Below are 144,159 nucleotides of genomic sequence, written 5' to 3' on the forward strand. Positions count from 1 at the left end.
CTCGCAGAGACTGTCGGCACAAAAAATGAATACAGTTTTTTCTTTAATTAACGGAAGCTGCAGCGTGAGATTATCGACAGATTTTGTGGAGCACGTTTCTGCGTGAACTTCTTCGATGCACGACAGTTTTTCTAGTCGTTTCAGCGGAACAGCTATCGATTCGATTTGATAAAAAACCAAAATACAGATTCAGATTTTAGGTTCTCGAGGACAAAATCCGAATTCAACTAGGAAAGGATAGGTAATCGAGAAATGCAAATTTCAATTTTAAATAGGTAGATTTACCTATCGAGAACAATTTTATCACAAGATAAACTACCAGTGATAAAAGATCGATGAAGTAACGAGGTAAACAATTATTTCTCGATGCTTTTTCATTCAAATTGATGAGTCAACATTTACATATTCGCATGAACAAAATAAATGTGACGAAGTTTCGGGCAAATTCGCCTACGAGTCGCAGAAAAGTATAACTTATTTCTGGAAAACTCTGTGTGAAATTGACAGAAGGTTGAAAGGAATCGAACATCGAAAAACCAGTTTTTGTTTGAAAATAGATCGGCCGTGTTACACGGTCGCAGGATACGCATCGCGTCGTGACGCGAACGTCGGATCCTTCGAATCACGTCCGAGGATCGTTCGGTCCCGCCGCGGGTCTATTGATGCTTGTTAACGTAGCAGCACCTTGGCCGTGCTCTCGGTCCATAATCTCCGCGAACGGCACGGATCCTCTCTCGTCGGTGGATTAATAATCCGAGGAGAACTCGAGGGGAGCGAAAAAGCGAGACGACGCAGCGCCGGATCGGGCTAAGGAGAGACACAGGGGACAGAAAAGGACAAACAAAGATTTACAAAACAAAACGAACAAAAAAAGAACAGAAAGAAAGAGAGAAAAGAAGCGAGCGAGCCGAGGAGAGTGCGAGAGAACGATCGGCTGGGAGGAGGAACGAGAAAGAGAGAAATAGAGAGTGAAAGGGAGAAGGAAGAAAGACAGAAAGACAGCAGAAGAAAAAGAGAGAAAGACTGATAGAACGAGAGCGAGAGAGAGAGAGAGAGGGAGAAGGAGAGAGAGGTGGTTAGAAAGGAGGACCGCGTAGAAAGATGAAGAAAGAAAGGGAAGTGGAAGGGTACAGAGATCGTAGCTCGTAAGTTAGCACGTGGTCGAGGCAAGCCGTGCGAAGGAAACCGAGAAGCGGGAAAGGAGAGGTGAAACGGGTCGAGTGGGCTTACCACCTCATCTTCTTTCTGTTGGCCACTGACGTAGATAAAATTCTACGTGGCCCTTGTGAACGTGACACCCGTCGACTGTTTTCGTGACGAATAATAATATAATGGAGGTCGATGGCGCTCTTTGAAGTGGCCGGTCTCCTGCTCTCTCGCTCATTTTCGTGACTAATCAAAAACCTCACATGTTCTCGCGACGCACAAAAGGACGCGTCTCCGCCGAACAAGCCGAAATATCAACGTTCCGAATAGGTGAGCCTGGGCTACACACTTGTACAATAGCGAACCGTGTAATCTGGGAACGGTGTATAAATTAGCCGCGTTTCGGGCGACACGCACGCACACAGACAGACACGCGTACCCGGGTTAGGGGGGGGGGCTTCTCTACCGGGGCCCCGTTTCCCCTCCAGTAACGAGGAACCTCCCTAATTAGAATTCCTTTTCGCGGTCCTGTCGGCGGGAATATCGGTCGATCTACACGATCCTTCGTTACTTACGCCACTGTCAGCACCTCCACCTTTCTGCTGTTCGTCTTTGGGCCACCTCATCTTCGCGGGCCCGGACGGGGAGGCAGAAAAGAGGAGAACACGAGGAGAAGCGGAATAACACAGTGGCCGACAAAATCAGGAAGAAATTGGAATTCGACGGACGCCACCGGACAAAAAAAAAACACATAGGCGAAGAAGTAGACAAGACGCGCGGCGGCGGGTGGAGTCCGACGAATGCAACAAAACGGGGAGGGGGGAACAATATAACGTGGCGAAAAAGTAGCGTGGATCGGGGGAGAGGGGTGAGTCGAGTAAGAGGAAAAAAGAGGATGAAATAGTGAAGTGACGAGGAACGAAGAAGGACGGAGCGAGAGAAGAAAGGGAACGAAAGAGCATCGGAATCGGAGGTAGAATAGGAAGAGCGAAGAAGCGAGCGTAAGACCACACAGGACGCGGCACGCGCGCGCTCTACCGGGTGGGCCAGCGCACGACGGCTTCGGGCCCGCTCGTGCGAAATCGGCGGAGCTCGTGCATCCTCGGCTGGGCCCGGTGGTCGAGCCAAGCCGAGGCCACACAGATCGCGCACGCGCGAACGCTTCCTGGGTGGCATTCGCCTGCCGGCCGGCAGGCTAAGCGTAAGGTATTTCTTCTCTCGGTTCCACCGTGGGCCGTACAACCTGTTAGTGTCGTACCATCCACGCATTATGCCCCTCGTTCTCTCCTCGTCTTTCACGGCTACTCACGCTACCTGTCTCTCACCCGGGACCCCTCGTACTTCTCTACTCTCTCTCCCTCTCTTTCTCTTTCGTTCTCTCGCGCGAACGCGAGATGAGGCCCCTCGAGGCTCCTCCTGCCCTCCGGTACCTCCGGCATCACGAGCTTCTAATAAGATTCCAATTTGTCAATTAGGGGGAGGACGGGATCCGGGCGCATCTTCTCTCCTCTCCTTCACCGGCACCTTCTCCACCTCGTCTTCTCTTTCTCTCCGCGTTAGCACCTGCCTCACATTAACGACGTGCAACTGCGACACTTGAGCGGCTGCCGTACGCGACGTAATCTCCGTGCGATCTTCCTGCGCGATTTAAACACAACCCGACCCGACCGTCTCGCGCGCTCGGATCCTCCCCGTGCGATATGGCTCAATGAGGCCCCGTTTCCTCTCCGACTATCATCTCTTTTCTAGGGGACGTCTTCTGGCTCAATGGCGAAATTTCCGAGCAAAAACAATTCTCACGTAACAAGCTCTAGTTCGTTGTGACAGTTTTTATAGTAGACAACGCGGTGTCAAGCGAGTCGGAAGGAGCCATAGTAGCTGTACGCTCCACTGGTATGCTGCAAATCCGCAGCAGGATCTCTTCAGGATCGAAAGGAGCAAGCAAACTCGGGCGCATGGAAGAAATGTGTACCGTGGGACACATCCTACGAGAGTGGAAACGCCGGGGCCGAGATTACCGAGAAATCTGCCGATTATTTTCTCCGAAGTCGTTCTCGGTTTCCAGCATACTCCCGAGCGAAGACCCAGCGGGTGGCTCGCGTCACGAGAATGCAGCCCGTTGCGGCCGGGCTCATTATGTCGGTGTGTGCGTAAGAATTTCGTACACGCGATGTAATCGCGCTGGCGAAACTGACGCGGTAAACTGCACGCGACACGTATCGCGAGTCATCGGCTCGGCCAGGAATCTTTGTCATCGTCCCGCCGAAAATTCGCGGTGGGATGCGCCGTGGCGCATTCCCCGATCCGTTCGCCAATAAAACCGCACGGTCGCACCTTTGTCTCGTCGAGTCTCGTTGCACGACGGTTTCGTCTAGCCGTTTTGCAGTTTGTCCGAGCAACTGCGTATCCGTCGGTGATACAATTTAGCAGTGTCTGCATTGTAGTTGCCGATTCGTTGCGTTTACGAGGAAAATCGGTACGTCAGCAGATCTGCCTATGGGAATAGAAATGAACTGTTTTGCAAGAAATTCGATAGCGTAGATTTGCGAGCGACGCTGCCAAATCGAAATTCCGGAGATCATCCATCGAGAAGCTCGCCAGACAATCCTTAGAGGAGAACTGACGGATCCCGAGCGGCGAGGCTCGAAAACCGAAAGGATTTGAAAGTGATCCATCGAAGGCATTAGTCCTGGTCAGGGGCGTATCCCGGGGCCCGGGCGCCTGTTGTATCAGCTAGTACGTATGTTCGGTGACGCGGTCCCGGGTCCCGAGAGGCCCTCTCTCTGCCCCCGCAGGGGGACTATAAAGTTTCATTTCTGCCGGGCGAATGTCTTCGAATTAGCAATAAAGCAGCGATTCTCTTCCCCTCGCAACGAACAACGAGGCCGCGCCGCGCGGCGTTGGCTCCTTCTCGTTTTTTGTTTACTCACCAGCGAACTGGTTTTGCGGTATACATGCTCCATTCCCCTCCCCTGCTTCTCTCGCTGCTACCCCTCCTCCCTCCGTGGACCTCTTGGACCCTTCGTCTTCGTCTTCGGTCCCGTCCTCTCGTCCTCACTCGCCGAGAGCGAAGGAGGAGGGCTCCCCGAGGGACAGAGAAGACGAGTACAGCTATTTTCGGGTACGCAAATACGCGGAGTGCGTGTGCGAAGGGGTGCTGCTGCTGCTCCTTCTCGAGACAGAGAGAGAGAGAGAGCACCCGCGGTGAGAACCCGCCGGACTGTCATCGGCCAAAAATCATCGACCGTCCCAGGGTTCCCGCGTTGATCCTCGAGCATCGTTCCCAGAGCAGAACCGCTACGACTTTTGAAGGTGTCATGCGTCCTGCGCCGAGAGAATCGATCCGTCGCGACCATGGATCGTTGCAGAAGTCATCGTACGTTTGCGACAGATTGTTTATTCCTGCAACCGTGGGATTGTATTGAACGAATGGTATAAAACCATCAGAAATTGGATTTCGTCATGAAAATTCATTATACATCATTCGACCGCGGATCTTTATGCGACATGAAAACGTTTTTCATTGATCCTGGGAAGCAGAAATACCATAAAAATTGATTTCATCCCTTAACGACTATGTTGCATTAAAAGCAACATTACAAGATTCTCGAATTTTTTAAATCTTTTACCGTTTCATATTTCACCTAACCAATTCCTTCATAATTGCCTAAAGATCCGCAGTCTAATTATAATGAAAATACTAAGGTTACCTTGTATAGATGGATCCTTAGATGACAGACCTGCTGCCAGGCGACTTTACGGCCACTGTTGGACGGGGATGCGGAGATTGCGCCCTTCGCGTCGAGAAAGAGCATCGTATAAACGCAGCCGCGCCGGCGAGAGTGTCCCGTGACAGAGGAAACCTTCGTCTGCAATATTCTCTGGGAATACTGATATGAAACGATGTTGGCCGCGACTTCTACGACTTCCTGCTCCGCCGGTAAACCACAAAATCCGAGTGCCGGTGGTTGGTAGGGCTCTCGGTGATTTCTCGGGACCCGGCTTTAATGCTCGGAGGCACGCGTAATGCACCGACGCGACGGTTCCTATATAGTCGCGTATCCTTATGCACATTATACACATTATATGTATACTATGTGATCTAGGTCCGTGCGCGCAGAGACAAAGGAATGCTCCCTCCCCTCCCATCCTCTCTCTCTCTCTCGTCCTTCCACCTACCGATCCAGCTCGGTACCCCGTCCGAAGGGGGTACAGAAGTAGCCTAAGCGAAGGACGGCGTAGCCGAAGCCAAGGGGGAGACATGGTCGAAGAAGAAGAAGAGGAAGGGCAGCAGGGAGAAGGAGGAGGAGGAGGAGAAGAGGCACGCGGGAAGAAAGAAGAATAAGAAGAGCGAACCGGAGGAGGAATAGGCCATTCCACTTATACGCTGCTCGGATTCAATTAACTCTCCACCTTCTTCCCTCCTTCTTCTTCTCATCTCGCGAGCCGGCGTGCCTTCTGCCCCCCTCGCCTTATACAGGGTGTTCCACGTGTTATGGACAAGAGCATGCACTCCGATGCCACCGAAAAACTTTCGCTGACCACGAACTGCTGCTTCGAACACGGGGCACACCTTTGTCTCCGACGTTGTCCCGTTAACCGATCGGTGTTACATGCCCACCGGAGCCCGATGGCGACATATTTCGTCGGGATGAAAGCGGCACGGGTCCACGCCGATCGTTCTGCCCCAACAAACAGTCCTATTCGATCCAATGATAACGGATATTTTCGCTAATGCAGGATGGAACCTGGAACGTCGTAAAATATCCACGGAGTGGTGGAGTCTGCAGGGTGACCAGACAGTCTAAAGGGTGACTAGAACGATGGGACTAAACGTCGTCCGAATAATCCTCGATTTATGTACAGACGCGGACCGTTTCCGTTATCGACACCGTTCTCTAAAGGGTAGCTGGTTTGTTGAAAATCTTGACGTAGCGACCAAGTACGACCAGTAGGGATGGGAGCAAGTTCAATATGTACTCACGAATCCGAGTCAAGTTCAATAACCAAGTTTCATTTCATTGGCTTCGATTACTACTTAAAAGCAATAAAAGTTTCAATGATTATACTTGAGAAGTATTCATTGTATACAAGTACTTATCGAACCTCGGAATGAGTACTTATAAGTTTCGAAAAGATACTATAAGTACTTCGATGTTGAAAGTAATCGAAACTTTCACAAGTAGTACTCGAATCTTACAAATCAAAACTGCATAGTAGGTTTTAAGCACTTTCTTTATTAAATTCGTAACTATTTAAGAATAATATTTCATTTATAATACTTGGTTTTATCCTATTTCTTTTTTTATCCGTGATATTTCCTGCTTTTGAGAAAACTCTTTCTGAAGGTACAGAAGTGGCCATTATACAAAGATAGTCACGTGCAATTTTTGATAAAATGGGGTGCTTGATTGAATTTTCATGCCAAAATAATAACGGGTCTACTTTGCGTTCTAAATATTGAGATTTTAGATAATTTTCCACTTCTAACACAGCAGACGATCAGATAGGTATTCTATTATTTGTAATTGCTATTTCATTGTCAAAGGATGACCAAATTGATAATTCGCTATTGTGCCGATTTTCGGACATCTGCGTCTGTGAACTATCACATGTTGTAGATGAATTATCATTATTAATGTAATTAGTGGCTATATCAGTCAAGGCATCCCGTGCTCGAGGGATAGATTCATCTTTAAAAAAAGCTAATGTTTTGAATCGTGGATCCAATAATGCAGTTAACACATACGAATGATTGTTCTCGACATCACCTAGATAATGTTTGATAAAATATATGAGACCCCGTTTTCTCTCTCATCTCCACAGCGCGTTTATAAAAAAGAAGTAAACAGACGCCGCACTATGGGCCAAAACGACGAAATCTGTGTCGAAATCAAAGAACTTTCGATAGAAATGAGACAGAGCGATGAAATTTTTTAAAATTAAAGCTGAAACTTTGCAGAATATGAAATAATTATGGAGATTATGGTACGAACGTTTTTTAACCTTGAGAAAATTCGTTAAACTTGCACAATTTCAAGAAAATTGTGGTTTTTTCACGATCCCATCCCTAACGACCAGACCAAAAATCGTAGTTCACTTGGTTGTATATAAATGACGAAGGACTTTCATAGTTGAATAAACATCGTACTACATGATCTAAGTAAATGTAGTGTTGTTAGTTTCGTACGGTAAGAAGATTTTAGTTGGTTTCAGAAAATTGTCATAACCATCGTACAGAGCCTTGAAAATCGTAAAACATGTACAATTAAGAATAGAAAAGGCAACGATACGCGTTCAAACTTGTAATTTAATTGAAACAATGAATTGATTTGGGCGGTTTGCAACAAAGTGCGGTGACGCGAAGGTAACGTGTCGCCAGTGGCCAGAGAAATGGACATGCTCGTACGGCGAACCGGTGTTGGATTTCTTCAGTGTCGTTTAATTGGACGTTATCCTTCTGCGTAATGAAGTGCGCGCATGTCGTTGCCGATACCGATGCACGGTGAGCGATTATCGTGTCATTGCCGCACACGTTCGGTCCGTCGCTTTGACTTACGATGGCAATAATCATAATGAGACACTTTATTGCCATCGTATACCAACTGACAACGACGACGACAAGTCATTGTCGCTGGTACTCGCGAACGAGCGAGATAAGCTGAGACTGTTGCGAAACGTCCGGTAGGCAATTAATGCTAACCTGTTCCTCGCGTTTGTCGCCAAAAATTGTAAACTTGCGCTCTCCGTTTGCGGAATATTCTTTTTCTCGTTGATCCTGTAAAGAAAAAAGTATTCGTTCAAAAATCACAAACTTGTTTCCTTCGTTTGAAAAATATTCTTTTCACTGGTTCGACCCTGGCACTGTCAGAAAAGCGAAACAATGTTGTTGCTAAATTGGACAAAGATGAATTCTGTAATTCCAAAACAAAAACCGATTGTCGGTATTCTGTCAATTGGGAAGAACTAGAGAATTTCAAAAGTGAGGTCCACTCTGTAAATGCTGTCGTTCGAATTACTGAAACTGAGAAAGATCCGAACACCAGAGAAAGCGTGCACCGCGAAAGAGTGGTAGCAGAGCTAATTCCAGAGACCTGCTGGTGGGTGTTGTCCGAGCGAATTCGGTGTTGCAACGCGTCCGAGAGCTGATCTACAAAATCAGCTTCACGGTAATCTGGTTGCAGAGGCGCGGTGCATTGTGGTGGGTTTATCGTGGTCGAACAACGCAGTGGCCAGCCGATACCGTCGAGGCAGACGTGAAAGAAAAAGTGCAACGTGCGTGGAACGAAAGTGCAACAGCGTTATCGCGACTATTGATGCCGAACGGTTCGGTGTTCGGTCCGGTTCTAAACACCGGATAAAGATGTATCGAGTTTCCTCTACAGTCTACACGACGTTTGCACAGCGTAAATCGATATAATGGTCGCGCAACGGTCTCTGGGTTGATTTGAAAAGGTGGAAGCTAGGATCCTGGGTAGAAGTTGATCCTGCGGATGAGTGGGAGCTTTCGAAGTCCTGGGTCCCCGGGCGTTTATGAGTTACCGGCGAAGAGGATCCTATCCTCTCTCACGAATTCATAAATTCGAGGACTGTCGGCAGCACCTGAGCCAGAAGTCTGCGGTCTTGTCGCGCGTTGGGAGATGAGAACGGTGCCTTAAGGCCCGCAACCTCTCTCCTTGAGACGAGAGTATCTCTCTCTCTCTCTTCGGTTTCCCACGAGAACCACCGCCGCCGCCGCCTTCTGGAATGTCGCTCTCCCCTTCTCCTTCTGTTCTCTCTGCTCCTTCACCATCTCCTCCTCCTCCTCCTCCTCCTCCACCTTCTCCCGATACGACCTGCCACCTCCTCTCACGTTGCTCCGCCGTGTTCGAGGCTCCACGAGACCTCGATGTCCTCTCTCGTTCTATCGCGTCGCAAGCAACCCTGGACCATTCTCCTCCTTAGCTTCCCTCTTTTCACCGTATACCTCCGACACCGACTCCTCTCTCTCACTCTCGCTCTCCCTCGATTCCCTCCCGAGATTTAACGGGGTGCATCCTGCTACACGCTATATCCGACGATGCGACTCGTGATTAGGAGTGCATATGGGAAAAGGAGGACCTGGGAGACCGTCGCACAAGCTATTCAGCCAGCTTAGCGCGCCAAAAGTCGAAATTCTTAGTTTGTTCGGTCACAAGTAGACTGCGGATATTTATGCAATTTTTGTCAACAAATTTTAAGAAAGTGGCATGAAATAAAATCGTATTTTTAATGGTAACTGCCTTTGCAGAACCGAAACAAATCAAGTCATAAGTCACCGGACACTTCATTTCACCATTTTGTGAAATTAAAATGGTACTTACAAATTTTCTCGGACGTAGAAAACGTTTAAATCGAATCTGACCAAAATATCCTATATTTTATAATTTTTTTAATTTAAAAGGACCTATTTTGTGAAAGAAAAATGTGGTACTCACTAATTTTCTCGAACGTAGAAAACGTTTAAATCGAATCTGACGAAAATATCCTATATTTCCTAATTTTTTTAATTTAAAAAGACCTATTTTGTGAAATGAAAATGGTAATCACTAATTTTCTCGAATGTAGAAAACGTTTAAATCGAATCTGACCAAAATATCCTATATCTTCTAATTTCTTAAATTTAAAAGGACCTATTTTGTGAAATAAAAATGGTACACACTAATTTTCTCGAACGTAGAAAACGTTTAAATCGAATCTGACCAAAATATCCTATATCTTCTAATTTTTTTAATTTAAAAGGACCTATTTTGTGAAATAAAAATGGTGCTTACTAATTTTCTCGATTGTAGAAAACGTTTAAATCGAATCTGACCAAAAAATATCCTATATCTTCTAATTTCTTAAATTTAAAAGGACCTATTTTGTGAAATAAAAATGGTACTCACTAATTTTCTCGAACGTAGAAAACGTTTAAATCGAATCTGACCAAAATATCCTATATCTTCTAATTTTTTTAATTTAAAAGGACCTATTTTGTGAAATAAAAATGGTGCTTACTAATTTTCTCGATTGTAGAAAACGTTTAAATCGAATCTGACCAAAAAATATCCTATATCTTCTAATTTCTTAAATTTAAAAGGACCTATTTTGTGAAATAAAAATGGTACTCACTAATTTTCTCGAACGTAGAAAACGTTTAAATCGAATCTGACCAAAATATCCCATATTTTCTAATTCTTTTAATTTAAAAGGACCTATTTTGTGAAATAAAAAATAAATGCTTTTTATCAAATTCATTCGTGACCAGCATGAAACGTTCAATTTCTTCGAGTAAGCAGTCTTTTACAAAAAGGAGTATCAATGTCGTCCTCCTTCACTTTGTCGAATTTTTTCGTCGAATCGCCAGTTTTTTTCGGAGGCGATGCGGAACGGTCGATTTCTCAAGGCGTCAAGAGTGAGTCCGTGTTTAATTAACACCGCCGCAAATCGGCGGCCATGAACAATGTTGTGTTTTCTGCTCAGCGGAGCGGCCGGTTCGATCGGGATGTTTTGCTTGGCCGTTCTTGTTTCGCTTTGTGATTTCATTGAGATCGAAGCCGACGCGAAACAATCGTACTGCTCGTCGTTGTAGCTATAACATCGGTCACTGGATCTAATTGCTGTTTAGCCGATCGTGGAAAAATATCGTTCGACCCCATTGTGTTCGACGCCGATTTATTTCTCGAGCCGGAGAACGGCGTCCCATTACACGTCTTGTTAATAATGATGCTGGTTTACATTTTGCTACCCATGTTTGCGGCCCGCGAACGCAATAAGATGGCCGTGATCAAGCCTAAGTGTGCGTCCGATCATCTGCACAACGGGTGACGCGTTTAAAATTCGCGCCCCGAGTACATCGTCAATTATCAACCCTCTGCGAACCTCAGAATTTTAAAAGCACCAAGAATAGTTTCTTCGGGGAAGTAGCTTGTGTATCGAAGTCTTAAACAATAGGTAAATCACCGAGACAGACTATTATAAAATTGGAAACTCTCGCCGGGTACAATAAAATTATGTCTCGGTTGCCGATAGTATCAAAACTGTCCTCGTAAATTATTATAAAGCGGTTGTATTCAACTGTTTAGAAAAGTATCAAAATCACGCACACAAAAATGGTATCTACAACGTTTTTCGTTCGCATGAATGCAGTGGATACGTTGTCGATTATCAACCCTTTGTGAACGAGCATTTCGAAAATACCTGAGAATAGTTTCTTCGGGGAAATAAATTATCATAAAGCGCACTAAATATTATTATAAAAATCACGCACAGAAAAATGTTTCCCAAAAATGGTATCCGCAACGTTTTTCATTCGCGTTAATGCAACGGAGCATACAAAGTGGTTCCATTAATCGCTCTACAGTGACATTTTGCCAGAAAACTCGTGTTTCAGCCTCGGAAATCATAGTCTTAAATTTCTTAATCAGTATACCGGTCCATCGAACGGATAGTGTGTCGTTAATTTCTTAATGGTGTCGATAACGAACATGATTCCATAATGGATAAACTTTTTCGTGGAGAGGATATTTGAAATTGTAATATGAAAAAACTTGATGTACCGTTTGCCTTAAAGTGTGTCACCCGATGTGTAGTGTGTTGTTGTTCAACCCAGACGTAATACGATGCTGACCATGCGAGGTGGCTACTTATGGTTCCCGATATGCACCACGAGTGCTAACACTGATAAAAAAGCCTGCAACACCATCTTCGATATCGTCACTATTTCTGTTTGCAAAATTTGAGCATCGGGGTTTCGCGACTCTGTTTTTTCTAGCAGAGTCTTCTTGCTCCATATCGAGAAATTATTGCAATCTATTAATTCATTTATATATTTCAAACTGTTTAGTTTCTTGCCTGCGTCCAATTTGTTTAAATTTCCAGAGAAATAAATGTGTAGATATTTTTGGGTAGCCAGTTTTCAATAGAAAGATTGAGAACCACTGGATCTGCTTTACTGAAGCTTGGCACAGCAGAGATCTGTGGCTGCTAACTTAGCATGAACAGGTAAAGAAGAAGTTATGGTTGCTACCAGGAACTGGTAAGGAAGAATGGATGTGTGTCGACTGTCGGTCTGAAACAGATTGTTGAAGATCAGTAGTACGAATCGATTGATATCAATATTATTATTAGCAAATACAAATAATCGATCGTTTACGAAATATCTTATTAAAATCGTGACGAAAGCCACTTCCACTTTTGTTATATAGCAAATTTTTTTAAAAAAAACTTATTATTTTAACTTTAGAAAAAAAATCGTGGTACACGTAAAATTACGACGAAACTTTGTTAAAATTTCACGGATGTCTTTTACGATAAATTTCGTTCGATCTGTCGAAACTAGTATGGTAGTGTGAAATGGTACGCGTCACAGAAGTGATTAATAAGTAAGTTACAAAAGTTGCGAGCACGTTAAGAGATACGGAGGGAAGTTCTTGTTGCACAAATAGGTTCACTATTCTGGATTTTTCCTCTTCCTTCTGGATCTCGTCGTGGATTTCGTTTTAGCGGCGTTTGCGGGCGAGACTTTCTTCCTCGGCGATTTCGCCGCTTTTTTCGCGTATTTGTCGATTAGAGCGTCGAAGAATTTGTCGGACTGACTCGCTCGTGCTTCGTTGCGACTCTGAATCGCCAGCGCTAAATTGTTCGCAGCTGCATTCTCCTCGTTCTCCAACTTCAGCATCTTCTCGAGATGTTCCGCTTCTTTGGCTTCCTTTTCCCACTGCAACAGAAAAACCATTCGTCGTAACAGCAGCAGCGATTACTAAAAAAATTACGAACTTATTCTTTTACTATACAGCGGATCTTTATGCGAGATACAAATGGTGAAATAGAGATTTCTTTTCTTTTTTAACCCTCATACCGTCCCTGATTTCGAACGATTATGTTCTTTTATTCAAATTGATGAGTTAGTGATGAGTAGACTGCGGATCTTTATGCAAAATAAAAAATGTTCGCGTTGATTGCAAGACACGGAAGCGAAATAGAAATTCCTCTCTTCTTTTAATTGTCTTGTTATGCTTAAATTAATACACTGATGTCCTTAAATCTTCTTAATTCGTCCACTGCTTTAAATTGTACGTGTCCATTTCCGTCATAAATGCATAAAATCCGCAGTCTGTGCAAATTGACAAGTCTCGGGCAAATTTACCTACAAATAACAGAACAGTATTACTTATATCGAGAAAACTGGTCAATAGGGGTGTGCGAGATTCTCGAAAATGTTCGAGATTTCCGTAAAATATCCGGGATTCTCGAAAATATCCGAGATTCCCGAGAATTTTCGGGATTCCCGAGTATGTGCGGGATCCCGAGATGATTCGGGACTCCCGAAAATGTACGGGATATAGAATAATATCTGGGATTGCCGAAAGTATCGGTATTCGCAATTACTTTCTACAATACTGCTAACATAAACATTCCCGACTAATAAGATATGTAATCTTCGAGAACACAATGGCTTTCAGAAACTTCAAAATGTCGGGAATCACAGATATCTTCGGAAATCCGAGACTTTCCGGATTCCGTCCCGATCTCGCGAGAAATTCCCGTCCCGACCGGGATCTCGCACACCCCTACTGGTCAATATGTTTTTTAGTGGGTTAAAAATGATAGAACAGTATTCTTAAATTCCTCTGATGTGTATACTATTTTGAATCACTACTCATTTTCGTCATAAATACATCAAAAATCCGCTGTCTAGTCATGACACAAGGACTAATTTTATTAAACAATAACTGATAATTAGGGATAGCCTATAAAAAGGTCTGCCGTCCACTTTGCCCTGTACATCACACTTGACCTACATGAACAAGGAATCCGTTTAATGGTTTCCAGATAACATGAAGAGAGATCGGTAAATCAGACGGCTGCGACTCAAGAGACCGTGTGCTTATTAGCGTAATTAATTGCAGAGCACTTCATGACACGCGGTAGCTCTCTATTTCCGATGCAGGCGGCCATGCGGTCTATCCTCAACGCTCTGCAGATTATCGGTTCATCATTGATGACTCGTGCTCGCCAGCCCGTAAAAGACAAGTTAATTTTAACGAGAGGGGTCGTCGAATCCATGGTGGTTCGATAACACCGGATGCTGCTCGAGATTTTCGTATTGTTTCTGGCAACAATGGCAACGAGCCAGCAATATCATTTTGCACATCGAAACTGAAGCATGGCGGCCCCCGCTGATTCAACAAAATTATACGAAACCCGGCGGGGTGTTCTATTTCTATGCCCGTAAAAGCTCTTCCGACGGAACTCTGCTCACTGGGGAACAATGATTCACCTATCCCCTAGGCATGTTAAAAACTGGACGATCTCTCGAAGGGAAAATTTACAAGAAAATGTACGAGAAAATGTACTATTGCGTCGTTCAGTCATTTCGTTTTTCGTGTATAAATGACATTGCTTCCATTTGCAATGACTAAACTAAGGGTGGATTTATAGTGGAGCTGCGAGCATCGATGATAGCGGCGCGGTGAAAAGAAACCAACATTCGTGACAACATTTCGACACATACTAATGAAAAAGTACATATGTATTTTCTTGGTTTTTCTTTTTTTTTTCACCGCTTATTTTAAATCGCGGTATATCTTGACAGCTGACATTTCGGACGTAACGTCCTACCTTGCAGTGCTTTCTAATCTTACAAGTATGTTTTTATCATCGCATCAAGTATGCAAAATCAAAGTACGCATTTCCATCGCCTTTTGCTCTTTTATTACCGCAATGATAAAAATGCAGCGCACGAAAGAAAAATTTGTGCGCTGTTTCAGGAGAGGAAGTACCATCGATTACTATTTTAAATTTATATTATTATTTTTTATATAACTCAATATTTTGCTAATAATAATCTTTCTGCAAAATAAGAATTGTCTGCATTGTAACCGTGGGAAGCAGGAGTAAAATAAGAATTGATTTCATCCCTTAATAATTTAGTTGCACGAAGAACAAACTTGGTGTTGGACAGTGTTATTAAACGATACTTTAACTTACTTTTGCCACACCAAATTTTGTATAGTTAGTATAGAAAGATCAATATCTTGATAAATCTTCAGATCACTGTGATAATCGTGATAAATTTTTTCAACATTACCATTAAATATGTAATCAACCTGTTCATTTTTATAAGTGAATAAATATTACTGTTATCGTGATTTCATTATTGAGAATATGAGTATTAACTTAATTTTGTTATCCACTGTGTACATGGCTATCTGCGATCGAGAAAATTCGTAAAAGATTTGTCCGACCTTCGCTCGCGAACACGACAAAATCGAGTGCAAGAGAAACAGCGCGCGAAAAGCATAGCGTGAGCAATTTTGATTTTTCCTGTGCGGAAACGCGGACAGTTTGATTGCTTCGACGACAGCAAGTCATGGAACGTTGTTTTGCTGGAAATGTCCAATTCAGCGAATTGACTTCGAAGGCGAAGCCCTGACATTCGACTGACAGCTAAATGAACGATGATACATCCTAGAAAATCAAATTCTACGATTGTTGTTACCGGTTTCGTGGGGAGATTCGTTATTTCACCGGCGCACAGTGCGTCGGAATGCCCGTTTTTTGGACAAAATTCCATACTTAAAAACTATAAGTCATATAAAAAAATGTTTCAAATCAAAGTTATAGGGTATAATGAGGAGTACATGATGATTGTATTTGTTTGGTATTGTTGTAACCTTGAGAAATTCATACGGTAATGTACATTTTTGATTATGTATTCTAATAGGTGAGGTTAAGACATTTTCAAAACACTACAAAAACATTATTTTTGCATAAACCGTTGTCAAGATATAAGCAACCAAAGTTGGCGTACCGTCTATAGTGGTATTGATTATATGTATTACTACAAGTGAAACAAAAGTCAAAAGTCAAAATCGACTGTTTAGTAACGCGTGTTTATTTTCGTACGATTTTATAATAAATAATAATGATAATAATAACCATTTCTCGAAAATCTGTGCGTACGTGGTTTCTGGGTGTCTTCCTAAATAAATATTTTTTAAAATTAGGGGAGCAAGCTTGAGCAGAAAATTTTTATAGAATTCGATAAAGAATAGTCCTACGAATAAATCACAAGACATGTTTTAGCTTTTTTACGAAAAGCTTAGTCAAAGTTATACGAATTTTCGATTTCGCGTTTTAACAAACGGAACACTTGGAATCAATAAAATACGATAAATAATAATTGTAAAAACCGCTAGGGAGCCAAAATAATTAGTACACACCTTGAACTAAATGATCCATCGCAAATTATTCAATTTCTTCGCTTTACAACACGTTGTATAATGTTTTCCCTTTATGCGCGTACTTGAGGTTATAACACAACAAAAATTGACGTGTCGGATTATGGCGGAAGGAACGTGTTCTGTTTCAATCGATGTTCAGATTTTTTTTCTGGCGAATGTTCATGAATAAATGGTATTTTACCACGTTTTTATTAGCTCGCTTTCTCGTTTGTGTGTTCGGTGACAAATTTTGCAATTGATTTTAAACTAACTTCCCGATGAGCTAGAGGCTTGCAATTTTCAACATAGCTCAGAACTGGATGACAATGCATTATTCAAAAAAAAAAATTTTTTAAAAGTCTATCCGTTTCGGCGAAATAACAATTATTTAAAATAGATTCATGTAAACAGATATACATTTTAGAAATATTGATTTTTTGATTTTTTCCCTCTTGGCCGACGCACTGTGCGGCGCGGCGCTTCATATTTAGGAAAGTCGGAAATTGTAAACGGAGATATTTCGAGGAACGTCAGTCATCCCTAACGAGAGGCACGCATCATAGGTCATAGTTGTCGATGATGTTACATATACCTAGTGACCTACTCCATAATTCGGCGCTGAGCAAAATCCGTTATTTATAATTTTTGGCAAGTACATCGAAATGGCATCCTAATGTTAGGTCGTTGCACAACGGTCCGCGAAATTCTGAATGCAGCCGGTTATCGGGATGGCATTCGATTCATATCTGATCACCCTAAGTTAGTCAGCGATGTGAAGCCGAAGAGAACTGGTAGAACTTCGATCCGAAGGTTTATCCGGCAGAATTTAATCTTAATCTTGCGAGCCGAGCAGAACGCATTTCAAGGATGCTCCACTTGAGGAATATTTCAACACGTTCGCGTTGACATCAGTGTTATTTCCAAGAAAACTGCTCACTGCAAAATAATGCGCTTTCTTACGTTGCTGCGCTATATTTCATCCCGAACTACCCTTGTGGAAGTATATTTCATGTCAAGCGCGCGTTCTTTAGTGGCGACCGGTGTTTTAATCGCGATAGTACCCGCTACCTCGAACAATAACTTCTGGTGTGCTTAATAATAGCGAACGGTGACGGTTTTGTTTCGGTTCAGCTAACGAAATTACTACAAATTATTTCTGGAAGCCTTTGGTTCGTATTTGTTATTTAAACCAGTCGTTTTGGCAAGTTCCTCCGAGTATAATTTCGTCAAATGTCTGATATTTTCTAATTTATTAGCGCCGTCTGGCTTCTCCTCTATAATTTTGTGTAAAAACTCTTTTTATATTTTCTAGCTACAACCCATGGCAGAATGTTTCCGATCGGAGGCATTGATACGGATTTTAGAGAAAACATTCACAATTTAGAAGTATAAAATATTACTTTATGGAGTTAAAACTGATGGGAAATGAAAAGGGGCTTATTGAAGAATGAAAAACAACAAAATGTTACAGGGAAAACCAAAATTGTTCAACAATTACTGTTCGATGATTCTTATAGAGCCTTTTGCGCTGACTCCGAATCTGCCCTTAATTTTTCCCCTAGACGCACAGTTTTTGAGAAACTTGATTCTGAGAAAAAAGCATATTTTTCAACTTTAAACAAATATTGTGATGTTATTATGAAAGATATTGGATTGTTCGTTGCAGCAAAAGATTCTGTAGACTTTCCCGAATAGAGTGATACCCAATATTAATACATTATGAATGTTTAAACAATCGTTAAAGATGGAGAGACACCACTTTTGCACCAATCGTTGAGGATAGTTTTCAATTTATCTTAAAAAATGAGGGTCCAGCGGAAAATCGAACTATACCACTCGATAGAGCAGACTTTTATCTTGAGAAGCCATACTGTCAAGTTTGGATCGTCGACGTTTTTTTCGAACCAAAAAGCAAAATATCTTCGACGGCACGGCGAACGGCCGTTCTAGTGGTGAGCGCCACTGACGGCAACTCATGTCGGGCGAAGATATTTTGCTTTTTGGTTCCAAAAACATCGACGTTGCAAACTTTGTCGTCGCAAAGGGTGGTTTCTCAAGATAAAAGTCTGCTCTATCGAGTGGTATAGTTCGATTTTCCGCTGGACCCTTATTTTTGAGATAAATTGAAAAATATCCTCAACAATTGGTGCAAAAGTGGTGTCCCTCCATCTTTAACGATTGTTTAAACATTCATCATGTATTAATATTGGGTATCACTGTATTCGGGAAAGTCTACAGAATCTTTTGCTGCAACGAACAATCCAATATCTTTTATAATAACATCACAATATTTGTTTAAAGTTGAAAAATATGCTTTTTTCTCAGAATCAAGTTTCTCAAAAACTGTGCGTCTAGGGGAAAAATTAAGGGCAGATTCGGAATCAGCGCAAAAGACTCTATGTGAATCATCGAACAGTAATTGTTGGACAATTTTGGTGTTAGACAGTGTAAATCGAATCGGAAACTTTCTTCCAGCTGTTCTATTAATCGGAAACTTTTCTCCCTGTAACATTTTGTTTATTTTATCGTTTCTTTGTTATAATTAATGGAAGCTTATGTTATTTTGTTGTTTTTCATTCTTCAATAAGTTTTCTCTAAAATCCGTATCAATGTCTCCGATCGGAAACATTCTGCCACGGGGTGTATATCTCTAATGATCATTTATCAATGGTAAATATTTTAGCCGCAATTTTAACGGAAGAGCGAAGTGTACGTTGTGGTGCACTTATGGTTCTCTGTATAAGGCCAGAGAACGCTCACATGCATACGTTACCTCATGATTATGCAATTTCATGTGCAATACCGTTCGCAATACCATTTCAGAGCAAATCTTCCGCAGCGATGATGGACAATGTCAAGTGGAACGGCGTATAGCATGGAATACGATATGGCAGAATTTCAAACCGTGCGGAAATAAACATTCTAACATCCTTCGCCGTACATTGTTCTACGCGCATCAAATTATCTGTTAAATGTAGAATGAGTGTCCAACAATTTTGTATACATACGTGGACGTTTGTTGACGTTAGCCTGCAGTGCGGGCATTCGCACAATTTCATATTTCTCAGAACTAATTGATGCAAATTAGAATTATACAGAAGCGCGTTATTGCGATAAATGGTACTTTGTTCACTTCGAATCGGTGGCATTTTCTGCAAATCATAATCTGCAGTTGTCGCTTGTGTTTCTAATATCATTGGTATACGAAAATGAAGACAGAATTTCATTAAAAATCGAACTTCATGATCAAACATCGTGCGTGTTCGTTTTGAAAATTCCACTCGGGACTAGCTCGAAACACGTTCTAATTAAAACCCATTACACTGCTACCAACGACGAAGCAGCTGTTCGCGATGTTTCTGCCAGTTCAATGGCGAGACAGGATCTCCATTATCTTTCACAATGTCTGTTGTTGCAAGTTCTAATGAAAACCTCGCACTGTGCGTCTTCTATACAGGGCGAGACCACGAATCCTCATCAGCAGAAAATGTTTTTATCAGATATAGCATGTGGTTTGCACGAGAGATGACATAGAAGATCAGCTTTGTACTAATAATTAGTATGCTGACAAAAATTAAACGAGTCCAACACTATGAAATATGCTGGTACCTAATCAATTGCTAAACATTTAAGTCTCGCCGCGTGTCGTTATATTAATTTCGTGCCCGTGAAATTTCGAACATCATAGAGAATAGAGATATTCTAGGTCGAGCAAATGTTTAATTATCGAGTGAAGATATCTGCGAGTGCAAAGGGTTAAGTGTCGACAAAGCGGCCAGTGTTTAATGTCAAGTTCGAGTTAATAGGCTTCCCGTGTTCTTGTCGCAACAGGTGTAGAGAGGACGACGGTGTAGCGAGCTGAACGGTTCCCGTCAATGCCAACTCGAAATAACAGGCTTCTCGGGCGTCCTTGCTCGGAACAGCATCGATTCAAGGGGTCCATTGTAGCCGGTAGATGTATCTCCGGATCTCGAACATTGCAGCACGTGCATCCTTAACCCGCGGAATGGAGTTATGGTCGCGCCAGCGCGAGGCTCTCTCAATTCCCGCGAAATTCCACGGCGATGACTCGTCCCCGAGGGAATGCGTTTGCGTGTTGCGCAACAACGCCGGTCCCAATGACTATTTTCAATTATTTCGTGATTCGAATGATTTCCGGAGCGTGTCAGGCGAGCCGCCAGATGTGTCGTTCGCTCTAGACACCGGGAGAGCTAGATTCAAGGTCGCGGAAGCGCATCGCTCTGTCAACGAGCGCGTGTGTCCATGCGGTTTCACCGTTTCATATTCTGGCACAGTTTTTGCCCGATGCAAATAGACCGCCGCGAAGTTATCGATTGGTTACCGATCTTATAAATAGCATCGCCCGGATGGGATCGGGTAAAGCGTTCTCGGTACTTCGAGTGATCGATAGAGTATGGATATAAATCACAAGATCACTGGATCAAGAGAATTCCAAGGGTCCGGGATGCGCTTTCTCATTTCTCGATAATGCATGCGACGGGGTTTTTCCGTATAGTCAAAAGTGCTAGATGAAAGATCAATCTAGGCCGCGATCGCCCTGAAAAGTCCTAGTTTTACGTTAACGAGCGAAGAACGAGTCTACCCCCTTAACTGCATACTCGTTAGTTTCGGCGGTTGGAAAACCGTAAATTTCAGACCGCATCTATGACAAGAATAAAATCACTGAAAATATATAAACACTGCGCGAGCTGACGAGGACCGTTCGAATTGAACGGTAATTGGCTAATCCAAATGCCATCCTACAATAGAGGCTCGTAAAGCAATTATTACCGCTCCGATTGATGCACTGATTGGATTAACAAGAGTTCTTCTATAATTATCAATTTATATAGATTTATACTGCTTCCTCAACCTACAGAGACACGAACAAGAACAAGTGTGTACGCAAACGATGAGGAGCTGATCAGTGAGTGTAATGAAAAACTTCGCTGACCAAATAAAAATGAACAAAACGTTTGCTCTGTTTTGTTCGACACGCGATTACTACTTTTTTTCCAACGTTGCTCGAATAACTTTGTGCCCATTCCATTCACAAAGTGCAGCCTCAAAGAAGATTTGTCTCCCAGCTATTTGACATCTGACACAGCCACTATGCTACCGCCTTCACCTCTACACTCTTTACGGCTCCGCGACGTCTTCCATGCGACGACAACAAATTGGAAAATGAGAGCGGCCGCTTATCGGAGCGATTCCTATGAAACGAAGAAATACGCACAATATCGCTGAAACCAGAGGGTATCTTGACCAGATGCGTTTGGTCAAGGTCGTTGCATAACACCCAGCATTAGATTGGACCGACGACATTAGTAATTATTTCATTACCACACCGGATACATCGCGGCCCTCGTTCCTCGTTACTTTCAATTGATATTCAGCATCGCGTTCCCCCAGAAATCGTATTTGGCATTCCCGCTTCGCAAACAATATTGCACAACTTCGCGCTACGGCTACGTTGCACCGTTCAAGCTCGGTTAGGCGTGCCGCTCCGTACGGAATTTATGAATAGATTATCGAGTTATGAGTCGAGAGTCGAGGGTTGCATCAATCGCTTTGTGAATGAAGAAAATACGGAGCACTGCCGATCACCGTACAAGGCAAGAAGATACAAAATGGCGGACCGAGACGCAGTTTCCGATCGTACGAAGTCGCACGTGCTAGTGATACCTGATCGTTTAACCCTCATCCGTCCCTCGTGTCAATTTAACACAGGTCTCCTGAAATAAATTATACTATTCTGTTATTTGTGGGTAAATTTGCCCGAAACTTCGCGACTTTTATTTCATTAACGCGACACAAATAATCGAGAAAGCTAAGACGTAACTGTTAACTCATCAATTTGAATAAAAAAAAATAACTGTTTACCTTGTTATTTCATCGATCTTTTACCACTGTATCAATTTGACACCGAGGGACAGATTCAGTTTGTGAAATGAGGGACGGTTGAGGGTTAATCGCCGACTGTGCTAGGATATATTAGAATATACCAGAAGATGCCAGAATATACCTGAATGTGGCAGAATTCATTACAATATACCAGATTACACTAACGAGCATAACTGATTCAACACACTTTAAATCGGAATAACTTTTTTATGAATGGACTAAACGACTTCAATTTCTCTGTAAGGCTAGAAGAATTAGTTTAGTGAATGACGTCTAACAAATATTTTGATAAAATGCATTTGGTCGGAATTGCGGAAAAAAATAGTAAAAATTGATGTTTACTACTTTTTTAGCTGGGCCAATAACGAAAATTTAAAAGTTGTGTTCCGTCAACTCGTATAAATGATATGCGCTCTGAAAATTTCATTGAAATTGGTTAATTGGTTTACAAGCTATAAACGATCAAAAGTGGTAAAAAGGCCGAAAATCTTGAAAACTTGCAATTTTGACCACTTTCGATCGTTTATAATTCGTAAAGCAATTAACCAATTTCAATGAAATTTTCAGAGCGTGTATAATTTATACGAGTTGGCCAAACAAAAATCAAATTTTACTATTTTTTTTCGCAATTATACGACCAAATGTATTTTTTCAAAATATTTTTTAGACGTCAATTTACTAAACTAATTCTTCTAGCCTTACAGAGAAATTGAAGTCGTTTGGTCCATTCATAAAAAAGTTATTCTGATTTAAAATGTGTCGAATCAGTAATGCTCCTTACTGTATATCTGAATATACCAGAATACGACCATGTGGAATTGATCCAGCAACAATACAGACGGATTCATTATAGAAAAGCATAATCTAAACTCGACCAGTATCCTCGCCGTCCAAGCTTTCCAAGGACCAGCAGTCCTCGGACTCATCCCGTCGATAAAAAGTCAAGAGCATATACATACACTATCAGCACTGCTGGCTCCGCGGTATCCATTAGAACCAATCCAACAACTGTGGACCGGTTCCGTTCCGAAGTGAAAACGGGTGAATCCAGCTGCACACCAATTACCCAGTCCAGTCCTTTACGATCAATCGTTTAATGGACATCATCCTGACCGTCCCATGAATAACATTATACATACAGCGGTAGGCTACGACGTAAATGTTCGCACACAGGTTCGCGCTAGCGATTCGGCTCGACGCTGATTACTATAGACGTTAGTTACAAATTTTTCGCTAAAATCCCTCCACAAATCCGTGGCCGGACAGGACCATGAGAACCGCGAATATGACCAGTCCGAGAGATCGTTGGATCGTTGAGGACGAGTTACAGTCTGGTAACGGTTTGTCGGTGGTGGTTTGACCTGGTTGAGCGGCTATGGGGTCGCTGACGGGCGGGGGTGCGTGGACGGTCACGGGGTGCTCGTAATAAGGTGGTTGGTAGACGTTGTCTGGCGAAGCTGGTTGGACCAAGATCGGTGTTTGGGATGGTAAAGGTCCGACGAGCATGGTCACCTTCTCCGTGGACGGTATTGGGGGAGGTGTCTTCCTGTATTCTGGGGGTGCAGTCTCCCAGATCCGAGGATCGTCCCAGGGCCTTTGCGGCGACATGATCACGTTCGACTCGGTGGCACGACCTGCGTCAGATTCCACGAAAGACGGCGTTTGCTGGACAGGAGCCAACGGGACCGGGTTGGCTTCGCTCGAATAAGTCGACTGCTGCCCGTAGTAACTGTCCTCGTTTCCATGGGGTGGGTACAGCGGGAATTCAGGCCTGGTGACCGAAGGCTCTGGTAGTCTCGGCCAAGACGCTCTCAAGGTCGTCTCGTCGACAGACTGTTGATTCGGCGAGTCCGTCATGGTCTCCAAAGGCGCTATAGTCGCCGGTGGAACGTACGGTCTCATCTTCTCTCTGTCCTTATCGTAGACGTCTGGCATAGGAGAGGTTTCCTGCTGTGACGTTCCCCAGCCTGGAGGGTGGTACGTTGGATTATTGATGCGTTCCCCGAATGACACACTGTAAGGAGCGTACAAAGTGGTTGATTCTTGCCGAGGAGGTGAGCTTGGTGATGTAGGGTGTAGTCTCTCTCGGTGTGGAGGCAGTGGTGTGTTCGGCATCGTGGTACTGTCGTAGTAGTCCGTTTCGTAGTCGTCGGGAAGCTCTACTGCGACCTGGTCTTCGGTGATCCTGTCCCATTCAGGATCCTTCTCGAAGTTCACACCGCGGGTCTCCAGGTACGCGCTGACAGCGTTCGGACATTTGAATTCAGAGTTCTCGGTTAGAAACATTCTTTTCAGCTCTTTCAGTTTAGACATCGCTTCCAGGTTCAAGCATTCAAGACGATTGCCTGAAAGTCTCAGGTCGACCAGACCAGGTAGAGTCTGGAATACACCGTCGTCGATGGTGTTTATGGCGTTGTAGTTCAGGTCCAGGAATGTCAGATATTGCAGACCCCCGATCGAGGATTCTCTGATGGTGGTCAGTTGGTTATTGTTCAGGCTGAGTTGTTGCAGGTTATCCAAATGTTGAAAAGCTCCAGGCTCGATGTCTCTGATCCCGCAGTAGGAACAGCCGAAAACCCAGAGGTCGGAACCGAATCTTGCGAGCATGTCCCTCGTTATAACTGGAACTGGCATGTTTGAGATTCGAATTTTTCCTGTAGATGCTGGAAGACTGTCCAAATCGGACAACTGGCCACCGACGCACGAGTACTCCAGCATGTCGTCGTTTTGCACATGTCTGCACGCCCCTTGCACTGTACCGACACTCGCACACAAAACGGACAACAGCAACAGTTCGATTATGGCACCCATTTTGAGTAGCCAATTGTACGGAATTGTTCCTTGTTTCTGTATTCTTCAAAAAATAATCACAAGATCGTTAGAGCGGTAGAAGTCACGTTTCATTATTTGGTACGCGCGACGGATGACGATTCAGTTGTTTATCATTGTGGTAGGGATTTTAGCCGAAAATTTCAGTACATCTAGCAGCAGGCTAGAACCGGCCTAATTGCTCTTTAGACTGAACTCGGCTCTTGCGTTCCCTCTTTACTTATTTACTAGTACTCCCTCTCCTCTGATCTTCATACTACTAGTCCACCTCCTCCTACTACTACTACTTCCAATCATGAAGGAGTACTATCTAATGATAAAAATAGAAAAGCTTGAAAATAGCGCGCTGCTCACTTGTTCGTCAGATCTCTGATGTGATGTGTAGCAGCGGCATTGGGTGGGGGGACATCATGATCAAATTTATGAGCACATCGCCACTTGCAATCTCGCGCGGTCGTAGCAAAGGAAAACTGTGTCTCGTGACACAGCTCGATATCTGCATGGTGTATACACCATTTTTTCGATTATTTTCTTAGTCGACAAACCGTATTAAACTCCATTCGGAAATTAGCGCCGTTGTTAAACTGAAAATAATTCCTCCGATTCTAGTTTTTAAGACCGACGGCAATTTTTAGTAGTCTAAACGATAACACATTTTCATGTGTACAATAAATGAGTGAAAATTGATTTCACAACTTGTGCCAAAGCAAAACATGTTCTTTGAAATATCATGAATAAACAGCGGATCCAGATTGTCGCTATTCAGGTAGAACGTTTTTATTTTACATAAAGATCCGCTGTCCAATCGTGAAGTACATTAGTACTTCTTAAAAAATTATTAAATTTTTTAAACTGCTTACCGATCAACTATACATACTTATCCATCCCTTACCTTGCGTTTTCTGTGTAGTTTCTTTTTCTCACTTTCCTCCGTGAATGCTTTGTATTCTGGTACTTCACCCTTTTCTATCAGACCTTGGATAATGTCGTGTAGTCTTGGTTCATCGTCGCAGGAGGTAAACGGTACAGTTTCCAAGATGTAGTCCATGTCTCCTTCGCCTGTAAACAAAATATACAATGTACATGTGCACTACCATCCATAAGTCATCGGACACTTACTCAAATTTGGATGCAGACGATTTCTTGTTATTAAAGGACCTACATTCTGAAGTAAAAATGGTACTACACTAATTTCTTCTAATGTAGAGCACGTGTAAATCAAATCTGACCAAAATACCCTATATTTTTGAAATTTAACTGTGTCCATAATCATGCCACAGTTTCTCAATCTCTTTTTTCTAATTGTGCATTCAAACATTATCATATAAAATAGCTACATCCAATTAAAATAAAACAATGAAATCAAGCTGGAAGCTTGTATTCCTTAATTACTATTTTGTTGAATATAGGTACTCTCCGTGCCTCATAAGAAGTCCCTCAAGATGGCACAGCGGCAAAGTTAGGCCATGACTTCACCGAGGCACAGAGAGTGTCTTTTGATTTATGGAGGAGAATATATACTCCATTTGCTAGAGCTTATAGATAGAATATAGTATGATTCGCTTACTGTCCATATAAGCACGTTTCAGGTCTTTGATCTCAATTTCAGATCCTTTGTAATTCTTCTCGTAATTGTTAATGTCCTCCACAGTGATTTTCTTGAATAGAGTCTTCCAGTAGTCCGCCCAGTTTTTCATCGACATTTCTTCGCTTTCTTCGTCATATTGACCCGACTGATCGTATATTTTGCGTTTCTCGCTATCACTGAGAATCGAATGAATTCGTCCAAGAACTTTGAATTTTTCTGTTGCCTCTGCCTTGACATCTTCTTCGACGCGATCGGGATGTACGAGTAGGGATAACTGATGATACGCTTTCTTCACTAGTAAAATATCGAGAAATATTACGTAGAAATAATCTATGAAATTATATATAATAATAATGATTTAAGTATAGGATAAATCAAGGATCAAAACAGTAAACTTTTCGGTTAGGTTATGTGTACGCTTACCTTGTTTGTCGGTGGCGGTTCTTGAAATGTTGAGGACCTCGTAAAAATCACGACCGCCGAAATACTGTTCACAGAGATCCAATAAACTTGCCATAATTTTCGTGTGTTATTAAATACTGACCGAATTTGTTTTGTATTTAGTTACCGGATTGACAGAACACGGGATTTTGTGTGTCGTGTGTGTTTGGCGCTTATTTTTGGTTAAATCGCTCGAACCGTAACCTAGCGACACCTGTGTTTGGCTTATGGCAGCGGAACATCACTGCCGGTCAAAATAATTCGAAACGATTCGATTCGAAGAGGAATCACGTACAACTCAATTTAAAATTCGATTTAGAAATCACTAAACCTTGGATAAATTGGAATGCAATATTTGCTGTAACTACGGCAGATTTTACAATGAATTTCCTTGAGATGATATGGTAGAGAGTTTAACTTTTATAGAAATGAAATCGTACGCTTGATTCAATTATAGTAGAGATGAGTAACAAACTTGAGGACGATGTCTGGGAAAATGTATTCTTTATCTTACATTAAAAAGGCATTATATAATATAATTTTTATACTTGATTAAACTATAATAGAGATAAGTAACAAAGTTGAGAAGGATATCTGGGAAAATGTACTTTCAGGAATTGCACATTATTGGAGGTCTTCTTTTATTAAATCATGTAGGATTCCATGGTCAACATTAATCGTATAAATATTTGAAAAATGAAGCAGTGTTTAGACTTCGATATAACGTTTATATTAAAAAGGCATTATATAATATAATTTTTATAACATGGATTTAGTGAACCCAACACAACAAATAAGATATTTAGATGTTTACAATTTAGTAATAATGAAGCTAATCGATCTAAGCTAAAAAATGTTTCATTTCGATAGCATGATTTTGTATAGTTCCCGCTGTTACCAACGTTAAGAGTTATGCATATCTAAAGCGTGTTCACACAAAGAGTCGCATATTTACAATCGTATGTTTACATTGTTTACACGTAAACAACATTCCGTTGTTATATTTCGTAATACCAGTACATTTATACAGTGCAGCACGTTTGTAGGACCTTATTGTCAATGGATATTCAGTTCCGTATCTAGTTAGTGGGTCATAAATACATATTCTATAAACTGTCTTTTCGGTTAACGCTTGCAAACAATTAAAATTTCCATTGCATCGTACAAAGTGCCAAGTGATATACATAAATAAAGAAAGAAGAATCGTGCCTGTGCAGGAGATCGAGAGCTTCATTTACTTTCTCTTTGTTGTCCCAATTCTCACCCTAACTTAAAATCTACGTTTGATCGTATAATTACATGATTGCAATTGTATTTTTTTTTATTAATAATCTTACAGCAGTGATTTGTTGTTACCTTACAGAGAAATTATATACATTAATTCACGTTATATATATAAATAGAAGTTATTATACATTTATTCCTATATGTTCAGTTATGTAGTAAATAATATTTTGAGCACTTTTTGCGTCTATCGAGATTAAAAAAAAAAAAAGAAAACAGAACAAACGTTGCGGAAGATGGTGATTCCATTATCATCGAAACACTTTCACATAAAAATAATTTTCTGTATACGATTTGATTGTGTATAAAAGATGCCGATTTGCAATAATTTCCATAATTTTTCTTGATACAAAGCGGAAGAAAATCAAGACCGTACAAGGTCTTCTTTGGTAGATATTCTTCGCACGTTTCAAACAAAATCATTCGATTATGCTGTCGTTTAGTATTGGTACTCTTGCGATTGTTGTTCTTCGGGTGTTGCAATGTTTGTTACCTGACTGTTTCGAAAAACAAACCAAACAAAATTCCGCTACCACACGAATTTCTTAACACTTCCAAAAGTATCTTGGCGCAATTTTTCTCTGAAATCTGCTTAACGGCGAGAGACAGAGAGGAAGAGAACAATCAGGAAGAACTACCAATCCTAACATAGTTTAACTAATCCTACACATTATTTTATTTACAGTTACGATTGACAATGTCGATAAGAATCAGGTAATATGTGTGCTGTCGAGCGCGATAAGCATCGCCGCTCGTGTTTTTACATTTCCGTTAATATGGTGCGTCTACTCTTTCACAAGATAATAGCCTAAGCACTTGGTGATTAGATCGTCCCTGCTACTCCTAAAAATTCTTAAAAAAGGATTCGATTCGGACGCGCGCACCCCCCTCCCCACTGTCACCCTGACAATAATCATCGTTAAACTCTGCAATACTCTTACGTAACACCTACATTGAAATTTTATAAAAATAATTTCCCGCTGTCCCTCGGCTTCAAAAACGTATATCTCGAACAATCCTCTAGCAAATATTTATGTAACAATAACCGTCGTAAATTTGCGAGTTTATGGTCGAACAAAGTGAACGATCATCCAACAATGATCGACGGAACACATTCGTTACGAATATTGTATATCGAGTACACGGCAGGTGTTCTATAAAAAAAATGTGGTAGTCCACGATCTTGTCTATTCTTCTTTTTCTTTTACAATTCGCTATCAACGTTGTCGTTATCAAAGGTACACTGTGTATCTTTCGTTCGATGACATTCCTCCCCGGTCGACAAATGCTCTTGGCTAGGCATCTGTCGACGACGTTAATTGTTCACGACTACATTACTCGTCTCTCTTTCGCACGACGATCTGAACTTCCCATGTCGCTACTTCATACGATTCAATACTAAATCGCAGACGACCTGCAGACCTTTTTGGTATGGGCTTTCGGCTAACGATTGCGCGAGCTTCACAGCTTCCACGCAGTGTTTCCGGGCGAGGAATCTCGTCTGGTCGAGACCCTGCGATTTGTGCACCAGTTCGAAGGCCTTCTCGACGTCCCCGGGCTCTTGAAACCGGCGCATGATCATCGCGTTCAGCTCTGGATACTGCAACATGCAAGAGAATCGCTTCTGTAGAAATGTTCATGCTTGTTCTTAAGCAACGGGAACCATTAATATATTTTACAATGAATAATTCATTTGAGTAATTGAAGGAAATATATTCTACAGTGTTAAACTTCTTCGAAAATGTATGTTTTCAGCGCATTAAATAAATATGTCAGGCCTGAATTGATAGTTCGTAGATAGAATGGATAGTCTAATCTTCTTGCCTTCTCCTTTTACCTGGATAAAAAAGGAACGACAAAAAGTGTCTCGATGCTCCTTCAGTGTGGACACAGAGGAAGGGATTGAATTTGTAGATTCTTACCCGTTCGCATGCAAAAAGAACCGGAGCAGTCGCAAGGCCGAGTTTAAGATCAGCTGCGGTAGGTTTGCCCATCGCCTCTAAGGACGAAACGAAATCCAAAAGATCGTCGACTAATTGGAACGCCAGACCAACATTTCTACCGTACTGGAAAGCTAATTCTGCCAGCTGATCATCGGCGCCTCCTAACATAGCCACCTATCGCAAAGGAATAACTCTGTTTATTATGGATCCCAGTGAAACAATGCGCTAGATATCCTTTCGAACTTACAGCTTTCAACGAGTTGGCGATCAGACTGGCCGTTTTGCGGTACGTTTTCGTGAGGTAATGTGCGAATCTCTCGTTCTCCGTCTCCTTGGACCCGAGTTGCATAAATTCACCCTGCACCAGGTCCGTCACGACCTGGAAAGCACCTGGACTTGTCAATACTTATCATCAGGATTATATCAGGATCCTAGAGATCACGGTTGCTGTCCCATATAATATTTTTTAACAGATCCAAATGTTAATCGCAAACTTTCTTTCTTGCTCAGACTTGTTCTCTACGAAATTATAAGCGGCTCGTTATTCGAACTTCGTTTCTTCGGATGTTGCCTCGACGAGCACGGTTTTATTAGCGGACGTAAAACACGGTTCGGTGTAAATAAGGATAAACAAGTCCAATTAAACGTACACTCCCGTCCAGAAGTCACCGGACACGTATTCGAATTTCACTTTATTCAAATTTCAAAGGATCTGTATTACGAAATAAATATGGTACTTACGTTTTCTAACTTTTTAAATTTAAATTTCTCAATCTTATTTCTCCAGCATTTACTCAAATAGTATTGTACATTTATACTACATATTTAACTTTGCATTTAAATACTATCGTACAATAGCTACATCTAATCAGAATAAAAACATCAAATCAAGCTGGAAGCTCGTATCCTTTAATTACCATTTTGTTGAAGATAAGTAAGCGTCCGGTGATTTATAGACGCAAGTGTATGACTCATGGAACGAGCAGGCAGGGATTCTACATAGAACGCGCGGATCCAGCCGGCGAGTTCGAGTCGACTGGATCGGAACAATAACAATATCATTTCCAGCCGAGCTAATATTTATAAAATTGGCGAGAAAGTTTTCTTTGAACGGAGAAGTTGAGTAAGATCGCTCCACGGTTCAAACGCTGTTTCCTCCATGAGAGAACTTTCGCACTAAAAATTTCATTCCGGACTTTCGAGTCTCTTTCACGTGTGTTCCCGACGGGTCTGACATTGTGTGCGTGCAAATGATTCGGTTCTTGCATGCAGAACAAACTCCTTAAACGATCGCCGAAAGCTATAAGAATCATTGAGGAGAGGAATTACGATTGTTAGACTGTCGAATTTTACCTGACTGAGAGTGAGGGTGACGTCGTCGTTTCGCAGTTGGGATATCATAATCGACACTATTGCCAAAATGTAATCGCCCGTCATCGTCACCTGCAAAACAAGAAACAACACTGTCACGAGAATGAACTTTTATCAGAATGAACGTTCCCTTAACGCGTAATTAATGCACGATAACGATCTACCGGAGCCGTTTGATTTTATTCCGAGAAGCTGGCCAGCCGCCGAGACTTGTTAGCGGAGGAGGCTACTTTCTTTCGTTCATCTTGCACGTTTCACAGGTGTACGGTAGCACAATTCGGTCCACGATTACGGTAAAATCGCAACACAGAAAGCGTAACATGGAGTAGCATCGTGAAAAACCTTCGGTACGCGTCGGAAGCCTCGAGATTCGCTCGATAATTAATTATTGTGTTGATTGCTCTTAATAAGCGGTGTCCCGAAGGTTTATCGAATCGTACGTTCGGGCTGCGGATTTTGAAGGAAAACTTTCACCGCCAGGCGGCCATTTTGGAAAGACGAGTACGTGTTACGCGGACTCATTAAGAGAGATGTCCTCCTGCTGTTCAACGAGATGCTTATTTTTTCTTGCCACCTCAAGGCGCTCGTAAAACTCGCGTCGACATTTATGTCGAATCACCGAACTTGCACGTGACGTTTCTTCGCTATTGCGACCAATAACAATTCAAAATAAATTATTTGCACATCAGCTAGTAAACTTCTAACGTCTCAAAAACAAACTCAAGCTGTTGGGTGCAATTTTGAAAAGGTTATTCGTTCTTAAAAGGTGTACACTGCACGTCAAATAAAAATAGGACAGCTAATGTAAAACTGAGTTTTTCCCTCATACAAAATGTCATTGAATTAATATAGCCATTTCCTTCGCGAGCTATTTAAATCTCTCAATTAGAGAGTATTAGGATTACAAGACACTGTTTATGCAAATCGTCCAATTGAGGTAACCATCGGTTCTACAATAGTAACCGTGATTTTTCCCGTTCATTACAAAGTTAAATCAGGTTCGTGCCGCCGATAATGCTCGCAGTTATCATCGGTGTCTTCATTACGACGAGTGCAGTCGTGCGTGCAGCGCTCTTAGAAAGTCGAGGCGGAATGCAAATAAGGGTTGGACCGAGCGTTCGTGAGCGCAAATAATAGTGATAGCGGAGGGTGAAAAAGGTGAGACAAAGTCGTCACGATCGGCAAACGCGTGCGTGTACGTTCGTGGCACATCTTTTTGTGTTCTCCGCGAATGAAAGTGTTGATGGGCAACGTTGGCTACCAGACACGCTGAAACCACACTTTCTTAATGGCTGTTAACACCAAGCCAGCCAGCCAGCTACCGGCTATTTCGAAGTGTGACCGAATCGCATATTCCTAATGCGTTGCTGCGCCTCTTTGTGTGAACCATTCCTCTAATACCTAATCAACGGCAGTCGCCTGCGACTACAAAGTTACCGCTTTTTCTTCCATGCGTAATGACCAATTCGTTTTCCACCACGACGGTGTGCGTTCCATTTTCTACCGTCTCTCGTTCGAGCCGGACAATTCTGATTTATTCGCTGGATGTTGCTTTGTTTCGCTGAATTATGCTCGAGAAGATTGATTCAAATTGCAATCATTTTTTTCTTGGATCGAACAAGCTTCTAGACGAAACAGAAAATTGATATACTGCTTCCCTCGTCCATCTTAATTAGAAGCACTTCTTGTTTAACAGTTTGCGCAACGTTTTTTTTCCACAATGCTGCGCGTCTGTTGACTTGTTCGTTTCTAACTGTAGGAAGTCAATTCGTTATTACTCAATCGTGATTATCAACTTTCTAAATACGATGCACATGAAACAATGCAGACCTCTCGGACTGAAATGAATATGTTTCTTGCAATTCATTATTGGGATCATTATCGAGTGCACTTCTTCTAAGGAAATCTATTTACATCGTAAACACAATTTATTTGCGACCGATCCTGAAAGTTTCCGCTGAGTCAGATCTTTCGTCGAACTGAAATCCTATGTGAAGCGTTAATTACCCCAAATGCGTTTACCTCGACGTGTGAATCCGACTACAAACATTCCGGTAATTCTCCAAAATAGTATCCCGAAGTGTCTCGTATCGCTCGGAATCGTCCTCGCCGCAAACAACTCGGCGGAACCGTACTCGTGCTGCAGTCTTCCGCCTGGGAGAAGGTGACGAAATTCAACGAGCTTTCTTCGGTTGTCTACCCGAAAGATCAGCTTTGTTAATAACTCGGACAAACAGGTGGACGTCGGACCGTGCCGTTTGTCTCGGAGGACAATGGTTCGAGAGATTAGACTGCCTCGTAATTTCGAGTTTCACATCCGGCGCGAAACCTGCTAAAATCGTGACACACTGTGTGTCCGTTTGAAGCGTCTGCACACGCGATCGCTTCTCTCTAAGTACCAGAGATGTAAAAAAATATATTTCAAAACATATACTACGTCGGATTTCCCTAAAAATAAATGTCGTGTTAGTGACCGAGACGGTGAATCTGTCGATCGCGTTGCGAAAGAATCTCCTTGAAGTTTCGCAAAGTGCGTGTTAATTATGCAGGGTGCAGCCTCGCTATGAGAAGAGAAAATGAACATAGTTGATTAGAACTGAAGGCCTTTACCTCCGGAAAATGTGTACATTGTATAGTAGCAGAGACCGACTTAGAAGTGTCTTGAGGATTCTTGTAATAAAAACGATTCGCACAAGATCGGATAATGTGAATTTGATTGATGCTTTTTTATCGACGATTGTGACAGAGTGCGGGAGACGTAATGTTCCGAGCGATTACGCGAGATGAATCAGTTGAGAATACTATTACACTCCCGTCCATAAGTCGCCGGACTCCTATTCAATTTTTTATGCAGACGATCCTTTTTAATTAGAGAGCGTATATTCCGAAGTAAAAATGGTACTTGCTAATTTTTTCTACTGCAGAGAACATGTAAATGAAATCTGACCAAAATACCCTATATTTTGTAATTTTTTAAATATCTAGTGGGCAATTGTTTTCCAATTTGGCTTCTAGAGCTGTCCATAACAGTTATTCAAATAGTATGCGTATACTATTTAACTTTGCATTCAAATATTATCGTATAATAGCTACATCTAAGCAAAATAAAACAATCAAATCAAGCTGGAAGCTTGCATTCTTTCTTAACTCGCTGGACACCTATTCAATTTTTTATGCAGACGATCTTTTCTAATTAAAGAGCCTATACTCCGAAGTAAAAATGGTACTGCTAATTTTTCTACTGCAGAGAACATGTAAATGAAATCTGACCAAAATACCCTATATTTTGTAATTTTTTAAATAACTAGTGGGCAATTGTTTTCCAATTTGGCTTCTAGAGCTGTCCATAACAGTTATTCAAATAGTATGCGTATACTATTTAACTTTGCATTCAAATATTATCGTATAATAGCTACGTCTAAGCAAAATAAAACAATCAAATCAAGCTGGAAGCTTGCATTCTTCAATTACCATTTTGTTGAAGATAGCAAAGTGTCCGGCGATTTATGGACGGGAAGTTTTTAGTGCAACATGTTGATACTGTTAATGCGTGTATTTAATATAGCTCCGTGTTTGTATCCCAGAACCACGCGCACTAAATCAGTCCCGGTGATTTCAATGCGTGGTGAAAGACTGATTCCATCCTACATATCGAGCGATGTGATGGATAGCGGTTCAACAGTCGTGAAACACATTCTTATTAGACTCGCGTTAGAACGTACCCATCGAGCCAATGGAAAAACATACATTTGTCCAATTATTTATCGAGACACGCCAAGTGAACGTATGTACTTAATTCAGTCCTTCTCCAAAAAATTAATAAGATTAAATCAACGCATACAATCTGTAAATTTATTAGGTCGTCCGATAATTCAGTATTTCTTAAGTAATGCAATGAACAGCTTCCGATTGCAGTTTTTATACGTGTAACCCGATTATTTAATTGTTGGAAGGTACTTCGATGTACTATACGTAATACGTATGTATGTTCACGGCCTCGTTATTTGCATGTAACTGGGCGATAACTATTATATATACAGAAGCAAAAGTTCGTTCAATTAGTGCCCCGTTAATACGACCGCGTTACACAATTGGTTAGTCCCGGTGATGCTTCGAATCTTCGACGCGAGACTTTCGTGGCTGGTTGACGGCTTTCCATTTCTTTGGAAATCGCTAAATTTGTTTCTCAAGGCCGTCACACTCTTCAGAGTTGCCTGTGGATCACGTGCTCCCCGAAATCTTATTCGCCACTTAATCCCAGCTGGACCGCCAGCCGTGGATTTTTCGAAAACTATTCAAGTAGAACTTTTGCCGATCTTTCGTCTTCCTCGTGGAGAAATATTTTGATTCGCACATTAGAGAACGATCGTGTATCAAAGATTTTCCGAGAAAATAGTACAAATGAAAGAAATTGATTTAATTTTGCTGCTCGCCGTAATTTTCAGTGTGTCGCAACCAGCTTTCGGGCAAACGAAAAATTGGCTAATTTCGTGAGTCAGCGTTGAAACATGATTAGGGGACGCAAGAACCATAGCTGAACCGGGGTTTCAAAACGGATCGTTATGTGCTCCGATCCGTGGCTCCGACGCCGAATAAACGCATCGGACGACTCTAATTGGTAACATCCTCGACTTTCGAGTCGATTCGACGTCGGGCCCGTTCTAACGTGTCGCTCGATCGTCTGCGCAATTGATTTTCTCTCGGGAGCATCCGGCCGATTCGGTGATTCTCCTTTTCGAAATCTCGCCGGCCAAACGACGTCGTCCCGTTTCCGGTTCCAGTCCAAGAAAGCGTGCACAGAGCGCAGACGTGAATCGCATTAGCCTCCTTCCTCCTCCGGCATTTCAGAGAGAGAGTTTTCAGAGACCCAGTCCGTCGATCAGGAACCGTCCCGTGTCGATCGATCTATCGAAATTCACGGAGCATCCCGCGAAATACCAGACGCGGATGATGCCCGAGAAATCGAACGGGAATCGTACCGTCCCGTCGATCCCGAGTCGAATATCGATCCGGAACCGTCGACTACCTCGAGCAAAAAGAAACGTGACGCAAGGTCGATGGAACGTGTTCGCTTCCCAGCTCCATCCGCGGCCGGATCATTCATTCCTGATCACTCGGAGGAATTTTTAATCGATCCTTTTTGGTCAGTGGAAAGTTTTCATTCGTCTCTTTCGCGCTAGCCTGCCGAAAATATTCGCGGGACTTGCTCACCCAGACGTTCAGGTTTTCTTTCAATTTTTTCTAAAAATGTATGATTGTTCAAATACCTAATGTATTCATTGGATCGACTCTTAGCAGGTGAGGGGTGCTTCTGAGGAGAAATCATAGAGAATGGAGATGTTCTAGATCGGAAGAAATGTTTAATTCTCGAGTTAAAATAGCGCCGAGTGCAAAACGTTTATAGAAAATAAAGTATCGATATATCTTGCATTTAGTGAGCAAAAGAAAAATGGCACCTGCATACAGAAGCGATTTCCAGTGGATTGGAACCACCGGTGTTTCGAGGATAGCAAAACCAAAAAGAAGAAGCAGTTCAACGCCCTATGACTTGTCTCTCCAGGCATAAAACACGCAACAGGATCGAATTCTAAGTAATTTTTTTTCTCGACGACTCAAGACCGTTCCAAAGACCGCCCGAGGCATTGAAGTCGCTAATTGCTTCCAGAAATAGTTACCCTTCCTGTTTAAAATAAGTTCTCGAACCTCGTTGTGTTTTGTGTGAACGTCGTTTTAATTTTTTTTGTAATTTACAATTGAAAATGCGGCTCAAGAATGTTCCACACTGTGCACAGTGTGCATGTTGCGAAAACATAACATTTTAAAGAATTCCACTGTGCATTATTCGATGAGAACTTTTCTAAAAAGTCCCACAATCCATTCAAGTTCCGATTCGGACACGTGTGCATTTTTTCTTTACCTTTTTTTGGCTCCAGACAACGTTCACCGAAGGCCTGCCACGGCGGAAGTCTGGTTGGTCGATTACGTCGTCGTGTATTAACGAGGCGTTATGGATCATCTCGGAGATCATCGCCACCTGTCGTTGCGATTCCAAGAGATCACTGGAACAGAAGAATATTTCCCACGTGAAAAAAGATTATCGACTCCTCCGTGTAATCCGCGCAAACCCCCCGGGGCTAGAGCAAGGTGTGGACGCCGATTCGCAGCGAGAAGAGAAAGGAATGACGGTAAATAAAAGTCAACGCGTGATTTCGTGCCGCAACTAGCCTTCGCAGACTTGCATTTAGTGGTTCAACGCGTCCATTACTCTCCCGTTCTCAATTAATATAACCAGCAAAAAGTTGCAGCTATGATACGGGCCGACCAGTCGAACGATGACGCACATAAGCGACGCATAATGTCCAGGAGAATTCAACGACTTTGATTGAGATCTTGGGCTTCGGTAATAGCAGCTTAATTGCCCGCCACAGATCATTTTAACAACGTGCAAGGCCGGCTCCACGAACTAGCAAAAACACGCCGACCCCCTAATCAGTCGCGAATTTTTATCCTCTGCCTGGTTTATTCCAGGGCAATTACTGTGCCAAGGTTGACAATATTTTATTCCGTGATATTGAACTTTTTACTCAATGTGGTATTTCCAACGTTTCTTTGTCAGGATCCACAGCGGACTCTGATCATCAAATTAAAAATTATATCTCGGATTTGTGTGTTGAATTATTTTACACAGCCCGAAAAGATATGTCGACTACATTTTCCGGGATCCACGACAGACACGATTATAAAATTAAATATGAATTACAAGAATATGAATCTCACAACTTATAGCTTGAATTATTTTACACAGCCCGAAAAAGATATGTCGACAACATTTTCCGGGATCCAAGACAGACACGATTATAAAATTAAATATGAATTTCACAACTTGTATCTTGAATTATTTTACACAGGCCGAAAAGAATATATCGACAACATTTTCCGGGATCCAAAACAGACACGATTATAAAATTAAATATGAATTACAAGAACAAGAATTTTACAACTTGTATCTTGAATTATTTTACACAGCCAGAAAAAAATATATCGACAACATTTTCCGCGATCCACAACAGACACGTTTATAAAATTAAATATGAATTACAAGAATATGAATCTCACAACTTATAGCTTGAATTATTTTACACAGCCCGAAAAAAATATGTCGACAACATTTTCCGGGATCCAAGACAGACACGATTATAAAATTAAATATGAATTACAAGAACAAGAATTTTACAACTTGTATCTTGAATTATTTTACACAGCCCGAAAAGATTATATCGACTACATTTTCCGGAATCCACAGCAGACACGATTATAAAATTAAATACGAATTACAAGAACATGAATTTCGCAACTTGTATGTTGAATTATTTTACACTGTCCGAAAGAAATATATCGACAACATTTTCCGGGATCCACAACAGACACGATTATAAAATTAAATACGAATTACAAGAACATGAATTTCGCAACTTGTACCTTAAATTATTTTACACAGCCCGAAAAAAATATATCGACTACATTTTCCGGAATCCACAGCAGACACGATTATAAAATTAAATACGAATTACAAGAACATGAATTTCGCAACTTGTATGTTGAATTATTTTACACTGCCCGAAAGAAATATATCGACAACATTTTCCGGGATCCACAAGACACGATTATAAAATTAAATATGAATTGCAAGAACGTGAATTTCACAACTTGTATGTTGAATTATTTTACACAGCCAGAAAAAAATATATCGACAACATTTTCCGGGATCTAAAACAGACACGATTATAAAATTAAATATGAATTGCAAGAACGTGAATTTCACAACTTGTATGTTGAATTATTTTACACAGCCCGAAAAAAATATATCGACTACATTTTCCGGAATCCACAGCAGACACGATTATAAAATTAAAATTCGAATTACAAAAACATGAATTTCACAACTTGTACCTTAAATTATTTTACACAGCCCGAAAAAAATATATCGACAACATTTTCCGGGATCCACAGCAGACACGATTATAAAATTAAATACGAATTACAAGAACATGAATTTCGCAACTTGTATGTTGAATTATTTTACACTGTCCGAAAGAAATATATCGACAACATTCTTCAGGATCCGTCCAATTTTGCTCAGCAAAAAACCGTGGAAAGGATCTAAAAAAACCGTTGGTGTGTTCGCCTCAAATATTTGAGACTGGACAGACGTAATTGAACGTTTGCACGGCCATGTTTCCTTGTTAATTAGAGAAACTCCACGCTATACTTTTTATGGCCAGCCAGCACAAGAAGATTGGCGAAGAGATTGAATGAGTTATGCCGAGTTTCTGGCTCGAGTGTTTGCTCTTCGCGGTGTACTATGATGTGTGACCAAAGCTGGGATCGAGAAGTTGATCGTGGAATTTGGCACCTCGCATAATCGTCGACAGAAAAATCGACACGGGAAGATCCATGGCTGCCCTGGTAACACGGTGTCGTAGTTACATACTACTATTTACAATTCGCCAGGCATATGCGATAACGTACTCTACACTAGTTCTCATTCACGGAACATCTCATTCATATTCATCGGCCTTCGAATTCGCCTACGATCGACAGGTAATTGCTTTCAAAGCGATTTATGAATTTGAAACAGACCGCCGCTACTCGCATTCTTTCGGGGCTTTCTAAACGTTGCCGTGCTGCTTTATTCAACTCTCGGACGATTTTGCGTATTCCGAAAATTGCCATTGCATTATTTTATGCAGAATAGAAATTGCCAGGAGGTACACAGACATTCATTTCTCTCCTTCATAATTTCATCGAGGTGCATACTCGTGTTTGTCATAAATGCATTAAAGTCCGCAATCTAATTTTTCAGTCGACTTTTTAAGCTGTTTGATATTTAAAGACTCTGTCCGCAGAAAAATTAAATTTTTTTCGAAGTGACGTGTACTCGGTGATTTTTGAAGTTTCTGTAGAGATAAACAATTTAATGATTTCGGCGTCACAGGTTCGATCAAATGTTACTCACTAAGCAATTTTCCAATTTAAATTGTTCTCGACGTTTCGATCGATATGTGAACCGTTTTCAAGAGAAATTTTGCGTCTGTAAAATACTGTAAGCTATAGTAATTGTTCAACAAAACCGGGTAATACCAATAAAACTTTGACATACTTGCTAAGTGTAAACGAATTTTATAAATTCAATGATGGAACTTTTGAGAAAACTAATTAACACCACGCCGGTTTGAATTTATATAATTCGTTTACGCTTAGCAAGTACGTCAAAGTTTTATTGGTATTACCCAGTTTTCTTGAACAATTACTATAGCTTACAGTATTTTACAGACGCAAAATTTCTCTTGAAAATGGCCTACATTTCGATCGAAACGTCGAGAACATTTTAAATTGCAAAATTGCTTAGTGAGTAACCTGTGGCGCCGAAATCATTAAATTGTTTATTTGCACTATCTACGGTCGACATAAAGGAAAATTCATTCTCTAGAGAAATTGAATTTTTTGCAAACATGTGCGTGCTCATTAATATTTGAACATTCTATTTGAAGAAAAGTGAATATCAACGACCGCATGCTCAGCGATGGAACGAGTTTGTATCAGTATTAATTATCCAAGGCTGCTCACAAAACGTTTTTTAAATAATGTGCATCGCAATTAATGTTTGTATGGTAATTTGAAAATAGAAACGTCAATGACAAGCTGATTTCCTCTGTATGTAGATATTTCGTGGAAATTCAAACTAAAAATTGAAAATTCGTACGATTAAGTGCACCGGCTCTGATTACAACGAAAATAGAAATCCAAAGGAAAAGTATTCGGTGGGCCATTGGTGACCCACTAGGTCACGGCTGCGCATCCGCAGAGAATACCTAAACGTTTCGCGATACTATAATTCATCCCAGTGAAAGTACGAGTCTAGAGAAAACGCTTCTTCGTGGGTCACCGGTGACCCACGTGGCGTGGAGCATGTTACGAAAGATATTTATGTTACTTCACGCGATCGGCTATATCCCCGACTCGTCCTTCAAAACTTCCGAGGAAATTTATGGCTGTTTAGAACGACCGTACAGTGAAACGCGCGTTCATGTTCACTAACTCGATCTCTCGACGAAAACAATCGATACTGAAAGAAACCTTTGCAAATAATTGTTTAACATTGCCGTTAAAAGGGAACAATTATTTACCAGAAAAAATGTAGATTTCGGAAATACATCGAAGACATATCTTGCATCTTGCTTTTATACAGATAGAAATTACTATTTTTCTAAAATGTCAAGCATGTCTTTGAACTCTATGTTGCGCACGTGAAAACGTTGTTGCAGAAACCCCCGAAATGCATCGACGAGTAAAAGAAAAGTTTATCTGAAGCGAACTTGAAATCTCTCGAACCTCTCACAACTCACTTTCTTTCCTTGTGGTAATTGATAGCCCGTGCCATGAGAGTTGCCACCATCGGCCGCAACGCCTTTCCCTTACCGTCGAAGTAGTATGTCGCTATAGTTTGCAGCTCCTTCTGCGTTGTGTTCCTGATGAGTACCTGAAACAATGGCAAACGTAACCTTGACTTCGAACGCAGAAACGTAACTCTCATTGTTACTAGGAAAACCGCGACTTGCGCGTCTTCCACCCGCGTTAGAATTGTTACGGTGTAACCCGTGAACCTAATGTTACACGTCGCTTGCTATAGCAGCTAACAATATTTATATCTAACAGCGAACCAATTAAAAAGTGAGTCGAAGTGACACGAATGTACTGCAAATTGTTCTCGCGGTTGAAAAAGTACCGTTCGAGCAAACCGGCACGATATTATTTCAATTCAATGCAGGCGTTACATATATTATTCTAAACCAATTTATTACTGGCGCGTGCATAGGCGACGGCCTAGCCATAAGACGATGATTATGATTCGCATACGTGACGAACGAACGGACGATGGATTGCAAGCACGGTAGAAAAAGAGCAGAAGGATCGCTTTGAATTCCAGACATGACACAAGCTGAAAGTCCGTCCTGGAATTTGGCCAAAGTCGAAAGGAACGCTCGTTAGCAGCTCGCGCGGCGAGCTTACGTCACAGTGGCTTTCCGTATTGTCTCCGGCCACCTGATCGGAAGTTACCGATGCACTTCACTTCACTCGGCCGGACTTTCTTCTAATTGTAAAACGCTGCTTCATCCGAGGTAATTGGGAATTGAATTATTCAATTTTCCGGAGATCTCCCGGAATTTCATTGTTCTTTCAAAATTCTGCCACGAGGTAACAGTGCCGTGGAGCTATTTCTGTCTACAAGACGACAGAGATCGGATTGATTGGATTTGAATATTCATATCGACTTCAGCTAATCGAACTTGAAATTTAATGATATTCCATTTCATTGAATATCTGGCTAATGTCCACAGATTTCAGTATGTTGTAATTGTACGGACAGGCGTCTAGCCATGACGTAATATTCCGTCCATAAAAGAAAAGGAAAACGAGATAAAGACCATCGGACTTGTCGTTTTTAAGTATGAAATATCAATTCTCTCGTTCGAACGCGCCAAAAGAATCCGACTTTTCGATTCGCTCTACTTTCCATCGGTTAATACGCAGAGATAAAAACTGAAAAGTGGACGACGAATGTCTCCAGCGAAAGAAAGTTCGGTTGTGTAGGTCTGGTGTAATGAATTGACTTGGAAGAGGAGTGCCAGAGGAGGGACAGCGACGAAAAAACATAAATCTTTATAATCCTTGGTCATTTTGTTGGTAGTTCCTGAGGCTCCACGGTTATTTGCATGCATATACATACATATGTATGTCTCAATTGTGAAATTGTCGCCGGGGCGTTGAATTTACACACAAATTAGTTAATCAATAAATGGCACCTTCGGTCACATCTAATTTCACACAGCACAGCAATTAAAGTGTCGAGGGTGGTTTGATCCCCTAAGCTCGCGCTGCTGCCCTTGTAAAATTGTTACCATGAATGGTCCAACAGTTCGCGAAGATGATTCGTTGAACGGTTGAACGAAGCAGGGTTACATGCAAGGCTGATGATCTGTCGCGCATCCCCGCCACGTAATTGCGTGACGGCTGGCGGTGTTATCGCGTTCCATGGTGCAACGAGAAAAGTGCTTTCTAAACGCGCTCGCACGCGCATACGCAAATACAATGGCAGCAGCTGGTGGGTTCGGACGCGAGTAAAAGTTCTAGATACTCTTGGCCATATAATGCAGACCGTGAAGCCAGCCAGCGGTTGCTTTCGCTAGCCGAGCGCGAAGCGCCTCGAGCATAGGCGCCCTGTCGTGAAAACGGCATTCCTTACTATAAATATTTATAATTACGCGTCGCTGGCCTGATCGTCTTGCTGTCGCGTCGCCTAGAAACTAGCCAGAAAAAGAGAGTGAGAGAGACAGAAAAAGGAGAGAATTCAGGCGACCGAGAGTCTCGCATCGTCGTTGTCGTTCTTGTGCAATGACGAAACCAACCGACGATGATGCAAATCGATGAGCCCGTTCCTGACACACTGGCCGTCCGAGGACAGTCTTTCCCTTCCGGATCTGGTCCACCTCTTCCTGTTGAAAACCCCCGGCCGGAAGTACTTGTCGATTCCGCAAGGTTTTCGCCGAAAATGGCAGCAGGAAGTCGGTTCGATGAGCTGCCGACTTGCGATTTCGACTGATTGCTTTTTTTTAGGCGATGAATCAATTTTTTCGGACCTTGAACACTCCTCCGACATACTGGATGCTGCGCAGCTGTTTAACTGTTACCGTTTTTCTACCTTGCTAATTGGCAATGTGGTGGATTCGTTTTTTCTCGAATTCGTGCGAGCGATGCTGTACAGCGAGTTGTTTCCGCAGTTCCCTTCGCAATTTTTTAGCAACTCTGTTCGAGCACGTACGCGCCATTTTTCATAACTCATCGACAGTCTCCGTTAGAAATGATTAGTTCCTGCAAGTAGCTGTGCAGAATCGAATCTTCCTCATTGTTCAACTTTGCAGCAGAACCGCCACTTCTGACATTGAGAGATAGCGACGTAACTGTGAATGGGCATGCTTCGATCATGTATCTACAATGTATAATACCAAGGAAAATTGTTGCTCAAGGCGGCAACGTGACTCAGATTTGCAATTTCTAATAAATAGTAGACAGGTTTCGAGGAACCTTGTAGTTACGAGGATCAACATCTCAATCGACCACCGCTATTGATCGCTGTCGACGATAGCAATCATTAATTTGCAACATTATCGTTGATATTCTGGAGAAGTCCTCTGTATTGAAGATTCTCCAGACAAACTGAACGGTACTTTCCGATATATCTGTCACTGTGAAGTTTTCCGTGCAATAAGTTTCCTAACAGTTCCTGGTACGAGCAGATAAAAGACACGCAACACCACTATTTACTGGGCTCAAGCTTCCTCATTTTTTCGCGCGACCAAACTGGTCCTTACGCGGAAAGATACGCATTGCATTGTAGAAAGTGATTTATGTATACAACATTGTAGAAACACACTATGTTTCGCATTAATGTAACAAAGGTAATAAACTTTTCTACGTTTTCGACGATTATTTCATCGCGAAGATGCTCCCGGTTGTACTGACCTCGCGTATATTGTCGTACACATCTTTAAGGTCGTCCTCCAGAAGCCGGTAAGGATCGACTTGGTAATCGTGCATGGATCCGGGTAGCTGTGTTTGCATGGAACTCATCATCCTTGTCCTGTAGTCTCGCGTGCTCGTTCTACTCTGCAAGAAACAACACGGATTCATTATTAATCGAGGCAGAAACTTCGAGTTCTATTTAAATATAGGCGACACTTTCCGACTTTTATTCCAACTTTTCTTCCCACAGAAAGATTTTTTACATTTCAATAATTGCACAATGGAAGTCGAATTATAAATACATTATTATCGATTTAATCGTTAACGCAATTCACTAGAATATGTAATTTTCTGTAATAAAATGGCCCGGACTATAACACTGTCTTTCCAGCGAACCAAGACTAAGCTGTTTATGATTGCGCCCCGATTGGCCAATATCCAGGCGTGCATTGGAAACACTATGTGTAACAATTGCATGGAACGCACTCGCAATATTCGAGCCGAAGAAACGAACAGTTCAATGTATTAACAATTACAACAGAAAATGCGCATGATCTCTGCGTGAATCCACGGAGTCCGGGAATCCCGAGAGTATTTCGTCATTAGTACGGTGGGAAATGTGAATAATCAGGGAAACAGTAATCAAAACACGTAAAATATTCTATTTCTGGAAATAGCTATTTAATGGAACGCTCGATCAGTGTCGATCGTAAACATAACTGAAATGCTGCGATTTTTACTCGGAGAATCGATTTTTCGGTTCCACGTGGTTCGTCACGTTCGCTTACATTAAAATTCTTTCGCAACGATTGCAGAATCGCGCGCGTTACGACATTAAGCATATTTTTACCTTCCAGATGTTTAACCGCGCTCGTTACAATCTGGACAAACATTCACGCATAACTGAAATACTTTTCTAGTTTCGCGTCGTCAATAATGGAGAAAGGATATATCGTACACTGATCCGCGAAGGATCTCTTATTTACTCGTACTCGTAAATATGAAACGATTGCTCGGTTCGGAATCGTGCGAGAAATGAAGTGCCTCGAGCGAGACAGCCAGCGGAATATTAATTTTATAAATGCGTTGCGTATGTCCAACAACCATCTCGTCCGACGATCACGCGCCCCTGCTACCAGCTCAGTCTGATCACACACGCGCCTCTACCACTTCGCATCTCGCGGCGCGTCCGATTCCTCGCTGATTTTACTACTTGCTGGAAATCGCTGAACCGCGACAATCATTCACGATACAGTGATCTCGTGATTTCTATGTGTCATCGAAATCGTCTGTATCAATTGCAAGGCACACAGTAGCTACATTTATTTCTTCGCCCAACAATTTTATAGAGTTGCAACGGTAAAATGGTATTTTAAAATCCTGTTTTGCATTGCTCTAATCATTTTATTCATACACGTATAAAATCTTCAAGGTATTTTAAAATCCTGTTGCTCTAATCATTTTATTCGTACACGTATAAAACCTTCAATCCTGAAATGTTATATGATAATAATAAATTAAAACTCTTACGAGTATAGATTCAGAGTGCTCAAGTGCTCAATTTTATGCGATTGTATTTTCTCTACAATTCTAAATATTCGAAATATCTCTTCACAACGTGCGTTGAACTGATTGCTCGAACATCTCGGAAAAGTTCAAATCGTATAGTCGAATATTTACAAAGTTATGTAGTTGGCTATAGTTGGTATCTTTGAGGAGAGCGTGCGCGATGAGTATCGCCCGGCGATTTTCTTTCGGATAAGCGTGCAGTTCGGCCGGAATGTCTGATCGGTTCGTGGACAGTTCTTTTGCAAAATCAATCATTCCCGGGACTGTTTACGTTTGGTGGGCACGTAATGGCTCTCGCCGCGGACGGTACGAGGAGCGTGTCTCTTTTTTTTCCGAGTTGTCGGCGAGACTACGACAGTGCCAAGACGGCATTCTTTCCCTTGTAGTGCATCGATGCCTACTTTCGTCATCGAAACTTGATTCTGATTCTCGGCGATTTCTTAGCATTCACCGCGGGATGAGACGCGACGCGACGCTCGCCGGTTGTCCATCGAGTGTGTGAGATCAGACGGCGGCGCGCGGCGGATTGGGCATGTCAGGATGCAGTAAATGGCACCCAACAGAGGCAACGTTTCACAAGTTCGCTCGCCTCTTTGCCGGCGGTTTAATTGAGGTCACGACAGGCAAATAATACTGTGTGTCGAGCCAGCAACCAGCCTGGACGCTTAGATCGACACATCGGTAACTGCGCATCGGACAACCACGATTGACAACTTAATACGAAAATAAATATTTACCGGGATAAGTAGCTACCCGCCTGGCCAGGTACCCCGCGAGCCGTGATCGGCTTCTAAATATCCTCGAGGCTGTAAGACTTTGCCTCATTCCTTCCCGCGAGCTCTAGCTGAATTAATGATACATCTCTGCTAGACGGGCGCCATTTTTGACATCGTACTATTTCCTCGTAGCTTCGAGCATAAAGCGATCGACGACTCGAAAATATGAATTCGTCTCATCGTACTTTATTTTTCTTTCAGTCAGTAGTCACGTTTTCCAGGTGACTTAGTAGTCCGAGGTTAATGGATTTCTCGCGGGCGTTTTTTACTCCCGAGTATCGTCTTGTAGCTTCAAGAATGATTCATAAAAGTTGTCTGCATCGATCGCAATAAATCGATACTGAATTCGATGTTATTTCTTCCCTTAATGAGTTTCATAGAGGAGAAATCATGTAGCAACAATTTCATCTACTCAATTTTTCTATGAGTGCATAAAGATCCCCAATTTATTCATGACACTCCTGGTCCGATTAATGGTTCCAACCACAATGATTCAAAACTGAATCGAATCGTTCACGTTTTCCAGTTCCATTAATGGCACGAGGTCAACAGTTCACTCTGCTACAATTTTTTACATCATGTATTTATAGTTCCATCGATCGCATGTATTAAAAACTCGATGAAATTAATTACAGATTCAGTTGCAGCTTAATTCGTCTAGTAACATAATCGTATAAACTGGAACAACAAACGACATGTTTATAAGTCATAAATAAACATACTCGATAAGAATGGCTAAATTGGCCACACGAACCTCGGAATTAAAAAACATAAGTCCCAATTAGCTTTACAGTCCCGTTCCAACTTCCCAGACGGACATAGTCTCACGTAACGATCACAATAAAATAAAACGTGATAAACTCCGTGATCTACTTATTATATATTTCTATCGACTGATCTCAGGTCCTCGCACTCTATTTTCCGCTAACCTCGCGTGGACGTCTAATTATGTACAGAATTTTTTGTGGTATAATAAGTAGACTGCGGATCTTTATGCATTTATAGCAAAATTGAGTAGATGAAATGCAAAATTGTTGGGAAATTTTCAAAATTGAAGATGTCAATATACATATACCTATGATTTCTTCTCTATTAAAATCATTTAGTTTCTATTTCTTGCGATCGATGCAGACAATATTTATTTTGTACTGGAGGGGAGTTGTTGCTCGCTCGCTTCGCGATTAGGGAATATCGTATGCTCATTGATCGCTTGGTTCCTTGTTATAGCAGAGTAATGTTGCAAAATAAAAATGTTGTAATGTCGATAATGCAAACAGACGTGGATAATGTAAATTTCTATGGAAATATTGATTAAAAGCTGCGACGTTCTATGGAAATATTGATTAAAAGCTACGACGTTCGTTTTTTTTTTGTTGTATTGAAATATGATTCTAAAAGCACTTTTAGTTTTTCCCGAATTCTCCATTTTTCCGTGATACTTTTCCAATTTTTCTTATCCTATAACCTAGTTCGGACTAATACGAACATTTTAAAAAAAGAATTAGCCAAATCGGTCCAGCCGTTCTCAAGTTATGAGCTTACCCACGAACAGCATTTGATTTTTATTTATATAGATGAAGATCCGCAGTCTAATAATACGAATGTTAGAGTTCGTTTTGCTCGGTACATACAGAGACAGGTGTATAGGGTGATCGAGTTTACTTTGCCGATCGTTTTGTTAACACGCCGGTTTGTTGAACGCTGGCCTTGAGTAACGGAACGATATGGGAGAGGTAAAAGTGGGGTAGTGAACTTGCTAGTTGCCACTAAACTAGTTATCCAAGAATGTAATAAGCGGCCACCTCGCCGTGGAAATCACATGACACGCATGGACACACATCGAACACGGTCATTGCTCAATGTTGCATGTCCTCCTATAAACATACTAACGGTTTCAATTTTAGGTTGACCTCACGCCGAGCACGATATCCGCCAACCGGAAAACACGTCGGTCACAAATCCCGTTTTCCGTCTCACGGGCACGAAACCTGCTGCTGGCCTGCAAGTTCTTCCATCGTCGTTTGAAGGTCGTTCGTATGCACGCTCACATTGCACCACAAAACATTTGGCATAATCGCCAAACACATTCATTTCCAAGTGGCACCGCGCTCATCTCGCTGTCGAAACCTTCTCAGACATTTCCATCGAGCCTGACCCTGACGAGCAATCTTTTGCATTTTAATTGTAGAAATCTGGAAAATGACCGATTCCAACAACACTATCGCTGATAAACTTGTTGAATGAATATTTGTAATGATGCACCATCAACAAAAGAGTTGGAATAATATTTATTGGCGTATACAGAGTTCTAAGAAAACGAAGAAAAATACTAAACTGTGTTACATTTAATGTTTTCTCTACTGCAGTAATTTTGATATCATTCGTAGGAATGTGTACATCATTTCTTCTTTATCTTTACGACATTTCCAAAGTATACTCCCGTACAACACGATAAAAACATTGTTTAATAAAAAGTGTATATTATGTCTCGTTCGTGAAATGAAATGTCCGCAGAAATATTTTGTTCGGGAAAAATCTCCTCAGCTCAGGAGAGTTAGCCGCCGTCGAAGTTTGGGGGATGTGTGTGAAATTTTGAATTTACAATGTAAATTTCACATGCTATATTGAAATGAGACATTACCATCGAAATTCGCGATCGCAGTGGCCCGAGCCATGCTTTCACCGAGAAGCGAACTGTGTATTCCGTCGAATTAAGTTTCTCGAGTCGCCCGAGGAGCTCGTTTCTATGACAAGCAAACGACTCGAATGGAATGTCGTTAACGAAATCACACGCAGAATGGAATCCTCTATCCGAGGTGGTTCGATAACATCGTCTGGCAAAGCTAGTATGATCTCCATAATTATAATACTAAACATCGTTGTTATCTTGCTAGACGATCTTTCAAACGATTTCCCATGGGACGTAACGCTTTGATTCTAGCTGCTGACGATTTATATTTTTGGGAAAGTGTTGGCACATCCAGGGGAAAAGTTGATCAGGGGTGGTGACACGATTACGAAGTCCTCGTCGAGCAAGATGTCACGTGCGTAACGGTTCACTCACTCAGTTCTGGATCCGGTGGTAATGAACTCCTCTCTCTCTCTCTCTCTCTCTCTTCGACAACCAGACTTTCTTAAATTCTTTTCGCCGAATTCTTGTCATTCCTCGATGCCGAACTTTTATGCAAAGTAAATCTATTCTAGGCGTACTCGTCTAGCCGTGGCAGGAGCAGAGGAATTTCAACCAAGTTACGTATGATTACAAGAATCTGGGAATCGATTAGAATTCTCGGATCCTGATTCGCGGTCCTTTTACACTTTTTGGTCACGTGGAATTATAATGAGTGAGTCAGAACGGCGAATTATACCCTCCCGACCGTGTTAAACCCGAGATTTAATCGTTCTGTGGGTGAAAAAAGTTTTAAAACTGTCTTATATGTTTCTTCGTGTACATTTTATTTGTAATTTCAATGTTCGACCCTGTAAGAATCAGCGATTTAATCAGTCTTAATCTAAATTAATGCACATAGACATGCTCGACCATTGCCATAAATGTTCACAGTGTTCAAAAAGCAAAACTCGCGGTTTACTCAGGTTCTTCCACGTACGCGATTATCTGAAACAGGTAAACTGACTAAAACACGTTCTCCAACTTTTATTTTCACCGATCCGGTCAAGTTTTTCGCAGAACGGAGTCGATTAAACCGAAAAGAAAAGCTGTACAGACCAGGAAAAAGGAGAATGAACGGTCAATGTCTGAACGTCGTTTCCACTTTGCCACGTCACTTCCACAAAGCCTGTTTCTAATCTGTAAGGATACGCGAGCAACCCGCATCTCCTTGCAATTCACCATCGAGTTAAAAGCCTAACCGTTAAAAGGAAGTTTCCCGTAAATTGCGTGCGAATTTTTTACGAGGACAGAAAATCCATGGCAGCCTTGCGAACAGCGTTTTGCATACAGTGAATGGTTCTAATTTTCTTCTTTTTTTCTTCGCGCGTTCACTTTTTACCCTTTTCCTTGCCCTACAAAAGCCGCCGCGTAATTAGACCTGTTGGCTAACAATTATTACACCTAGGTTGAAACATATTACCGACCGGCGATTGTTGCATAATTTTGAAAAATCTATGCTACATGGCTAAACACTTTTTAATGGAACCTTCGATGGCAACAGTAAGTTCCATTGTGAACTAACAAGTCACTCTCAAGAACGTCATCTAGTAGTTTCATGTAAGATTGTAATGTAAAAGAAAATTTCTATGCTTCGGTAGATAAAATGGCTGAAACGAGCCGTTGGATTCCACCCGGTGTCACAGCTGGCCATGGCGGCTATTCGATAATTTATTCCGCGTAAAAGTCGGGGATCGGCCACGTGTGGATTTCGTGAATAGGAACAGAGAAACACACCTTGGGAAACGCACGTGGTCCGAATAGAATTCCGCGGTGTCCGCCGCGATTGCCGACGGCTAATGACCTCTGGATTTTCTTAATGTACAGCCATGCTAATTTTAAACGACGCCCACCGATGTGCTCCCCGGATCACCGATGCTGCGGTTAATCGCAAACATTGCCACTACTTTCACCGTGCGAAACGTGCTCCCCCAATCTTTATTCTTTAATGCCACGCCTGGTGGTGACCTATATGGAAAATGCATAATTCTTTCATCCTTTGAAACCGTTTTACAGGTTGCCTTGCGATCAAGATTCCTCCGACATGTACAGAGACACAGGCACAGAAGGTGTGCACGTATAATTTCAAAAATTAGGGAAACTTATTATATCTCACATATACAATAATTGATATTTTAAATGATTATAGAAATGAAAACGAATTTTACAAGTGTTCATTGTTGAACTCGCTAATTTCCCCACGTTGTATTAATGAGAAATTGCCCGCGAATAAAATCAATTGGGAAATAATCTGTGTAAATCAAGAATCGCCGCGGCACACAACGATTATATAATTGAGAAGTACTCTACTCTATGCGGCCAGCTAACTTCCCCATTCGTTTCTTCCTATTGCATTCCTAGATTCCAACGCGAATACGACGCAGCGGCGGCGACGGTGTCCGTTGTTGCAATTTAAGAATAATATCGAGCCTTGACGGGGTTAATTTTATACCGGACGGACACGATTAACATTCGTCAATATTCATTGTTGTTTCGGGGAAGGGACGAGACACTAATTACAATTAGTTGCTTCGGGAACGGAACACGTCGGACGGAACAAAACCGAGGGAAACGTATAAATTGTTCATGCGAAGAACATACAAAATCCAGCGTTTCTATTTAACAAGCTTATGCTAGTGTTACAGCGGAATCAGTTTGTCGAGCGCGAGGAAACCAGTTTTTCATTGATCTGCGCACAAAGTTGCAACGAACCTAGATTACGGTGCTGATTATGCTGATAATACAACTAGAAAGAGCAGCGCTAACCAGTTTTTACGAGAAGCTCGTAAATAATACATTGTAAACTAGTTTCAATTACGGACGTATGCAAAACGATTGTGAAACATAGAACGATTTTTTAACGATTTCTTTCTTTTTTTTAACGTGGCAAGAAGTTCTTGCGGCGATCATCTAAAGAAATGGGTACATACAAAGTATGGCGTAAGATCGCATGTCTCGTGGAAGTGCTTCTGTCGCAAGAACCTCCTCAACTCGCACCTGCGATTGCTATTCGCAAGGTACTATGGGAAACGCGACAAAAAAAAAACACCGATCAATCGAGCACCCCCGCGATCTTGACGATTTTCAATGATCTCTTCTTCGTTTTACTCTTGAGAACAGTATTTTAATTAAACGCGAGAGCAGAGTTGGGCATTGATCGATTAAAATTCCAATCATGATTCATTGATTAATGTGTACGATTGAAAAAAGAAATCGTTGAAAAATCCACGATTGATTCAATCGATCGATGAAGGTAATCGTCAGTCGTTGATTAAATGAAGAAATCGTCGAAAATCGGCGATTGATTTAATCGTCAATCGTTGATTAAAATAAGGAATCATCGAAAAATCTGATGATTTAATCAATTGTTGAAGTTCGTCGCCTCACGGTCTATCCATAAATTGTAATATGGAGGGAGAGAGTTACAGAGAGAGAGGGAGCAGAGAGCGGATGGAGAATTGACAGAAATAATAATATATTTCAACAAAAACATGGTCGTAGCTTTCCAAAAATAATAACTTCAAACATAAAAGCACGTAAACAGAGTTTGTATTATAGACCAAATGTCAATACACCTAAACTCAGTTTACATTTTTTTGTCAGTATTCATACAGTTCTGATTATTAATCATTAATCAATTATCCGATAGACGATTAATAATCGTTAATCGCAATTAAAGACTAAAGTAGAAATTTAATCATGAACCGCTATTAACGATTAATAAGTATTTAATCGTTAACCACAATTTTTTAACAACTAAACGAGGAGACTAATTGTTAATTGCGATTAACGATTGAAGTAGAAATTTAGTCGTCAATCGTTGATTAAATTTTTGCCCAACTCTGCGCGAGAGCCACCAATCAATACGCTTAATATACAGGATGTCCCAAAAATGTATTTCCTTGAAAATGGTGATTCCCAAGATCATTTGATATAACTTTTTCTTTTACGAAAATGTTCTCCGCGGCTTCGTTAAGGAGTTATTCACGGAAAACACAGACCAATCAGATCGCGGCTACAGCAGACGGATGCAAACTCGACCAATGACTCGTCCGGCCGGAATAGTAGCCGCGCTCTGATTGGTCCGTGTTTTTCGCGAATAACTCCTCAACGGAGCCACGGAGAAGATTTTCGTAAAGAAAAAAGTTATTCCGAATGGTCTCAGGAATAGCCACCTTGAAGTACAATACTTTTGGGACAGCCTGCACAGGAAAAAAACTATTTTCGAACAGAATAATAGTATTCGTCGTTAGCAGGAAAAAAAAGGAGAAATTTGTATCGCATTAGAAAGGGACTGAATCGATGTGAAAACAGAGGCGCAGGAAGCAATTTATCATCGTTCTGTCCAATCAAGAACTGTTCTGAATATTCTGCGAGCATTTTCATCGGTGTGCACGTTTAACCAGTCTTATCTAGATGAAGAAACGCGCGAACAAATATATTTCCACTTTCAATTTCAATCGTATTAATTGAAATTTCACGCTTCTTGGCTGCGACACGAATACCTGTGAACGTACAAAAAGATTCTTTTGCGAACAGTGTGTCTACTCGATTCGCTAATAATTTCTCAGCGTTGTTATGAAGTCGAATAGATCGTAGTGCTACCGAATTCTCTTCTGATCTTGTTAATCCTTCGCGAGATCAACTATGACGCACGGACATCCGATTTTTTGCCGCGATTTCACACATAAAATGGATCTCTAATAAAACGATACGTTGAACAAGACGCCGAGATACGTTTCAGCTGAAACGCAGTCAGCCGTATCCGGGAAAGATACGATCGACACTCTTCAAACTTTTCTATCTACGCCCACATTGATTAAGAAACACATACATAGTTTGCATGCGTCGAATATCGGAGTTTCAATAAAAACCTTCGCCGCGCCGTAGGTAGACGTTTTCTTAATACTGGAAAAACACGTGTGCGCCTTTCGAGTTAGGCGATTTACCAACGGGAGTTGCTATATTATTTTTACAGGCAACGTCGCCATTTAGAACAGCCTCATAATTGGATTCGGAATGGAGCCCGCGTGGAACATGCGTTTTAATAAAAACGAATACATTTCTTCAAACAGATCACGTTGATCTAACAAGGAAAATATAACAAACTGATTATCGACAATTGAACACGTTTCTAATTTTTTTTAAGAAAGAAAATAATCTAAAAGGAATTTTTCAGTTCACGTTTTCCAGTTACGTTAGCGGGTACGAGATTGATAGTTCACTGTGGTACAAATTTTTACATCATCTTTTTATAGATCCATCAATTGACATGTGTACAACTCATAATGATTTAAAAGAAATCTTAACGACCTGGTAACCATCACGAAAGAATTTTTTGAAGGAATCTCTGAAATAACGAGTCTACGATAGACACCGATTAAATTAATGAATGCTCATCAAGTGTTAGAGAAGTGGGCGACGGCAAGGTCCCCTATTAACGACTGGAGCGAAAGAAATTCGATTAATCAGCCGATTACGTGTGCCTGTTAATCACTGGCGGGATCGCTTCTCACAAAACGGGTTCGTTACGGAGACTATCCGACCCACCAATAAGTATCATTTGTTGGGCCGGCTGTGTGCACGCACGCCAGTTACATCATTGCCGTTGTGCGTTTATGAGCCGCCGCGTGTGATTAAAGAGAAAAGTGTAACCAGACGAAGCAGACCGAGAGGAGCTGTTCTGGTGGCCGGGGTTTCGTCTTAAATCGAATCCCCAGCCACGGCCTCTCTGTAAAAGGAGAAAGTGAGGTTACATGGCGATACGACGACGATGGTTCGACGCCGCAAGGTGGATTGTGGCAACCCGATGCTGATCGACAGCGGTGTAAACTTGGCCAAGAATAGTTGTCACAACTATTTGGCGGCCAGTGGATAAGATATACATCATCTTGCTCGACCGAGAGACAGAGAAGATATTACGCAATCGTGGAATACATTACCGTAGGTGTCCCCTAACCGAGATATGCAAATCCCGAGCGCGAAAAGAAATCGAAAAGTCCTTTACCGTCTTGCATAGCGAAGCTTCGTTCTCGAGATAAACGTGGTTTGAAACGAGCAGGTCTCGACTTCCGGTTGGGTCGAACAACACGCCGGAAGTCGAGGTCCGAAAGCTGCGATCATCCTTATCTGGGTGCCTTGAACCGAACATGCTAGCTTCATACAGTTAGGAGTATAACTTAAATCAGAATAACTTTTTAACGAACCAAACGACTTTTCAATTTAGACGTCACTTGCTGAACTAATTCTTCCAGCCTTACAGAGAAATTGAAGTCGTTTGGTCCGTTCACAAAAAAGTTATGCTGATTTAAAGTGCGATCAGTTCTGCTCCTAACTGTAGTTTGTGTAATGAATTAGTAGTCTATTAGTGGACTTGTATCTTTCTAGCCTCTTGCCCGTCCATTCACCGAAGAATCCTTCGAAGAATATTCTCCGTTCGAAGTAAACGCGCCGCTGGACAATCAGTTGCAATCGCTGCGACACTGTCTCCGAATGGACGTCACGTATGCATTGTTGTATACGCATATACAATCTTTTTCCAACCGAGCGAAAGATCCGCGTTGCGTCGCGACACATATTCCTTATCCAATTGCACGGAACGTTTGCTGGAACACCTCGGTTCGGAGAAAGTAACAAGATTAATTTCGCGGGCAACGAAGACTACAACGGAAGGTGCGTACTGCGGATCCATTACGATAATTGATGATGCGATCCGCGTTATTGGAGACTGAGTTAGAATGTATATACATAATATTGTTTAAAGCGGACGCTGGATATTGTTCGATGAAAGCTTGAACGCGATAGTGTGGTTGATCGTTTTCGTGCGATCAAGATTAAATGCAAGAGTCACTGTCATCGGTGACAAAACTGACAGTTCTCTTTATTAAAAATGAAAAAAGGAAAAAAACGAAAAATATCCGGTTATTAGACACTGCAAATCCAATGACACCTTTCCATGAATCATCTGGCCGCGTCACCATGCTTCAAAGTTCAGAAATATTTCGTGGCTATGGTGAAAATTATGTATAATGCTATCGGCCTTCGATTGCGAGATTCATTTTGTAGAATCAGATAATCGACCTCGCGGACAAGGTCCACGATAAACGCTGTGTTTTATTAGCTAGTTATTAGCAGGAGGTTGATGGACGCTATCCTGTTCGTAAAGGGAGACTGCAAATTGCTGCAGCAGCTATTTGAACAAAATATTTCCAAGAAAAAACTTGTACCTCAATCCTTGAGAATTGAACATCGCCAGACTGCGGAAACTTTCCGAAAATAGCATCGAAGATAGCAATAAATTTTTCTTCGATCTTCCTTTTGCTCCGAAATCTGAATCGCAAATGCAAAGATCGGCTAAATCGTTCGACTCGGAAACCGGTTTCTCTCGTACGATATTCTTCGATTTTCTACCGTATTTTTTTTCTCTCTAAATGTATGAAGCATACATATAAGGGACTCGTTTTTCTAAATGTTCACCCTAGACGACTTTCGTAATTGCTGAATAATTAACAGACCGGAGAAAGGCCGTGCAATTACGATTTGTTTAGACAAGTTCGACTCTAGCTGAACTAATTACCCGTTCCAAAGCCAGGCATCGACGAAGTCGTCTTGTAAAACGGTTCAGGGAGCACGACAAAGGGAAACGCATTTTTACACCGAGCCGAGAAGAGCAAGCAGAGTCCGACACTTGAACCGTGTCGTTGCCAAATCTTTAGTGTACAAGCGGTCGCGCCTGTTTGCCTAGCAGAAAAACTTTCACTCCTTTGCCAAAGAATGTCTCCGCGGGAACGGGGACCATCCTTTCCGTTGGTGAAAACGCCGAAACTCCAGTTTCTTTCTTTCTCGGTTAATTGGATCGTCTTTGCCTTTATCAAAACAACAAAAACATTTCTTTGAAGAAACTGGGATTTTCTTCGCAATACGTTACTCATATTATTTCTTTTTCTTTCATAATGTCTCATCTGATTCGAATAAGTAGTGCAATGTATAATACCCTTTTTGAGCATTATTTTAATTGTATAATGGATCTTTGTGCATTTATGGCTTATCAAAATGTTCACAAAAAATGCTAAAATATAAAATTCTACCAAAGGCTATTCCCATGAAAAATAGGATTTTATTTCATTCCACTTTCTTCAAATTTGTCTAGGAAAATTGGAAAATGCATAGACATCCGCAGTCTACTTATTACCGGACTGTGGATTTCTATTTCCATTTTAATTTCCCCAATAAGAAGTGTTTTAGTCTAGGAGAGCTGATTTCTGTTGAACGAAGTATCAAAGCGAAGTCTATTTGTTATAAACGTTTTGATTATTCAAGGAAGACTGTAATTGCGCTGAGCGCCGTGTCCCTGCACGGAAGAAATCGTTCCTCTGGCGTAAGGAAAAAAGAAACCGCGCCGGTCGTAATGTAGTCGAAAAAAAAGCGATTGTCTTTGAGCGTCGAATGCTTTCGTTCAATATGTTGCGGTGTGAGTTTCGAAAGAAATTGCGCCACGGCCCGGTGAAAAAAAGTTTGAACGACGCCGGTTCGTCGATCCTCAGCCGAATTTCCACGCGAACAACAGGTATAATTGCGCCGATCAACGCGGCTGCGCGTTCTCGAAGAACGATATCGGATGCCAAGAGAGGACACTCGGAGAGTGGGAAAATACACTTTCTCCGAGGGTTTCTGGCCGACCCACATTTTGGAATCACTCGGCACATTCATGGATGCTGATGACCACCGAGAGACCAACGTTCCAGCTGTACTCTAAGCGAAGTATAAATCCGACCAAGGGAATCAAGGTCGCTCTCGCGAGAGTCTGCTCGGCTGTTTCTGCACGTTTACCAAAGTTTCTTACTTACTCGTCTCCTCCGTATTAATACAAATTTAGCATACTCGGTGCCGATTTTACTCGAATATCATTCTCGAGTTTTTCGTCGGTATTTACATTCTCTGTACAGTTTCAAATCTTCAATCAATATCTCCCCTAATATTCTTGCTCAACTCTAATATTAACATTTTTCAGAACAGCGTTCTTAAAAATCTTTTAATTTTTTCTCATTTCACAGCAAGGTACAGTTCGAGGCTACCGACGACTTTCGAAGGCATTCTCCAAGGCTAGAAATTTCGCTGGCATCCTAAACTATTTTTTTTTCTGATTTCATAGAAGTGCGATGCAAAAAAAATGTTATCCATTTTTATTCCAAGCTCGAAAGCTAAAAATTTAGCTAGTATTTTAAAGTATTCACCTCTAATTTCATAGCAAGGTGCAACGCAGAGAAAGGCTCGAATTCAGCGCCCAAAATTCGCTTCTAACGGCGTTAGCCAAGAGGATCTGCGGCGACCGCGATAGATCGAAAGATCAATGATCCAGTTTCCCGCGAAACAAGTTGTCGCCAGCTGGCTAAACGATCGATGACATTTGGAGGACCGTTGACCAGCCGTGCACCGGGAAACATTGGCGAACTGCTCGAGTAATCAAGGTCAACGCGCATTCCTCGACAACTTTCCACGAACGGTTTTATCGTGGCCAACAATCGTCCGCGACGTCCACTTTTCCTTCTCCGAACAAGCGGACCAATAAGTGGCACGGTGTCGGCGATGAATGGACGCGAACAAAGCAAACTACGGGGAGTATACTACTAGATCGTGCCATTAAATTTCTTTTTATTTACCGCGACGACGGCCGCCGCGGCACATTCAAAAACCGAACGCCGCTTTCTCGTTTGACGAACACCGACGGCAAACGTGTCCGTAGAACGCCGGGAATGCAGTTAATAAAATTATTAAAATTCCACGCGACCGTGATAGAAATGATTCCCGCTACTTCCGCTAATTATCCTGCTTGTTTCCCTGTAATGATCGCGGGAACTGGTCGCGCGACTGGTCACCGCGCTTTGGACGAGATTTTCCGGTTAGGTGGTGCTCTGTGGAAATTTCTGACAGGATCAGCATACGAACATAATTGATCTTCTGAAACTTCGAAATTAATTGTTCATTCGCCAAGAACTTTGCTTTACGCTGAAATGTCAGCCCTTTGCACTCGGAGCTATTTTAACTCGAAAATTCAACATTTCTTCCACAACCTATAATAATTCTTTTCATTTCATGGATATGAAATTGATATACCTCGTACAATATTTTGAGTAATGGTACAGTAATTTTTAGTGGTGCCTCGGAGTCACCATTCGAGTTAAACATAAGTTTTGATAATGACTTTATTGTAGTTTCAAATAGTCGAGCTCGAACGTTTCAAACTTTCCTCAATTTCCCGATCGATGCAGTAACAATAAAAATCCTTACGCAAGCTTGTTCGCGGGTTTCACGATCGGGTTTGTACCTTTCGTCGAGAGGAAGACGGCGTTCGCTGACCATACTTCAGCATGAGTTTCGACACAACAAGTTGGAAGAAAGTGAAATACCAGCGATAAAGGGGTCACAGGTGTTCCATTCACCGAAAGGGCCGTACACGGACATCCTTGACCCGAATTTACAGAACCGACTAGGACAGGAAGGTCTTTGACCAGACACAGTAGATTAGGGCTCCGACATATTCGGCGTTCGATAACACGGCTGCGACCAATGACGTATTTTACCCAGGTGAACAGGTTCGAAGAAAGTTTCCTGCAGTTCCGAGGAGGGAGGAAGATAAATGCCCGCGAAGACCCCGGGAGAATGGCAAAGAGAGTCTTCGAGACTTTGCATGCTCGCGAGTCATTCGCGGAAAATCATTTGAAGACGATTTTATTTTGCATTTTCATTTTATCACTCGCTACATTAATTAGAAGCTTGAGAATCTGATACACTCGTGCACAATTTAACAATTGCTCTGTTCTTGTTTCACAGCGTTCCTAACAGTTTGATTTACGAGCTGTAAATCAAGCCTGATCTTTTTTAAGTGCTCGATTTGATTAACATATTTATACGATGACGTAAATCAGCGATCGATGACCTATTCTGTGACAGCTTGATGAATACTAGTGGTAATTGAAATCCTAGCAGGTGGTTGAATTGTGGAATGATGTTAAAGGGTACAAGCATAATCATTATTCGCTGAGTTACTTAAGATGAATAACATTTATTCATTTTCGTGATGTATCGAGCCTAATCTCTTTAGAACCTGAGGTCTACGAGAGAATTGGAATCACTACGTACTTGGACTGTTGCTGCTATTAATTAGAAGATCGCAGATTTTTATGCGAAATGAAAATTGTTATTTTTCAGGCTACAGAAATTGCTCTATTTCTAACGCGAATATTTCAGTAAACATTTTTTCGTATTAGCCGAAGAAACTCTGAACAGAGAAATACGTCTATTTTGAAGATGAAATATCACGATCATTAGCATCGTTGGCAGTCTAAAGTCTAAAGCAAAGATAAGTGTATACAGTAAAGGATCAGCGGTCTCGGTAAACCGGCAGATGTCTGAACTTTATCAGATTCTACTACTTCCGCGAGATTTCGCACACATTCACGATCGTCCTACCGTATCTACGTCAGAACGAGAAAGCGGCCTACGTGCTGAAAAGAATAGACACTCGGCCATGAATATTCGTCGACCTTGACCTATCAGAAATCCCCTTTCACGAAGACGTCCAAGAGAGATGTCGATAACTCGGCGTCGGATTTTTGATTCGAGGAATTGGCATTTCTGATTCGACGGGCCACGTGCGGCGATTTTGTTCGACCTCGGATCCGAGATTTCGATCTCCGAAAGGCGATTTCACGGCTCCCCGAGCAGTCGATATCGAATTTACTACTGTACACCAATATAACCTGTCAAATTTCTTGTCATTTCTATCGGTTTCAAATCGCCGCCGATTCTGTAAATGTGTATAATATTTCACAATGAATTTAACAAGCTTCAAGTGGGCCAAATGTCGCAATTGCCAATTTTCTGTAATTTCTGTCGATTTCAATTCGCCCCCAGGATTCCCGTACCAAATTTAGCGGTCTAATTATTGAGTATCGAACGTGATTATAAGGATGGCAAAGTTTTGGAAATTGTAATGTGTCCCGTACAAAATTTAACCAAATTTCGCGATTCTCACGCGGTTAATAGACGCGTGTCTCGAACACGTGTTTCGATCGTTTCGAACGAAATCGCAATTTGTCGACCGACCGATAGAACAGAATTTATAATAAATGTTCTTTCGATCGACTCGCAGCAGCTAAATGCACCGATCCAGCAACGCTCCATTCTTCTACCATCGGCACAACCGAACGAAGCGGTTTCTCCGACGCGGGAATGGCGCGCATGTGCCCTCGATACCCAAATGTGAATCACGGTAAAAGTTGAACGTGATTACGTGCAACGTACTAGCACTCGACCGCCTAACAACGAACATTCTTTCTGTCTTTCATATACAACATATTCGCCTGTTAATACGCTCAGCCGGTGAAGAAATCGTTATCCTGAGAAATCGATGAATTTTCGCCGGGAAAAACGATCGGTGAAAATCATCTGAATGTTTCGATCGATGACTCCGCTTGCCGGCGCTTTCACTCGATATTTGGCGAAACCATGTGATCGGTGCCCCTTCTATCAATGAGAAACTTTTATTCCGCCTGAGTGTCGCTGCCGATCGAAAGAAATAATTTCACAAACGAGAGACTAAACAATTAAAAAAAAAATTAATTTTTACTCGGAGCTATTTAAACTCGAAAGTAAAACATTTCCTCCGACTTGGAATAATTCGACTCTATTTGATTCTTTTTTTTATGCATATGAAATTGACATGATACTTTATATAATACTAATATACTTTGAATAAAATGGACACGAATGAACATGATTGCTATGGAACGGGCCAGTAAGATGCGTCAGGCTCGTTAGCATCTAGAGAATATCCCGTTCGTGCTGGGGAATCACCAATCTTGTGCAACAAAGACGTCCCTAGCGGTCGACGATAAAACAGAAAGGATACCGTCTGAATATCAACAAGTGCATCCGAACCGGTGCACCATCTGCAGAGGAAAAACGGCGGGGAAGCACAGGCCGGATAGCGCACAATCTCGGAAATTAAATGAGCTATTACCTGGACGAGAGAGTGAAACCGAAAGGAGCCTTCGAGGTCCTTCGAGCGGAGTTGCTTTTCCCTCGATCAAGCTATAGCTTGCTATTAACTTGCTATAGCTAACCCCCTCCGTGAAGAATGTATTTCTGGACGCACAGCCGCGAATCGACGAGACAGGACGTGACAGAGAACTCCTTGGACCTTGGAGGCGGAGTCACTGGACGACTACGAATGAGTTCGCGCGGACTATTCGCATATGCGGGGAACGTCGCGACGTCTCCTTCGACGCCTCCAGGATAACTCGGATCCGCGATCCGTGAATTTGCATCTCGAAAAATGCGGAAGACCGGGGAAGAACCCTGCTCGGCGAAAGATAAATCTGTCCACCCCTTTCGCAGAATGAGTCTCTGGATCTCAGCAGGATCAGGGTCCTTATGCAAATGGGAGTTCATAGAAGTGGATTCGCAGGAACAGGACAAAGGTTTAAGCTCTCTCGGTTGAACACATTATCCTGAACTTGCCCCCTCGTCTCCTTTCAAAGACGTCGCTTCGCTATCCCTAGTAGATTACCCCATTTCTAAAATCCACAAATATTAATAATCTCCCCATCATGTACTTATAACTATGTTTAAGTTTAAGGATTCGGCTGTGTACTCATATGTGCTAACTCTTGTTAGATGTTATGCGACCTGTATAAATGAATAAATTAAAGAAAAAAAAAGGACAAACGTTTCTTAGCATTGTCCGAAGAGCGTACGAAAATTTGTATTATTTTTCCCCGAATTCTCAATTCTCTACTTCAGCACCGAAAAAATGCAGAAGCGAGTGAAAATCGTCTCCCGATTTTCAAATTCTTCGACACAAAGTACAAAGCGGCCAGCTCTCACATAATGATAGCGAGCGAAGTGAACGTAGCCGGAAACCACGAGATTAGATTAAATCGTGGAACGAGCGTGCGATCGCTGCGGCGAGCCTTGATAAAGCTAAATGGTCCCTACTTACAGAAGAACATGTGTTTTTACTTGAACCCCAATCATCGCGAACGATGAACACCTCGGATTAGAACGTTCTGTGAAACGTATCTTTGCATAGCGAATAATTATATAAACTGAAACAAGTCGGCAAGTTTTTAGCGAAATTCGTTCGCAAAAAACAGAATGGCTGACAGAAGAAAACGAGTTCCGAGAGTCCTAATTCTCAGCAGGTGTGCACAAGTAGACGACGCGTCTCATACATAAATCCTCCGGACAAGATGAGGCGAAGGATCAATAAAAAAAAACGATCGAGAGATATCTATCCCTTACGATCTTCTATCGAGTCAGGTACCCTTTTTTTTGCAGTGAATGAATATTTAATTGCGAAGTGTAGAAATTCGTGGAAACAGTAGTATTTATAGAGCTCAGGGACTCCGGCAGGTGATCGTGGGATGTTGAAAAGTTCTGGCAGACGATTATTCACCGGGGATTATCGGAAGCAATTAAGTAGATGTTAGTAGACAATTAAGAAGGTGTAAGAATACAGGCCGAGCTATTAGAGGCAGCGTGAACTATCTTATAACTGTATAAAGATTCAGAAATTCGTTTAATAGCACACCGCCGACGTGTCTTCGCAACCATGACACGATCCAGCCATTATCGTCCCGTTATGTCGGTGGAACATTAGGAACCAACATGAGCGTTGAATTTTAGCCTACGATCCGATTGCGTAAGGCTCGAATGAATGGCTGACGTCCGTTGTTCAATGTAGTCTGGGGAATCTCCAAAGTGTGTCTTATCCGAACATTATAATGAATGGCAGTCTGTCTGTGAATGACTGTCCTTGTTATCGAATGACCAAAAGATCGTCTAATCGAGCCATTAAAATGATCTACACCGTAGACTGGAGACTTCGACGACCGCATGGGCGAGACTCTCGAACGAGAGAAATGAACCTAACGCCATCGAACTGGCCCAATTAGTGTTACTTAAACCTGTGCACCAAAGTAAAATTAACACTTAATTAACCTTAATTTTGACAAATCTATGGTACATGGCTAAACGCTTTTTAATGGAACCTGGAATAGCAACAGCAATTTTCATTGCGAACCAACAAGTCACCCTCAATGTAAACGATAATTTCTATGCTTTCTTTGGGTACAGTATTAAAATATTAAGACATCACGATTACTTCGTCAAAACGGCTAACGCAATGATTTTCCCGGAGAGTTGCAGAAGATAGCTAGTCAATTTTATAAATAAGCGCAGAACTACACCTAACGGGACGTGCTTCGCATAGCAATGCGAACGATCGGCTAACTCGTTATGCAAAAAAAAAAAAAAAATAAAATCGATGGGCAGATAGGGGCATTCCATAACAGTATTTTGCAACCGTGCTGATGCTGCGCGTGCCCGATTACTATGCCGATGTTACGCGGAAGATCTGTCGTTACCGGCGACGCCATCAGATTCGGAGACGAGTATGCTGTTCATTCATGCTGGCTGCGTTTCGATTGACGCACTCCGAGCCGCGAATGATTCGCATGATTCACCGACACTCCCTGAATGGCGAATTTATCGCGTTCGTCGATCTCCTAATCTCGATAACGGTAGCCGTCGAGATTTCGGACCGCGACTCCGTAACTACGACATCGTCGGCGACCGCGCAACTAATTAGGGGCGCTCTAACGAGGCGTTAGATGATAGATTAAATTAATTAACGCGCCGAGACTCATTGCGAATTCTCATTCTACAGGGAACAAATCGACGGTGTCTCTCTGGAATCGGTTTTGATATTCTTCAGGTATAGTCGCGGTTCAACACCTGTTTAATATGTATGCTATCTATGGATCTGAGTGAAATCAAAATGGGTCTTATCGTCCGTCATGTGTCCACAGAGTCGTATCGTGTACATCTCTTTCTGGAATCTAAGATTTGATGTGATTCGTACCAGGATATTTTGATTGCACCGATTGCAAGCTTCAATTTTCCTGCAGCAATAAATGCATTTAATCCAGTCACTGCATCCATTCGTTGCTTCGATAATTTTTTATATTTTTCAAGTGTTGAAGTAGTAGGTGTTCATTCGATTAATTCAAGATTGCAATTCATTTTTATGGGCCGATCTACAACCATTGGAATCAGGAGGTCGTTCTGACTTCTGCATAGAGCAGCAATTCCCAATTAAATTTTATGGAACCTTTTATTATAAGGAATTTCCTACAATCGGCTGTTTCACAAGTGCACGAGAACTGCACTTCAATTATTGCTTAATCTCATGCTCGCGAGGTATCATTAAATTTCGTTCTCGCCTCCGTGAAATCGTGCAAATGCTTTAGTATGCGATCAACGAGTAACACAAACCCTTTGCAGTCGGAGCTATTTCAACTCGAAAATTAAACATTTCTTCCTGCCTAGAATAAAGGTTTAGTGATTGTTTAAATATATCAGCAATCATCTAAATTCGACGATTCTTAATTGCAGAGAATTCGTGAAAATAATACGAATCTCCTAGAAATATCTTCTACGTGAAAAATACGAATAATTTCGGATTCGGTGTATTAGCGACGAAATCCAAATCCTCATATGGAATAAGAAATCCATTAAATCGCATTATTGTTTGCTCTAACATATTTTATAACGATATCGATTTTTTTAATGGCACGTTACAGGCATTCAAAACAAAATTGCGCAATACTATATGTTAATCGTACCTGTATTTGTTTAGTTTCGCACGGTCCATTTTTATGTAAATTTTAGTTAAGACTTAGGTTAAGATTTTATGTCTAGATTTTTGTCATATCTTCTTTTTGTTATATCAGTTATACTGTCAAAACTGTACACATTTGTATAAAAGGACCTCGGTCCGTATATAAAAATAATAATAATAATAATAAAAAGAAGAAACCGAGTAGATCAATTTCGAATGAAACGATAAAAACGTTTATCTTGTTCGATCGAATAGTTTTGTGCGGATGCAGTTCCATAGCCGTGACCCGTCGCGTCGATATCAAAACTCGCGAAAGTAATTTAATTGGCATCGTGCGGTATTAATGAGCGAGGAGACGTCGAGAGGAATCAATTATCGCTCTATCGGTCTTGGTAATTATCAGATCGAATCGTAGGAACGTAGGTCGTTGATCGCGAACATAATTACGACTCGTCTAGATCCTTTGATTCGATTAGTGTAACATTAATACCGGTTTCTCGGTGGAACAGAGAAGTGTCACGTTCCTCTGCACATCGCGGCCGTTCTCTTCAATTATCCGCGTATAATGTACACACGGTAAACCTAAAGGCCGACCTCAAAGCTCATGTTAACTGTACGGCGGCGGCGGCGGCGGCTACACCGAGGTAACAAGGATTCGCAGGAAATAACACACGGTACTCGACATTCGCACAGTTGTCCTCGGCAAGGTAATTGCCATCGCGTTCTCCTGCTCGGTTAACTATAGTTTCATTAGACCGAAGATCTGTTCAATGTTTCTGAAATTGCGATGATCCTGCGCGAGATTACACACGCATCTACATAACATTGAAACCTCCGGTTGTAACTGGCAATACACTCGTACTATAACCATGTAATAATCGATCAAATAATCATGAAGTGTACGAAGTCCTTCGCGAGATGCCTTCACTTATTAACTTCAGTTTCTTCGGCTCCGTTAGTTTCCAGAAGAATGATATATTATTTAGTCGCGTCTCGGTTTTCAGTGTCGTTTGCAATTTAATCGCTCAAGTGGCTTCGTCATTGAATGTTTCGATGTTGTACGTTAATTTCTGTCGCTTGGAAGTTTCCATAATTCTTCAGCGATCAGCGACCTTTGAACATTTCGTAAAAATGTATTCGAGTACGGCCTGGCAATTCCGCCATTTACTATTCAGTGTGAATTATTTCGTAGATATCATACATAGAATATAAATTGATCGTTTCACTAACGATAACAGAGAAGATTGAAGCAGTGAATTAATATTCCTTGTTCGATTTAAATTGTAAAAATTCCAACGTCTAGTATCTGATCGGAAAAATGATAGAGGCTGACGTGAAAAACGTGTTTACTGGAAAATAGGTCGAAGTTGAAATGCGGAGGAATGTGACTTCAACCGAGTGACTTCAACGCGTGAAGAAGCATGCGTTCTCCTACACGTTATACAGGTCAGTGGTAAAGATCGAGCGATCTAGATAGTTTTTCTACAAAACCGCGCACCGGTCGCGTTGCACAATTGATCAATAAAGCATTGTTTATTCGCCGGTTCTCGAAATAGTCGAACAGGTTTTCACGGGAGACAAAAAGCGAAAGGCGCGGAAGGTTCAAACCCGATAAATCAACGACTTATGTACATTTCCTACTGTTTACCGTTATTGTTATGAGCCGGTAGATTTCACGCTTTAAATAACCGTGTTACATAACCGGCGGTGTGGAAAAGTAATTTTGGTGCAGGTCTCGGGACGAAAAGAATTCACCTTTTTTGATGATTGTTGTTTACCGTTAGAGGTGTTCTTGTTACGATATTTCAAGTCGGAAACTTGTGGTGCGGTCAGAAGTAGGTTGAAATAGGCCATTCATTAAAGCAAAACCTGATAAGTAACTGGTAATTTCGTACTAATTAAGACGCGCTGAACATTGCCATGGTATGCTAACTAATGTTGATAATTCGCTCCTAATTTGTACGCGCCAATCACAAATTATAGGCGTTGCATTTGTTATTAAAAAATGGAAATGGGTGAATTGTCACCCCGAGGAACGAGCGAGGGTTAGAACTGTGGGATTGAGAAAGGACATTTCGCATAAAGAAATGTTCTGGAAATTTGAAAACATGCTACTTTAGAGTCTGTGTTGTCCGCTTCTCCAGCTATCCAGAATAGAAATCGCGGTCAGAAGGTAACGATGCTGGCCTAAAAAGGGTTAAAGGCAAGTTTTTTCGATCGCTTCCTCAATTTATGTAACGTGTAACGCAAGTGACGGAATTTTTCACGGTGTGCACGGACAGAATCATGTTTCCAGAGCTATTTCCTTTCGCCTCCGTGTTACTAACATACCCACGTTACCGCGACAGTCTATTCGAACTATCAATCCGTGGACACGAAGGCACACACACACACTAAGACGGCTATGTGCATTCGTGACAAAATTCGAAATCTTCCTGCGCAAGAACGAGCCGTGCCTGCGATGTAACGATGAAACGCGATCTTCTCGAAGCTAGACCAGCATTCTGGTTCGGTAGCCTCTACTATGTATCTCGCAACGTTCGCCGACTTGCGAAACGATTCGCCGTGCATGGCGCACGTCGATCATTTCGTTCGCCAGGACAGAGCCTCCTCGATCGGCCGCGATCGATCCGGACTTTTTCTTGCCGTTCGCAGACCTGCTTGTTACACTTCGCTGCAGGTTTGTTCACCCTCGGACGCCGGATCATTCTTAGAATTGGATTACTATTTTCTGCGCTTCTCGCAAAAATGAACAGGTGAAATTTAAAGCATTCTTTCGCATTTCACAAGGAATTTTTTTATGTTAAAAGCCTATGTATAATGTTTAACGAAAATATTTCTCAGATGCCATTGGCTTAACGTTTTTACAACACGTATAAACAGTATTTTTCTTGTCCCTCTTTACGCAGTGTGTCCAAAATAGAAGGTTCAAATGTTGACTTTATTTCATTGACCTTTTAGATACTTTATGTATCAGATTATTGAAATAAAAATGTTGTTTTATCTCAGCTGTACATCGTCTACTACTTTAGACATATTTGATTTCGTGGGGTTTATACAATTAAAATATTGATTATAATTTTTCGATAGAACCACCCTCTCTCCGATCGAGACATTAATTACTGAACACCCTGTAGAAACGAGGAATGTAGGTTGAGCCGAGTCTTGAGATGATCTTTGCTCGATGTCTTTTACTCCTCTTCTCTTTCCACCAGTTTTTCTCCAGAGAATCACGGGAAAAACAGTATGACACTATCGCAGGAGAGATATGTGTGGAGATTAAATACTTTTGATCCAACGAATATTTCAGTTAAGTGAATCAATTGAATTTTTTGTGGGTCCAAACAATCATTTCAACACTAAATTTCCCATTCGCCAGAAATCGTCGGATTAGGTAAATAAATCAATTAAATTATCATAGCTTAGATATTGACAATTTCTCGAGAATGAAGAACGTCCAAACACTGTTTGGGCTCACTGTAGTTCATAAGTCGAGCGTAATCTCTGCTACCTTGTCGTTAAGCAACTCGTTTCGTTACGGATTTACGGTGTTTATATCTTCTGTCTACGGTGGATCATAATGTGCGCTGCGTAATACTCCCGTGCAACTCGTCACGCTAATTCCCAGCGTATCAACGCGTCACGTATGCTTTTCGCGTAAACGTTCGCTCGAAAAGAACGGTGAAAATCGGACGCTGGAGACCGGTTCTCCCACAACGAAACTATGCTGCCTTGTCGTTTAGACTAATGGTTACGTACTTCAACTTGTTTTTCTTTATTTTTTTTTGTTAGTTACTCTAATGACTTGACCGCTCTCAATCGGGAAAATAGTAAACGACATTCGAAACCGTGCACGTATGGTTTTAATAGAGTCGGAGAACTCGCTTTCAGAAAGTGTTGATCTCGAAATTGTGAACTTGATGATCACGAAGGAACAGAATAGAGGAGTTCGTACCGTTACGAGAGCCGACGGGATAATTAATAGCAACATAATTAGCTTCACTTTGACGTGCAGAGTGCTGAAACATGAATTCAACAGAGGTTAGGCAGAGAATCACTTTTGCGCCGTTTTGTCTTGGAACAATTGGAGAAGCGAGTGAAAGTTCTTGTAAATTTTATAAACGATGCGAATGTTTCGAGAGACTTTCCTTGCTTTTTTCCCCTGAACGATCTCGGTAAACCGAAAATGTATTTGAATTAATTAGTTACTGTGTAAATGTAAAATTAATTGCAGTTATATACTGTGGGAACGCTTCTCGCTTCTGTTTATAAGACTCCACTGTGCCACGCTTCGATTTTCGAAGAGCGTTTACGTAACGTTGAAAAAGTGAAAGTGTTCGGGAATCTCTGGCAGTCTGTAGCTAAGTAACTCTCAATAAAGATGCAATATTTCCAAAATGACATAATGTTTACCATTTTCCCGGCGATGATTACACAATACTGACGCTAATAGATCAATACACGCCGTGCTCCACCAATCAAAACACAAAACTGTGTACGAAATGTTCGTTCAAACGAAAACTAAAAGTTCTACACACTTTTTGGTTGTATAGCGATTTGCTAAAGATGTCGATCGACATAAACCTTCGCAATTAATCAACACAGATGATGAACACAGTGGCCCACAAACTGGGACCGACAAAACGCAACTAGCTGACTGAAACAGGATAAACAGCCAATTTCAAAATATCAGTTGTAAGATTATTCCCGCTCGAATGCAATGTGTGTAGAATTAGAAGCTGAAAGAGAGCAAAGGTTGGATGACGCTGCACCGTGCATAAAAATGACGACGCGCGCGGCCCGTTTAGAGGCAGTCAAAGGTTGGTAAATGTCACGAGCACATGTTTCGTGGTCATTTGCGTCGAGCCGAAGGCAACACCGGATTACTGTCGGCGAAAGCATCCTAGCTCCGATGTAATACGAATGGCTTGTCCTTGAAAACTAAATGTATCCCTAATTATACCGGCCTTGGGTGAACCACGTTCGAAACCGTGAAGAATAACCAGACAGACGAAAGGCATTGCAATAACCATCCAAGAACTGTTCCGGCGTTGAACATACCCTGTCAACGTGAATGTTACATGTGAACGTCTAACGCATACGTATAGTTACCGGCTGGTGAACTCGATCTGGCGATGCGAGTCGACGAAACGAGAAAAAAGGCATACTGAATGACTACGTGTCCCCCGTTCGTTGCCCGTTATCGCGGAAAACAATGTTAAGTAATTGTCAAAAATTTTGTTTTTAAAAAAATTAAACCGACTTCGAAAAAACGCACTAAAAAGTATGAAATAATTTCGATTTAATTTATGTGAATATACACGAACTTAAATACAATACAATCTTTTCGGTGGCGGCGCAAAATTTAAAATTTTCCAAATGACAGATGTTGCTGATTATGATTTCATTGGTAGAAGATGGTAGAAGATACATTAATATGTGTGAAAGCATGTAGAAGAATTTAAGGATTTTCGTAATTTCCATTGTCGAAAATTTTCAATTTTTCACCGCCTGTGCGAAAAGATTGTATTGTACTTAAGTTCGCGTGTATTCACATAAATTAAATGGAAATTATTTCATAGTTTTTAGTGTGTTTTTTCGAAGTCGGTTTAATTTTTTTTTATAAAATTTTCTTATTTCACACCTTTTAGTGGAACGAGTAGAATTTGTAGAACACCATAGGATGGTTTTTCGGTCTAATTGGTTATTTGCAATAAAAAAATGCAACATTTTTTTCACGGGAGCACCCCGGGGACGTACTCTACAAGATGCAAAAGATTTCGTTCCGATTGGTCCATCCATCTCGGCGTAATCGGTGAACTTACATAGTAGAAAGAGCAAAGAAAAAGGCACGTACAGATCGTATTGAGTAACCTCCTCCTTTTTCGAAGTCGATTAAAAATAAAAGTAATTTTCCAATCATCCACGCATATATGATTATGAAAATGGCCTGTTCTAAGTGATATATTTCATGATAAATAAAAATCACATGACTTTACATGGCGTATTCAAAAAGAAATTCCCTTCTTGTAGAATGGCCTGCGGATTTGTTAAAAATTGTCTTGATAATCGTGTTATGTTATTATTACAGCCTTGTGTTAGGCTGCCTGGGAATTCGATATACGAGAAATCGAAGGAGTCGCGTTTAATTGCGCGGTTCAAACGCGCCGACGCGCACACGAGGCGTTTATGTAAATCGACAGGGTGGCTCATCGAATAGAGTGCGCAGTAATTTAACAACAATCATATTGGAAAACTATTCACGCATTCCTATGCGTGCGTACACACGTGGAACGTTCACGAGAGTGGAATGCCAAAAGCAAAGAGCGTCGTGCGTCAATGAAGGAAATCTCCCTTATTGAGCATGGTGGAGTGACGCTTGTGAAACAGAACTTGCAAATCTGCGGGTGTTAATGACCTTATATTTGCATTTAATAACGGCCATGAAATCCGCCGTGGCACAGATTCCTCTCTGAATGTTCGTCCTGATTGCAAATTATTACGTTTTCTTTTTCTAAACGAGCATAATTACCCACTGTCCGTCACTGAAAATTGTTGTTCACGTCGGAAATGATAATTTTGTATAAAATTATTGGAATGCATGCCTTCGAGTTTTATTCAAATGACTGCGGTCAGCTCAACGATAGTCTTCACCGCGCATTGAAATCGCTGAACGAAGTTTGTCGAACACATTCGCGATTCTCTCGCGGAAACAAAACACGTCGGCTACCTCGACTTTTTACTGCACAATTTGCGGTTGATTTGCTTAAAAGAAGCCTGCGGATTTTTATGCAAATGTAGAGTTTTCTATACAAATTTCAGCAAGTGACAGCTGCACGGAGATTTATTGTTATTACTCTACGTATCTCGCTTTACGAGAATTTAAGAGACTTTGTTCACGTTTCGATATCAACTAATGAGTGCTAGAAATAAAACGAACGTTCATTCAAGTAACACCTGTGTGTTACACCTGACTTGAAAAGAAACAGCTTTGAATCTCATTTCACCTAAACGGAACAGCAATCTTGCGAGGAATAAATACGACGCCACTTAAAAAAAAGAAAGAAGTACAAAGACATGTAGTAAAAGTGATAAATATTTATCGCTTAGAAAGTGCAGAAAATAGGGACGAGCGTATGAATCCCATCGACTAAAAAGTAGAAAACATTTTATGAAGTCTTAAAATTCTATTCCATACAAGACGGAAAATAATCGACCAATTTTCATACTTTCAGTGTCTGCAAAAGAAATCTGTAAAGATTATAAGCATTTACTATTAAAATAATTAATCGCGACGTTATCGTCTTATTTGACGGATAATGTAATCATAAATCTGAAGTATTGAGGCGCTCCAAAAAATTGATTTTTTAAAATTAAATCTCAATTAAGTATTTAATCGTATTTTTATAAAGAAGAAACTGTACAGGCACGCAATTTAATTCGCGTTTAAAATGTGTTAATTGAAACAAGCGAATAAAAAGAAGGAGGAGCGGTTGATTCGCGGTGGAATCGGTGAATAAGAGCAGGGATCTGAACGCGTGTAGCGCGGCTAAACAAGCCGAGAAAGTCAAGAGCGTGAATTCCATAGGTTAACCGTGCTCGGAGAAGGATATCTCACAGGCCAGTTAGCCTACTTATGAGAAGCGAGACATGAAATTCGTCTCGTGGTGTTCGCGACCGGTTCTGGGTCGAATTCGATAATATTGACGAGCGCGCGACGCGACGGTGAAACAGAGAAAAGGATGTTCCCGCGGCGGGTAACGCCTGTCCACCGTTTACCGAAGCCTTATGTAATATGTACGGACGATTAGCTGCCTAGCATCTTCGATATATCCGATCGAAAGAGATTTCAAAATCCAGTCTCCGTGTCACTTTCGAGCAGAGAAAGTCGTGCAATTCGTGTGGATGCTCGCGGAACGATTTATGGAAAACTTTCGTTAGAGAAGCGCTCGCGGTTTCAGATTAAATTAGAAATTCCGAGAAAATTAATATTCCACCTGTCTGTTTTCAATAAACAAATTAATTACAGTCCCTTTCGTTATCTCGTATTCGTTCTCGCATAGAAAACTGTACGAGAACGCGTTCGAATTCGGCTAGTGCGCATGCGCCCGGCGGGCAAGCGTCGCTTCTACAGTCAATGCAAGGATTAAACACGGTTAGAAATAATATTATCTTATCGCAGGTGCATTCAACGAATACGTGAAAAATAAATTCTGGATTTTTCCGTCACTCTCCGGAGAGAAAGTCGCATGTTTTGCTTGTGTAATTGTTATGTTGGGACGCTGGTTTGAACTACACGAAGCAACAGACGCCAACTAGGTCGTCTGCTAGAAACAGCTGACAGCTCGGCCGGACAAAAACGTGGTTTCACGAATTTTCTGCGAGATGTTTTGTGGCTGTCAGTCGAGATTGCCTCGGACGGGACGTTTCTTCGAAAGCGACGAGCACGCACGTGCGCGAGAAATGTACGTTTACTTCTTGTCGATTACGATTCGGAAACTTTTCAGTGAAGGAACGTGTTTTACCGACACATTTTCCTAGACATTATGTAATTTTCGTAGTCCAGAGACACCGATATAATCGATCTTATCGTCGACGCGACAGACCTCTGTATAGTTCCACTTCGAAATGTCTATAAAATAACCCGTATGACACGTTAAACGAGATCACGTGCATCAACGTAAATCTATTCGAGGACTGCACGCGCCAGTAGGTTATGTCGGTGGCGACACGCGGAACATTATCGATATTCCGCGAAAAATGAATGAAATGCATGATATTTGTCATCGTGTCGCAATGTAATGACATAGAGGAACTGTGTGAATAATCGACGAATTTCGCGCCAACGGTGACCGACGGTGATCACTGATAAGATTACTTAAGACGAATCCTGGCAAATCGAATCACGAAATCAACGTACCTGACAGCGTTGAATTAAAGTGCTAGTCTGCTGCTCGATTCTGGGTCGTGACTTGACACATGTCGTCGAAACTTTTCTCCGTAATTGGGCGAAATGTCCGAACTGGCACAATTTCTCTGCACGAGCACAGAGCCTACTCGACCCTATACACGCCATAGCGAAAACTGTAGTGAGGCAAGTTACACGACTCCTAAACACTTTCGAGTCCCACTACTACTCCCCACCGACACTTCAAAATTGACTCCCCACCCGCTTTTCCCTTTCCCTTCCCCACCAGCAAATACTTCTGCTTTGCACGGCATTAATCGGATTGGTATTGTTTATTCTCTTGACTATCATCGAGTATTTTGTCATTCATACTCGACGAAATATTAAATTGTCTGCTTATCAGCGACCTCTTTTCTATTCGAGCTCGAATCATAAAATAATTGACTCTTGGTTCCGATATACGATATACATTATATATACAGGATGTTCGAAAAATATTGTATTTTTCCTTGGAAGGGGTGATTTCTGAGATCGTTCGAAGTAACTTTTCCCTTTGCGGATATCATCCCTGCGGTCTTATTAAAGAGTTATTAACGAATAAACGCGGACCAATCAGAGCGCGGATACTTTGAACGGAATCCAGTTTGGCCAATACCAATGCCGTGTTCAGCTGTAGTCGAGCTTTGATTGGTCTGCGTTTTCGGAGAATATATGTTGCCAAGGAAAAGTCACTTCGAATGACCTCGGGAATCACTCGTTTCGAGAAAGTACAACATTTTTTGGACACATATGTAATTTATTTCATATTTATTTGATGTTTATTTGATAGTATATTTAAATGTTACTCGGTATCTTCTGTAGAAAATTATTTTATAACTTTATTGTGCTTACAGTTGCCTTGATAAAATGTACAAACATATATATATGTAGACTGAATAAAATATTAAAAATACTAATTCAATGAACATTACCCTTTATCTTGTAGGTACTAACTTCCATCTATCTAATTCACCGTGGTTTATGGTTATCCTGAATCATGGCTAGCGGTTTGCTAAGGAGGTTATCTCACGCATTTCAAACGTTTGAGCAGGCAGTTAATATTATTCTCGGTCGAGGATTTCCGCCAGGTAATAATGAAAATCCATTTTATATCACATTTACTTGAGGCCATATAACAATGTGTTGAATGACAAGAGAAAAATGCAATCAAAAGTGTTCTAATCTCTAGAGATTCTAACCTCAAAATAATAATGTTATGCGTTTGCTCTAAATATAATGTTATTCATGTCTGTTGTTTATATTTGATTTAGGCAGTCTATGTACGATCGACTGCGATCATGTTTTAAATCGATCACAACCGGCTTTTGTACCTGGACGATCTCTAAAGGATATTCTTAACGATTCATTTCTATGGGCTGTACCAAAGAAACGTCGCACAATAGAAAAACGACTAAATAGAAGATTCGGTATTCCAGGATTACATTGGAAACCGCATGTTGCCAAAACCAATATTTTGATGTGTAGACGTTGCGGTCATGATTACGAGGCTGGCACACTTTGCGGTAAGATCTACAAAATAATTCTAAATATGAATTCATGTCATTATATCTTGTACATTTCCATAGGATATTGTTACGAAATAGTGAAAACGGAAACAAAAGAAATGCAACGGGCTATAGTGAGTTCGTTGGGCTTAGAACCAATAGAGAAAGATGTTATAGTATTATACGAAGGAGAAAAAGAACGACTGAGGGAAGAATATTGGAAGGTACTTGATTTAATTGCTTTTTCAATTATAACGTGTACTCCAAATATTAATTTCTATTTCAATTTAACAGTCACAGAGGGTCATTGAGTTACCGAAAAAGAGACCCGAATGGTTCCACGAGAATTTACTTGAACCAACTGCGGAAGAACCATCTGATAAAAAGGATTTAGAAGTTGTAAATCCACCTATAATTATAAGTAAAGAATAAGTTGCATCGACGAAGTACATACTTTTGTTTACATGCGATGGAGTTAGGAGAAAATAAATTACAAAAATGTGTTATGCCCGTGTTTAAACATGAAATATTCACTGTTCTTATTTTATTTTTGATATGTAGGATTGTTACGATTGTAATCTCAGTCGTTTAACTTTCCTTCACTGCTGCAACTTAAAACAAAAAGTACATGTCTTAGTACTAACAACCGTAATTGACTCTATCCGTATTAACTTCCATTAAATCTTATCCGGATCAAAGTTTAACACACGCAGAAAGAAATATTATATAGACATAGTTGTTCAACATTTTATTACAAAGTTATATATATATTTATATATATATAGTATTTACATTCACCTCTCGTTTTCCCAAATTGTCTTATGGAATTTGCTAAGAAATTAAATACCGTTACTTACGTTTTAAATAGCTGTTAGTGAACAATTTCGAAACCATCGATAGATACGTTTTTATTAAAATGGCTCAAAACATGCTCGTGAAATTCTTCGAATGGCCTATCTTTCCCATAAAAAGATCCACACAATGGACAAATTTTATTGTCTCGATCAACACTATCCCCCGAACTCGAACATTTCTCGGATGGTAAGTTCAATGTCTGGAGACTGGTCTGGGTCGCACCGTGTTCTTTAAAACTTTCGTCAGAATCGAATTGCGTGCCTGCTTGACACATCTTCTTGCTTGCGTTCATGCGACAATTATTACACATGGCGCCTGTGTAAAATTAATATTCAAGATAGACTTGCATACATTCTAAATGACTACATTCTAAACAATTATACGTACCTTCCTTCATTTTTTGGAAATGCCGCAGTGCCCTCTTCAATTTCGTTTGTTGCGACAACAAAGTATTTTTTATTTGTATTAGCTTACTATCGTGCTGTTTAAGTATTTCTAAGTCTGTATCAGAACTTTCTGGATACGTGAATCCGATGTGTTGTAAATTCACCTCGGTATTATTTTGCAGTTTAACCATCTAACAATATAACAATATCTCTAGTTGTGGCTCATGAAATTTATCATGTTCGTAACTTGTCTTACGTACCTCGTCGTATTGTTGTTCAAGATCCGATTTTTCTAACATAATACTGTTAATAAGCCTTAAAGATATTTCTTCTAGACTCTGTTCTTTTTCACCTGCAAGTAACACACGTACAATAAGTACAAACCGAAAGATTGCTTAAGTATATTGGGAATTTCTACGTCGATCAATTACCTAGTGATTTATTAATTCTCGCTAACTTTGTTAACCGGTTCCATAGTTGACGATTCTCCGCTTCTACCATAAAAATCTGATAACTGAGCTGGGACTTTTGTTTGGTGAGCTCTTCTACTTTCTCCTGTTGACCAAACTGTATTTAAAGTATAACGGATCTACATGAGAAGCGGATATTATAATTTTAAAGAACTATACAAACCTTAAGGGTTTGTACAATTTTTTCCTCGTTATCGCCTGTTGTTTCTGTGATCACTGCAGACCCTACTTTACCACATTCGAGCCTTAAACGCATATTTTCTTCTTCGACGCTGGCTAGTCTTCTTTCTAACTGTCCGCAGCGTTCATTCATGGATTTAAATGCAACTAGCAGCGCATAGTAGGAACTGAGCTTCCCTGTGTCGGAATTCTCCGATTGTTCCATGTCGAGATCCTCCGAATGTTTCATGTCATTCATAACAAGTCAATATAGTTAATGAAAACAGTACATACAAGCTGGCAAATTTATATTTTTGCAGCCACTGTCATCGAAGCCAGGTACATCTCATAGGAAATAAGAAATCACAGTCGGTTGTTCGTATTCGAAAGAAAACATTTCCTAAGCAGGTCACATGAAATTTCAAGAACGAATAATAACAAAGTTAACAATCACAAAAAATCCGAATTAGGTTAAATTTGCCTACATCCTAGCAAATCGAATTGGTCATATGTACATTTTCAAGCATATCATCTGGAAATCGTGTACTTCGTTCTAACGGCAATAGTTTTATTAATAGTAACAACAGACATTAGCACAGTTCAACAATAAACTTGGTGAATCCCCTTATTAGTAAGCATCTCGTAGTCGTAATATTTGAAAGTATACACAGTTGATAATTATTACTCAAGCTGAACTTTCACTTCTGTGTTTCACATTTAGACGAACATGGCGATCTGTATTATTTATATTATCAAATTTTAACTGACAGTTAGATAGTTTTGAACGGTATCGTAAGATAATCAACATATCCATTATCTGACTAAATATGCATATGTGTGTATACAGGGTGGTGAAAAAGATTTTGCAAATTTTTCTGCATAGGATATACGACAATGATAATCGTATATGTGTGTGAAATCTAATTCAAGATCTTTGAAAATTACGCGTGGAGGAAGAATATATGTACTAAAGCATCTTTCGGTTGTGTAATATTTATTTTTACAAAGAAATTAAATGTGTTACTTATTGCAACAAAAGTATAAGAGTGGAGTCACAGGGTAGAGGCGCCATCTAACATTGATTATTCTAATCGTCAGGGTGTACCTGTGCCACATCTCGTCGGCACCGTCGGTGTCGTCGGTGTCTGTAGGTTTACAGTGATCTGAAATACCACATCGCTAAAAGTTCTACCACCGATGAGATACTCGTCAAGTAGAAGATGAATGATATAGTATAGAATGCTCACATTACCCATTCTGCAATTGCCTTATAATTCTATCACCGACGAGATACTATTTCGTCTCATTACCTAAATATGTAGAACCAGAGAATATATGACAGTGTTCACGCCCGGGGCGAACCAGCATGGATGATACATAAATTTTGTTCTGAAGGAAGGTGAAATTGCAAAATGTTATGGAAGACACACACCACACAAACAATAGGTATAGGAATAGAATTTATTGATAATCAACATATTTATTAAATGTGCAGCTATTAGCTCGGTATTATTCTTTATTCATAAGACACTAGAAGTTCTTACAAATAAAGGATAATACCGATTGCCCAGGTCTCACCACGAGGAGGTTGCTGCACGAGAGACCCGAAAGGGAGTCAGAACGAATGCAATATTCCTTCTGGCTCCCTTTCTTACAACGACAGACTTAATACTAAATTACGCAAGTATGTCGAGTAATTATCGCGGAGCAAAAGGTGTGAATCGGAGAAGAAGTCTCCGATCCACGGGGGATTAAAGGCAAATCAGGCAGAAGGCTCTGATTCTTTCAAAGTGAGAAACAAGAGCGAACCAGAGCAGAAGGCTCTAGTTCGAAGGTGACGCGGCGCGTACAATGCTTGCAGTGCAGCTCCGGTCAGAGCCGATACCCGACGTGTCCTCACCAAGAGGAATGGACAGTGAGAAGTGTTCAAACGTAGAACCATCTCTCTGCCAACTACCTGCCACCAGGCAACGCAATGCATTGAGGTAACGTGGGTAGGATGACGAACAGAGAATTTCTCTGCCAACTACCTGCCACCAGGCAACGCAAAGCGTTGAGATGACTCGGGTAGGATTACGAACAGAGAGAATGGCAATACGAGTGAACAGGTCTCAGTGAACCACCCCTCTCAATGTATCGACGCCGACTACCGGCTTCAACCGGTCTGGTACATGCAAGCAAGGTCCGACACAGCAGAGGGCTGTGTCGGAGTCAAATATACGAGTCGAGTAAAGTGAAGTTACGGCAATAATTACTCGACATATTTACAACAAAGATATACGAGTTTAAAAATTACCGCACGCACGCACGCAATTAATTATTGGCATTGGTATTATACTGATTCATTGTTATGGTAATTCTATACTGATATACAGATATAGTGATATGCGATATACTGCTAAACTGATATGCTGATACCTTTGTATCCTGATATCCTGATAACTAGATATGCATATGTATATGGTATTACAGATTTAGAGATTAAACCAAAAACGTTAAATCGAGCAAATAATACCAATGCCAATAATTACTACAATATTATCGGTATATACAGATGGGCATAGTACAAGCTCTTAAAAATTAACGCACGCAAGCCGAGCAATTATTGTGGGTCAAAAGACTACACGCAAAAGGGGGAAAAATCAAAGCAGAAGGCTTTGATTCGCAAAAAAGAAACATGAGCTTGAGCAGAAGGCTCAGGTTCGGGGGTGATGCTAAGACAATAATTGCTCGGCAAATAAAACTAACTTAAGAATACGCCGCAGTCTTCTTGGTCCTCTTCTTGGTGTGTCCTCTTCTTGGTGTGTCCTCTTCTTGGTATGTCTTCTTCTTGGTGTATTCTAGCTGAAACAGACTAATAATAGTTAGACATAACAATACATAACCCTGCACACGAGTGCAAACCTAATACCCGCTCACGAGAGCAAACCTAGAACCAGTTCACGAGAACCAAACTAACCCCGCACACGAGTGCGAATCTAACCAGCTCACGAGAGCCAACCTAATACCAGCTCACGAGAGCCAAACTAACCCCGCACACGAGTGCGAATCTAATCAGCTCACGAGAGCCAACCTAACACCAGCTCACGAGAGCCAAACTAACCCCGCACACGGGTGCGGCCTATAGGCGATTCGGGTACCCCGGGGACGCGACACCCCGTACTCACTCACGGCACCATCCGTGAGTGAGCCCCTGGGGGACCTCCGATCGGAGGAATGCCAATTTCAAACAAGATGAGAAAATTTGTAGGAAGAGGGACTTGTGAAACACGACATATTTACAACGATGATATACAATCTTAATATATAGATCATATATAACTAACTTCAAAATACACTGTAGTCTTCTTCCTCTTCGTTGATGTGTCCTCTTCATTTGGTGTGTCGTCTTTGTTAGTAGCGGGCTGTTGTAATCTAGCTGAAACAGACTAATCGTATTTAGAAACAATGCAGTTGAATACGGAATTAAATCACGCACACGAATGCGAATGTAACCAGCTCACGAGAGCAAATATAAACCCGCACATAAGCGCAAACCTAACCATGCACATGAGTGCGAATACAACTTGTTCACAAGGGCAATTATAATTTATAATCCTGTAGAGGAGTGCGAACACAACCAGGTCACAAGACCAATTATAATTCTGCACATGAGTGCGAATACAACCAGAAACCAGCTCACAAGAGCAAATATAACCCCGCACGTAAGCGCAAACCTAACCATGCACATGAGCGCGAATACAACCAAAGAACCAGCTCATGAGAGCAATTGTAACCCCGCACAGAAGTGCGAATACAACCAGCGAAACAGCTCGTGAGAATAACTATAACCCCGCACACGAGTGCGAAAACAACCAACGAAGCAGCTCCCAAGAGCAATTATAAACCTGCACATGAGTGCGAATACAATCAGAGAACCAGTTCATGAGAGCAATTGTAACCCCGCACATGAGTGCGAATACACACACAACCAGCGAACCAATTCACAAGAACAATTGTAATCGTGCACATGAGTTCAAATACAAGCAACGAAGCAGCTCACAAGAGCAATTATAAACCTGCACATGAGTGCGAATACAACCAGCGAACCAATTCACAAGAACAATTGTAATCCTGCACATGAGTGCGAATACAATCAGAGAACCAGCTCATGAGAGCAGTTGTAACCCCGCACAGAAGTGCGAATACAACCAGCGAAACAGCTCGTGAGAATAACTATAACCCCGCACACGAGTGCGAAAACAACCAACGAAGCAGCTCACAAGAGCAATTATAAACCTGCACATGAGTGCGAATACAATCAGAGAACCAGTTCATGAGAGCAATTGTAACCCCGCACATGAGTGCGAATACACACACAACCAGCGAACCAATTCACAAGAACAATTGTAATCGTGCACATGAGTTCAAATACAACCAACGAAGCAGCTCACAAGAGCAATTATAAACCTGCACATGAGTGCGAATACAACCAGCGAACCAATTCACAAGAACAATTGTAATCCTGCACATGAGTGCGAATACAATCAGAGAACCAGCTCATGAGAGCAGTTGTAACCCCGCACAGAAGTGCGAATACAACCAGCGAAACAGCTCGTGAGAATAACTATAACCCCGCACACGAGTGCGAAAACAAGCAACGAAGCAGCTCACAAGAGCAATGATAATCCTGCATACGAGTGGGACGCTCAAAATGTAATTTTTATAAAGAATAAAATTGATAAATTTGAAGAAGACTCAATAGTCTTCATCGAAAGTCTCGATGAAAATTTCAAAAGTATGAAGGACAAGTTTGAAAAGACAAAGGAAGCTTTGAAAAATATTAGTAATCAAACTTACCGTTGTTCCTTGAATGAACAGTTGAAGATAGGCCAGGGTAACTGTAGATGACCTCTAGTCCACCTCTGGTCCACCTCTGGTCCCTCCGGTTCTCCTGGCGCTCCTGGTCCCGCAGTACGTCCGCTCACGCCGGTCCCCCCGCCCCGACTGACTGACTAACGGAGAGTTCTCGCCGAGCCGCCGAGCTCGAGCGGCGCCCCCCACTCCGCCGAGCTCGAGCGGCGCCCCCACTCTGCAGAATATCGATCGATGTCGATCGCCGTGACAATTATTGATAAATTTATTATTTCCAGCTGGTTAATGTTTATAACAATTCTATTTTACAGCGATGTCCACAAGCAATCCCTTGGCTATCTGACCACCTAATTTTTTAGTCAAAGTGGCTAATAGTTTTCGTGATACGTAATAACTTTTAAACCATAACATTCGCACGCATTAATTTATTCGATACAATTACAGGTAAATTTATTATATCTGGCTGTTTAATGTTTATAACAATTCCTTTTTCTAATGATGTTAACGAGCACTCCCTTGACCACCTTGCCATCTAATTTTTTCGTAAAAATAGACAATAAAACTCGAAATATAGAATAACTTTTAAACCATGAACATTCGCACGCATTAATTTATTCAAAAAAGTAAAGTCTTTTCAAAATATCTCTGTCCAGATCGATTCTTGGAACATTTATGTATAAAAAAGTGAAAGGTAATAATTCTCGTTTATGAAATGTTTTGAAATTACAAACTGAGGTGTCTCGTATAAAATATTTGAAATAGGAATTGTTGATTTTCCTAAAAAATTATGCTTCAATAATATATTTCTAGGAATTCTTTGTCCTTGACTTTTGCTTTTAATATTGAAACCAACATCGTCTGAAATATCTGCTCGGTACAGAATGTAACAATTCATGATGATCAATATGGTTCCGTGACGATTTGCCTTCTCACCGACGAGAATCTCCTCAGTAGCCTTCTGCACCGACGAGATCATGTCGATGGCCTTCTGTTTCTCACTCCAGTCAGAATATATCTTAGAGGGCGTAAGAGAACACCGAAATATTCGAGTGACACGAACTCCCATAAGGCTGGCAGTCTTTAATAGTATCTGGTCGGTGCCAGAACTTCTCGTACGTTTATCGTGGGGTGGTAATACCATCATTCGGAAACTATATTGCAAAGAACAATAATTTATCGTTGTATGATAAATGAAATGTAGCTGAAAAATTTAACCAAAAAACACAATTGTTTAATTTATTTGACTTCTATACATTTTTCATATTTTCGAGTAATTACAATCGAATTATTCATCTGATTCCGCGTTCTTCGAGTCTTCGAGGAATTTCTTCAACAGTAACAACCCTTCGCCATTAGCTTTGCGATACCCAGGCGCAGACGCCTTCATTTTCTCCATCCATCTAGTCACATTTGCGTATTCCTCCATATCAAAGCCAAAAACCTACAGTAGATACACACACGAAACAATTAATAATAGTGGTTTACTCTCTGTCGGAAAACTTTTCTTATAGTCTTGATTTTACCTCTGTGGTGGATACCGACGCTGCCAATGCTAGATCAGCAATGGTTAAGTAACGTCCTGCAACATACTCCTGTCCTTCGAGGAAAATATTCAAAATTTCGAACGCAGCTCGCAATTTTGTATACATCTCTGGATCGTATTCATCGGTTCTGCCGAATACAACTGGGTACTAAACAAATTTTCTCAGTAGTTTTAACATTGAACCTACCGACCATCACGAGTGACTGATGTGTTATATTATTATAAAAATAACAAGATTAGATTTATTTATATTTTGTGCGATTTTTACGATAATACATACTGGAGTCAAAAAATACATTAAATAAATTTCTATGAAAACACCTTTACAATTTCAATAATGGTCAAATAAAAAATTAAAAATGGATCAATTGACCCCTCGTGGTAGATTTAGCGCAATTCTTCTATGTAAAATATCATTGTCGAAGAAAATAGATATATTATGCAATTGCTTTTGTGCGATTTGATAGAAGCAATGCTTGTTAAAGTTACAGAGAACATCACAGAATACTTGCATAGTAATTGGCTAGGGCATTGTAGAGAGTGCCAAGATCGAAATGCAACCGATGATTGACCAAAGCCCGAGCATTTGGCGTTTGCGGATTCAATCTAGGGTTTTTGCCATACTCATCCACCAAGTATGACATGATAGCCCGGCTGCAACAAGAACCCACGAAGAAATGAACTCGGGAAAGTATACAATTTCTCATTCGATTTGACATTGTTGTTTTCGCCAAATGATTAAATAGCGTGCAACATGAAATCATTAATTACAAACCTCTCGGAGAGCTTAAAGTCGCCGTCCACAAGAAAGGGAACTGTTTTCTGAGGATTTATCTGTAACAGATTATTTCGAATTTTAGTTAATTACTTACCGGAGCTTATCTCGTTTCAAGCCGTGCTTAACCAACAGCACAGAAACAAAATACAGAATGAGAACAAAATGGAAACTGAAGTTTATGAATTCTAGATTACAACGATATCGTTTACTTTAGTCATTTTATAATTTAATATTTGCTACAGAAACGTCCAGTCATTTTCAACTTGGTTTTATATATTCCTCTAGATTTTCACGATGAAACCTCGAAAATTCGCTCAGAAATCTACGTCACCGACATCAGCGCCGACAAATCGCTGAGCTTTAAATACGCATAACTTTTGAACCAGTGGACTTCTAAGATTAGAACTTGGATTTTCGACATTTTCTCGTGAAAATCTGCAGTATTCTATAATATAAAGAGAAGTTAAAAATGTCTGGTTTCCTCAGGTGAAGTTTAACCAAAATTATACTATTTTAAATGGTCAATTTATATGAAATCAGGTGGCAAAGGTTGCTGTACTGAAACAGGTCCGCTGCCAATGCTTGTTTTTACGACGAAATCCCGACAGAAACGAAACCTAGAAAAATCACTGTTTATACCAACCTGTTCATATTCTGGCTTCAAATGGTCGCCGGCCATCAAATCGATTTCCTTCAAGTTTAAAGGGAAACCAATCGCTTCCGCAGTTAGAAGAACTGCTCTGCAAGGCGAACTCGTTGCCGTGTAATATAAATCTACCGCCATTATTAGGATGAGAAATTCACGAATCGCTTCTGCAAAGTGGTCGTCGCCGATACTCTATAATTGAAAACGAAAACATAAATTTTATCGATCGCTTTTCGTTTATCATACCTCCGATGATTTAATCGTTTTATCGATGTCGACATAAAAACACTGTGGATTTAAGATGGTTAACGTAAAGATCTTTACTAAATGAATAAACCATTACAAGAATGTTTATCAATACTGGGAGAAAACCTTGTTGATAATGATAAAAGCGACATATCATATTAGGAGTTCTGATTGTTCAGTTATCTTAGAATTGTTTCTTTCTTTTTCGAAACGTATATGCGAAAAATTCTACAAACTAGGCCCTGCGACAGCGGATACTCGCAGAATCCATAAACATCGATTTTATTGAAAATTGTTTCGAACGAGAACGACGCAGTTCAAAGGGAGGATCGTAAAATATTCCATTTACTTCTGCCATACTTTTTGTTCTCGTTACTTTTGATTGAAACTCGTAAATCCATCATCTATAAGTAAATTTACGTTAAACTAAATGTATGTATCAATAATGTATACACGTTTCGAGATGAATGGCGGAATTAAAGGTATTGATACATTTGTGTCATATAGTAATGTAATACAATTCCGGTCGCAAGTAACGAAGCATGTATAAAGTATTTTATCGCATCGAATGCAATTCTTTTCGTGCTTTTGCTGGAGAACTTGTTTAAAATAATCATAAGATCCATTTACGCGAATAATAATTTGTACGTCGACGCTGTGTATTCTAATCTCGTGTGTAACATGAAAATTCAGATAGCAAACACGCATCGTAATATGAAGCTACAACTTGTACCCATCACTGTACCGTCGAACGTTTAACGAGCAATCAATACATGAGAATGAACCATTCAATTAGAAGTCTCGACGGAAACGTGACAGATACACGATTTCCTACAATCTAGTAGCCACGACTATATGGATTTATAAAATTGATCACGTTTCATTGGAACTTCTATCAAGAATATATGTATAATAGATGCATCTAATGAAATGCAAAGAAATTATTACCTTGTAATCACCAAGCTGAAATGACAGTGAATACAGTGATTATTAGTGTATGATTGTAATTATAATTTCTTTACAGACGAAGGGACACGTTTGCACTGTTCCGTTTCTAGAATCGAACTAAAGACAGAGACCTAACACAAGCTAAACGGGGGACCTTCAACGTTTCTGCTGATATATACAATAAACATGATCTATATTGTCGACACTGTTCAATGTAGTAGTAGAGATAACATAGAGGGTGGGTCACCCCCGTTACTATACCGTACGTCATTTTTCTTTCCCCTATATACCGTGGGAGAATATTGTATTGCAGCATACTTATGATATTTTCAAAGCGATTTCATACTCTGCCGGCATTAAACAATTCCCTTATTTTCAAAAACCTTCGAAAACATTTTCCGATATACAGGGTGAACCACGAATCGTGATCAGTAGATTGCTCTGTTATCAGCAGTCCGATCGAAAATGTTTTTGTTAGATATCACACGGTTTCAAGACAGCTTTCGCATAATTATAGCAATTTTTTGTTAAAAAAAATTTGGAAATTAATTTTTTCAATCAAAAAATAATAGGAGTGTATTTGTAAAAAATTGAAGGTGACCTTGAAAAATCATGAAAAATAAAGACCTGACAAAAAATTAATAAATGCGTAAATGCGCCATTGAAGATTCCAATTCAGTTCTTACAATTAAGGAGAAAGATAATCACGGAATTTACCTTGGAATTACACAGAAATCCACGAAAGCTTAAAGAACAGCAACAACAAGCCCGCATCGTAATGCCGCGTTTAAACCAACGGAAGAAACTTCGTTTCCGGAGAGAATCTTTTTTTGTGGTTTCATAAAAAGAGGAAACGCCGATTAAAAGCTTGTGCTTACCGAGTATTACATGGCAATTAAAACGCCTGTAAAACCGAGATTCGAAGTAATTAGCAAATGAACGCTGAGTTCAGAAAGACGACTACCGTCGAAGTAAATTGGCCGCGTCGCGAAGAACACAAGGCTTCCATAATTACAGGGTTAATTAATTCGTATTCAATAGCAGTTGCACTATTCGCTGAGTCGTGTGATAATTCTACTTCTCGACGAATTCAAACAGCTTCTACCCTGCGCTAGAAAAGTAGCGCTTTTTGTAATTGATGTGCAAAACGTTTTGCAGGAAGATCTATCAATTAATACACGAAAAACACAATTCTATATTAAACGAAATGAATTATGAGAGACAGAAGGGATTGGTGAAAAACAGCTTTCTTCCCGAAAAGGGATCAGAAATGATAGTTTCGGTTGGCAGCGCGGTGCACGGCCATAAATAATGATTTTCGACAGACCTCGAATTCCGAGGACAGGAGACAATTTCGTCGGAAATAGAGACGCAACGTCATCCCGGAATATTTTTAACGGAGTGCATAATTCACGCATGATTCGGGGCAGGCAAAATTTGGCGTGATTCGCGAGCGAAAACGGCGGCGTTTAGCCTCTGGCTTCGAAGTTGGTCTCGGCTCCTTTTTCCGCGCGTTGTTCGTCTTTCTCCCGTCGCACGCGGAGGGGGAGAAGAAAAAAAAACGGCGAATAAATGCGGGCAGGATTAATGGCTCGGTCCCATCACGGTTCGTATAATATTCGCGTGCGCGATGAGTTATAGAGGGCACGCCGAAGAAGTGCACACCGAAATGCACGCGGAATGGATAAGCGCGGGCGACACGAACGCTCTATTTGGAGGTGTATTTAAACTTCTGGGTGAGTCGGGCCGCTTCCATTCTGCGCTGGCCCGATTGTGTATCGCATTAATAATTGTCGACTACGCGCACGTGAGGCCGTTGCACTCGGATCTCCGTCGAGCGGTTCTCATTTGTCATAGGACGCTGAAGAACCTTCTGTTACATAAAAGATTCACTAACTCTCGGCCGGTTACCTAATGCACTGCAATGGAGACTCTAATTATCATTCCGTACCGCTGCCTCTCCCCTTTTTTACCCTCCTAATGTCGCGAATAATCGTTTGCTTACGGGAAATTGCAGTTTGTTAGCGGATAAGGAATTGCCATCCTCGTCGCTCTTGTTTGCCGACTGTAACCCTTTGCACTCGGACAGATTTCAATTCGAAAATTATACATTTCAATTTCATTACACTTTCAACTTCTCTTTAAACCGTCTCTAATATTCTTGTTGATATACATCAAAGTTATTCGCGTTCTTCAAACTACAATAATTTCTTCAATAAAACTATGCATTGAAACTGCAAAGTAGAACGTCATTGAATATCGTAGAAAATTTTTATTATTCACATAAGAGTTTTTATTGTGGAATCCTACTATGATGAACTGTGATTTTAATGAACATGCTCCTGTCATTTGCATGAGGAAATACAAACAGTCGCGGTTCGTTACAGCTAGTGTTAATAACTAAAACGATGTTAAGTGGAACAATTGTGATTGTGTTCACTCGGTAAAGCATTTCCATATTTAGTTGCAGTAAATATGCATGCAAAAGACCTGAGTTCGATCTACCCCAATGAAACCCAAATTAATACTAACCCATCAGAATTTATGGAATAAACTCTCCCGCCACACCTCGAAGAATTAAATTTCCACGCCGAAATATAATATATATCAATACACAATTATGATTGATACACTCTAATGCAATCATGTTAATTTGTGTATTATACGTAATCACCGGCAAATGAATGCGAATTTAAATAAGCGAACGATTTGAATATACACGATAAAAGAAGTTAATGAATTTGAGTCCTCCTGTGTAATAGTCAGCATATTGAATAAACTGTATTTTTACTATTAGTACTATTGGTTTACGAGTAGTTCTGTTAAGTGCACGTACATAACATCTATAAACATCTGTAACCAATTTTAGAAGTGTCAAGAGAATTTAAAATGAGCATATTCTTATCTAAAGATTATTCGAACATCGCTTTAAATGTACACAGTAGAGTATACGTGTAATATGAAGCATATCGAACGTGAAGGGTAACATTAATTTACGTTTTATTCGATATAATACAAAATCAAATTTTTCGCTGTAGAACTAAACTTTATGTGAAATTATATCCTACATGGGACGGTGTTAACCTCGACAAGACCATGCGTGATGAACGGGGTGTATGTTATCACTGTTTCAATCCCGCCACGAACTTTTTGAATGCTTGTACACCGACTCCGTTGGCTTCTTCGTACTTTGGCGCCACTGATTTCATATTTGCCAGCCACCTCAGTGTGTTCTTGTATGTGCTAAGATCGAAGCCACAAGCCTGTCGCAAAAATCGAGGAATTAGGCAATCAACAAGAATTCAATATTCAATATTCTCAATTGACCTAACATTTCAAAAGAACTTACGTCGAGACTAGTAACGGTGGCCAGAATGGATAAGTCAGCGACTGTCATGGTCTTTCCCGCAACATATGTTTCGTTCTCGAGGAATTTTTCAAGGAAACCTACGGCTTTTTCAATCGTAGCATACTTCTCCGGATCCGTAGGTTGTTTATAGAAAAACACAGGGTACTGCAACAAAAATATTGTTACTGATAATAAAATTAATAATGCAACGTCTGCGGACGTATTTGTGACATTTTTCTGATTGGAACAGATACATTGGTTAACAGTTTCATAAAGGAGGAGTTTTAGTCATTATGTATAGCATGCTAAGAAAAAGGTTAAACTTCATCCGAGGAAACCAGAAGTTTTTAACGCTTTTTAAATATAATCCTGTGGATTTTGACGAGGAAATGCCGAAAATCCAAGTTTTGATCTTAGGAATCCAGTAGTTCAGAAGTTAGGCGAGTTTATACAGGGTGGGCCGGGAATCGTAGTCGGGCTGGGGGTGATTATACAATACATAAAAGAGTAAGAAAAAAATTTGTTATTACATTTTCTCATTTTTTCTCATTTTCGAGAAAATCGAGTTTGAAAATCGAGTCTGATCATGGTTAACCAATTCTACTTCCTGCATACACTAAAGCACGCTATCCTGACGGAACTTTAAACTCGATTTTCTCGAAAACGAGCTGCCGAACGAAAAAATGTTCTTCCTTTTTTATCGATTTATTTTTATATGTAGAATCAGTCCTCCTGGGCGGAGGTACTACCATTTCCGGCCCACCCTGTTTAATATACAGTGGATAACAAAAGTAAGTTAATACTCATATTTTCAATAATAAAATCACGATAACAGCAATATTTATTCACTTGTAAAAATAAACAAGTTGATTACGTATTTAATGGTAATGTTGAAAACAAAATTTATCACGATTATCACAGTGATTTGAAGATTTATCAAGATATTGATCTTTCTATACTAAATAGTATCGTTTAATAACACTGTCCAACATCAAATTTGTTTCACAATTACATCGTGATGGTGGTTCTTATAGAGTTTTATGCGCTGATTCCGGATCTGCCCTTAATTGTTCTCCTAGACGAACAGATTTTGAGAAACATGACTTTGAAAAAGATATGTTTTTCAACTTTAAACAAATATCGTGATGTTATTATAAAAGATATTGAATTGTTCTTTGCAGCAAAAGATTCTGTAGACTTTTCCGAATACATTGGTATCCAATACTAATACATTATGAATGTTTAAACATGTTTAAACAATCATTAAAGACGGAGAGACATTACTTTTGCACCACCTTTTGAGGATATTTTTGAATTTATCTCAAAAAATAAGGGTTCAGCGGAAAATCGAACTATACCACACGATAGAGCAGACTTTTATCTTCAGAAATCACCCTTTGAAGTTTGCGACATCGACGTTTTTTCCCAAACCAGAAAGCAAAATATCTTCGCCCGGCATGAATTGGCCAATTTATGTTGAGATCGCGCTAGTGGTGAGCGCCACTGGCGGCAACTTATTGTTAATGTTGTAATGGCGAAGATATTTTGCTTTCTGGTTCGGGAAAGAACGTCGACGACGTTGTGTTGTTAAACCATACTTTAACTTACTTTTGCCACACCAAATTTTTGTATATTTAGTATAGAGAGATCAATATCTTGATAAATCTTCAAGCCGCTATGATAATCGTGATAAATTTCGTTTTCAACATTACCATTAAATATGTAATCAACTTGTTCATTTTTACAAGTGAATAAATAACTTAATAATAGTAATAACTTACTTTTGTTATCCACTGTACATATTTACTAAATTGACAACTCACGTAATAATCAGCCAGGGATTTGTACAAGGTGCAGGCGTCGAAGTACAGTCTCTGGTCAACGAGCGCGCGTTTCTTCGCATCCTTCGGGTACAATGTGTCATCCTTGGCATACTGGTTTATCAGATATGTCATGATAGCTCGGCTAGAATAGAATAAGTGAACTGTACATTATTTATACTCTTTTGCTTCATTGTCACACTTTGCTGACGCAATAAAGTGTCCATTAAAGCAGGATCGTTAAATGAGGAATGCTTGCAAGGAACGTTGATTCGCAAGGAGGAAATATAAAACTTGATGTATCGTAAAAAGGAGGCGCGCGTTCCGTGTTATACGAGTCTCAATAATTACACTAATGGGGACGACTGTGCACACGTTTAGAAATGCATATTTACGAAAGGGTTCATTCTAAAAATTGTGAAATAAATATTTACAAATCACTGCTCCACGCAAAAAGAAAAGAAAGAATAAATGTTGGTATGAAATTAGCCTTACCTTTCCCACAAGCAGAGGCCATTATCGTTGATCGTGGGAATCGTGTGCTGTGGATTGATCTGTGCAAAGAAGAATGTTAATTGCACCGTCTCGTAGGTGTGCAAGACAATGATTTCAAAGTATTTAGTACTCTTACCTTCAAATACTCGGGCTTCAAATGTTCACCGGCCATCAAGTTAACATTTTTCGGGTTCAATTGCAGTCCAATCGCAGCGGCCGTCAATGCGACAGCGCGACATGGCGAACTCGTGGGCATTTGATAAAAATCGATCGTCATTTCGGATTCTGATAAATGTAAAACATTGGCGAAACATTAGTTAATCGCGGATCCGAGATAGAGAGTTTGTTGCAACGTACAAAGACGCAGCAGCGAACAGAAGCTTCAGTAGAATGAAGGATCATTACTAGTCACTGAATTTTATGCATTTATAACACAAAAATGAGTAGATGCAATTTAAAACAGTGAACAGATTAAAAGAACTTTAAAAATTGAACAGATTAAACTTATTAATGAAAACTATGAATTGATATATAGCTCCTATGGCTTGCAATTGATGCACAAATTTTTCATTTTCCATAAATATCCGAAGTCTAATCATTACACATGTGTTACGTAGAGACGCGTTAACACAAACACTGTCTGTTAACGCCTTGCCGTGCTTTTCCTTTTACAGTTGCAGTGATTAGAACGTCTTTATCCCGCGAAATATCGTAGAAGAGAAGAGACTATTTTTTGTGTGGCTACATTTATTTTAATACCTAAATATTGACTACAGATTAATCAAATTTTATTTCATCTAAAATGAAACGCGTAACATTCATGTTTGTTAGACTTTGTTAAAAACTATTTTGTTGTTTCTCGATCGTAAATATTTGATGAAAATTGATATATGCTCTCGGCGCACGGTTTCGATCAGTAATACGGACAAAGCAAATTTGCAATAATTAACTTCTGAACGTTTCGATCCGGGTTTGAATCATTATCAAGAGAATTGCGTCTGGAAATTATATAATAAAAGAATATAGTAGAAATTTAGCAAGGGAACAAACACTGATTGTAGTGAAGCTTTTAATTTGTTAAAAACCTTCATCACGAGTCTGGCAAGTGGTTAACGCACTTAACACTGTTTTGCTAAATTGCTATCGCGCTGCTGCTATCGTTGTACGACAATTTGCCGCCAGCCGGTCGTGCTATCAGTGTTACACTGTCATTCATGACAGTGTCATGAATTCACGGGTCGCACAAAAAGAATATTAGAGAATTGCCTTCAAGTAAAGGGTTAAGAATAAAGAAATGATCACTTGGCAAACTCCGTCATTGCGTCATTACCAAATTCAACGAAAGTCGCGCTATGAAGCAATTCGATAATCGTGCTGCCAAATAGCATATCCGAAACGATTGAAACGTGATTTACGGGGCCGAGAACATTCGACCAAGGATCACTGGCATGCCGGCGATCGATAGATCCTTCGGCGAGCAACTGAAAGCACAAACCGGCGAACGGAATCGCACAGAATTCGCGGCACACGCGAATTCGGAACACGAAAACAGGATAATTTACAGCGGACAAGGGATCAACTGTGAAGGAAATACGACTACGTACTGTTTGTATCCGGCGTTACAAAATAATCGCTGACTGTCTAAACGAGTTAGTCCTCGGATCTCTTTACAAATGCTACGGTATGCGGCGTGCAACCTCCTTTTTAAGCGGCCGGCAAAACGACGGTGCGCAGACTCATCGAAGCGCAACCTGTTACCAACACGAAGAGGCGTTTCGATTCCGCTGACTCACTATTCCCGAGAAAAACATCATTTTTTGCGAGTCACCCACCAAGGAAACTCATGGGGATCCACGTTCCGGAGATACTGAAACTAGACTCCTGCGAACCTGATTGCTAGTAGGGTTTATACTAGAGATCTCGATTTCACGTGTATCTGAAATACACGTGTACAAGTGTAGTTCGGATGTTCGTGTTGAAGTTCGTGTAAAGTTTACTACACGTGTATTTAGGTACACGTATCGAAATGTATAATTTCACATGTATAACCCATCTTTCTATTATATAAAATAGTTCTGTAGTTCTGTCACGCAAAAACTCCGACCGGCGAAGCTTTCTGACGGGAACCGTAAATTGAGCGACGTGACAGTGTGTATTTTTCAGAGAGAGAGAGAGAGAGAGAGAGAGAGAGCGAGAGAGAGGCGCCGCGGGGGTTGGTGAGCAATGCGAACAGGGGGTAGAGCCCCCTATTACCCCATATTTTATTTCGTCATTAATATCAGAATATTTAGATATGTAAATTGTTTATGAGACTTATTTACTGAGTTGCAGGTGAAAATAAGAAGCATTATGGTTTTGGTCAAACACGTGTATATTCAATACACAATTCAGTACACGTGAATTTTCAATACACGTTCAGACTCGTGATCTCTAGTTTATACAAAAATCGACTTTTTAAAAAACCGGTTTTCGAATTTTAACTTTTCCATGAAACCGGTTCAAACCGGTTTCGAATTTTTACAGATAGAAAACAAGACATATTTGCAACTTACAACAGAAGTTTTCAATTTTTTTTATTTACAATAATTCAAAAATACAAAACAGGAAAACATAAGGTACATATGCGTACATACATAAAATTATTAGAATAAAAAGTTAAATTAACAAATGTTTGACATTTATATAAATTATCATTTTACTTCTTTCTTTGTTTAATAAAGTATGACTTCAAAAAGCAAAGAACGTCAATGGATTTATTGCTTACTCGTGTCCTTACTTTGGACACAAAATTACCAGAAATAGAAAAAACTCGCTCACTTGCTACTGAACTGGGCTTAATTGTCTTTAAAGCATTAAATAATAAATCTAAATTTTTTGTTCTTCTACTTGTAGCCTCTGAGACCAAAAACTCCTTTAATTTTTCATCATAGATATATCTTGATTTCCTTCTTCGCATACATTAAAGTCATTATAGCGGATTAATATAATATATAAGTGTTATGTATAAATTTAAAACCGGTTTTTAAAAAACCGACAAACCCTAATTGCTAGAAGCTGAAGCTATCGCTGGATGATTGGACCCTTCCGAACGACTCGTGGCTGATTTCTCTTCGTAATTAGGGCTGTTGTGAAACCAGCATGAATCAGATTCCGTCCGAATGAGTCGCTTTTTTTAGTGCGATGTCACGGTGGCTCGGAGATATACAATGTATCGTATTAGCGCATTGCACGTCCTTTGAAGATATGTACATTACTGGACAGCGGATCTTTATGCAAAATAAAAACTTTCTACCTAAATTGCAACAAACTGGAAGGAAATAGAAATTAATTCTCTTTCTTAATATGTTCACTAGCTTGTGACAATAATATAATATCATTTTTAAATTCTTCTAATGATTCTACTGTTTTAAATTACACCTACTCATTTTTGTTATAAAATCCATAAAATCCGCTGTCTATACATTACACTTTCTAATCCTGGAAGGATTAGTTCATCAGATGACATATTTCTATTACACATTAAATATTTTTAGTATGACAATTTGAATTTTTGGATCTTTACATTACAAGAACTCTATTTATCCTGATTGTATTTTCAAAATTCGGCAGAGTAGCTAATCTCTCGGTTACGTGATTTTATAGTATTTAGAAGCTGGAAGGATTTGTTTACCGTTATCTTTAATTTTAATTTTACGATCTTCACATTACGAGAGCTCTATTTATCCTGATTGTATTTTCAAAATTCGGCAGAGTAGCTAATCTCTCGGTTACGTGATTTTATAGTATTTAGAAGCTGGAAGGATTTGTTTACCGTTATCTTTAATTTTAATTTTACGATCTTCACATTACGAGAGCTCTATTTATCCTGATTGTATTTTCAAAATTCGGCAGAGTAACTGATCTCTCTCGGTTACGTGATTTTATAGTATTTAGAGGCTGGAAGGATTTGTTTACCGTTATCTTTAATTTTAATTTTACGATCTTCACATTACGAGAGCTCTATTTATCCTGATTGTATTTTCAAAATTCGGCAGAGTAACTGATCTCTCTCGGTTACGTGATTTTATGGTATTTAGACAGAGCCGAGCGAAGTACTTATTTGTACAGTGGGATCGCCTTTTTCATACAAGCTAAGTCGAGCGCTCGCAGTGAAAGTAGTACGAAGGTCTTTCATTCAGCATTCAGCAGAAACTCCAAGGACTCGGGAATAAGGATTGCTATTAACCGCGACGTTGAATGGGCGTAAGAAACATTGAACGTATCAAATCTTACTGTAGACTTTATTTTGCACTGTAATCTTGCCCAGACGCAGATGAAATCGTTCGATTTGAACGAATAATTCAATTTGATTGAACAAAAATTTATTTCATGCAGTTTAAAGCCTTTATCACGTGCCTGACTCGGTGCTATAACAGAAAGGGTTTAACGTTAGTAGAGCAGACTGACGATTCTTTCGTCGAACAGTTTCGAATCTACATGCACGACAACGACTCGATTCCCGGATAGCGGGAATTGATGTATTCTGTGAAAGGAATCCAGGTCAGTTTTGATCAGTAGATCGCTAAATAAGTTCCCTCATTTTCGCGGAAAAGAGTTCGATACGCGATTCCGCCGCTTCATAAAACGCGAATCTATTGCGGCCTTCTAAACATAAGTGCTGCGACCCATTTCTCTCTCTCTTTTTTTTTGTTTTGAAACGGCACTACATACGTCCCGGCCAGAATCACTTCCGTAGGACTTGTCTCGATAGAAGCCCGGAAATCCCGGAAGACCGCAAATCCTTTGATTTAACGTCAGCTTGTGCGAGTATGCCACCGGAAATGTAGTTCTAATCACTTGCGGTTACAGCCATGGAAAGACACTTGCTTAGAATATAGATTAATTACGATCGGGCCTCGAATTCTCTTGCCATTATCAATTCGCCTTACAATTAGTTACTCGGGAAATCTGCAGATTGCCAGAAATTAAACTTAAACATTCGCCAAGACAATCTTCGAAACTTTCAATGGACTCTCTCAGCAGCAACTCTGTAATAACTGGACTGTTGGATCTTTATGCGATTTAACAACTAGGCTCATTATTTTGCAAGAACAAAAATTACTGGGAAATTTCACTTTCTCTATTCGCAGTTGTAGGGTTCTTAATCATTTGCATAGGTAGTTCTTAAATGTTTTTATAATCGATTTAAAACTAAAAAGATATAATATTTTGTCAAAATGCTTTGTTTTCTTTTCTTTGCCGAATGAACGCCTTGTCCAATTGAATAACTAATAGTTGCGAGACTAGTAGACAGTTTACTGGGAAGTGTGTTAAGGTTACGCTGTATTTATCGAGTTTCACCGGCCCATTTGTGCAATAAAAATTGTCTTATCCTGTAAGGAGCCACCTTTGTTCCGGCCAGCTTCCTGCTTATGGGGTCCAGACGAACATGTTACTTTCCTAAATCGATTTTGTACATTTTTCAGAGGAAGACGTTTTCGTTTTCCACTTGTCCAGTAATTCGCCGTCCTTGTTTTCCGCTCGAAATCAATAACGCTGCTATTTTCTTCAGGGTTTACGGCCTCCGCTTTGAAGGATATTTTTCTGTTCGCTATCGATTGTCGAATAGTTTTCGAATTGCAGCGTGCAATCATATTTTCTCTTCTGTTTGCTGCATGGTTATGTGTGCCAAGTATAAAACATCGAGCAACACGAATTGCTGGTAATCTACATCACTGTTTTGAATGTTTCATAATCAATTATATCATTCTCTGAAAATAATGTACGTGTTTCTGGAAGAGCAATAATTGTGTAACGGAGATAACGAAGAGGAAACATTTGTAAACAACATTGTTATCGCTCTGAATCATTGGTTCCGAAAATAGTATCATGCACGCGCGATAACTTACCAACAGCTAATAAATGTCTATCTTTTACATAATGCAAAAAATCACCTAATAAATTGTTGTTCAGTAGCAGTATGAATTTGATTCTCGGAGCAACCCGATGGCATGATCAAATAAAGACGAATATCGTGTTCCGTTTCTCAGCGAACGAGCCGCAATTACATCGCAGTAATGGGGAACGGTTACAATTCAGTTTCTTCGCAAACGGAGCTAAATAACGAACAGTACGCCGGGGAAATGAAATTAAATTCTCGAATTCCGTGTAAAAACTCCGGGGCCGGGGATGGAATCAAATAAAATAAAATCCGAGAGAAAAGAGACGAAGAATAACGGTCGAGGGGGTTCTCAAAACCGGGATACAGAAAGTAATCCGAATTCACGACACAGATGGAAGGGAAAATTCGTGCGGTTCACTCTCCGCGTCGCAAAAGTTCTCGAGCGAACGTTCTCAATTTCCCCTGTAAAAACATTATCTTCCCCTCAATGATTCCTCGAGGGCGATCCACGGAGCCGGGTCTTCTAAATGGACTGTGGGTTAATTAAATTCAGGAACGGAGAATGCCGTAGACCGGCGGACAGGAATTCCGGGAACGGAAGTAACGGGTTTTTCAGCCCGCGGTCGAGTTGGTTGCTTCCTCCGAACCGGCACCAGATTCTGCTGCATCATCATCGAACAACGACAGAGGAATTGCTGTTCGTTGCACGACCACCGTGGTCCGGTCGTTGTGCCACACCTACGTGCGCCATTACCGAACGACGAATCAACAAAAATAATCCTGTGTGCTCGAACCTGCTCGCCATTTTCTTCTTGCAAACTTTCCTGTGCGTTTGCAAAATAACGCGAATATATATTAAAATTTGTGTGAAATGATTGTGACCTCGAGTGACCTTGAGAAACACACTATCAGAATGTAAATAAAATAGAGTAGACCTTCACACCTCCTTGACGCCTCCACCTACAGAACAATTAATAACATCAGATTATGATCAAGTTTTCTTTTATTTTCGCAAGCACGCGAGCTACTCAGGTGAACTCTGTTTTAAATGCCCCAACCTGTATACAGGGCGAACCATGAATCGTGACCAATAGACCAATACTCTGTTATTAGCAGTCAGATCGAAAATCTTTTTATCAGGTATAGCATGGTTACAACAGAGCTTTCACTAATTATAGCAAATTGTTCGTCAACTGTTTATTTTCATGATTTTTCCAGGTCACCTTGAATTTTTTGCAAATACACCTAGTATTTTTTTACGTCTATTTGTTAGAGGATTTCAAGGCGAATTCGATGAGTATCATAACTAGACTGCGAATCTTTATGCAAAATAAAAAAATGTTTGCATTGATTGCAGGACGCAGGAGCCAAATAAAAATTCTATTCTTGTTTTAATTATTCTATTAAGCTAAAACGAACACATTGGTGTACACAAATATTTTTTACATGTCCACTGCTTTACATTGTACGTACCCGTTTTTGTCATAAATGCATAAAATCCGCAGTCTAATCATAACATTACAAAAATTTGCTATAATCACGTGAAAGCTCTCTTAAAACCATGCTTTACCTCACGATGATATTTTCGTATAAACAGGGGGAAGGTTTTATTTGGCAGTGCTTGCATGTTAGAACGAAACTTTAAATGTTTATGAAATTACATACCCGGCAGTATTCCAGAATGTATTTTCAAACTGTTTATATTTTACGATGAACGAAAAATACTCGGAGCTCGGAATATACCCAACGTGACATTTGTTAGAATGAAAAATCAGTGTGCCACTGCAGAACTGACTCTTTGAGCGTCGTTTATCATCTCGCCTGAGCTTGTGAAAACAACGATGCAACATACGATAATTTATATGTTCCGCAGTTTTACAAGGAAAATCTGGCAAAATGGTATTCTTCGAGAACCGGTAACTATCAATAATTTTATTTAAGCAAAGATCAATGCGATACATTGGATTTGTGTCACGCTCCAAATTTTCGTACAAGATCATATTGAATTTTGACTTAAACGGATATTAACGACAATCCAGCAACATCCTCCTCCCTAAATTAGATTTCAAACGAGATACTCCCGAAACACAGGAGGTACAGGTTTCGCGTTTAATCTCGATCACCGGTGAACTATTATCGATCCTACGGTTTTACAGCCGGTATAAAATTCTCCTGATACATCTCGGTAAACATTTTTGTTCCAACAGCGTGCACATCTTCGAACCCAAATTTATCGAGATGCTCCTTGCAACGATTGTACCATGCTGCTACGTTGTCGTATCTGCCGATATCGAAGCTGAAACACTGCAAAACAAACAAGCATATCAGTTTGTTATTCTTTGCTGCTGATAATTAAATGAAAAATTAGCATCACGAAGCTGACAACCACAAATAAATAACATCTCATACTGGACGATCGAGCTAGACAATTTCTAATAATATTTCTGCATAGCTTCGTATTGTGATGATGTTGATCATTCTCCAACGTTATGTAAATTAAATGAGTAATACTAGAAATTTTCAATACGTAATTACTAGACTGCGGATAAATTTTAAGAAAGTGGAATTAAATGAAATCTTGTTTTCAGTGGTAGTAGACTTCGTAGATCTGGAATAAATAAAAATCGTACGAAATTCTATCGAGTTTCACATTCCAGGAAATGTTGAAAATTTTCAGATGCTATAAATGCATAAGTATCCGCAGTCTAGTAATTACTATTCTCCTAAATTTAATAAAAATCTATGAACGCTCAGTGAAATAATGTTTCTCTTCTATCGAGTTGAAGCGACCGTCGCAAATGAAGAATATTTCGCTTCACGTGCCTCTCGTAATTATCTACAATCAAGCATGACGTCAAGCGAAGCTAAATTGCTCGAAACCCCCGACCACATTTTAACTGTACAGTATATAATTAAGATATTAATATCCGTGAGTCTCTCGGCTGCATCGTTTCGCTAATAAATTTTCAAGATCTAAACCAGTGTAAATATTTCTGCGATCGTAATACGGATCGGCTGTTAATTACACGTGAAAATAATTGTATACGAGAGATAACGAGGAGAAAGTGCAGATTGGAATTATACATTTGAGAAACGCGATTTTGAAATAGATTTCAGCCGTCACGCTTCCCTAATAAATCAGTGGAAAAATCTTTGTAAATGTTTACTTTTATCGCACTCAATTAATCAGAAACACTTGATAACGTATCAGCCGTTGATAAGTATGTGTGTGTGTGTTATCTGTATTTCTGAGTGGTGTATATTCACCTCAATTCAGAAAGTTTCATGAACATTCACGAATACGTCAGCAATATTGGTCTCTGCTATGAAAAATTCATGAATATCCACGAATATCTCGGCACTATTAATCACTAATTCCAAAATTTTACAGACGTCCACGAATATCTAAGCAGCATTAATTTCTACTTTAAAAATTTTATATACCTCATTCACCTTCATTTTTAAATTTCATTTGAATATTCGTGGATATCCGAGCACTATTAATCTCTATTCTGAAATTTTATAAACGTGCCCATGAATACTCATTGTCAGAAACTGTGTTTTATTCGCCAGTACTAATGCGACTGCGTAGAGTGTAGATTATGAAGAAGGCGGAGAAGAGAACCTTTTCTTAACAAGGACAGATGCCACGTCAATTAGGCTAAAAAATTGGAGACAGCTGCGTGTGGTCTCGTGCTCACTGAGAACTTATACATTACTGTGTACGTATCCGAAAAGTGAATCAGAGGAAACGGGGACAGTTCCTTTTACCTTCAATATAATTATGAAACCGGAGAAGAAAATGAAAAAAAAAAAAGTATCAGCTCGGATCGACTATTGTCAGAGAGCATTCTACATTCTGCAGAAGTATTTTTCTCTGCTTCCCAGAGTTTGCGTACGTTTCTTATGCGGCAATATCTTATCGATCGTCGAAAGTCACGCATTCCTTTGTTCTGTCGCCTCTGAATGCATGCTCACCTGTAACACGCAAATAGTTGTGCTGATGGAAAAATCAGCAATCGTTAATGTATCTCCCGCAACGAACTCGCTGTCTTCCAGGAAAGTATTTAATAGTTCGCAGCTCCTCTCCATTGCTTGCACGCCATCTTCGTTCGGAGTGTTTGTTTGACCAAACACCACAGGAACCTGCAACACCAATTTTTAGAAAAAAAGAACCATGCATTAGGGCACGTTTCTAAAGACTTTAAAAAGTTGAAAATGATATTTTTCCTCTTTCAAATCGCACTGATTTTTAGAATCAAGAATCAGAAATTCGATAGAATTCAGTACGATTTTTATTTGTTATAGATCTACAAATCTGTTCCCAAGACAAATACGATTCTGTTCCATTCCACTCTCTTAAAATTTGTCCATAAAAATTGGAAGTCGCATAAACAAACGGGAATATTCGTCGCTGCGATAAATTGAAGGCCTTCATTATTTATAGACATAAACAAGGTTTCAATAATTGATGTTTTATGTTTCGAGAATGACTGGCAGTTTTGTGTCGCGATTCTGTAATTTACTGTACGGCAGTGACCATGGATACAGAGATGAATTCTTTACTTGGTTTCTGTATTTTTATTCGACCATTTTTCCAGCGATGTTGCACAGAGTCAATCTTTTTTTTTTGCTAAAGGTAGTCGGATTATAAAGCTGTTTATTTTTCTCGGGAGAACGAGAAGAAAAACATAGCTCTGTTTTTCGTTTGTAATTCTGCCCTGTCAGTTCATCGTGTTCCCATTTTTCTAGCTTAACCGTGGATGCTATTCATCAGTATTGTAAATTAATTCTTTCTCCAGTTCGATTCGCTTAATCAAGCTTCGCTAAAGGTTCTGTACAACTGTCACAGAACTGTCTGGAATTTGTACGATGCAAGATAATAATTATGCAATGCATAAATGCATCGACGTTATCGACTTCATGCATTCATATATATTTTGAAAATGACTCGTGATAAAACTAGCGCAGTGTATTAAATTCAGCACTAAATATTTCAATGGCCTTCGTAAATATTTATTGACGCATGTTCCCGAAGCAATGGTCATAAAAAGAGACATTGAAGTCAGTTTATTAATAATTTAAATGTTCAAAAAACCGTAAATTCACGGAGCTCTAGATTACATTATTTTATAAACGTAACAAGTATGTGTCTATCCAAATTTTCGGTCGTTTGTCCAATAATACATGCCCAAGGTAATAAATTTGGCAATTAATTCCTCAGGGAAGCATCTTTACAATCTTAATAATCGCAAATTAAATATAATAGATTCGAAGGAAAATATACGTACGTAAGTCTTCAATACATTCGTGAAAAGAGTCCCATGATCGAAATACAGCATCTGATCCACTTTGGCTCTCTTCTTCGAGTCCGTCGGATACAGGGAGTCATTTTTCGCGTACTTGCTGACCAAGTATCCCATGATTGGTCGGCTGTGAACAAGCAGCAACGCCAATTACGAAATAGAAAATCCGAGGACCGATTATTACGTACCTTTCACATAAAATGAATCCGTTGTCGTCTATCGTTGGTATAGTATGCTGTGGATTGAGCTGTAACGTAGACATTTCCATGAGAATCGAGTAAACATTTTAATCAGGGATCAAAATTACTTTCCAGAACATTCCAGAAAAATAGTACCCGATGCAACTGTTTCTCGATCCCTGATTGAATCGTTCGAATTAATCGAAGTACATTCTGTTTATATATGTATTTCGCAATTCTGTTTGAGAGGACGTTGCTACCTCTATATCTGGGAATGGCTTCGGATGGCCTTGTGCACGGTAGAGTGCGCAAAACACATGCTATGGATACAGTGAACATACACCAGCACACACTGCAATAATATGACTCGTTCGCTCTGGAATCCTCTCAATCACTTTCCTTATTCACCTACAGCGTCGACGTGATTGCGGCGAACTAACAGTCGATGAAGCCTGGCGTACCTCTGTAATCACGCTGTTTGGACCGAAGAATGTGTTTCTGGGCTTTGTGTATTTACTGTACTTACATGCTACAACCGAACGTTTAGTCATTTATTAACCCTCATCCGTCCCTCATTTCACGAACCGATCATTGAAAAGATCAATGAAATAACTAACATGCTTTTTTTATTCAAATTGATGAGTTAACATGAACCCTTTGCAGTCGGAGCAATTTTATCTCGAAGCTGAAATATTTCTTCCTACCTAGAATAATTCCGTTCTATATAATTTTGTTCATTTTATGAAAGAAGGATGAGGGTTGAAAGCAGAGAACTGCCAACAGAAAATGCGAGTGATAGAAGCAGAGTACATAAATAAGTTTCAGCGGAAAGTCTGCTGGAAAAACGATCTTGAAAATGAAACATTTCTTCCTATCAAGAATAATTTTGTTAATTTTATGAAAAAAGGTTAAACGAAGAGTTGTTGAATGATTTTTGACTTGAAGAGGACAGTCTTCCTATCTAGAATGATTTTGTTAATTTTATGCAGAAAGGTTAAACGAAGAGTTATTGAACGATTTTTGACTTGAAGAGGACAGTGGAGTGGAAAGCAGAGAGCTGCCAACAGAAAATGCGAGTGATAGAAGCAGAGTACATAAATAAGTTTCAGCGGAAAGTCTGCTAGAAAAACGATCTTGAAAATGAAACATTTCTTCCTATCTAGAATGATCTTGTTAATTTTATGCAGGAAGGTTAAACGAAGAGTTGTTGAACGATTTTTGACTTGAAGAGGACAGTGGAGTGGAAAGCAGAGAACTGTCAACCAAATGCGAGTGATAGAAGCAGAGTACATAAATAAGTTTCAGCGGAAAGTCTGCTAGAAAGACAATCTTGAAAATGAAACATTCCTTCCAATCAAGAATAATTTTGTTAATTTCATGAAAAAGGTTAAACGAAGAGTTGTTGAACGATTTTTGACTTGAAGAGGACAGTGGAGTGGAAAGCAGAGAACTGTCAACCAAATGCGAGTGATAGAAGCGGAGTACATAAATAAGCTTCAGCGGGAAGTCTGCGAGAAAGACGATCTCGGAATAGATATTCCCAAAATCTAAAAGCAAATTCCTGAGATGTGCATAGCTAACCTTTAAATAAGACGGCTTCATGGCCTCCCCCTTGAGCACGTTGATCGTCTTCAGGTTCAGGTGAACACCGATCGCCTTTGCGAGCAACATTACCGACCGGCATGGTGGACTGGGCGGGAAGTAGTAAAAATCAATCGGCATCTTTTGCGGTTCCTCTTCGCCGGTCTCCCCTTTTCCCAACGTCTTCCTCTTCTTCTCCGTTCACCGTAACGTTGCTGTGCAAACGAGATTTTTATACAGCAGCCGCCGAAACCAAGGAAAAACTTCCGAATCTCTAGGCTTTGCATCTGCGTGTACCTTGTTCGCATACAAATTTATCTCGCCGCTGTGTTCGGGATCCTATGGATTGGAAGATCATCGACTAGGACTACGGACTTTTATGGCAGTCTCTTCTTAGGAATATGGCGGATCGAAGCCTGCCGACAAACTATCTACATACGAACCAGTAACGTGTCGGAACAATACCGTTTTCGTTTTACAGCGTTCGGACGAATCCTTAACACGCAAAATAAAAATAAATAAAGCCGAAAATACTATAACAACATCCTCGAATTGTTCATAGTAAATTAATTGGTGGACATTCAAATATTGCTGGTCGCAAAAGGTAACTTAAAATGGTAAAATACACACAGCGAGCCAGACTCGTCGCAGCGCAGCAAAATGAAGTTTATGTTACACTATAATTTATAATTACTCCAATAGCAAACGCCGTTGTTATCGAACTTCCATTAATTACGATCCAAACACGGATTTCCGATTGTTCGTTCAGCGTACCGAAAAGTACAAATTATAAAACTTGCTGCCGGTTGGTCGCGACGTTCGCTGCGCTCGCGGTTGTGTACAAAAATTTCGGACTAAAATACCTCGAGAAATGGTGTAAGTGTAATGAGCTCCCGGAAAAAACGAGTTCCCTCCTGCAATAATTCACCGGGGGACGGAGTGGGGGCGGGAACTGTCAAACGCAGAATTCAGACTAGCCGCACTCTCGTAGCCGCAGTCGATTTCATTATTTTTAATTAATTAGTATCTCGCCGGACACGGTAGCGATCCTTCGTATTCCAAAGTCAATTTTCGGAGAAAACATGGAATACGTGTTCACGGGAGAAAGAAAATAATTAATGTTTAACGTAATAACACGATTATCTTGAAATTCATTTCACCGAGAGTAAGATGTTTTTGCCGATAAAAACATGGTGGATATCGTACACGTTAAAATAAAATGACTATCAATAATTTACCGTTTCCGTGACCCACCTGCAAAGCCGCAGCAGATGTCGTTCAAGATAAAACCGGTCCAGCCGTGGCGATCGCTCGGAGATTCGCGAGGAAACCTTGATTGCGCGGAGTGTGGGAAACACAGGAATACGATTTTCCAATGAACGCGTTCGCGACGATCGACAAACTTCGGTGAAAATGTCCGGGGCTTACACAGGCTTGTTCGGAAGCGGAGCAAATGCATGGTCGAATAGTACATCAAGTTGCCATAGCGATACGGTAATGCCAAACATAAGCATCAAAGTGTAACGATGACATTGTCCGACGCGTTCGAAGGGTTCGCGCGCGCGGGAAAGCGCGACGCGGATGGATCGATATGAAAACAACCCCTTGGGCGGTTTGCGATCGGGACACTGGAAAGTTGCTAGTGCAACCTGCAACCTGCAGCGTGCAACGTGCAACAACGCGCGACTCGTTTCGACACGGACAGACATAAGGTGAAGTGCCCTAAGTCTGGACAGTCCAAAAGTGATACCTAAATCTGGACAATTGAATTTTCATAGTAAAATCAGTAATTAAGAGATTAAATAATTATATTATACAGGGTGTTTACCTACAGGTGGGAGAAAATTTAAGGGGTGGTTCTCGACGATAATATAAGACGAAAATATTCTGAGGCTTCTCTTAGCTACAAGTAGGTGTGAATATTATTTCATTATGACATCAATTGAAATTTAAAAATAAATTCAAAGTTCATCTGAAAACAGCGTACAAAATATTCTATCTACATGCGAATCATGTGCATTTATAGTTCGAACTTTTTTTAGAAAAAAAGATATAATTTAAGCCCTCAGACAAAAAATATTTATCACGCATAATAATATTGATATTTTAAAATAAATTGGCAATCAAATTTAACGTAAATAATAATTATTAATCCAAATATTAGATGTCCAAGATTAGGATTGTTTTCAAATATAAGTACTCCATACTGGAACGCGATCACAGTAGCTGTCCCACTCTAAGTAAGCTTATACGCAGTGTGCTTACGCCTGAAGCCGGACACGCGTTTGTGAATAAAATCAACGCATTGTTTGCAAATTATTTAACTAAATGTACGTATAAGTAGTCTTCTATTAGCTTGTATAATAAATGTAGAAAATGTGTTCCGGCTGTGACATTAATAATACTTAATTTTTATGTCATAAATCTATCAGTATTAATACCTAACCTCAAAAATTAATTATTCATGTCGATATAGTTCTTAAAAAAATGTTTTTTTTTCAGATTGTAAACTTCCTTTAAAAATTAAATTTGATAATGGCCATCACTAGAAACAAAACTTTTGATTCCAGTCGAAAAAAGTAATTAATAAGTATCATAAAAAAAACAGATTAAAGTAAGAGAAAGCCAAAAGTGTACATAATATCTAAGGATATTATTAAAAATGACAGATTGAAGGAAAATAGAAGATTGAATAAAAATAAAAAGTTGAAGAGAAATCAAGAATCTCATTCTGTTGAATCCATCGTACAAGTACAAGCTCTCAATACAGTGGGCCAGTTTAAGATTCCAAAAAGCACGCATTCTAGAATGAAAAATTTAAGTTCGGTGGATGCTAACAAAGGACCACCAACTGTACTGTCGAAGACAGACGAAAGATCTTGAAAAAAGGAGCAAGAAAAAAAATTATAGAAGAAGAACATTTGTGAAAAAAGCAGGAAAAAGAGAGATACAATATTAAAAAAGAACGGGAACAAGAAAACAATAATAATTTACACGAAAGAAAAAAGATAATTACACAACAAATTAAGGGCAGAATGTATAATATACAATAATAATATATTCATATGTGCATCATATTAAAGATTTAATAAAGTTCAGGCATTCTCAAGGAATACCCCCACTCCTCCCGGTCGCGCGTCTCGCTCCCCGTGGCGGCCATAGTGCTTGGAGCACTATAGTGTCTGTTGCACAGATTATATGTAAATTCAATTTGTCCCGGTATAGGCTTTACTTCTGTCCAGGTACTAGCTCAGATTGGATTTAATATGTCCAGCTATAGGTTTGAATTATTCTTGTTAATACAATTAAGATATTAACCTAAACAATGATTTTTTTATTTTAAATTACTTTACAAACTCTGAACTGTATGTTAAAAATCTATAAAAATTATTTTTGTTTATTTAAAGTGATAAAATTTAAAATAGAAAAACATGCTGTCCAGGCATAGGGCACTTCACCTTAGGGGAAACCGTATTAATCTCGGGAACCAAACGCAGACACCGCGAAAGCAATTGCCGAACGATCCGGAACTGAAAACGCCGCGGAGGCTGTGTTTAACAATAACAATAAACAATAAACCGGCTGATGGGGACTATAACGAATGGAGAAACGTTTCCCGAGAATTGTTCGACCGGTCTTTATCGCGGTGGAAAAAAAAGACCACGATGGATATTAGTGCGCCTGTGCACACGCTTTCCAGTTCAAGTGAATTAATACCACACCCGAGCTAACCTTGGTGCTCTTTGAATCCGTAACGCAGAGTTTCCAGTGGTTCTTTATGTGTTTTGTAGTAGGCATCGATCGCTTTTCAGAGGAATCATGCTGGAAAAATCGTGGCACGATGCCTGTTTTTTTTTGTGTATTGTTTGATTGTTCTTTCTGATTTTCTAATAGCCATCAATCTCCTCTCACAGGAATAACGGTGCTGAAATCGTAGCTGAAACGCCTGCGGATCTTCTATAAATTTATTTTTGCGATTCTAGAGTTCTAGAATAAAGTTGACACAACAAACATGCAATCGAACGATAGACAAGAGCGTTCGATTTAGAGTGAATGTTAAATTTTACAATCAGCTTGACTCTTCGCGATCGGAGGGTCTTGCTCTTAGCGGAAACGGTTTATGGGAACCTATCAAAAGGACCTGTCCGTACATGTGAACGGACGAACGTAGCTGCTCGATCGTAGTCACTCCGTTTCTCTTGCTTATTTCCATCCCTATCTCTCAGGGACCTTTCTTTTTTACGGGCGGCGAATGATCCAGAAACGCTTTCGACCACCTGGGGGAGGGTCCGAAGGTAATGTGGGATTTTTGTTCACTATAAGGGATGGCCCTTGAAGCTCTTCGGAACAGAAGACTACCCTTCCGCAGACTTCTGGATAAAATTGCAAGATAGTGCTTAAAGATCTTTTTTACACGAAGTCATGATGGTTCGACGATCGAGGATGTTTTGTTCATAATTCCAAACGATTTTTGAACGATCAAGAATTCAAAGAGGCACACAGATGAGCACACGACAAAAGTAAGAGAAAGAAAGGGGGCAAATAACGGAGTCGCGAAGAAGCAGGTAGCCAGCAAGCAGTCTCAGATATCTACAGGAAATAACCATAACACGGATCAGCCAGGCGAATCAAGACAATAGCAGCGACGAAACGCTGTAAGAACAGTATCTATCGGTCTCTATAATCACCTCTCAGCATCGGAGCGGCTTGCGCATAAAGGGGAAATATTTTATAATAATACGAAACCTACGTAAGCCGGATGGCGTCGCAACGAGTTCCACGGAAATAATAAATTTCCATCGGACTCCGATTGCTTCTCGGAGAGAATCTGTATGTAACGCGGGTGCGAAACAACAGGCTGCAATTTGATAATCTTTCCTCGCTGGAACTTTCAATATCTTGCCGGCAGTGATATTGAACGCGCGCCGATGCTGTTGATAGACGGAATTGTCGTGACGTTCCATTAACGGCGTGGGCCATTCGTTTCAATAAATTTCTTTCATTACTGTCGGCACCTGGAAACGCCGGCCCGCGATCTCATTTCCCCGGACAATTACATGTGACTTGTTACTGCGATATAATTTTAATTGGCTGCGAAAATACATCGTGGCCGCGCGTAAGATAACCGCGTGCAGCCCGGCTGCATTGTAACGTTCCGAGTTGTTCATAAATTCATAGTGTAACGGCGACACTGTTCTCTCTCTCTCTCTCGCGCTCTTTGCGAGCTCATGGCAACGGCCCGGACATAGTATTCCACCAATTATTCCTACGTTCAACATCAGCAAAACGCGCGTCGTTTTAACGGTGTCACGGGCAACTAGAAGCATCGATTATTCGACGAACTAGAATGCAATTTGAACCGGAATGAATGTTGCCAAAACGTGTCGCCAGCCCGCGCGAACCCCCAATTTATTTATCGGCGGACCCCTCCCCGCCACTTCCCTCCTCCCACCGTTGTTTAAACGGTTTCATTACTCAACTCGCGATTAGAGTGCCTTGTAATACGCAGCCAGCACCGGGGAAACAGGGAGTCGAAAGCCTTTTTCATTTTCAGAGAGACGGTTTTCGTCAAATAGGTCGTCGGTACAGTATCGCGAGAAATTTCATGTTATTACGATTGTATTTCTGAAGAATTTTCTATTACCGACGATTACGCTTCCAGCGCTGCTTCTTCTAGATACGGACGACGGATTTTTAATATTTTCGTTTCTATTTTTATCGAGTTTCTCAATTTTTAAATGGTCGCATTCTCATTACAACTTCTACACACTACTACGCACACTTGTCCAATATGAAATTATTAAATATTCCCCGGAATTACATGAATCTCGGGTTTTGCATACATGCGCGGAATTACGGTTCGGGAAAGTAGAAAACAAAAAATGATTTGCATTGACAAACATGATTTCGTCGTAACGCATTCGTTAATTCGTGAAAATCAATGATCGTCCAGTCTTGTCTTTTTATCGATCAAATAAAGAGAGGAATTTCGGAGGACATCGTCTTAAAAGAAAGAAATCTTCGCGCTTCACCTCGATGATAGCAGCCCTGAATAATTTTTTTCCTCAGAACGTTCTCCCTGTCGTTAAAACCAACAAAGACACTTCATCCTCAAACATCGAGCAACCCGCCCTAGAAGCTCACCTGGCAAACAACTGAAATAAAACACAAAATATAAAAAGCTCATCACCGCCATCAGTTTCAACACACCTATTTACCGGGGATCGAACAAAAACACCGCCGATAAAAGCCCGGCTAACAAAAGCGCGAGTCGCAACGAGCACCGAGATCGGGGGGTGGGAACAACGGCGGCGGCGGCGGCTATCAAACCATTCCATTGATCAAAATCTATCAGGAAGTTTGAAGAGCACTGTTCTAAAGTCACTCTCTCTCGTCTCGTTTCTCCGGCGCGATCCGAAGTCAGATTCGAGCGGGGCTCGCCTCGTAAAATCCCAATCGTCCTATTAACGAGGGTCGAGTCGAATCACCTGTAATGTGCATCGGCTGCCAGACTTCATCAATTATTTGCTCGTCACAATTCGAACAGCTAATGAATGCCGGTGGGGATCCTAGGATTGGAACAGTGAAGGGGATGCGGAGGGTGCGGAAGGGTTCGATTCACGGGGAGCGTAACGAGACAGAACGAACGATAAAGCGGGGAGCGTTGCGTGGATCCAATACCAACGGCTGGTACGATAGCTTCTCTTTGATCAGGATTTCCGGGAACATTTTGCCAGGCGAGAAGCAAGGATCCTCGAACTCCCTGCTGCCTTTTCAAGGACACCGGGGGTTAGGCGAAGGGCTGGGTCATCCTCGCGCAGCTGGTGTTCAAGCGAGAATCCTCGAAGCGTTGGCGACTCGCTCGCGCGATAATGGCCTAACTATCTCGTCGAAGCCGGTCGATCGACTCGAACGATTCCTCCCGGTTTTCGTCCTGCGTGTCCCATTAAATCTGCGGAATGGCACTGATAACTATTATCGCGTCTGGCCAACCGTCGATAACGTCGCGAAGTGATTTTGCATCTGTTCTCGTCTAGCCGGCCAGGGCCGGGACACACCGGTTCACTCGGTGACCGAGTTATCGCGCGTTGGGTGTGTCCGCGCGCGCTATAACTATCGATTAGGCGAGCGGATCCACTCGGATGGAAAATGGAATAGCCGCGATCGTTCTCGGCTCATCGGCGCCGTCATGGAAATGCAGGATCCGGACGAGATAGCCGGTGTTTTGTTTCGACACGCGCCCTCCCGCTCACACAAACTCGCACACGCACACACCACCCCCTGATCCCTCGAAATTACCGAGTCTCCAACGCTCTCTACAGCCTGGCCTAATAAATTTTTCCTATGTTCCCGAACCTCGTTCCTGCTCCTTTTTTCCCCCTGGGCCCCGGTGTGTCACAGAATGCAGTAACGACAGGAAATGATGGATACCCGGACGCGATACCCGCGAATCCTATGGACGCGTCGATGCTTCATCCGTGAAATAGGCGGATCGCTTCGGATACCAATGAAATTCCGAAATTTATTCTCCAAGAGCGCTCGAAAGACTGGCCAGTGCGGCTTGCTGCAGTCCCAGCTCCACGGGAAACGCGTGTATCCCGTGTTCGAGCCCCCCGCGATTGGGGAAACTTAACTACTGGCGGCAGGATATTGTTGGGAATCCCGCACAATGGCCTGAATATTTCATTCGTAGGTACAGCTTTGTTCCGTGGGCTATGAATAAGTTCCACGGCCCAATGGAAAGGTCAGGTTTTGATTTTTTATGAGACCGGCCGCAGCGGTGGGATTTGTTTAGCAATAGCATTGGAATTAATTGACGGTGATAAATCGATCCCCTTTTTTTACCACGTTTTTATTAGCTCGCTTTCTTGTCTGTCTGTTCGTTCGGTATAAATTTTGCAATTGATTTTAAACTAACTTCCCGATGAGCTAGAGACTTGAAATTTTAAACATAGCCCAGAACTGGATGACAATGCAATATTTAAAAAGAATTTTTAAAAAAGCCTATGCGTTTAGGAGATATAAATTATTAATAATTTGAACCTTTGCACCCTCCGCCGCGTGACGTGGTACGTCTTCGAGTTCAGCGTCCCCACTCTACTACGTGTTCCCACTCTGACTCATCCCCACTCCACTGACACGTTTCGCACCGAAGGAGCTCAGTGTGCGTTTGAGCTCCGTGCGGTGTGTACAAAGTTACTACGTATTATTTATACTATAATAATGTTTGTTTACCAAACGAAAGAACAGTCACACCGAAATTCTCCATCGAACCTTTATCTTTGACATTTTATCACGGCGTTTGTTTTCGATATGACGCGTCGCAATACCGTCTGAACTACATGTCTCTGTTATAATCTCATCAAAATGTTCAAAAATCGATTGTAAAATTTCACACATACAAGACTAAAATAAAAAATTAATTTTTAAAAAATACCACGCTTTTAAAACAGACTAAAAAGTATAAAATAAATTTTTTAAAAACCACGTTTAAAAAACGGACTAAAATGTGTAAAATAATTTTTTCTAGCCCCATACAGATTCCTAACCCCGTACAGATAGTCCTGAAAATTTGTGATTGTGAATTTTTAATAGCTATGAACATACTTGTAAGATTTAAAACGAAAAACGTGGGGCGCAACATAATACATAGTAAGGAGTGTAGAGAGTAGCTGTCACTGAGAAAACTCGCAGAACAGTTCATATAATTTGCAGTGCAATAAAATTGTTAGTGATTTAGGTGTTACAAGTATGTTCATAGCTATTAAAAATTCACAATCACAAATTTTCAGGACTATCTGTACGGGGTTAGGAATCTGTATGGGGCTAGAAACAATTATTTTAATAAAATTTATTTTATACTTTTTAGTCCGTTTTAAAAACGTGGTATTTTTAAAAAATTTATTTTTATTTAAATAATTTATTTTTGAAAAGTATGCACACTGCCATTGAAAAATGTGTAGAGCACTAGAAACGACTTTTCGATTTTCATTGTAATATTTCCGGGAAAATGACTTGTCGAATAATTAGTAAATTTCTAATGTTGGAATTTCAATTGAAATTAGTTAATTTCTCGTACTATAAGAGGATACTAAAAATAAAGTTGTAATCTGTATGAAAATTTTCTTAGGTTTAGACGGAGCATCAACTATGCCTAACCCTGTAATGCTCGCATAATGAGCGACAATGTACAACACGTCGTCTAAATACGTAATATTCAAGGTAATTGCTAAAGCGTTCACTCCTTGTCGACCACTTATCGAGCCACCGTGTACCCTCAATTTTCCCGTATATTGAATACGCAATGATAGTAAGTAGACTCCGGATGTTTATGCAAAATAAAAAGTGTGTGCGTCAATTGAAAGACGCAGGAGCTATATATAAATTTATATTCTTCATTTATAATTTTAATGCGATGAAAATGATATATTCATACTCTCTGTAAGTCTTTTAATATTTTCACTATTTCAAATTGCACTCCCTCATTTTTATTATAAATGCATGAAATCCTGAGTCCAATAATAAGTATCCGAGCAATGTGCACGACACACAGTCCACACGAACGAGCGGCAAAAAGGAATTTCTATAAACAATCCACGTAAAACGAGACGTCCCGCGAGTGGTCAGAAATATATGAATTGTATTCGGAGCCGGACAGATGAATTGGGACGGGAAAGTTCTACCCCGGAAAACGTCTCCGGTAAGAACTCGAAGAATTTCCAAGAAAAAGAAACAGATCGGAACGTTTAACTCGGCGTCCCCCATTTTCGATTGCACGCTGGCCACCGAACTTTCGTCAGCTCGACATTTGACAAAGAAACGCGTCTCTGACCGGGACAACGCAAACAACAAGAAATCAAAGTGGTCGCCGTCGGCATCGTCGACCACTGCAATCGATAACGACGCTGTTAAACATTTTCTTAAAGTGTCCTGCGTAGCTTGTACCTAATTCCTTTTGGCTTTATGTGCTCGTAACTCTTTACTACCGCCGGGAGCATCATTCACGATGTCGCCGATCTGGTGATAAAACCTGAGAAAGGGGTGAATTTACATGAAAAAAATAATTGGAGAGTTTAGAACATTATTCCTACCCAGCTACCCTCGTATTCAGAGGAATATAAGTACATCTTTTTATTCGCTTAGCATTTATGAAAAATATTCGTTTTTGAAAATTCACATTATTGTGGAATGTCACGCTTGTTGGTTTCTTATTTTTTTACGAGCACAGTTTGCAACAAAAAAATCGGAAGAAATTCTCTAGAATGCGCCTTGGGATCCAAAATATGTCACATTTTCTTCAGATTTTTCTGTTGCAAACTGTCCTCGTAAAAAATGAGAACCCCCAAAAATTCGGGTTTTATTGCGTTTGACAATGACAACGATCGTGTTATGAAAAATATTCGTGTTTGAATGATTTATCGCATCTTTGCTTTTAACGCGTGGGTTTAATTAGAATACAGATTAGCTCGGCGAATGCTCGAATATCCAGCGAGCGCAGAGCAAAGGTGTTAAATACAATTAAACTGGTGACGCGGATTATTCGAGGGAAAAGTTGAAAGTGGGTTTCGGTTAGAACTGATTAGCCGGGCAAATGGTCCAATTCTTGGCCAGTTTCCTTATCTGGAACTTCTATTAATTACATATTGCACGGAGGGGCTGTAACCAGGGAAGTTCGGAACTCGCTTCGCTCTTGCATGACATCCCTGGTTCAAAGACTTTCGAGCTGGTGGCTCGCGGATCAAAGTAGCACGATATTTCAAAAGCTTATGAAATTCCGTCAGCCGCCCTTTTGTCTGCGAATCGCTCTCCTCGTCGAACGTTAACGAACGGATCCGATGACTTTCGCTTTGTGCTTCGCCAATTAAGTCTCGGATTCCAGCGAGATTTCATTTTTTTTCCATCGGAAACGTTCGGTCGACTATTTCACCTATTTGTGTCGTGAATCCGTGAAGTCTGCAGAGTGATGTGAGTGATGTAAGGCCGTTATTAGACTAGGCCACTGGTGGCGCAACTCGGTTGCGCCACCAGTGGCTCAGCACGTCGTGGGGCATTGAAACAAATGTAACCTATTAGACTACGGTAACTGGTGGAGCCACCAAAAATAGTTGCCGATCTGGTGGACGGCATCGGCAACCGGCCGGGCAACATTTGGTGGCGCCGCCACCAGCCGGGGTATTGATTTGAATGTAGCCTATTAGACAAAGCCACCAAGTTGCGCCACCAGCATCGCGAAAACATGAACAATTGACGTTCAAATTACCACCACATTTATCGTAAAATACATAAGAACACGACACAGCGTTACATCGACAGCGGGAATGAACGCTTGGTGGTACCACCAGTTACCGATTCATAAAAGCTCTTCAATTCGGTGGCGCCACCAAGTTGCGCCACCAAGTTGCCCACCAGTGGCCTAGTCTAATAACGGCCTAAGTGAGAGAGGAAGGGCGAACTGCGTGGGTGCGAAACCAAGTAAATGTTTAATAGTAGCGGGCATTGCCCCGCACATCGCCTTGGCGTGGCGTCTCGCGGGTCAGCTGAGCTTGCGGCAAAACAACACATAAGAAGTGCGATGTTTTGCAGATCGCTCGGAATAACGCGAGGACGAATCGCACGTAGGGCAAGCGGCTGTTAGCCCGGATATTAGACAAAGGAGCCGGGCAATATAAAAAACAGGACAAGCGGGCGGCGCGAAGGAGAGTTTAATAGTCGTAGTCGAGTCAAGCCGAAAAGCCGTTGCGAGGAGCATTGTAAAGTAGTCGTTAGTCGTTGCTGAAAGAACACGCACACACGTGTTCTAATTCCATCGAGGAGTGTAAGAAAAATTTTGTTGCTCGGCGGAAACGTGGTTCTTCTTTGGGAAGAGGCGGGTAAACGGATCAACGACGCCGGTCGGCGAGCGAACGTTTCGCGGATCCACCTTCGAGCTTTAAACCGGCAGCTTAAAATTCTACGAGCTCCGATACCAGTCTCCGGCGGATACGGAATGACAAGCGTGTCTCGTAACAACCAATTCCCTCGGCGGCACCTTGAGAAAGCAGACGGAAACTAACGCGTTCACTGGAAGACGGTTCGCAGTAACTCTCTGGAACTCGTTGGAACTCGTAATATCTTTGCTACTTCTCGAGTGACAACGAAGGGAACAGGTTGGAAATGTATACAGCGAGATAAAGCTATCTTCCTCTGGGTGCTTTCATTCGTATATATCGCGGCCTGTCGTCGTGGTGGTCGTGCGACTCGTAGTGGTTGTTGTCCTCCTTGTCCTCCTCCTTGTCCTCTTCCTCCTTATCCTCCACCTCGCCGTCGTCGTCGTCGTCGTCGTTGTCGTAGTCGTCGTGGTCTCTAGTCACTGAAAGCCTTTGATCTTTTACCTTCTCTGTCCATATCGGCTGCACACCCTCGCCTACCGAACGGTGAATATTCCCGGCGAACTACAGTCGCCATTTTTATCTCGACACCTCTGATTTGATTAGCCTGGAGCCACTCGACACGCTAGGCACGGTCTTCTATACAGTTCGCGAATCGGACACAAATCCTAAGCGAATACTCGGTTTGTTGACCCCAGCTGACAATCCGTTTGACAGCTGCGTGGCTTTAAGGGGTTGTCTAGTGTGACGGGTTCAAACTATCGATTTTTTTTTGCTATATGTCTGTCTCGGTGTATCGAAGGTACAGTATTTTTCAAGTACACTACGGAAATTTTGACGAATTCGGGTAGGTAACGAAATTATTGCTCGATTGATCGTCGATAGGGAGGATTTAAATCTTGAGCATCATTTTTGTAATTATTGCTGTACTCTACAAATACACTACCGAGACAACCAAACGCAAATTTTGTAGATGTCTTCAGCGCAGGTATGGCTATCAAAATATATTTTTTTGTCTGAAAACAAAGCTTTGTCGCTCCAATGCCATCTACAGTGACTCCCATTAATATTCGGACGGTCTAAAAAACGCGATAATCTTTTTAATATTGTACTATACGATTCGAACTTTTTTCGGAAGCTAGAGCACTTAGTTCACTACAGAATGTGAAAAGAAATTTTTTCGAAAATTGCAGTTGGTCGGAATTGTAGAGAAAATACTAAAAGATCCATTTTACAACTTTTTTATGTGGGCTTATATGGAAAATTTAAAAAATACGTTTTGTAGATCTGTTTCAATTAAACATATCCTGAAAATTTCGTCAAAGTCGGTCGACGTTGCTACAAACATTAAAAGATGGTAAAAATGGCAGATTTTCACGATTTTCGGCCTATAACAGCAGTAAATCTAAGAATTCTTACATCTTTCAATGACTGTCATTTTTCCCCGCATCAACCGATTTCGATGAAACTTTCACAATGCGTATAACCCACACAGATCTACAAAACAAATTTTTCAAAATTTCAATATAGGCCCGCATAAAAAAGTTGTAAAATGCAAAACATTTAGTATTTCCTCTACAATTCCGGTCAAATGCAATTTTTGAAAAAATTTCTTTTCACGTACTGTAGTAAAACTAATTGCTCTAGCTTTCCAAAAAAGTTCAAATCGCATAGTCCAGTATTTGAAAAGTTACGGTGTTTTTAAGAGTGTCCGAATATTAGTGGGAGTCACTGTATGTATATCACTAAACCTACCACTGCCGGTTAAATGACCGGTTTTATATTTCTCATCTTACAATTATTGAAATTATCTAGTTGCTTATATGTAAATTGATTCGACAAATTTCTTTTATCCAAGCACATATTGTAATAAAAATTGCACAAAATTTAAATAAATGAGGCCTTGTCATTTTTTAAGCTAAAAAATTTTAATCGCTTTTACACTTAATCACTTAATCGTCCATTAGTGATATGGAATTTTCAAGATAGTCGACGATTTCTCCATAATGGTAATTCGCTTATCCTATTTCGTCGTTGTGACTGACGTATAACGTAATTTTAAACATGTACATATGCAGATGTGTTGAAAATTCATTGTAATTTGAAAATAACTTAGTGTGTCCTTGAGTTTTCAGTTAGTTTCTTGATATTTCTAATGTACTATCTCCAACATTTGCGATAATTATTCAAAACGAGCAATATTCACGTTGTAGTTCAGAAAAATGACGAGACAATTCCAACCGTGGAAACAAACGATTACGTAAAATAAAATACATTAAAACTGATCGAATTACATTACGAAAAGATTATGTTCATATACATTGTTTCAACATATCAATTTCTTAACAATGAACACATTCATTTTAAACGATGACTGTTCCTGTGACATAATATTCGCGGTGTAAATTGTTTTACGATTTATAAATTATACGTACAATAAATATTATAATAACGACATAATTTACCGGAAGGATGGCTGGTCAGATATCACGTGCATTGTTGTTTCGGTTTGCTGGTGTTTCCAATCTCGTCAATTTTTAAACATTTATGTCGAGTTCTCTCTCAGTTAAGGATTACAGATTAAAAACAGGTAAACGTCAGAATGAAAATTTTATTAGAGTGCTACTAAATGTGTTCATCGAACAACGTAGTCACGAACATTAAAGAGCAAGAGAGGAAGATAATAAACTCTCCGCTGAAATCGATGAGGGACGAAGATCAACTCCGTTTTCTGAACGACGAATACTTCGAGAAATGTAGTTATGAGATGAAGTTAATAAACTTCGCTGAAGTCGATGGGAATCGACGATCACCGCCGCAGTCTGGACCATGAATACTTCCAATAAACCAGGAATCGAAATAAACAGATGTCTACATTTCGTTTAAGACAATATTTATTCCAATATGCACATATTTGCAGTATGATGTAATCGATATAGACAATTTTTATTTCGCATGAAAATCCTCTGTTAATTACTTTCTAATCAGTAGACAGCAGATTTTATGCATTTATTACAAAAATGAGTAGTTGTATTCTGAAAACGGTAACAAATAAAAGAAGATAAATTTCCATTTCACTCGAGTTTCCTGTGAAATCAGATAGAAAAGATTTACTTTGCATAAAGATCCGCTGTCTAATTATTATCAGACTGAATTGAATCGTAATCGGTTAGCGTTAAAAACAGAACCTGTCCGAAAATTGCATAAATTTTGTGAATCGCCGGGGGTCGTTTTGGACCGGGCAGCCCTAATTTGATTAGCAGGGTGCCACTAGCTGCGCCAGGCGCAGTCTTCTACATGCACAGTTCGCGAATCGGACAATACACAAATCTTGCACGAATCGTCGAATTTTTGGCGCGAGCAGCCCGCAATAATCCCGGGTAAAGCAGCCGTGGCAGAGCCCGCGGGTGGAGAAGCATGGTTATATAATCGACATTCGGTCGGTTTTAAATTTATCACTTTTGGCTTGAACCCGCGGTCGTAAAATACATCTGCCCTTAACGAGATATCGATGAAAGCGATCGCTGGTTTTCGAGAACGGCGGTTCAACGCCGGGGATATAAACCCTACACCGGTTCTCTCGCCTACCCCTTCGCCCCTACACCCCTGCCGCTCCCCATGGAATGCGTTATGAAGTGGATCAATTAAGGCGCGGAACGATGGAAATTTAGATGTTAATTAACTCACGGCCTGGAATATAGATGATGTTTAAATGCGGCTGCGAATTAATGTGGCGAATCATTGCTTTCCACTTTGCGCGCGCCGGAAAGAATTGGTTCTTTGATAATTCGATGTCGCGATAGTCCGCGATAACGCGTCTCATTATCATTTAATCTTCTACTCGACACCCGCATCAATTCCAGCCAATGAACATCGTTCGTGTTACACGACAAAGTAACGTGCACGGCGCAATCGTGCTGAAATTTATATTGTGCAATCATTTTATCGTTAGTTTTTTTCAGATACACAGAGTTGGACACAATGTAATTTCAATTACAATTACAATTACTTATCAATTACTGTAATTTGAAATTGCAGAAATACAATTACTTGTAATTGTAATTGGTAGTTGCAATTAAAACATTAATTAGATTCCTACTCAATGGAAATGTCTAGAAAGAACAAACAAAAAGCATATGTTAGCAAATATTTATTATTCATTAAATTAAATATTTATTCGTAGCTAATTATTTGATATTTCACAAAAACAATTGCCATTACTTTTCAAAATGACCCTCATTTCAAAGTTGGAGTCGGATAATATATAACATATGCTTTTCGTTTGCTTTTTTTAGACATTTCCATTGAGTATGTATCTAATTACCTTTTTTTCAGTGCCATTTTGGCGTTAAGTAATTGCAACGAAATTACTTGAAATTGCAGAAATAAAATTACAATTGTAATTGGTAATTGCAATTACTTTGGCTCAACCAGTAATTGTAATTGCGGACCACAATTACAATGACAGTAACTGTAAAAGGAGTAATGTACAATTAAGTCAGTGTAATTGTTCTTTTAAACCACTAATTTTTGTGTTTTGGACCATTTAACCGTTTTCTTGTTGTAATTATAGTTCACTTTTGCACATGTAATTGAAGATGTAATTAATTACTGCCCAACTCTGAGATACAGTGACTCACACTAATATTCGAACAATCTTAAAAGGACGACAACGTTTTAAATATTGGACCATACGATTGGAACTTTTTTGAGAAGTTAGAACAATTGAGTTATTTGCTACGCAACGCGACACAAATTTTTGAAAAAATTTCAATATGAACATTTGAAGATTAGAGTCCCCAGAGATTTAAATATTATGAGAGTGAAGAATGAAGTTTTTGATAAAGAAAACTGTTAGTAAAATGCTTTTAGTATTTCCTTTACAATTCTCTCTAGCTTCTGAAAAAAGTTCTAAAAAGATATCGTTTTTTAGAGAGCGTGCGAATATTAATGGGAGTCACTGTAGGTCTCTTGCAAATGATGCAGCCAGATCGTAACGCCACGGGATGATCATCTCGGCTGATAGTGGGATCAAGGGACTCCTTGCGGACGTAATGGCTTTATGCAGGAAGGAGGACCATGCTTATGTTTAGTATGTGTTTACGGGTGATTACGGAGTTTAAGAGTCGGGTAAGAATAAGTATTTAATAGTTTGTTATTTCCGTAGTTCCAAGCATATTCGCCAGAAGACGCACCTGCTGCAACTACAGCCTTAGCAGCGCTTCCTAATGGTCCACGGTAATCTCACACACAATAGACTTACCGTGAGTTTCGGGAACGGCCCACGTCGTGCATTGGGTTGGATATTATATTGTCAAAGTTTCCCTGATGCGCCAGAAATTGCTAACAAATTCCTGTTGCACGTCTTCGACTGTTAATGCTGGCCAAACCACTTCAACTGATTGATAACACGCTACTTAGTATCCTGTGGGATTAACACCTGTCGGATCTCTTTTGTTCAGACAATCGCAGTTTGTACAACTACATCTTCTTGTGAATTTCTTGCACAATTGAACAGGCGTAATTTACGTGAACACACACCGTCTTCAGCCTACTCGAATCCGTAAAGATCAAGAGCAAATTAATGCATTAAATTGAACTTACGGAATTGCAGTTGTAATAAAAAGAGATAAAATTAAATTTGACACGGTGATAAACTGATAAGCGGACTGCGGGTGTAATTTTCAAATTTTCTAGACAAATTTTAAGATAGTGGGACCAAATAAAATACTATTTTCATTGGGTACTAGCTTTTGTAGATTGAAAATAAATAAATAAAAATTAAATTCTGTCGAATTTAATACTGCAGCATTTTTGAACATTTTTGTAAGCTATAAATGCATAAAGATCCGCAGTCTATTGATAAGTAAGGAAATTTAATTAATGCCTTTTAGTGGATAGAACATTCTGATAAAATTTATGGGAACAGTTCCCAATGGAAACGTAAACGTTTCTTTGTTAGAATTCTAATTACAGCTCCGACGTAGATAGAATGAATGCACAAGTAATAGGACGATATTGTGCCCGTTCAAACTGCATTACACCGTCTACAATAATTTTCAGACAATGTTCTCGCCTCTTTTAGTACTGAAAACCATTTTACGGGACAGTAATATTGATGTCACAATACGGTGACGATAATAAAAGCACGGGGTCTCAGACGACTCTTTTCCTCGATTTCTCTCGAAAGACAAAGGGTCTCCTATTATTCTCTTGAAAAGTTTCCCGTGCCGAGAACGGTTCCAATACTTTCCAATATCATTTCAATAACAGCACGTTAAATATGAATTTCACAAAGTGCGCGCGCGCCTTAATTAGTAGCAATATTTGCGGCTTACGAAGCCGTTGAATCAAACTGCCGACGAAAATTTATTGATTACGGGACTAATCTCTGAACGCATGAAAAATATAATCTCTCAGTGATGATTAAAATCGATTTAAAACCTTTTTCACTAGAACACTATTTATGGGATAAATGTGTTCATACGTATCCTAAATTTCTTTTCCGTGCACACTAGTGTGCAGAAAGGGTAGACTGTTAAGGGGTTCAAATATGCCCATCAGCCAATTTTCGCCGGAAATGGCTCGTTCTTTAGCTCATCAAGAAAGAGCCCTTTCTGCCAAGTTTCAACCCTGTAGCTCCTCCGTAGGGGTACTTACGGGGAGAAAACAAAATACCAGTTTTTGCCCGATTTTCCCTATTCAATCCGGTCTAAAAATTCTAAATAAACTCTGAAACAATTAACGTACTCAATTGTACATTCCCGAATTTTATCCGATTTTTCAGTTGCAATCTCCGGTTGTAAAAAATGAAAACACACAAACAGAAATTCGAGAAAGTGCAGATCTCATATTGAAGTTTAAAAACGATCACTCTGGAAAATGATGCTTAGGGACTGTCATCGACGTAAAGTCGAATTTTAATTCTTCAAATGATGCTTCAAGATTTTTGTAAATGGATTACGTTCCTCGAAGATCCTCGGCCGAGTATTGTGCAGTTGAACAGTTCCCTTATCAAATCGTCCAAGCACAATGGCGCTCGAAGCAGCGCGAAGTCAACAATCGTAATTAAATAATCATAATCCGACGACAGCTTTGTTTAATCTCAATCAACCAGCAGCTTGGAACGTTGGAGAAAGACGCTGCCATAAATCCTTCGAGAACGGGGAACAGCGTCTTACCATCCATCTTCGACTCTGCTTAAAACACGTTGACGCCCAACACGGATGACAACTTTAAAGGAAGAATTGAACTGTCGATCATTTAAATATAAATGATTCCCCCGAAATCCATATCTGCTTTTTATGGAAATCCTTTAGCGTCCGACAATGAGTATGGGAACGTCGAACATTATCCACCCGGTGATCTTTGATTAAAATGTTTTGCGTGTTACTTCATTTATCTCTGCCATTGCTCGGTGTCAATATCGGGTTCCACGGCATTTAATCTTCCTGCACGGAAGGATTTTTCCGGACGTTCTTTCTCCATCAAAGTAGCTATATTATTTACGTCTTTTGGCCGAGAGCGATGCATATTTTCATATGCACACACGCGCATGCATATTTGAAAGGATCTAGATACGTTTCTGTTTTTCTCGCATCGCCGCGTCCACCTACATTTTCGAAGAAAACCAGTGAAGCATCTCCCAATGCGGAATTACAAATTTATCTCAAGAACGACGATACATGCAAATCTTTTATCGATCAACTGTTTTTCTGCTTGTTGCACGGCGGATACGTTAATAATTTTCTCACTCTCGCGATCGAACGCGTTCTTGCGAACGTGAAATAGAAACGATGTAAAATGCATAAAGTTGATTTAAAACGGGTGTGTTATTTATTATGATGTATTTATCAGAAAACATTTTATTTGTTTGTCCGAGCACACTTGCTCTTCTTTTTTTGTTCTGGCGCCTCGGGAAAATCGAGTTGTATTTCACTTCGTCATTTCGCATTCCGTTTCCGCGGCGATACACTTTTACATTTGAATGCCGGGGAATGAAGACGGTGCACGATAAAAAAGAATGTCAAAAAATCGGAGTCAACTTTAGAATTCTATTCTACACCGACCAAATTTATTTCCGAGATAGCGAAAGCATTATGAGCGAGTCGATAATTATGCAGTCCGGCTCGAGCGGTGTACTGTGAAATGTTTGGACTTTGGACATTATTAATGACTGTCGACGTGATTAATGCAGTCGGTTATTGTCCCGGTACGCTCATTTTTATAGCAGATTGCTACGCGGATGGGGATTTACATGGAATTATTTCGAAAACATGAAAAACCCCAAAATAATTGGAAAGATTCGCGTTCCATTGTCAAACACAATAAAAGCCGAATTTTTTGGAGTTTCTCAGTTTTCACGGCCACAGTTTGCAACAAACAAAAAATACTTTGGATCATAAGCTGCATTTTAGAGAATTTTCTCAGATCTTTTTGTTGGAAACTGTGCTCGTGAAAAATGAAAAACCTCAACAAGCGTAACTTTCCTCCTCGCAGCAGAAGCGTCGAAAAAATTCGGGTTTTTATTGTTTTTCACGATGAAATCCCACAACGAAATTGCAAGTTGTCGGAATTGCAAAGTACGAATTAAATTTTCCACGTAAGAAAGTTGTAAAATTCAACCTGTAGTATCTTCTCTACAATTCCTATCAATAGCAATTTTTGAAACAATTTCTTTTCACACACCCTGCAGTAAACTAGTTGCTCCAGCTTCCGCAGAAAGTGCACTATCTAAAAAGTTATTGGTTTATTGCCGATCCGTACCAGGGTGTTCAAGAAGTGTTCGAATTCCGTGGGCTGCGTCAATTTTCAAGCGGATTGGTTGGCGATCCGGTTCGCTAGTCACTCGCGGGGCATTAACTATACGATAGGATCGCTGGCCGTTCTCCGGTAGTGGTAAATTCATCAGTAACTAGGTTGCATAATACGACAATAAGCGGTAATCATCTTAGTTGCTTCTCTGATTATCCGTATCTACGTTGTCCATGCTGGTGCGCCATTAGCATTTACCTATCGACATTGTGTATTAATCGGCGACCGGTGAACAACAGTGGGGAGGAGCTGGTTCGGTTCTGCGGGCCGCTTAACGTTTCGCGCTTATTCTTAAGCGGGCCGCGCTCGTGGGAATCGGATGTGTTTCCGGCGTGGATATACGCCCGGTACGTATGAATCGGCATTAATTCCGGCCAACAGTTTGCTCTCCCGCGTCAAATTGCGGCGGGCCGTGTGGACACGGCACAAAACGCGCGGCAAATACGCTCACAACCACGGAAGAGACTGGCACGTAACCATCGGCCCCGAGTTCACTAGTGCTCACCTTAAATTTCCGAAGTTTCCGATCCAGAAATCAAATTCTTGCATTAGAATAGAATAAACATGTTCACAGCGCACAGTTTCGATCAAAAGAAAAGACAAAGCAAATTTGCAAAAGTTAACCTCTACGTTTCGATCCGGATTTGGATCATTTTCAAGAGAAACGCGTCCGAAAATATGTACTGAATTAATATAATTGGTATTCAACACGGAAAAGAACACTGTTTATAAAATGAACCCTTAGGACACCTACTTGCTATGTATAAAGAATTTCTCTTCTCAGACGCATTTCTCTTGAAAATGATCCAAATCCGGATCGAGAAACGTAGAGGTTAACTTTTGCAAATTTGCTTTGTCTTTTCTTTTGATCGAAACTGTGCGCTGTGAATAATTTAGCCCTCCATGTAACTCTTTAAAAATTAAATAGCTTTCTTTTAAACTAATTTTTACAAACGCTTGTTTCAGTATTGCAAGAGGTATTTCTAAGCTAACGAACTTGGCCGTATCTTGTTTGATCTCACAACTTTTTACGGCCATAGGAACTTGGCTCCTGTTTACAGGATGTTTTTGTTGGGATTCATATTGTCTAGGAATTGCCAAAAGCACCGGCAAAAAATAAAATTCAAGAAACTATATCATTTCCTGCTGATCGCCTTCAGGGGTTGATCTCACCCAGTGTTGGGCAAAAAATTAATCAACGATTGACGACTAAATTTCTACTTCAATCGTTAATCGCAACTAACAATTAATCTCCTAGTTTAGTTAATCGCGGTTAACGATTAAATCTCTACTTTAGTCGTTAATTGCGATTAACGATTATTAATCGTCAATCGGATAATTGATTAATGATTATTATTGCTGTAATTATCGAAATGAAATACGTAGTCAGAATTGCCTGAATACTGAAAAAAATGTAAACTGAGTTTAGGTGTATTGTTTGCGTGCTTTTATGGTATTTTCAATGATTCCTTGATTTAATCAACGATTGACGATTAACTTCATCAATCGATTGATTCAATCGCCGATTTATTCGACGATTTCTTCATTTAATCAACGATTGACGATTAACTTCATCAGTCGATTGAATCAATCGCCGATTTATTCGACGATTTCTCTTTTTAATCGTATACATTAATCAATCAATCATGATTAAAATTATAATATCGATTTATGCCCAACACTGATCTCACCCTTGCCCATTTTCAACATGGACACCTTGAGGGTTGAGCATGTTTGAAAAAACAATTATGTTCATGTTCTTTGAGGGCTGCGAAACGCATCGTTAATATTTAAAACCGACACGTCCACTAGGGTGGTAGGGGAACCAGTGCAGATGGGTACTAGTGGGAATTTAAGCGTTACAGACTTAGTCAAATTGAAGTGAGCACTACTGTATTTGCAACGGTTCCTTACGAGGGATGGCGACATGGAGGGTCACAGTTTCGGGGGTGCAGAAGGCGAGGAGGAATCAGCGAATCTGGAAAGATTATACGTGCGTGGTATGTCAAGTACGTTGCCGGAGAGGAAGTGAGAGAAAGGGAGAGAAGAGGGGGCCAACGAGCACGTCCAAGAGTTTTCAGATCTTCTATCGGATCCCGGCGTCGAAAATGCCGCGCGTTCGCAGTGCTTCCCGACCACCAGCCGTGCAATAATATTCGCATAAATAAGGACCGCGGAACCCGCGTTCCCGACAAGCCCACCGGCGAGACAAACGCGCCCCGGGAAATGAATAAAGATCGCGGGATATTAATTTTGACCTGGTTGCCGGCGAGCGGTGCGTTTGCTCTGTTTATCGTGTGTCTTCCACTGTTTTATTCGGTTACGCGGGGTGACTCCTCGGAATGTCAGAGTTATAGTGATGGATAACTGGTCTTTGTGCGGAGTTATGCTCGTTGGAGCGATTGAGAGAAACTGGAGTACAGTGGAAATGTGATTCTCGTAGCGCTTAGGTTGATATCCTACGGAAAGTGTATCTGTGCAGCTGACCTGTGCATTACGCAGTATTTAACTCACGCACTATTACTAAAACGGGTTACTTCTCATTTCACTTCTTACTTCTCACGGCTCACGGTGGTAAATGTTTCGATTTTAGGTGGACAAAATTATTTTTGGATAATTTATATCCTCTTGATACTCTTGATAATTACTATTATGATATTTATTTTTTGTTATAAAGGAATTGAACAGCAAAATTATAACGAACGGATATTTTTCTTATATTTCTATATTTCTGACTTGTAAAAGGTAAAGTATGGGAATATAAGAAAATGACTTTATTATGATTACTTTTTTTTTTAATTATATATAATATTCGTATTACAAACTATAATTAAGCGATCTAGGTTGTAGCAGCTAATTTTTCTTCGACATTGTTAAGTAATTCATATCGATAAAATATACAAAAATATTGCAGCTTTGAGTATGCTTGAGTCATAGTATAACCTTACTTTATTAACTCATTCATAAAAAAGAACGATTTTGTTTATGGTCCATTTTATAAGTATACATAAAATGTAGAAGTAAGAAGTATCCTCCTTTTAGTTCTAAACTAAAACGAGAAAATATAAATTAGTTTAATATGTACTTACTTTCCATTTTTCAATGCACAACACAAAAATTCACCGCAATTTCGGAACATTCAACAAGTCGTTAATGGATAAAAAAATGGAAATAATGAGATATAATTGTTAGAATTATGTGGTTCAGTATGTCTAATAATATGTATATTTTCTCAATTAAATATGTTTTTCAATAATTGAGAAAAATTATTTTTGTCCAGCTAGAATTAGACATTTTATCACTGTGCGGCTGTTACCAGTAACGCGACAATATAAATAATCAAATAAAGCTCGATTTCCATGCACTTCGAAGAATACAGGGTGGTCCACCTAAATATCTCCTTTATTTTTTCACAGATCTACACAACATATTTTTCAAAATTTCAATATAGGCCCGCTCAGAAAAGTTGTAAAATGCAACATTTAGTATTTCCTCTACAATTCCGGTCAAATGCAATTTTTGAAAAAATTTCTTTTCACATCCTGTAGTAAACTGCTCAAGCTTTCCGAAAAAGTTCAAATCGCATAGTCCAGTATTTGAAAAGTTACGGTGTTTTTAAGAGTGTCCGAATATTAGTGGGAGTCACTGTATAATTTAGATTCCATTTTGTTATACGATTCCAGGAACCAATAGGAGAGATAATCCTCACGGAGATATCATCTAGATTCTAGCCTTGACCTATTTGCGCCCCTGTCCTGCCGTTGGCTACCTTGAATGCTTGCTTCTTAATCTTCTTATGGTACGTGGTGTTCCGTAGATTAGCAGTTGCTTGGAATGTACTCTAATCTTGGCTTTGTATCATTTTTGTATGCACGCAGACCTTTCACGCGCCACGTGATACTTTACCGTCGCAATCAGGACGATGACTCGAAGCCACTCTATTTTTGCTACGTGCTCGCTTTTCGCATGAGATTTGCGTCGAACATATAATGATGATGAATTTCATGCTCTTTCCCTGGGAAATGGCTGTACTTAGATTGTTTACTTTCCTGTTGATAATTAAACTATTACTGTTGCTGTTTATTAACAGACGAACCTTGTACATATTATTATAATTGTAATTAGTGTGACCTGGATATGTTAAAATATGTATATTGCTCATAATTATTCTACCAAGAGAGAATGTAGATTTTGTGGATATCTTTGTAGCATAATGATATTATTAGATAAAGAATATTAACGAAGAGTGATGTTCATGAAATTATTGCTTACCTTGACCGTGACGATAATCTTTCTACGCAGCTCATTACAGTAAGTTTCCTGCATAAATCGCACGCTTAGAACGATGTTATCTACTCGACCATGAGACGATTGAATTTCTAAAAATAAATATGTATATCAAACGCAACTGTTTTCCCTCGTTCTTTTCCGAGTGGATAAATAAAGTGAAGACAGCTCTCTTAATTGAACAATACCATGGACAAGATATTTTCGGAATTTTTACTTTGTAATTATTCTTTTTACTGTTTCGTTACACGAGGCCGCATACACGTACAGTCTGTGAACCTTTCCCTGTGTATGAGAGGCCAGCATAGAGAGCCAAACACAATTGATGCATTATTCATCCCTTAGCATAGGTAGGATCACTCGGGAAGCCCAATATGTGTTTTTTTAAAGGCTCTCGGTAATTGTTGGACGTACAAGGCCAGCGATTTTTCGATATGCTCTGTTATTAATTCAGACAAGCTCGCGCAGAGAGAGAAGAAAAAATTGAGTGAAATAACTTTCGTAAAAAATTGATAAAGTTCGACTTCTGATCTTTCCAGAAAACTGATCGGCGTGTATCGAAATGGTTTACCTTGTAGAAACTGCGGAAACGCAAACGAATAGAAATATATCTCTCGAGCTAGTAATTTGCAATTCTAAGTTTCAAACATGTTTCAAAGTCTTCAAACATGCACATGTAATTGAAGATGTAATTAAATACTCATGTAATTAATTACTGCCCAATACTGAAATACAGTGACTCACACTAATATTCGAACAATCTTAAAAGGACGACAACTTTTTAAATATTGGACCATTCGATTGGAACTTTTTTAAGAAGTTAGAACAATTAAGATATTTGCTACGTAACGTGACAAAAATTTTTGAAGAAATTTCAATATTAATATTATAAAATTAGAGTCCCCAGAGATTTAAATATTATGAGAGTGAAGAATGAAGTTTTTGATAAAGAAAACTGTTAGTAAAAAGCTTTTAGTATTTACTATAGAATTCTTTAGCTTTTCAAAAGAGCTCTAAAAAGATATCGTTTTTTAGAGAGCGTCCGAATATTAATGGGAGTCACTGTAGGTCTCTTGCAAATGATGCAGCCAGATCGTAACGCCACGGGATGATCATCTCGGCTGATAGTGGGAGTAATTTGCATTTTTAAGTTTCAAACGAGTTCAATTTATAATCCACACGGCGAGCCGAACTGTCAAGAAGTTCAATTTCTTAAATCTTAATTTCGCATCTTTTCATTTTTAGATTCAAATAGCTTCGAATGCTATAAATGAATTGACCAACGATTTCCACACAGTTGTCCATAACGCGTCAACGACTAAAACGAGTACAACGCATCCAGAAATAAACCTCCAATACTGCTTTGTGTATTTTTATTTCGACGCGACCCAGAAGCCTCATTAATTCACGTTAATTCCTTGAGCTGCCTCCTCAAAGGTAAAACAATTTGAAGCTACGTTTATGATACTTCTGTCGTGTGAACACGCATTTAGCCTAATGACAATCTCAATGATTCACCGCTGGCGTGGCCCTAAAGTGGCCAGGGAAATTGCCCACCCTCTTCGCCAAACATAACTCATTGTTTCTGCCAATATGTAATCCTCTGTTTCAAATTTAAGACATCTCCCCGCTTGTTTTTAATCTCTTCCTTCAGAATATTAATCGGAAATGTTCTTTACCTCGCGTCAATTAAAGAGGAACACGGAAAACACACAGAAAACAGAAATAAATTGTGAGAGGAGAAGATCAAATGCGCTTCATTGTGAAAAACAGTGAGCAAGCGATGCTATTCGTTTATTTTAAGAAAGAATGCCGTACTGGACATTTATTTAAACGCTGTGCTAATTTCGATCGTGAACCAACACATTTCCGGAGTTTCTTTCTTACTATTTCAAGAAAGTATGTTGCAACATTGTAAAAAAAGAATCGTCGGTTCATTCAGATACGTGCATCGAAACAGATTTCCTGCTACACTGTACTCGAATTAGAAAATATTTCTCTCGTTGACCCGCGATGTCTACTTCCATGATCCCGCGTCGTCAATGTTCCCACCACGTTGCCAGTCACAGTGTTTCTAATTATTTTCGACTGTGACCGGTTCTATTCCCGGGGAAAGCCGGCGACGGGAAAGGAATCACGTTAAACGTGAGAATTCCTGGTGGAATTGCAGCCAACTGAATCGGTCTCTCCTTATAGAACCGACCAAACCATGTAGAAATCAAAGTCACTTGACGTGAGATCGGAGGAATTTCATTTGCTAGATTCTGTGCTCGGAACCTTTCGGCCGACTAACTCGAACGACAGTCGGGGGACGCCGGTACAACTTTGTAATGGCTCGTCCGTGCCGTTTTCGAGCTATCAATTCTTCGACTTCTGCTCAATCCTCTTAACTGTATCACTCTATGGACCGGAAGATGTAGCCAACTATTCACAACCAATTAGGCCTGGTGTTTCGAAAATCGGCCGGGGTCCCCTCCACCTTCTGGCAACGTTTAACACGCGCGGATTCAACCGTGCTCCAATCTGTTCATTAAACTGAGAACTTGTTTCCCACTTCGAAACTTTCGACATTTTTCATTTCCTTGCAATCCCGCGAATTTTGTGCTGACCTTTTTCACGATTTTTCTGTCAAATTTAGAATTGCATTGAATATAATACAGTGTTTGAACGAAGCCAATTGGAATACATAGTACAAATAATATGATCGCACACCTATCACCACTGAAAAGGTGATGGCATAAAATAGGTAAGAATTACATTGAGCACCAAATTTTTATATTTCCGACAATTTCTCGAAGATACAAGTGCACAAAGATCTGCAGTTCACTCGCAAGAACCTGAAAGTAAAATAGTCAAATTCCAAGGTCATTTGAAAATCATTTCAATGATTTTGCAATATTCGGCTACATGTTGCCCGTCGGAGAGGCTAGTACGCGGGCGTGACTGCAGCGCCATCTAACGGGCAACATGCGACGGGCAACATGCAGCCGAATATTGCAAAATCATTGCTCGGAAACGTAAAAGAACGACTTTTGAAGCAAACAGCGCGCTAGATTGATCTTTTATCTAGCGATTTTGACTAATAAAAACCCCCGTCTTTGCATTATCGAGAAATCAGAACGCATTTCCCTGATCCTAGCAATTCTCGCGTACGTATACGTGGTCTAGCGGTGTGTGAGTGTACTCTAGCGGTGTGTGAGTGTTCACGCGCGACCGTCATCTGCTAGGAGACGGCCCCCTTAAGGGGGCCGGCGCGGCCGTGCAAGAGTGTGTGGGCACACGCACACATCGCTAAATTCGCATATACGTATATGCAATTACAAGGTTTACGACTTTTCGAAATTACGCTTCAGCGTTGCAAGGAGTAGTTCAGAATTGGTCAATTATGATTCCTAAAAGTCGTGGTACGGTGGGTACGGAGCCCAAAATGCATATTTTTACGTTATAGAGGAATAATTTGTAATATTCGGCGGAGACAAACAACAATTCGGCCTGTCACAAACGACAATACAGCACCTCGAGGTTCCGAAATTTTGCACTAGTAGCATGACAATCTGGTTCCGAAAAGTTTGACGGTTGGACGTTACAAATGTTCCAATAAAATATGGCTGACCACCGTACCACGACTTTTAGGAATCATAATTGACCAATTCTGAACTACTCCTTGCAACGCTGAAGCGTAATTTCGAAAAGTCGTAAACCTTGTAATTGCATATATGTATATGCGAATTTAGCGATGTGTGCGTGTGCCCACACACTCTTGCACGGCCGCGCCGGCCCCCTTAAGCTGGAAAATGAACGGAGACGCGTGTCTGACCATACCAGGATTGATCTACTGAAATGGTCAATCTAGGAAATCACGCAGCCTCGTGCGCGAAACTCGAACTATGATATCGGAATCGGGCAAAGAAGCTTGCACTGGAAAAGTTGCCGGAGACTCGTGTTCCTAAAGTGTAGCTCTGGTCCAGGGCCGTTTGTTTCTCGTTTCCCCGTATATTTCAGCGGTGCTCACGGTTGAACGGAGTGTCAGCGGAATCGTGTAAATATCGTCTGGTGTGGCGGAGGTTCTCGAGGTGCCTGCGGGAGTCGCAGGTGTATAACTGTCGGTTAGTCGCATAGAAACGTACACCCCGGTGTTTATTTCCTAGCCACAATCTACGGCACGTTCTTCTTCTCTCTTATTCGCTGGGATACGCGAATGCGTGCTTGTTTGCGCGTGCACGCATCCGGCCTGTTTTAGCGAACACTAACAACGCCGTACCTAGTCCGTTACGGGCGAGAAAATTCTTTGACCGAGGAAAATTCTGTATTAAGGTCAACGGAGTGGCAGCGTTCGCGTGCACGCGCTTCTGTCCGCGCGGAGGTTTAATCTTAAGAGAATTTCCAGTACCACTTCAACGGCACCGGGCGCTAGACGCTGGCGACTGAAATTCTATCAACGGTTCGATTCGATTGCGGTTACATGTACGGGCGAGAGTGCTCATTTTTGCGAACCTTTTGCTCTGCCTCCCTTTCCAGCCACCCTGTTAATCTATATTTTCTCGGAATCCTATTCCCCGCGCAGAACCGTGCACCGCTACTGCTCCGTCCCGAAATAATCGTGTTTACTCGATCTTAATCGTACACACCATGTTTATTTCCTACATCAGCTGATTTTTACACTTTGCTTCACCCGATTAGAAGACGCTCATCGCTGGACTGTGGATCTGTATGCAACATAAAAGTATTCTGCATTGATTGTGGGAAACAGAAATAAAATAAAAATTGATTTCGTCCCTTAGTGACTTTGTTACGTTAAAACCAACATTGTGATATTCTTGAATTTTTCTAATTTATTACTGTTTTATATTTCACCCGATTTCTTCATAAATGCATGGAGATTCGCAGTCTACTCATCGCAGATCAGGTTTTGTGCTACAAATTCTGTTTCAAATTTATTGTAATCATTATTTATTGTAATCACTAGACTACGGATCTTTATGCAAAATAAAAATATTCTGCATTGATTGTGGGAAACAGAAATAAAATAAAAATTGATTTCATCCCTTAGTGACTTTGTTACGTTAAAACCAACATTACAATATTCTTGAATTTTTCTAATTTATTACTGTTTTATATTTCACCCAACTAATTTCTTCATAAATGCTTGAAGATCAGGTTTTCTGCTACAAACTCTGTTTCAAATTCGTTCTAATAATATAATCACTAGACTGTGTGCGGATCTTTATGCAAAATAAAATATTCTGCATTGATTGTGGGAAACAGAAATAAAATAATAATTAATTTCATCCCTTAATGACTTTGTTACGTTAAAACCAACATTACAATATTCTTGAATTTTTCTAATTTATTACTGTTTTATATTTCACCCGACTAATTTCTTCATAAATGCTTGAAGATCAGGTTTTCTGCTACAAACTCTGTTTCAAATTCGTTCTAATAGTATAATCACTAGACTGTGTGCGGATCTTTATGCAAAATAAAAATATTCTGCATTGATTGTGAGAAACAGAAATAAAATAAAAATTAATTTCATCCCTTAATGACTTTGTTACGTTAAAACCAACATTACAATATTCTTGAATTTTTCTAATTTATTACTGTTTTAAATTTCACCCAACTAATTTCTTCATAAATGCTTGAAGATCAGGTTTTCTGCTACAAACTCTGTTTCAAATTCGTTCTAATAGTATAATCACTAGACTGTGTGCGGATCTTTATGCAAAATAAAAATATTCTGCATTGATTGTGAGAAACAGAAATAAAATAAAAATTAATTTCATCCCTTAATGACTTTGTTACGTTAAAACCAACATTACAATATTCTTGAATTTTTCTAATTTATTACTGTTTTATATTTTACCCAACTAATTTCTTCATAAATGCTTGAAGATCAGGTTTTCTGCTACAAATTCTGTCAAATTCGTTCTAATAATATAATCACTAGACTGTGTGCGGATCTTTATGCAAAATAAAATATTCTGCATTGATTGTGGGAAACAGAAATAAAATAAAAATGAATTTCATCCCTTAATGACTTTGTTACGTTAAAACCAACATTACAATATTCTTGAATTTTTCTAATTTATTACTGTTTTATATTTCACCCGACTAATTTCTTCATAAATGCTTGAAGATCAGGTTTTCTGCTACAAACTCTGTTTCAAATTCGTTCTAATAGTATAATCACTAGACTGTGTGCGGATCTTTATGCAAAATAAAATATTCTACATTGATTGTGGGAAACAGAAATAAAGTAAAAATTGATTTCATCCCTTAATGACTTTGTTACGTTAAAACCAACATTACAATATTCTTGAATTTTTCTAATTTATTACTGTTTTATATTTCACCCGACTAATTTCTTCATAAATGCTTGAAGATCAGGTTTTCTGCTACAAATTCTGTCAAATTCGTTCTAATAATATAATCACCAGACTGTGTGCGGATCTTTATGCAAAATAAAATATTCTACATTGATTGTGGGAAACAGAAATAAAGTAAAAATTGATTTCATCCCTTAATGACTTTGTTACGTTAAAACCAACATTACAATATTCTTGAATGTTTCTAATTTATTACTGTTTTAAATTTCACCCGACTAATTTCTTCATAAATGCATGGAGATCAGGTTTCCTGCTACAAATTCTGTGAAATTCGATCTAATAGTATAATCACTAGACTGTGTGCGGATCTTTATGCAAAATAAAAACTTCCCATCTGAATCGCAGGAAACTGAGATGAAACAATTTCTTTCTTTATATACTGAGTAGATTAAAAATAATAGAATGGTACCTCTAAATTCTTCTAATGTTTTTGCAGCTTCAAGTTACACCTACTCGTTTTGATCATAAATGCATATTATACGCAGTCTAGTAGTCACTGTACGTTCACGTACGCTTTGAGTGAAATAATCAATATCTTCTTGATCCGTGTATTCAGCGTGTATCTCTGCTCCTTTTATTTGATGTATACTATACCCGATGTTCATTAGACAACTCTTTGCAAACGATGCACCTCGTGACTTCCTCATTAAAGTCGAGTTCTCTTCTTGTCGAGTCAACTTCTTTTCTAGAACCAGATCTTCTGTAATATTTATGAGAAAAAATGTGGATGCTGAATGATAATCGTGTAAGAAAATTTTTAATTTAATGAGGAATATGTAGAGAAAATTTCAAAATCAGAACTGTTTGTTCACAGCTGACAATGTAAGACGGAATCGTTTGAGTATCTGAAAAATAAGAAGTCTATGTACACTTTCAAAATGAAAATATCACCATACTATTAATCTTTACGGACACCACATTTGTCAGTAATGGCGAAATTTGACAGAATCGCAATTTCATAGCGTACACAGATTACACACGAACGCGAAACAGGTGACAAGTCTATTCATTTGTTAATGGCGCATCTGCTTCAATCAGGAGAGCAGTTTCCGAACACAATTAATTATTCATTCTCATTATATTTTATGTAGTTTCTATTGTATTCAGTTTCAATCACGTACGTGCTGGCCCTTAGTTATTAAATACACTTACCTGTACTCAAAGTTTCCGGTACCTGCTTATAAATGAATGCATAAATAAGTACATGAAATAACAACTGGTAGCCAGGTGGAGAGGTACTAGGAATAATCTCTGGGAGGGGGTTGTAAATCTTGAAAATATCTTGGGGGACTATTTGGTAGTCCGAGTCTGCCAGATTTTTACGAAGCACAGATGTAAAGCACCGTAAAATATTAGATACATATTTTTTTATTGGGCGAGGTCCATAGTGAAGGGGTGAAAACAGCTGTTGAAGTTGAGGGTGGAAAATCTATTTCATCGAACATTTCGAAAACTATTTATCAAGAAAGTGAAATTAATAATGAATAAGATTGTTTGTGTAAAGGCGTGATTCTCTCGGTCTCTAATTCATATTCAGCCTGTAGCCACTGACGTAATGTAACCGGGACCAATCGAGGTACAGCTGAATGGCCAGGCACTGTTTAATCAAAGTATCGAGAATGCCAATCAGATTGCGTCTGTGACGTCACGCATTCCGAAATTGCATTATTTTCGAAACGATTCCGAAATATCCTGTCAAATTCCTTCGCGAACAACCTGATTCCTGAACAGCTACACGAAAAAATCCACAATATTATTTTAGTAAATTCAACTGCATCGCCGATGCTTCGAGACATTTCAAAATTAAGTAATTCCAGCATGGGTTATCAACAGACTGCGCATGTTCATGCAATTTGCAATTTTTGTAGATGAATTTTAAGAATTCTTATTTTCCGTGGCAGATCTGACAAGGGAATATATTCAGATGCGAAAATCGGATTTTGATGAAACTTTGGGAGTTTATAGTTCTTTGAAAAATATTTGGCACGTATTTTTTTTATCGGCAACCATCTACTTTGAAGGGGTGAAAACAGCCCTCAAAGTTGGGGGTCAAAACCATACATTTTGAGATATCTCGGAAACCAGAGGTTGAAAAAATTTGAAGTTTTTTTAAATTGTGTGTTTTTCAATGGGAAATGTAGTCGCGCAAGAAAATTTTAACAAAAGCTTTTTGTTTAAACAATATATTAAAAATTTGATTTTTCTTTGCAGTTTCTCTTATTTATTGTTAGTTCATTTTAATGTAAACTTGGGTGTGTGATCTTTCATCCAAAATAAGGGATACATGTTTCAGGATTTTCTTGTTTATTGCCATTTAACAATAATTATGCATAATGGAAGATAGTCTTGCACCTGGCGTGTGGGGGAATTCTGGCTTGTTTTATCGAAATACAAGCATTTAGTAATTACGTATATAGTATTTTAAACAATACCACTGGATTACGTGTCGTTTATTGTTTTATCAGTAGCTAAAGAAGCTGGGATTTCTGCGGTCGTTGGGCTTTCGGTCAAAATATACCTGGAGCCTTTTCAAATACACTGTGGATCCTTCAAATAATTAACTTTTACTGATTGTTTATCCAGGTTGCAACCATCCACTTTGGCCGATAAAAAAAATACGTGCCAAATATTTTTCAAAGAACTATAAACTCCCAAAGTTTCATCAAAATCCGATTTTCGCATCTGAATATATTTCCTTGTGAGATCAATTGAAATCGGACTAAATTCTGCTGTATTCTATATATTTTTTGAAAATTGTCAAAGGCATAATTGCAAAAAGATCTGCAGTCTAATTATTTATCAATGAATCGCGAGTTCAATACGTCTAATTATTTATAAGTCAAAGCTGTATGTTTTAAATAGTATAATTCTGGAATCGCGGAAAACTTCTCTGCGGTAGTGAATGCCGATTGATATATTATAAATCCGAGTGGTGCTATTTCCAGCAGGGGATTATGGGATTACGGGCCCGTTTCTCAAATTAAGGAGGCATCCAACGTCCATGTGTTACATACCTCTATGCTTTATGCAGCAAGCTTGTTCAGGACGCATGGAAAATTCAGGAATCCGCCCCAGAAATCCACGCCGGCGTCCTCGTGGCCTATTTCTATCAGTATCCGTGCTAGAATGTCTTAGGGGTCGAAACGGGAACTTATGTCGGGGCAGCAATATCAATTTTGAAAAGCCAGCTAGAGGGCGATTCTAATCGCGCAACTTCCGCGGAATTCCGAACTAGCGGAATCTGTAACTCTTGAACTTCGATCCCGGTGACGCGCGCAACTCGAAACCTTCGCAATCATCGAATCCCTTAACCTCCGAAATTCTTGAACCGTGGCAAAAATAATTCGACCCTTGCCCGGCGAGCTTCGAAAACTTCACGAAGATCGAAACCGAACTACGAAACAAACTCCTCGCGAAAACGTAATTGAATGTTTCGAAATTAAACAGAAGGTTGGCTATTCTACTTCAATCGAGCCGCGATTGCGAGGTAGATTATCGTGTGCTAGCTGCAATCAACTCTACAGCTTTCGAGTTCGAGTCCGAAATCTCCAATTGGCAACAGCTTCCACATTTACTAACATAAATCCGTATTTTACTATGAAACGCGTTTCCACGTCGCTCCCAGATGGGAGAACGAATGCAAGCACGAGCTCCCCGAACTACGTGGAAAAATTAGGATTTCAAGTTGTTCATTTTATGTAATCCCTAATAAATTGTCCGAAATCGCTATCCTTTCACGTTAGCACTACTCGCATGTGTTACGAACGATTAAAACCTCGAACTGAGAATATTAGCTCTCAGTTGACGATTTATCGTCCTGCTAAGGGGAACATAATTGCACGAGATATAGAAATACACGACCATTAAATGTTAGTTAAAATTAGCGGGAACGTCTGGATGTGCTTGTCTTGTTGGCAAAACGCCGAGTTCGAATGTCTGGGTTTACTGAACGTGGTGGAACTCTTATATTTTAATTATTGTCCGAGTCAATTCTAAATAAAACTTAACTTATCTAGGCTTCCGCTAATTTACTGGTATTCTGGACATCGCTCGTACGAGTAGTTTCGACAAACGACCGAGAAACGTTCGCAACGGCAGCGATAAAGCAGTTCGGACGCTGCGGCATCCTCTTCCCCGTTCCCAGCTAGACATCAATCACCAGGTACGGAAACAATAAGACAGAGATATCAATCGGTAGCTAGCATCCGTCGGGTCCCGGGTACTCCGGTCAACGAAACTGGAAAAGTCCTGCTCGATACAGGACTGACTCTCTCCTCGGCCTGTCACTCCCCTCGCCGCGAAGTGTCAGTTAGAGTTGTCCGCGTGGGTCTCCGCTTTCTCTCCCTGCAGGTGTTCTCAAGCCGCGGCGATCAGAACACGCGCTCACTCGTTTAACATCGGCCCCATCCCCATCAATCCTGCCCCCTTCCCGGCGAAGAGTCAATTACCCGGGGCTAAGATCCCCCTTGGCTTCTTCTGAAATGTCGTTCACGAGCCAGCTCGTTAATCGAACCCACCCCTGCGAGACGGTGTGGCGACCGTCGCACACCCCGCTGCTCGATTTTACCTAGCCAAGTACAGCTGGACAACGTTCAGTTAGGACATTCTTCTCATGGATCTCCAACAACCGGAATCACGGCCAAGATATTGATACGTTGAATGTACCAGAATATACCAGAATATACTAGGACGTGCCAGAATACAAGAATACAGGGTGGGGCAACAACTATTAGCACCTCAGATATTTTCAAAACTATAAGTTTCACCGAAATATTTGCTGAAATGAAATTGCACAGTACGCAGGGGGCCATCCGGTGGCGATAATAGTTTTTTTGCAGATGGAGGTACTTCGGACATTTGAAGGTCACCTTTATTTTTTTAAATGGAATGAGGTATTTTTTAACACATCAATCGATGCAGCTGGACATTCGTTATAAAAATGTACTAACCTATGTATGTCGAAAAGTTAGTAGTTCAGGAGATATTTCAATTTAAAAAACCCTAAAATACCATTACTGTCGTACTAAGACGTTACATAAGTAAGTAAACACTAACGTCTTAGTACGACAGTAATGGTATTTTAGGGTTTTTTAAATTGAAATATCTCCTGAACTACTAACTTTTCGACATACATAGATTAGTACCTTTTTATAACGAATGTCCAGCTGCATCGATTGATGTATTAAAAAATACTTCATTCCATTTAAAAAAATGAAGGTGACCTTCAAATGTCCGAAGTACCTCCATCTGCAAAAAAACTATTATCGCCACCGGATGGCCCCCTGCGTACTGTGCAATTTCATTTCAGCAAATATTTCGGTGAAACTTATAGTTTCGAAGATATCGGAGGTGCTTATAATTATTGCCCCACCCTGTATATTAGAATATAGCAAAATGTAATAGAATGTACCAGAATGTACTGGAGCACACCAGAATGTACAAGAACATACCAGAATATGCCTGATAAATCTTCAAAAAAATTCTTCGTCGTTGAGAATCTTATTTCTTTCGAAAGTTCTTTGATTGTGACAGAAAATATTAATCAGTTTGTCGCACTGTAGGGCGCAATAAAGACAGTTGCAATCTGGGTAATATACAGGGTGATCCACGCAACTTGCACACCTATAATAACTTCCAAAGTATGGGTTGCACGAAAAAGTTTTGTATACAGAAGTTGCATGGGCTGAAGGGGTACATTATTTAGTGTATTTATTTTTTTAAAGGTGGACGCGTAAAGGACAGATGAAGGTCAACTTCATTTTTTAAAATGGAATTAGGTATTTTTTTAATACATCAATCGATGCAGCTGGACATTCGTTATAAAACAGTACTAACCTATGTATGTC

The 144,159-nt window shown here is 40.2% G+C and overlaps 8 protein-coding genes and 1 long non-coding RNA gene across 13 annotated transcripts; 2 read left to right on the plus strand and 7 right to left on the minus strand.

Annotated features, from left to right (window-relative positions):
- Positions 1-12,722: 12,722 nt before the first annotated feature.
- LOC143218995 (uncharacterized) lies at positions 12,723-25,655 on the minus strand. The gene is made up of 2 exons (XM_076444687.1): positions 23,237-25,655; positions 12,723-12,865 (listed from the first exon to the last, which is right to left on the minus strand). The coding sequence occupies exon 1, from the start codon at positions 25,086-25,088 to the stop codon at positions 23,511-23,513; it is 1,578 nt and encodes a 525-aa protein (XP_076300802.1). The 5' UTR covers positions 25,089-25,655; the 3' UTR covers positions 12,723-12,865; positions 23,237-23,510.
- On the minus strand, positions 25,457-27,211 carry LOC143219257 (J domain-containing protein CG6693-like). The gene is made up of 4 exons (XM_076445260.1): positions 27,118-27,211; positions 26,674-26,988; positions 26,031-26,165; positions 25,457-25,602 (listed from the first exon to the last, which is right to left on the minus strand). Exons 1-4 carry the CDS (start codon positions 27,209-27,211, stop codon positions 25,457-25,459), a joined length of 690 nt encoding a protein of 229 aa, XP_076301375.1.
- Positions 27,212-27,733: 522 nt separating this feature from the next.
- On the minus strand, positions 27,734-76,200 carry Qless (decaprenyl diphosphate synthase subunit 1 qless). Of its 2 annotated transcripts, none has more exons than XM_076444688.1 (8): positions 75,932-76,200; positions 45,315-45,458; positions 42,140-42,273; positions 37,651-37,792; positions 31,716-31,805; positions 30,610-30,741; positions 30,342-30,536; positions 27,734-30,019 (listed from the first exon to the last, which is right to left on the minus strand). In XM_076444688.1, exons 1-8 carry the CDS (start codon positions 76,085-76,087, stop codon positions 29,798-29,800), a joined length of 1,215 nt encoding a protein of 404 aa, XP_076300803.1. In that variant the 5' UTR covers positions 76,088-76,200; the 3' UTR covers positions 27,734-29,797. The 2 variants fall into 2 exon arrangements, with proteins under 2 accessions (XP_076300803.1, XP_076300804.1); XM_076444689.1 differs by having other exon boundaries at positions 45,315-45,453; positions 75,932-76,073.
- A 704-nt stretch (positions 76,201-76,904) lies between these two features.
- On the plus strand, positions 76,905-77,969 carry Mrpl32 (mitochondrial ribosomal protein L32). The gene is made up of 4 exons (XM_076444692.1): positions 76,905-77,046; positions 77,230-77,481; positions 77,545-77,687; positions 77,758-77,969. The coding sequence occupies exons 1-4, from the start codon at positions 76,956-76,958 to the stop codon at positions 77,893-77,895; spliced, it is 624 nt and encodes a 207-aa protein (XP_076300807.1). The 5' UTR covers positions 76,905-76,955; the 3' UTR covers positions 77,896-77,969.
- A 1-nt stretch (position 77,970) lies between these two features.
- On the minus strand, positions 77,971-80,188 carry Spn-f (C2H2-type zinc binding domain-containing protein spindle-F). Of its 2 annotated transcripts, none has more exons than XM_076444690.1 (5): positions 79,338-80,188; positions 79,136-79,271; positions 78,965-79,056; positions 78,706-78,895; positions 77,971-78,633 (listed from the first exon to the last, which is right to left on the minus strand). In XM_076444690.1, exons 1-5 carry the CDS (start codon positions 79,590-79,592, stop codon positions 78,335-78,337), a joined length of 972 nt encoding a protein of 323 aa, XP_076300805.1. In that variant the 5' UTR covers positions 79,593-80,188; the 3' UTR covers positions 77,971-78,334. The 2 variants fall into 2 exon arrangements, with proteins under 2 accessions (XP_076300805.1, XP_076300806.1); XM_076444691.1 differs by having other exon boundaries at positions 79,136-79,259; positions 79,338-80,187.
- A 5,231-nt stretch (positions 80,189-85,419) lies between these two features.
- Positions 85,420-89,088, minus strand: LOC143219087 (glutathione S-transferase 1-1-like). The gene is made up of 6 exons (XM_076444884.1): positions 88,349-89,088; positions 87,152-87,346; positions 86,506-86,564; positions 86,243-86,384; positions 85,711-85,878; positions 85,420-85,628 (listed from the first exon to the last, which is right to left on the minus strand). The coding sequence occupies exons 2-6, from the start codon at positions 87,290-87,292 to the stop codon at positions 85,473-85,475; spliced, it is 666 nt and encodes a 221-aa protein (XP_076300999.1). The 5' UTR covers positions 87,293-87,346; positions 88,349-89,088; the 3' UTR covers positions 85,420-85,472.
- Positions 89,089-91,331: 2,243 nt separating this feature from the next.
- On the minus strand, positions 91,332-95,776 carry Gstd1 (glutathione S-transferase D1). Its single transcript, XM_076444885.1, has 6 exons — positions 95,617-95,776; positions 94,149-94,297; positions 94,013-94,071; positions 93,521-93,662; positions 91,698-91,862; positions 91,332-91,611 (listed from the first exon to the last, which is right to left on the minus strand). Exons 2-6 carry the CDS (start codon positions 94,287-94,289, stop codon positions 91,471-91,473), a joined length of 648 nt encoding a protein of 215 aa, XP_076301000.1. The 5' UTR covers positions 94,290-94,297; positions 95,617-95,776; the 3' UTR covers positions 91,332-91,470.
- A 5,772-nt stretch (positions 95,777-101,548) lies between these two features.
- LOC143219085 (glutathione S-transferase 1-like) lies at positions 101,549-108,673 on the minus strand. Its single transcript, XM_076444883.1, has 6 exons — positions 107,257-108,673; positions 106,960-107,174; positions 105,388-105,446; positions 105,185-105,326; positions 103,872-104,039; positions 101,549-102,197 (listed from the first exon to the last, which is right to left on the minus strand). Exons 2-6 carry the CDS (start codon positions 107,098-107,100, stop codon positions 102,036-102,038), a joined length of 672 nt encoding a protein of 223 aa, XP_076300998.1. The 5' UTR covers positions 107,101-107,174; positions 107,257-108,673; the 3' UTR covers positions 101,549-102,035.
- Positions 108,674-129,440: 20,767 nt separating this feature from the next.
- LOC143219180 (uncharacterized) lies at positions 129,441-132,994 on the plus strand. 3 transcript variants are annotated; one of them, XR_013011259.1, is made up of 3 exons: positions 129,441-130,214; positions 131,324-131,439; positions 131,519-132,994. It is a non-coding gene; the product is annotated as an uncharacterized LOC143219180 (long non-coding RNA). The 3 variants fall into 3 exon arrangements; XR_013011261.1 differs by having other exon boundaries at positions 129,442-130,172; XR_013011260.1 differs by having other exon boundaries at positions 129,495-129,915; positions 131,519-132,992.
- The last annotated feature ends 11,165 nt before the right edge of the window (positions 132,995-144,159 follow it).

Source organism: Lasioglossum baleicum, unplaced genomic scaffold (assembly GCF_051020765.1).
Source record: "Lasioglossum baleicum unplaced genomic scaffold, iyLasBale1 scaffold0021, whole genome shotgun sequence".
Classification (NCBI taxonomy): Eukaryota; Metazoa; Arthropoda; class Insecta; order Hymenoptera; family Halictidae; genus Lasioglossum; species Lasioglossum baleicum.

Excerpts from the sequence above, each read along its gene's own strand:
- LOC143218995 (XM_076444687.1), bottom strand. The coding sequence starts at position 25,088 with ATGGGTGCCATAATCGAACTGTTGCTGTTGTCCGTTTTGTGTGCGAGT.
- LOC143219257 (XM_076445260.1), bottom strand. The coding sequence starts at position 27,211 with ATGGCAAGTTTATTGGATCTCTGTGAACAGTATTTCGGCGGTCGTGAT. Across the intron at positions 26,989-27,117 it reads AACCGCCACCGACAAACAAG|TGAAGAAAGCGTATCATCAG; the intron begins GTAAGCGTACAC and ends ATATTTTACTAG. Across the intron at positions 26,166-26,673 it reads GAAACGTGCTTATATGGACA|GCGAAGGAGACATGGACTAC; the intron begins GTAAGCGAATCA and ends TTTTGTTTACAG.
- Qless (XM_076444688.1), bottom strand. The coding sequence starts at position 76,087 with ATGGCGTGTATAGGGTCGAGTAGGCTCTGTGCTCGTGCAGAGAAATTG. Across the intron at positions 45,459-75,931 it reads CTTTAATTCAACGCTGTCAG|AGTAGAACGAGCACGCGAGA; the intron begins GTACGTTGATTT and ends TGTTTCTTGCAG. Across the intron at positions 37,793-42,139 it reads AATTACCACAAGGAAAGAAA|TGATCTCTTGGAATCGCAAC; the intron begins GTGAGTTGTGAG and ends CTTCTGTTCCAG.
- Mrpl32 (XM_076444692.1), top strand. The coding sequence starts at position 76,956 with ATGGCTAGCGGTTTGCTAAGGAGGTTATCTCACGCATTTCAAACGTTT. Across the intron at positions 77,047-77,229 it reads CGGTCGAGGATTTCCGCCAG|GCAGTCTATGTACGATCGAC; the intron begins GTAATAATGAAA and ends TATTTGATTTAG. Across the intron at positions 77,482-77,544 it reads CGAGGCTGGCACACTTTGCG|GATATTGTTACGAAATAGTG; the intron begins GTAAGATCTACA and ends ACATTTCCATAG.
- Spn-f (XM_076444690.1), bottom strand. The coding sequence starts at position 79,592 with ATGAATGACATGAAACATTCGGAGGATCTCGACATGGAACAATCGGAG. Across the intron at positions 79,057-79,135 it reads GAGAATTAATAAATCACTAG|GTGAAAAAGAACAGAGTCTA; the intron begins GTAATTGATCGA and ends TGTTACTTGCAG. Across the intron at positions 78,896-78,964 it reads TTGAACAACAATACGACGAG|ATGGTTAAACTGCAAAATAA; the intron begins GTACGTAAGACA and ends TTATATTGTTAG.
- LOC143219087 (XM_076444884.1), bottom strand. The coding sequence starts at position 87,292 with ATGGCGGTAGATTTATATTACACGGCAACGAGTTCGCCTTGCAGAGCA. Across the intron at positions 85,879-86,242 it reads ATGCCCTAGCCAATTACTAT|TACCCAGTTGTATTCGGCAG; the intron begins GCAAGTATTCTG and ends AAATTTGTTTAG. Across the intron at positions 85,629-85,710 it reads CGTCGGTATCCACCACAGAG|GTTTTTGGCTTTGATATGGA; the intron begins GTAAAATCAAGA and ends TATCTACTGTAG.
- Gstd1 (XM_076444885.1), bottom strand. The coding sequence starts at position 94,289 with ATGACGATCGATTTTTATCAAATGCCCACGAGTTCGCCATGTCGCGCT. Across the intron at positions 94,072-94,148 it reads TGAAGCCCGAGTATTTGAAG|ATCAATCCACAGCACACGAT; the intron begins GTAAGAGTACTA and ends TTCTTTGCACAG. Across the intron at positions 91,863-93,520 it reads AATCCCTGGCTGATTATTAC|TACCCTGTGTTTTTCTATAA; the intron begins GTGAGTTGTCAA and ends TTTTTGTTGCAG.
- LOC143219085 (XM_076444883.1), bottom strand. The coding sequence starts at position 107,100 with ATGCCGATTGATTTTTACTACTTCCCGCCCAGTCCACCATGCCGGTCG. Across the intron at positions 105,447-106,959 it reads TGAAGCCGTCTTATTTAAAG|CTCAATCCACAGCATACTAT; the intron begins GTTAGCTATGCA and ends TCTACGTTACAG. Across the intron at positions 104,040-105,184 it reads CGAATGTATTGAAGACTTAC|GTTCCTGTGGTGTTTGGTCA; the intron begins GTACGTATATTT and ends TTGGTGTTGCAG.